The sequence below is a fragment of the Hemicordylus capensis genome, chromosome 3 (genome assembly GCF_027244095.1).
Source record: "Hemicordylus capensis ecotype Gifberg chromosome 3, rHemCap1.1.pri, whole genome shotgun sequence".
In the NCBI taxonomy this organism is placed as follows: domain Eukaryota; kingdom Metazoa; phylum Chordata; class Lepidosauria; order Squamata; family Cordylidae; genus Hemicordylus; species Hemicordylus capensis.
Genome location: NC_069659.1, coordinates 354,816,049 through 354,937,944, shown reverse-complemented (window position 1 = coordinate 354,937,944; position 121,896 = coordinate 354,816,049). Strand labels below are relative to the sequence as shown.

The window sequence follows — 121,896 nt, the reverse complement described above, 5'->3', positions numbered from 1 at the left end:
GCAGAGGGACCTGGCGGCTATGCACAGGTCCCAGTGGCAGAAGGGTAGGCTGGGGGTCTACACAGGGCACCCAGGCGGAGGAGACACAGGCCGCCCCAGCCGACTCCAGGACTGAAAACTAGCCCAGCCAGAAAGCTCCCTCTGCCACCATGGCACTGCCCCTGCCCCTGCCCCTGCCCCTGCCAGGTTGCAAAGCTGCAGACACTGTGGAAACCAGAGCTCCAAGTGCCCTTTCTGTTCAAGTGTTTTTCAAGAGCCAGCGACACCCACTCAACTGAGCACTCCCCAAACCTCCAGCTTTGCAGAGCACACCAAACACAGGTTTCAGTGCACACGGAGCCAAGCTTGAAACCCCCTTAAGCTGGCTTTCCTCCTCTGAGGAATGTGAAAAGAGGATGCTTCTCTCTTGACTGCTGTCATTTCCCCCAGTTCAATGAAACGTTTCTGTTAGTTCTTCGGGATGGTGTTGCTTTCCTGCATTATGCTAGAGCGGTGTGCCACCCCAGCCCAAACAGAAGGTGGAAAGAGGTGGGTGCTCAGCATTCGAAGGGGGGCGCGTACCCACACCAAAGGTACCCATGTGCACCCAGGAAGGAAGAAACGAGGGTGGAGTGAAGTCTCGGATGGCTTCCAAGGCGTCTGGAGAGAATGGAAGATGACGGGAGGGGTGGAAACTTGCCCATTCAACCTTCCCGCCCCCTCAAAAAAAAGAATGGAATTATGGGGGGGAGGGGCTGGCAATGCTCATACAGCTCATTTTGTGAGGTGGGAGGGGTGCTACCACAATGGCTCAGAGGACCTGCCTCAACACTCTACTGGGGCAGAGAGGGGTAAAGTTGTCACAAAGAATGCATCCCCTGGCAAACCATCACTAGGCTCCAGGACGGGCAGGGGGGGTGCGTTCCTGGCACAGGGCAAGGTGTCCAAAGCCAAGCCCAATGCAGGACAGTCCAACCACCCCACCCTCCCTCCACCAATGTCCCATCTCTCCCTGTGGTGTATGAGATAGGAGGGCAGGCACTCCCGACCACCACCACCCCTGATGCCCTGATTGTGCTGCATGAGCATTTCAGGAACACACGAGGTGTTCACCGTCACAGCAACTACCTCGTGGACTAATAGGAAAGATTTTGCCATGGCGGGCAGAGCAGCAGGCATCGTTGTCAGTGCCGCCAGGAAGGATGAGGCCACAGAGAGAGCCCAGCACAGGGGAAGAAGCCTCTTCCTAGTCCTGCAGGCTCTGGGGCCCACTGCTGTGGCTGTGGCTGGTGTGGCGGCTACAAGGTTCCTTGGCTTCTCCACGAGGGTCTGACTGTGGGTTGTAGGACGGCCATGGAAGCCAGAAGGAGACAGGTGGGTGCCCTCACCGATGCCATATGTGCAGAGGAGGGTCACCATAGCTGTCTACAAGCTGGCCTCAAACTCCACCAACTTGGCCCTCAGCAACCCGTCTGTGGTCGGCAGATCCACCATCTGTGAGAGAGTGAGGGGAGTGGTGAACCTGACCGTGGAGCTGTTCGCAGACATGATCCTCATGCGTGATGCAAGGTAGGTGATGGCAGGCTTCGAGAAGAAGAGTTTCCCAGTCGTCCGGGGCTGTAACAACGGGACTCATGTGGAAATTTTGCCCCTGCCCCAGTTGGCATGACCAGTACTATGGGCACAAGCACGACTACACCATGACGTTGCAAGGTGTGGTGGACTCGATGAAGCAGTTCATTGATGTCTACACCAGGGTGTTGGACAGGAGCCATGACACAGCCATTTTCTGGACCTCCCTTCTGGCCTCCATGTTCGTCCGCAGCATCTGGGTCAATGCCCTGGCCGTCGAGGTGGGTGGTAGGATGGTGAAGCCGGTGATATTCGGGGACCAGGGGTACAGTTTGCAGGAGTGGATAGTCACCCCCTACTGTGCACCCAAGAATGCCGTGGAGAGGCCCTACAACCACCGGCACAACAGCATCAGGGTGGTGGTGGAGAGGGCGTCCGGGAGGCTGAAGGCCTCTATGGCTCTATGCACCCTCTATGGCTTGCCGGACATGGAGGAGGACCTGGTGCCCAATGTGCTCGGGGCCTGCTGCCTCCTCCACAACATCTGCGAGTCGATGGGTGACATCCTGCTTGAGGAGCCTGTGGGCCTGTCCACACATCCAGAGGGCAAGGAGGGAGGCAGCAGAGGCGGCGATTCCAGCCCGCAACCAGTTTTGGCACAGCCCCCGAGGGCTGCAGGAGGCACGAGGGTGTCGAGGGCGGTGAGAAGACATGCCTGGGAGCATCCACTTCCCAAGAGAACGCCTTCTTCGCCATGAGCCACACCGCCCACTGAGATCATCAGGAGAGGTTCATCTGCAGCGGCTTGCCACCTGCTCCTCTGGTGGCTACTCAGGGATAGGCCTTCTCTGTGGCTGCCCCGAGGCTTTGGAACACGCTCCCTGCTGGAATAAGAGCCTCCCCATCTCTGACCACTTTTAAAAAGGCAGTCAAGACATGTCTGTTCACCCAGGCTTTTAATTAGATATTGTTTTGATTGTGTTTTTAATAGTTTTAATGTTTTAAATTGTTGTAAATGTTTTAATCTTTTTATCTGTTGCTTTTATTGTTTTGTTGTAAACCGCCCAAAGACTTGCATTTTGGGTGGTATCCAAATGTGTTAAACAAACAAACAAACAAACAAACACACAAACACCTGTGAGCCAGGCAGGTTCATGGTGCCAGAGGGGCTCGCCACCCGTCAAACTGCTGAGAAGTTGCCCACACTTTTGCCGGCAGGCTAGGTTGCAGACAGTAAGCATTTGGCCCCTGCCTTGCTCATGCAAGCCCTGCCAGCTTGCTTGCTCGCTTGCTTATTTATTTAAGTTATATACCCTCTGGCTCCAAAGGCTGCAGGCGGTTCACAAAAACAGAGACAAACAAGACCAGCTATTAAAACAGGAATGAAGAAATTTAACACATTCAGAAATTACAGCAATTAAAAATTTAAAACATTCAGAGCTTGTGGAATTGTGTTGTAATGAAGTTAAGCCGTTCGTCTTACAAGCTCTGTGTTTCTTTCCAGTCGTTGTGTGCGGATTCCCAACTCACACCTGGCCACTGGCGTGGAGGGTGGTGCCGAAGGGTGCGAGGAACTTCTGGTGAGGGTTGGGGAAGGAAGGGTCATTGGGGCCCCCTTGCATGTGCTGTGGGGGTTTCCAAAAAGGATTCTGGGGTTGGGTGTTGCTTGGAAAGCATCTACATGATCCCCAGGTTTTTTTCATAGCAAGCAAGATTCGGTTTAGAGTGACTGAGGCACAAGATGCCAGGCTGTGCACTTCAGATTAACCATTTTTATTTGAATGAAATTGGTTATGTATACGGTATTTGAAGGTATTAATGTTTTATGTATTTTATCTATTTTGTTGTTGTTGTTGCTGCTGTTGTTGTTTCTCTTCTTTTTCTTGTATTTATGCTGGCCTTGGGCCGAAATAAACAAATACAATACAATACAAGATCCCCAGTTGGAGGAGAGGGCGGAGGATGTAGGAGTGCTGCTAGATGGTGAGGGAAGGCACATGGGGTCCCCCTAGCATGCATGGCATGGGGCGAAGAGCACTTTCAGGGGGTGGTTGGTGGTGTGTGCTGGCCACAAAGGGCTCTCTGTGGGCAATGGTGAGCAAGGAAGGAAGGGATGTGATAAACTCCTTTCAGGTGGTGCTTGGCAGGAGGTTCCGTGGCTGAAAATGGCACCAGCTCACCACTATCAGAACAGCCCTGGAGGGGATGTTGGCGAGTGGCACCAATAGTGGTAGACAAGCCCAGGTATTCTCCCATGCCGTGCCCTGCCTTGCAGAGGATGTTGAAAAGCAGCAGTGTCCCCCTGCCCATGAAGAGAACCCCCCCCAAAAAACCCCATTAGGATGTGTGCCCCTCTGCCACACAGTTATGGCCCCGCAAGCCACTTTGGGGGAGCTCGTTCATTGAGACAGCATAGCTGGGAGCACAGAGAGGGAGGGGTTAAGATGCCATCTGCACTAGGAGGCCGAGCAGTGAAGCCAGAAATAGCCGAGTGCCAAGGAAACGGCCCTTGCCGATTGTGTCCAATCGCAGCCGAGCTGCTGACGTGGTGATGCTTTGCCCATTGTCCAGTCGCTGAGCTGGGTGGGATCGGCTTGTGAGGCCGCACAGCAGGGAGAAGTTCCCCTCTCCTGCAACTCCAGTCCGGTTGGCCGCAGGTTGCTGAACATCTGCAGAGGAATTGTGACCCTGGCCACCATTAACTGCAGTTATACTGTACGTCTGAACCTGGCCAATACGTTTATTTCTTTAGCCATAGGCATAACAAATATATTTGACTCAAAAATTAGGCTGTTGAAAAAGTGACATTTTAAAAAAAAATGTGGGACACTCAAAAATGGAAACATTGACTCAGAATAATTCAGAACAATTACATGGATAGCATCAGCTTGCCACCCACTTTGATTTTAGAAACTAAAATGCTGGCATCTTTTCTTGTAATGTATGGTCTGGTGTTAACTGATAAAATTTTGCTTAGAATCACAAAGATCTCCCAGGATAAATCACAAGCAATGGCTGAATAAAAACGTGACTGCTGGAAAAAATTCAACCTTCCCCCAACAAAAAAGGTTAAAATCTTCCACTTCCCCAGACCCACAGGGACACGGCCATCCTGCAGTAGGAAGTCCTCCAATATGGCCCATCAACACAGCAGATGTAAAACACTCAATCTAGCAAGTGAAAAAGCTTTCCTAAGTCTTACCTCAGTCAAGCCTGATAAATAATGAGGAAGAAGAAAGATTAGGAAAAGGGTAAAGAGGAGAACAGCACTTCCTGGCAGAGGTCAATGTATACTGATGATCGGATGTCTAGAAGCCGTCGCCTTAGACTTATTCTTGCTTTATGGTATCCCAAAGGAAGCATCAAAGCCTTAGAAAAGAGTTGCCAATTTTTTCCAACACACAAGAGGCAGCAAATAACAAAGTTAATAATTACTGGAGTGTTAAACTTAATAAAGCCACCTAATGGCGCAGCAGGGAAATGCTTGACCAACAAGCAGAAGGTTGCCAGTTCAATTCCCTGCTGGTACTATATCGAGCAGCAGCGATATAGGAAGATGTTGAAAGGCATAATCTCATACTGCGTGGGAGGGGGCAATGATAAATCCCTCCTGTATTCTACCAAAGAAAACCACAGGACTCTGTGGGCTCCAGGAGTCGAAATTGACTTGACAGCACACTTTAAACTTAATAAACGCAGCCAAGAACTTAAAGTGGCCAGCCATACTGAAGCCTCAACAGTTGACAAGCCAGATTTCAAGCACAGCACAATGCTGGCCTCAAAAAGATTTCTAAGGCTGCATTTGCATGTAAAACGAAACCAGAGGTCTCTTCTCCAGTTTTGGAAACTGTGGGCAAGTGCAGTTTCGTAGATAAATGGACTCATGGTTTCCCTCCCCAAACAGTATTTTGTTCTCTAGGACAGGATTTGTTAGATTTTGTTGAGGCCTCTCTGATTCAGAAAAATATTGCTTAACTGCTTGGGTCTTTTGTACGTTCAGTTTGTAGTGAGTTTGCCCACCTTTAATTTTAGTGTTACGTCCGAACACTGCCACCACAGTTTCCCCCTTATGCAACCAGAGTTGAGGGAGGAAGCTCCTCCCTCATTCCAACTGCTATTGGCTGCCGGGGCTGTCAGTGAGACTGTAGAGAAGGAGTTCTCCATTTCATCCAAATACAGACAGGAGAATGGAGGAAGGGGGGCGTAGAACCATGGGCCCACTGGACACGCAGTTCCGCATTATGTCCCAAGGCGGCCAAAGTAATTGGTTCTGAACTTTTTCTCAGCAACTGATTCACCCATTACACCCAACTGGGATACTAAATAACTGAGACAAGCATTTTGCTCTAAAAACTTTGATAGCTGGCGGGTGGGGAGTGGATTAGTGATTTCTCTGAAATGTCAGGTTGGCCAACCTGAGATTGACAAAAATTTCCAGGTTCTAACAATCGAAACTGGGAATGCACATGCCGTGCCAATTCCCAATTCCCCTTTTCATGGTTGTGATAACAGCCTATTAATTAGCAGCTGATGCTGCTAATCTCCACGCCATGAAAACCTCCACTTTGAATCACACCCATAATCCTGTTGTTTTGTCAGTCAAAGAAAATCACTCAACAAACACAGGACATTGGGCAAAGATTAAACTTTGACTTTTGGAACTATATACTGTATGGAGGATTGATAGAAATTTTTCTTTAAGGACAAATTTAAGAGAACATTTCTTTAAACGTACATCAAGATGCTTTTAACAGCGCTTTATAGATTTCATAAGAAAACCGGTAATTATAATCCAACCTATTAGATGTATTAAGAAGAGGCAGGTATATTTTATTTTGCCTAGTATTGTATTCACACCCTATACCAGGAATTCCCAACCTCAGGTCCTCAGATGTTGGAATTCCAAAGTTGGAAACCTTTGCTCTATAGCCCAAGAACACTGGTAAGATATTTGGGAGATAATTAGCAAGACAAAAAAACATTTTCCTAGATCTTGACCCTGTTTTGTTTTGTTTTTTGAATTCTACTAAAAATGCCCTATCTTGAAATGATTGCAAATATGATTCAAATAGCAAGAGTACAATATGCTAAAACCTGGAGATTAGATGGACTAGCCACCTAATGGTGCAGTGGGGAAATGACTTGATTATCAAGCCAGAGGTTGGCGGTATGAATTCCTGCTGGTGTGTTTTCCAGACCGGGCAGCAGTGATATAGGAAGATGGTGAAGGCATAATCTCATACTGTGCAGGAGGAGACAATAGTAAACTCCCTCTGCATTCTACCAAAGACAACCACAGGACTCTGTGGGCACCAGGAGTCGAAACCGACTCAATGGCACACATTACCTTTACTTTTCCAGACATTCAGCAATGGAAGAAGTTGTACAGATATACCATATCAGCAAAACTGACTCACTATATTTGTGATGTGAGAGACGATAATGAGTGAACACTTTCTTTATAGAGGAATGCACAATTGGCATCCATTTATTGTATATTAGGAAAACTGGTCACTGCCAACAATGTCTGGTTTATTATTAAATATATGCATATGGGTTATTATAGTATCTGCATTATTTATTTCAGAGAAAGAGAAGCCGAGGACGACCAGAAGCAAGGTGGATGGACTCTATTACGGCAGCAATGGATGCACCACTGAAAGACCTTCAAGGCCAAGCTGAAGACAGATCATCCTGGAGAGAATCTCTCTATGTGGTCACTAAGAGTTGACAGCACTTAACCAATCAATCAATCAATCAATGGTTTATTTAGCAAACAGCAAAATAAATAAGAATTGGAATGGTAAAACAAAAATGAAAACACCAGCCAAGTGCACTGCAGGAAGAAGCATTAGAAAGGATTTTTAAAAGCGACGGAAACAAAGTGGGAAGCATTACACCCACCCCAGGAAACAGGAGATGAGACACAGAACGTGGATTAAAACTCCACATTCCACAACTTTATTAACTTTTTCTAACAGAGATGGGCAACTGAACCAAAGCGTGGATACAAGCCCCGGGGCTGATGCAATATTTGCAATGAGACGCCTGCCTTCTGCAGCAGGAGAGCAAACAAGACTCCCCACCCAAGAGCCTTGGCAGGAACTGCTCCCGCCACACCCTCATCTGTGACTGTGTTAAGTTTTGGTTGGGAAGGGTCACCTTGGTCACCAGAGAGGAGAGCTGGTCTTGTGGTAGCAAGCATGAACCATCTCCTTTGCTAAGCAGCAACCACCCTGGTTTGTATTTGAATGGGAGACTACATGTGTGAGCACTGCAAGATATTCCCCTTGAATGGGGGATGGGGCCGCTCTGGGAAGAGCACCTGTGTGCTTGCGTACTGCAGAATGATCCAGGTTCCCTCCCTGCTGGCAGCATCTCCAGATAGGGCTGAGAGAGACTCCTGACTACAGCCTTGGAGAAGCCGCTGCCAGTCTGGGTAGGCCAGGGCTGCTCAACTTCGGCCCTCCTGCAGACGTTGGCCTACAATTCCCATAACTCCTGGCTATTGGCCATGTGGCCGGGGATTATGAGAGTTGTAGTCCAAAAACAGCTGGGGAGACTAAGTCGAGCAGGCCTGGTGTGTAGACAATACTGAGCTAGATAGACTAAAGGTCTGACTAGGTGGAAGGCCGCTTCCTGTGTTGCTATGTACCATCCCGCAAGGCTCTGAGTGAGCAAGGGTGCCAGTCCACCAAAGGGAGTTCCATTCACAGTCCTCTGGGTGGGATTCAAAGCCCTGAGAATCTGATCTCCTCCCCTTCCACCCTCTCCAAATGCTCACCAATAGCTGTTCTCAATCTCAGTTAATATCCCTGCATTCACATGACCTGCCATTGTGATCAGGGTCTACACTAATGAATGGCATGGCCCTCTAAAGCAGGGGTCCCTCAGGCCATTGTGGCTGGGGACGATGGGAGTTGTAGTCCATCTGGGGACCCAAGACTGGGAATCCCTGGAATAGGGTGATGGGATGTGCTTTACCCGCTATTTGCCATCCTTTGTGCACATAAAGGGGCTCTAATGACATAGCTTCAGAGCACTGTCCCCTCTAAGGCGTGTGCACACTCAGACATTTTCTGATGTCTGCTCAGTTCATTTTCGATCCCGCTCAGGTCGAATCAGGAAGGCCCCACTCTGAATGCACATGTGCACGCGCACTGCCTTGATACTGCCACCCAGAACAAAACTCATTCTGCACACAGATGAAAAAGAATCAGAGCAAACACTGCTCCAGAGCAAGAGCAAAGAACAGAGGACAACCTTGCTTGGTATCTCTAGCAATATTTCTCTGGGGTGATTCACAGTCACCACTGGACTAAAGAGCCATGAGATGACATGGAGAAGGCTTTTCCCCGTGTGGCATATTGATTATTGATTATTTCTGATGCTTCAGCTCTCTCTCACACTTAAGAGTGGCACCAAGAGCCGCTGCCAAACGGAGGCATGGGAATGTGCACGAATGTGCACGTGGCCAAACGGAGGCATGGGAATCTACAAACACCAGCAGACGGCCGGTTTGGCGGCGGGGGGTTACCTTTAAGGAGCAGGGAGAGTGCTCTTACCCCCCAGCTGTGTTCCCCCCACCAGCGCTGTGCCGGAAATCTCTGGAGTGGGGCAGCAGCGTACCCTCTTGCCTCCCTGGTCAGTGTCAGACTTGGCCGTGTGCCGGTGGCCGGTGTGCGCATGAGCTCTGGCCACTTCCGCTCTGCTGCTGACTGGGGTGGCAAGAGGGTACACTGCCACCCCCCGCACCAGCGTTTATTGGCACAGCACCAGCAGGGGAAACATGGCTGGGGGGGGAGTAAGAGCATCCTCCCTGCTCCTTAAAGGTAAACCACCACCACCCGCCGCCAAACAGGCCAGACCAGTTCGGAGGTCCAGAAAAGAGCCCCCAACTGGTTCATGCACATCCCTACTGAGGCATTCTAGCAGTGGCTGGACTACAACTCCCATAACCCCCAGTTGCAATAAACTGTGGTTGGGGGTGATGGGAACTGTAGTCCAACAGCAGCCGAAGAGCCCCAGGTTGGCCATTTTGCTGGTTAAGGATCGAAATAAAGTTTGATCTGATCAGGCTGGTGACCCCAACAAAGTTTTTATTGCAGCTGAGATTTGACATCCGCAGCAGCACGTCTCTCACTTCCACCCACTTTCCACCCCCACCCACCACCCCACCACTCCAAAAAGGCAAAAGCAGAGTTCATTCTCTTTCAAGCTTCCTGGGTGTGGGAGAAATGTGGATTCTCTGGGTTTTTAGACTTTTTAACAATACCCTGCAAAAGGGGCATATGCATTTTATACATTATCGTTGCATGCTGCTTTGAGGGCTATTTACAGGTGGGAAAAGGCATGCAAATGTTCATAGCAGGGGTGTAACTACAATAGGGCAAGGGGAGACAGTTGCCTGGGGGCCCACTGCCTTGGGGGCCCCCCCACAGAGACAGGTCACATGACTGACTCTCCCGGTCGCGCACCCGCCCAGGCTTCCTTCAGTTGTATTCATCCTCCAAAATTGATGTGAGTGTTCAGACCTGGAGCTACCAGAACAGCAGGTCTTTCTCTAGCACCATTACATGACCAGCATTGTCCACAATTTACAAAACCTTTTTTAAAATAATGTAGGATGATGTATGTTTTTTGTTACCACTATTCAGCCTCATTTAAGATTTCTTTACTTCATGAGCTGAGCTTCAGTGAGGGGCAGGGGCATTTTAAAATCTTGTCTCTGGGCCCACTCCAACCTTACGACGCTCCTGGTTAAAAGGAATGAAAAAGCAAAACATCCAACCTTATCATCCCCATACTGGGGCTGGGTGGGGGTTAGGGTACATGTGCACACACACAAAAAACTGAAGCGGAATGACTTATGACAATCTGGCCCGGCAAAAAAGTCCACTGTCCTTATACAGACATTGCAGATGGTGAAGAGTGAGAGCACATGTGTACCTGCGTGTGTGTGTGAGTGAGACATAGTGGGTAAGTGAATCCTTTATTACGGTCTTGGACCACATGTGAGTGAGACATAAATACAGATATTATAACCCTATTTAAACCACAGTTAGCTCAATTCAGGGAGAGCAGGAGGAACAGAGATGCAGTGAGAAGGCTGGTCATGGAAATGGCGACCTTTGACAGGTGTGAGTTCAGCAGAGGGTTACACCTGTCTTGTGCCATTAAAGGTCATACTGTTCAAGGCTGATTCAGTTGTCTAGAAATGACTAATTGCCCTGGCACTACTACACTTAGCATAAGGTTCCCAGATGGTCTCCCATCCAGCCACAATCCAGACTAAAATCTGCTTAGCGTCAGCACAGTTGCTACACCATGCGCCTTCAACCCACAGGCTGCGTCTTGATTGTTTTCTTCTTTATTCAGGGAGGTTTTCTTTGTTCCTTGATTTGTGTGGAGAGCATTCAGTAAAGACATTTCCCAGCATCATGCCCAGATAGTGCAGTTCCCGGAGGACTATACCACATGATTCTTCAGAACATATACATTGGGTATAAATGAGCTTTTGAAAACAGCACCAAATCTGAGGCTGAAGCAAGCTTGGGAGTTGTCATCCCAGAATTATACAAACAAGCCTTTGTGTGACTCACAAATCGGATATCTCAGGGGTTCTTTGAATGTTGTTGGACCAGGGTGATAGGAGTTGTAGTCCAACAACATCTGGAGATCCAGAGTTTGAGAACCTCTGAGACAGCCTGCACTGCAGTTATTCCCCATAAATTTGATGAAAGAGAGAAAGAACCGCAAGACAACCTCCTTTGCTCTTTCTCCTATTAGGTTCTGCTCTTCTGTGATGAAAGAGTGCATCGATGAGGTGTTCAAGAAGCAGCTGACTGGTGTACAGTGTGAGCATACCATGTGAGAGCAGGGGCTCTAGTCTGAGTGCAACAGGCAGGGAGACTAGAGTCAGGGCCTTTTTGGTTGTGGCCCCTCGGCTTAGGAATGCCCTCCCGGAAGGGCTTTGCCATGCTCCTTCCTTCAGTGTTTTTAAGAAACAATTAAAGACACATCTTTTTAGAGAGGCCTGCTTTATCAGCAACACCATGTGGAGGACCATGCAAATAGCCTCTGCTCATGCACAGAAGTCAGGAGAGTGCAGCCGCCATGCAGGATGCTGGACAGGGCACTGCTGCTTACAACGGCTTGCAGGGGGCAGCAGTTCTGCCAGTACTCACTTTTTAAAGGTACCTTTCGCCATCCTCACCTGCCACCACTGATTTTATCTGTTTATCCTTTTGTCTGTTGTTTATGTCTGGTAGGTTTTTTAGTTCTTAGCTTTTATCTTTTTACTTACAACTTTTAATTTGAAACTCTTGACCTTTGCAACTTTTAAATGTGGTTTTAGCTTTGGTCTTTTAACATGTTTCGTTTTATTATTAATTTTTTATCGTTTTATATTGTATCTATTTTGTTAAGGGCGTGAGCCACTCTGAGCAGAGTGGCAGGATATAAATATTTTAAAGAAAATTAAATAAAATAGAAATGGAGAGTCTGCATTGCAACAACCCTGCAGTGCAGTCCACCGTCCACTGCTGTTGCGTCCCCCACGCAGGCTCAAGCGGGGACAGAACGCACGCTGAGCCCACCTTCGCAAGCTACCACTCAAAGCAGACCGGCCGCTAGGGGACGCCTGTCTCCCGCTGGTCTTCTCTCGCGCGCGTGCTCTATGTTTCCACCCGCCCTCTATCCACGGCGGACTCCCGTGCTAAAGCCCTCTTCCGGTCTGCCTCACTGTACGTGCTTCATAGAGCTAGAAACAACTAGAGCGCCTCTATAACTTCGGGTAGATAATGCAATCCATCATTCACCCTCATTCTCTAGAAGTAAAGAGTGGCGTCGTTCTATCCCATCTCACTTCTTGCCTCTTCTATACGCTGCACGGGACGCTAGAAAGGTGAACTCGTTTAAAATTTAAATTGAAACCGGAAAGCTCAATCTAGATTTTTGTATCTCTATGAAGCAGTCTAGAGAGAGTTTCATCACAGAGATGTCAAAAGAAAGAGCGCCGCCATTTCTGAGCCAATAAGAGAGCCAGACCAACGAGGGTGTCTTGTTCTTACAAAGAATTTTTTTTTAAAAGAGCTAGAAAAAGATGTTATCTTATCTCGGGAATACTGGCTTTTTCCTGGCGTTGTTAATCTTACCGGAAGTCCAAGCGTCTTACCCCTCTAGCCTTTACCTCTCTCTCTAGAGTGCGGCTGTGCCTGCCGCCGGAAGCGGAAGTTGCCCGCCGGGGTCGGGCCGTCGCCCTGGCAACGCTCTGCGCCTCTCCTGGCACAGGGAAGGAGGGGTGGGTGGACTGGCGGCACTGCAGTAGCAGCGGCCGCCATGTCGGAGCTGGTGGCCTCTCCCTCGCCGACTGTCACGACGATTCCTCGGCCGGGCAGCGCGGTGAGCCCGACCCGCACTTACAGCCTCCGCCCGGCCTTCCAGCACAAGTCAGTGGGGGCGAGGCCTGGGAAGTCCCTCGTTTTCCAAGGCGGGGGGCATGTAACAGGGACTCCCAGATGTTGTTGACTACAACTCCCAGAATCCCCAGCTGCAATGGCTTCTGCTTGTGGATCATGGGAGTTGTAGTCAACAACTAGAATCTATCTGTGTGGTCCCTAAGAGTCGACTTGACAGCATTTAATCAATCAGCCAACAACATCTGGGAATCCCTGTTAGAGGTTGGGGCGGGGGGCGCCCCCAGGCTTTTTAAAACTTTATTTTAGGCCAGTATAAGGAGGGGGATGTTTTAACAACAACAAACTCTTTTTAAAAAATTTTCAAGTCCTCTTTTAAGACCTTGAAGACTCCCAAATAGATAAATAGAATTAAAATCAGCTTTTGCAGACAGATGAAAAAGTTGCAGTCAGTGGGCAGAATCCAGACTCCGTCAGTGCATGTCAAGAGTAAGAAGAAATAAATAAGACTTAATTCAGTAATGGGCAACACCTTGCCAATTTCAATGGTGCTTGTTTGTTTGTTTACTATATATGTATGTACAGCACCCCAAACTACCGTCTCTAGGTGGTTTACACAGCCACTTAAACAAATTAGAACAGAAATTAGACTCTTAAAACCACTAAAAACCTAAGGCCTAGTTATGACTACCTTGGGATCCTGCTCAGTATGCTAGCCATGGTCCTGCCCGAGTTAAGCACTTTTAAAAACATTCCATTAATTTCAGCAAGAGATAGAGATCGCGAAACAGAGCAGAGAAGCCTGCTGGAGTCTAAATGTGCTTCTCTTATGCCATACACATGCTGTTAAAGGCTGACTCAGTTCCCTAGAAAATGACTAATTGCCCTGGTACTATTACACTTAGATTCCTTTCCTTGATAGCATTCAAAATAGGCATTCATCATGAGGTTCCCAGGTAGTCTGTCCAGGCACAGATGAGACTGAACTCTTCTTACGTTCAGCCCAGCTGCTCCAACATGTGCCTTCAAGCCACACTCTGAGACTTGTTAGTTGTCTGTATTCAGGAAAGTTTTGTTCGTTCATTGGTATGTGGAAAGCATTCAGTAAAGACATCTCCCCACTTCATTCTCAAGTGATACAGTCCCTGAAGGGCTATACCACATGATTCTTCTGAACATGTACATTGGGTATGCATGGCTTTTTGAACAAACAAATCTGAGAGTGAAGCAAGATTGGGAGTTGTTATCCCAGAATTATATAAACAAGCCTTGGCGTGACTCACAAATCGGATATCTCAGAGGTTCTCAAACTTTGGATCCCTAGATGTGGTTAAACACATCCTATCATCCCCAACATCTGGGGATCCAGAGTTTAAGAACCCCCGAGATATCCCACACTGCAGTTATTCCCTTTAATGATGAGACAGAGAGAGAACCCCAAGACCACCTCCTTGGTGCTCTTCATTCTCCTGTTAGGTTCCGTTCTTCTACCGTGAAAGAGTGCATCCATGAGGTGTTAAAGGAAGAGCTGACTGGTGTACAGTACACCCCTGAAGATATCCCACAACTCACCAAATCCTTGTCAGAGACAATCCGAAACAAACTGAAAGGTAATGTGGTGTGACTGGGAAATCTCCCTTACGATTGCCTCCTTGCCTGGCCCCTCTTCATCTCTCCCTGTTCTGATATTCTGTTTCCAACTGGCTCGCAACATCTGAAGTTACTAGATATGCCTGTGGGGAAATCTATCAAGTGCTTTCTGAGCATCTTCCTTCCCCTTCTCTTCCTTTTTAGAGAAAGGATTTCAGCGATATAAGATAATGGTGCAGGTGGTGATCGGAGAGCAGAGAGGCGAGGGAGTGAAGTAAGTTTGACTTTCTTTCTGCATCTTCAACCAAATTTAAAATTATTTTGCAGCGGTGTTTAGGTTGTAAAACCACAAGGCTGAACATTGCTTTCTACAAACAATAAATTACTACTCCTGTAGAAACTTAAAATAATGATTCATCCTCATTTGTATTGCACATCCACTTTATGCAAAGCAATGGGACAGCTTCAGAGAAATAGCACATTTGGTGTTAACTCATTTTTCTCTTGTTTTGTCTGGAATGTATTCATAATTTTCTCCAGCACATAAGAGAGTTTCAATCTGACTAACTGTTGATTGATCTGTCTGTCTACAGGGTTTGTTTCAGCTATTTACTATGCCACATTTCATGCCAAGTCCCCTCAAACCAGTTTGTGTACAATTAAAAAGAAAAAGAAAGAAAGATCAAGTACAGTGTTCTCTCTAATTTTTTTCATCTGTGTACAGAATGAGTTTTGTTCTGGGCGGCAGTACCAAAGCAATTTGTGCACACCTGCATTCAGAGTGGGGCCTTCCTGATTCAACCTGAGCGGGATCTAAAATTAACTGAGCAGGCATCAATAAATGTTTGAGCACGCACACATGCACATGCCTTAGGGAACAGTGATCAAGTCCTCTCACTGTTGTTGCTAGTTTTTACCGCGGCAGCAGTAGCCACCAGGAAAACCTTGTAGCAGAGTACAACTCTTCCTCCTCCTGCTGCTGTATTGCAATGAAGATGTAGCGGCTGTCTTTTTCTCTGCAGTGGCTCCAAGAAAAGGCTAAGGCAGGGGGTTCTCCAACTTGGACCCCTAGATGTTGTTAGACTTCAACTCCCATAATCCCCTGCCACAAAGGCCATTGTGGCTGGGAATTATAGGAGTTGATCCAACAACATCTGGGGACCCACTTTTGAGAACCCCTGGGTTAAGGGGTACGATAGATGTGACCGCCTTTGCACCAATACACACTGAGATCATCCCGCAAGGCGATTTATGAAGAAGCAGGCCTGCTTTTCAGGTAGAATGGATGATGTTCAACTCATAATACTCATGACTGGCCCCTGTGACTTCTTAATGGATGGGTTCTGTTGTTTCTTCAGCATGGCTGCACGATGTTTTTGGGACGCAGACACGGACAACTATGCTCATGATGTCTTTATGAATGTAAGTGCTTTGCTGTTCTTGATGAGGGAGGCTGATTGAAAAATACCTGCCCTGGGCCTTCCGGTACACCTGAGGGCTTGAGCCAAGGCTTGCCCTTCTGTAGGGTCTTTATTTTTGATTGTATATGGTGCTTTGCACTATAACAGAACCAAAAAGACTTGGCTTGCAGTCTAAACCTTGCCAGTGGGTGAAACAACAAAGGGATTTGGGGGACGCAAGGATAATGAAGGGCTGAAATAAGCAAAGGCAGTTACAGGTACTTGGGCTGGGTTTCTGTGGCTGGGATTGAGCCAAAGGTCTTGCTGGGTGCACATGCAACGCCCATCCTTACACCCCACTCTTTCTTTTTCCCCTGCAATCCTTTGGCCCGGGGAAAGAGCAGCAAGAAGACTGGGGACAGAGCCGTGGCTCAGTGGAGAGCAGTGTTCCCTCTAAAAGGGATTCCCAGATGTCGTTGACTACCACTCCCAAAATCCCCAAGAAAAAGCCATTGCAGCTGGGGACTCTGGGAGTGGTAGTCAACAACATCTGGGAATCGCTGTTAGAGGGAACACTGATGGAGAGCACTTGGTGTGCATGCAGAAAGTCCTATGTTCAGTCCCTGGCAGCATCTACTGCTACTATCAGTATTAATATACCACTTTTCAACAGACGTTCCCAAAGCGGTTGACATAGAGAAATATAAACAAATAAATAAATATGGCTCCCCGTCCCCAAAGGGCTCACAATCTAAAAATAAATATAAAATAGACACCAGCAACAGACCCGGGCTCATTCAAGAAAATTTTAAAAGGTGGCTCTTTGCTCAGTTAGCGGGGGGTGGGGGGGAGGGGAATCCCCATGTAGAGTCAGGAAAGATCCTGTCTGAACCCCTGAAGAGTTGTTGCCAGTCAGTGGACAATACTGAGCCCAATGGACTGGTGGCCTCTATCGGTATAAGGCAGCTACAATTGACAGGCAACTGCCATAGCACAGTGCTCTGCTCTCCCATGTGGAGAAATGCAGCGGTGTGAAAGGCCGGCAGAGCACAAGGGGGTTGACTGCTCTGTGGGCTTTTTCTCTTACAGGCACTTTTGCTGAATCAATCATCAGTGGCTACTAAAGCTATAGCCCACCACTCCACTCTTGCTATATTTTTTCAGGTATCCCAGACTTGGTATGTTAATAAAATGACAAAATTACATCCATCATTTCCCCGCAGCACAATACCTGCCTACTTTACAGGGTTGTGGTGAAGATTGCTGAGATAATGGGTGAGGATCCCATGCTAAAGCGCATTAGCTGGTGAGGAGAGGGCAGAAACCCTCAGCTAACGTGGCTCATTCTGTGTAGTTTATTCTGCCGTTCTGCTTCAGCAAGCCACGAGGAGGAGCAAGTAGCGAGGGAAGCACCCTGACCCCCATGACAGAAGCCTGCTTTGTTGGTTGGAATCCTCCCTCCCCCCAGCTTCTGAGATGCCACAAGGCACAGCTCATATGATTTCAAGCTAATCATCTCACTCTTGGAAACTGGATGTTTGCTTCTTTCCTTAAGAAAAAGTTATAGCAACAGACCTCAAAATGCTGGTTTCACTCACAGCTCCATTCTCCTGTCATTTTCCAGGACAGTCTCTTTTGCGTGGTGGTCGCCTTCGGCTGTTTCTTCTACTGACACCGATGGAAGATTCAAACAAGAACAGCTGTTGTTTTGGAGACACTTAGGAAGCAGAACTGCATTTTCTATTTTCAAATCTGTAGATACTCCATTTAAAAAAACCCACAACTATATGATGCTTACAAGTTATCATGGACTGCTTCTTCTACAGTTGTTGTTTTTTTGTATATAGACCAGGCATTCCCAACCTTGGGTCTGTAGGTGGTGTTGGGACTACAACTCCCATCATCTCCAGCCACAGTGGCCAAAGACCATTGTAATGGTGGATGATGGGAGTTATAGTCCAACAACATTTGGGGATCCGAGACTGGGAGCCTCTGATCTAGAGAGAGCCTTGTATGGCCTCAGTTGTGCAGGACATTCTCCTTCACACGCCCTATTGAAATGAATAGGAACAGCACAAGATCACAGAAGTGCTTTTGCTCAGGCCCTGTTCACGTCCATGGGGCTTAGAATTGGAATATTTCCATCCAGTTGGGCCTAATATTTACTTTTAACTGTTTAAAATGGGATCCATCCAGATACAGCCATTACCACCAATTGAAATAACTGCTACAAATTCACTGGGCATTGCAAAGGCTACATTCCTGTGCTGGGCCAATCTATTTGAATGAATATATTGAAATGTTGATGAGAGATGTAAGTGAATACACTATCATTTTTAGCAAGTGTGCTTCTTCCTGCGAGTTTGTTCTGCTCCAACCAAGCCCTGAAAATTATTCTCTCTCTCTCTCCTGCTACATACACTTTCATTCTCCTTCTGCATTCCACCTTCTACAAAGATCAGCATACAAGGAAAGTATCTGTAAATACTAAAACAATGTTTTCTAGGACCAGATTTGTTAGATTTTGTTGTAGCCTCCCTGATTCAGGAAAATATTGCTTAACTGCCTGGGTCTGGTAAGGCAGAAACCGGTTTCTTGTGTTGGTCTTCATACTGCCTCTTTGGGAAGTGAGGATATCAAGGGCCCATGCAGTTCTGCTCTCCACCCTCCGTGGCCCTTTGCTGAGGGTGAAGAGAGGAACTCCACATTCCTCTCCAGCTTGGACGTGGGAAGCGAGCAGGGATTGTGTCTGCACAGCACAACTGTGAGGACAATCTCTATCATCCACCCCTTGCTCTCGTCCCCGCAGCTCCACTTGGGAGAGGAAGACTAGCAGTCACTGTTCTGGTGGCAAGTAGCAACTCCACCTGCTAGCAAAACCAGCCCCAGCTTTTCTCTCAGACTCCAGGTTTGTGGTAGGGATCATCCCCCAGGTGTGGTGGGATTCCATAACCCAGCACAACTGCTGGGACTAACCCTGCCCACCCCCTGAAGGAAGCAGGTCTTGCTGGCACAGGCAGGTTTTTAAGCAGCAATGAACACTGGCAAGAAGGAAACTAATCCAGTCTCCCGAGGCAGGGAGTTCTCCATAGTGGATTCTCCACGACAGCAAGGATCCCCAAAGTTGGGTCCTCAGGTGTGGCTATGGATGATGGGAGTTGTAGTATACCAGTGGCCTTTGACCAGTGTGGCCGGGTTGATGGGAGTCGCTGCCCAGCATCATCTAGAGACCCAAATGTGGAAACCCCTGCACTACAGAAAAGCCTCTCGCCTGTCACAACCATCTGTGGTTCAGAAAGTGGCAGAATACGCCAAAGGGCCTTGCTCAATCGCCTGTGGAGGCGGACTGGTTCATGTGTGGGAAGAGGCTCTGTACAAACCAGTTTTTGTTTGTCTGCTGAGAAGTCAGCAGCAGGACGGGCATCTGGACCTCTTTGGGGAAAGCATCCCACAACTTAGTGTTAAAGTGGGGGAAATAAATTGTTTCAGAGAGCAGGGGGTACAGTCAGCAGGGCCTCGGTTGTTGAATGGACAGGTGTGTATGGAAGAAGGTAGTCCTTAAGACATCCTGGCTGTTTAGGATCTTTAATGTTAAGGCCAACACATTGAGTTATGTCCAGGAGTAAATTTGCAAGAAGTGCCGCTGGAATCACACTGGGGCAATAGGTTCAGAACGCCTCTCCTCCCCTGACCACAGCCGTCTGCCTGCTGCCTTGTGCCTTCTCAAACAGCCTCAGCTTCCAAACACTCTTCAACGGCAGCCTACCATACTATGAAAAGCTTCTCCTGCGGATCAAGTTGCTGTTAAATGCCAAGGTAGCAACCCCACTGTAAAGCAGGCCAGTTAACAGAAGTCACCTAATGAGTTCCTGTTCAGGGCGGAAGTGAGTCTTGAATGGAGGAACCTCCCAGCTCGCACTCGAACAGCACAATCCCAGAAGAGAGCTCAGTAGGATCTGCTCCCTAGTAACTGCATAAGCTGCAGCCTTAACCACTGCACTTAAGCTTCTGTATGCAAAAGACCAGGAGGTGATCTTCCCCACCGCCACATTAGACCAAAGCTCCCATCTCCCGAGAACATCTCCATATGAGGGAGTTACTTTGAGATTAGGATTGGTAGGCGTCAGGCCCATCCAGCCATGCCCCCTGCTTTGCGGTACATTTCATAGGTGGAAATCGAGATATACTGGCAGCTCTCTTGCTTTTTCACAGGATATCTATTTGTTTTATTTGTACACTGCCCCAAACTTCCATCTCTGAGTGGTTTAGAGCAATAGAAAACAAATTAAAACCTTAAAACCATTTTAAAAACACAAATCTAGTTAAAAAGCTTGGGTGAAAAAATGTGTCTTTAGAGAGGCTCTTATTTCAGCAGGGAGCACATTCCAGAGTCTCAGGGTGGCAGAGAAGGCCTGTCCCTGCACAGCCACCAGATCAGCCAGTGCCGACTGCAGACGAACCTCTCCAGATGATCTCAATGGGCGACGGGGCTCATAGTGAAGAAGACATTGTCTTAAATAATCCTGGCCTAAGTTGTTTAGGGCTTTATAGGTTATAACCAGCACTTTATATATTGCCCGGAAACTTATTGGTAGCTAGTGTAGTTCTTTTAATGTAGGGGTAATATGGTCTCTCTGAGATGACCCAGAGATCAGCTAGCTGCTGCATTCTATACCAACTGCAGTTTCCAGACTATGTACAAAGAACTCATTGCAGTGGTCAAGCCTGGAGGTTACCACCATACAGTATGTACTACTGTTCTGTGGTCATTTATCTCAAGAAACGGACACAGCTGGAGTATCAGCTGAAGCTGATAAAAAGCACCTCTGGCCACTGCCTCAACCTGAGACACCAGGGAGAGGTTTGGTTCCAGAAGCATTCTCAGACTGGGTACCTGTTCTTTCTGGTTAAGTGTGACCCTATCCAGAACCGTCGGGTCAGAATAGTCTCCTGAGTTCCAACCCCGCACAATAAGCACCTCTGTCTTATTTGGATTCAGTCTCCGTTTGTTATCCCTCATCCAGCCCATCACCACCTCCAGGTAGGCATTTAGGTTATGCCTTTTCTCAATGATGTTGACATGGAAATAGTTCCCTTGTCTCATTACTCATATACAGGATTCCCCCATCTCATTACACATATAAGATCCCATGTCTCATTACACATTGCTGAAGGCCCTACTCCGGTTGCTGTATTTGTATCTATTTCCATCATCCCTAGACACAGGCTAGGGATGATGGGAGTTTTAGTCCAATCACATCTGAGGACCTAAGGTTGGGAACCCCTGGACTACTCTGGGAAGAGCAGAAGGTTTCAAGTTCCCTCCCTGGCTTCTCCAAGATAGGGCTGAGAGGGATTCCTGCTTGCAACTTTGGAGAAGCTGCTGCCAGTCTGTGAAGACAATACTTAGCTAGATAGGCCAAGGGTCTGACTCAGTATATGGCAGCTGCCTATGTCCCTATGTTCCTAACGGTATGTTACCAGGCTACCAGCTGTTCAGAATATGGAGAGCTGGTCTTGTGGTAGCAAGCATGGCTTGTCCCCTTAGCTAGGCAGGGTCCACCTTGGTTGCATATGAATGGGAGACTTGATGTGTGAGCACTGCAAGAGATTCCCCTCAGGGGATGGAGCTGCTCTGGGAAGAGCAGAAGGTTTCAAGTTCCCTCCCTGGCAGCATCTCCAAGTTAGGGTTGAGATTCCTGCCTGCAACCTTGGAGAAGCCACTGCCAGTCTGTGTAGACAACACTGAGCTAAATGGACCAAGGGTCTGACTCAGTATATGGCAGCTTCCTAGGTTTCACTGTTCACTGTGATATATGAAATGGCAAGCTGTGTAACTCCATCGTGTGTTATTATTCACCTGGTTCTAGTGTTATGAGAGAGGAAGACAAATTTCTCTCTCTCCACTTTCTCCACACCATGCATAATTTTCCATCCTTCCATCATGTCTCTCCTAAGTCATCTTTCTCCTAAACTAAAAAGCCTCAGGTGTTGTAGCCTTGCCTCCTAAGGAAGTTGTTCTAGGCCCCTAATTATCTTGGTTGCCCTCTTTTGCACCTTCTCCAGTTCTATAATGTCCTTTTTGTGATATGGTGACCAGCACTGTACACAGTACTCCAAATGTGGCCAACCAATTTGTATAAGGCCATTATGATATTAGCAGTTTTTACCCCAAACTCTTTCCTAATGATCCCAGCATGGAATTAGCCTTTTTCACTGCTGCCGCACATTGAGTCAACATTTTCAACAAGCTGTCCACCACGACCCCAAGATCCCTTTCCTGGTCAGTCACCGACAGCTCAGACCCCAGCAGCGTATACTTGAAGTTAGGGATCCCTCCCCCGCAATGTGCATCACTTAACATTTGCTGACATTGAACATCTGCCATTTTGTTGCCCACTCCTTCAGTCTGGAGAGATCCTTTTGGAGCTCCTCACAATCTGTTGTGGATTTAATAGTTTGGTGTCATCTGCAAATGTGGCCACCTCACTGCTTACCTCAACTTCTAGATCATTTATGAATAAATTAAAAGGCACCAGTCCCAGTACAGATCCCTGGGGGACACCACTTCCTACTTCCCTCCATTGTGAAAACTCTCCATTTATTCCCACCCTCTGTTTCCTGTCCTTCAACCAGTTATCACTTGTCCCTTTATCCCAAAACTGCTAAGTTTCTTCAAGATGAGGAACTTTTTCGAAAGCTTTTTGAAAGTCTAAGTATATTATGTATAATGTCAACTGGATCACCTTTATCCACATGCCTGTTGACACTCACAAAGAACTCCAAAAGGTTGGTAAGGCAAGATGTATCTTTGCAGAAGCCATGCTGGTTCTCCTTCAGCAGGGCCTGTTCATCAATTTTATGCCTAACAGTTTTATCCTTGAGAATGTTCTCCATCAATTTGTCCAGGAAATACATTAAGCTAACCAGCCTGTAATTTCCTGGATCCCCCTGGATCCTTTTTTGAAAATCGATGTTACACTGGCTACTTTCCAGTCCTCTGGTACAGAGCCTGATTGTAGGGATAAGTTATATATTTTTCCAAGGAGGTTGGTAATTTCACATTTGAGTTCTTTAAGGACCCTCGGGTGGCCCTGGCAAATTAATTTTTTAATTTTTCCATACAATTTACAACATCATTACTTGTCACCTCTATCTGACTTGGTTTTTTAGCCTCGGCCCCTAAGAAGCTCTAGGCACAGTTATACTCTCAGTATCCTCTGCCATGAAGACAGATGCAAAGAAATCTTGTAGCTTCTCTTCAATCTCCATATCCTCCTTAATAATCCCTTTCACTCCTTCATCATCTAATAGACAAACTGCCTCCCTGGCAGGTTGCATGCTTCTGATATATTTAAAGAATTTTTTGTTATTCCCCCTTGATGCTTTTAACTAAATGTTCTTCAAACTGGCTGCCAATATGTTTCTGGGTGAAATACAAAGTTCTGATTATCCTCTCTAATAAAACGCTTGGTGTCCGTCCGTGGACGGACACCAAGCGTGTGTCCGTGCCTCCCTGCCCTGTTCTGGGCATGCGCAAAGCGCATGCCCAGAACAGGGCAAGGGAGACACGATCGCCGGCACCCAGCAGCCATCTTGGGTGGCCAGAAGCGGCCGCCCCGAAGAAGCCGGAGAAGTGGCGGCGGGGGAAAGTGACCGAGGCGGCGGCAGAGCCACCGCCTCAGCCGAAATAGACGGAGGCCGGGGGCAGAGCGGAGGCCATGTAACTTTTTTTTTTAATGCTCCCGCGGCCGATGCCGCCAACCGCCCACCCTCCCTCCCAGCTGCCGAGTCCCCCTTACCCTGGCCGACTGCTGTCGGCCGAAGACAGCCCTTAATTTAAGAGGCAGAGAGGAGCTCGAAAGCAGAGCTCCTCTCTGTGCAAAGCCTCTTGCCGAACTGCTGCTTTGGGCGCAAGGGATGCAAGCGCCCAAAGCGGCAGTTCGGCAAGAGGCTTTGCACAGAGAGGAGCTCTGCTTGCAAGCTCCTCTCTGCCTCTTAAATTAAGGGCTGTCTTCGGCCGACAGCAGTCGGCCAGGGTAAGGGGGACTTGGCAGCTGGGAGGGAGGGTGCGCGGTCGGCGGTGTCGGCCGCGGGAGCATTTTTTTTTTAAGTTACATGGCCTCCGCTCTGCCCCCGGTCTCGGCCTCCGTCTCCCCGGCCTGGCAGGGGCAAGTGCCTGGGCCAATTTGGCCCTTAAAGGTGGGGGGGGGCGGACGGCGGAGGGAGGGGGAATGGCGGCGGGGGGGCAGGAGCGCCGTTACTAGCACCCGTTATTCAACGGGCCAAAATTCACTTGTTACCTATAAAGCCCTTAACAGCTTGGGTCCAGACTATTTAAGAGAGCGTCTCCTTTGTCATAAACCCTGCCACCTGTTACGATCTTCTGGAGAGATCAGGTTACGGATGCCACCGACTCATTTGGTGGCAACCATGGACCAGGCTTTCTCTGTGACTGCCCCGGGCTTTGGAATATGCTCCCTGCTGAAATAAGAGCATCTCCTTCTCTGTTTGCTTTCAGGAAGACCCTCAAGACTCTCCTGTTCTCACAGGCTTTTAATTAGAATTAATTTTAATAATTTTAATAATTTGTTTTAATAACTATTTTAAGCTATTGTTTTTATTGTGTCATGTATTTTAATCTGTGACTTTTAAATATTTAAAATTAATATACTGCCTAGAGATGTGCGTATCAGGCAGTATAAAAATAAATGTATGAATGAGTGAATAAAACTTGGATAAAACTCTCTCTTTGCATCCCTTATTGTCTCCTTGCATTTCTTTTGCCAGAGTTTGTGTTCCTCTCTGTTCTCTTCATTTGTGTAGGCTTTCCAATTTCTGAAGGAATTCTTTTTCCCATTTATTTATTTAAAATATTTATACCCTGCCCCTCCAGTACACTACTGTTTGGGCTGGCTCACAACAATAAAATAGATACAATCTAAAATAAAACTAATAAAATTTACCAAATTAATTAGACAAGTTAAAGGTCAGGCTAAAACCACCATCAGAATTAAGTTTAAAATTAAAAGTTATTTTAAAAGCTACAAATTGAGAATTATAGCTGTATAGCTTCCTTGACTTTATTTTTTAGCCATGGCATCCTCCTTTCCTGCTTTTTGGTATACATTCTCACAGGGCTTCTATTATTTTGGTTTTAAATAAACTTCATGCATTCTGGAGCAAAGTGGCTCTCCTGATTTTGCCTTTTCTTTTCACCAAACTCCGCATTTTAGAGAAGTTTCCTCTTCTGAAGCTCAAAGTACCTGTGTTAGACTTCCTTGGCTATTCTCTTCTCGCATACACTGAGGGAAATAAGTATTTGATCCCCTGCTGATGTTGTCCGTTTGCCCTCTGACACAGAAATGACCAGGCTATAATTGGAATGGTAAGTTTATTGTAGCTGTGAGAGACAGAACAACAACAAACAAACCCTCAAAAGCCCAGTGCCCAAAAGTCAGCGATGGATTTGCATTGTAGTGAGGGAAATAAGTATTCGATCCCCTATCAACCAGCAAGATTTCAGGCTCCCAGCTGTCTTTTCACTATATGCAGGTAACGAGCTGAAATGAGGAACACCCTCTGTAAGGGAGTGCTCCTAATCCCAGCTTGTTACAGTACCTGTATAAAAGACACCTGTCCATAGAAGCAAGCAATCACTCAGCTTCCAAACTCACCACCATGCCCAAGACCAAAGAGCTGTCGAAGGATGTCAGGGACAAGGTTGTAGACCTGCACAAGGCTGGACTGGGCTACAAGACTATCGCCAAGCAGCTTGGTGAGAAGGTGACTACAGTTGGCACGATAACTCGCAAATGGAAGAAACACAAAACAACTGTCAATCTCCCTCGGTCTGGGGCTCCATGCAAGATCTCACCTCGTGGAGTTGCAATGATCATGAGAACAGTGACAAAGCAGCCCAGAACTACATGGGGGGAACTTGTCAATGATCTCAGGGCAGCTGGAACCATAGTCACCAAGAAAGCAATTGGTAACACACTACGCCGTGAAGGACTGAAATCTTGCAGTGCCCGCAAGGTCCCCCTGCTCAAGGCAGCACATGTACAGGCCCGTCTGCAGTTTGCCAATGCACATCTGAATGATCCAGAGGAGAACTGGGCGAAAGTGTTGTGGTCAGATGAGACCAAAATCGAGCTCTTTGGCATCAACTCAACTCGCCGTGTGTGGAGGAGGAGGAATGCTGCCTATGAGTCCAAGAACACCATCCCCACCGTCAAACATGGAGGTGGACACATTATGCTTTGGGGGTGTTTTTCTGCTAGGGGGACAGGACACCTTCACCACATCGAAGGGACGATGGACGGGACCATGTACCGTCAGATCTTGGGTGAGCACCTCCTTCCCTCAGCCAGGGCATTGAGAATGGGTCGTGGATGGGTATTCCAGCATGACAATGACCCAAAACACACAGCCAAGGCAACAAAGGAGTGGCTCAAGAAGAAGCACATGAAGGTCCTGGAGTGGCCCAGCCAGTCTCCAGACCTTAATCCCATAGAAAATCTGTGGAGGGAGCTGAAGGTTCGGGTTGCCAAACATCAGCCTCGAAACCTTTCTGACTTGGAGAGGATCTGCAAAGAGGAGTGGGACAACATCCCTCCTGGGTTGTGTGCAAACCTGGTGGCCAACTACAAGAAACGTCTGACCTCTGTGATTGCCAACAAGGGTTTTGCCACCAAGTACTAAGACATCTTTTGTGAAGGGATCGAATACTTATTTCCCTCACTACAATGCAAATCCATCGCTGACTTTTGGGCACTGGGCTTTTGAGGGTTTGTTTGTTGTTGTTCTGTCTCTCACAGCTACAATAAACCTACCATTCCAATTATAGCCTGGTCATTTCTGTGTCAGAGGGCAAACGGACAAAATCAGCAGGGGATCAAATACTTATTTCCCTCACTGTACATGCTGAATTTGATCACACTATGGTCACTGTTCCCAAAAGGTTCCATCTCCCACCAGGTCCTGGGCACCACTCAGGATTAAGTTCAAGGTCACCTTTTCTCTGGTTGGTTCCATGACCAAATGTTTCAAAGCACAGTCATTCAACATATCTAGAAATTTGGCCTCATTGTCATTACCTGAATGTGAATTTACCCAGTTTATGTGAGGGTTAGTCACCTTAAGTGGTGCAGTGGGGAAATGCTTGACTAACAAGCAGAAGGTTGCTGGTTCGAATCCCTGCTGGTACTGTAGGTGATTAGTACTATATCGGGCAGCAGCAATAGGAAGATGCTGAAAGGCATCATCTCATACTGTGCAGGAGAGGGAATGGTAAACCCCTCCTGTATTCTACCAAAGACAACCACAGGGCTCTGTGGGTGCCAGGAGTCAAAATTGACTTGACTACACACCGTTATGTGTGGGTAACTGAAATCACCCATAATTTCAGCCCTGCCTCTCCTTGACGCCTCCCTGAGTTCCTCCTTCAACTCCCCGTCACTGTCGGCGTTATGATCCGGAGGGCGATAGCACGTCGCCAGTAGCACGTTCCCTTTCCAGCCTTGTATAGTCACCCACAGGGTTTCTGTGGAGGACTCCAGTCCAGCTTGGTTTTCTAGCTTGTTAGATTCTATCCCTTCTTTAACATACAGGGCTACCCCTCCTCCAAGGCGCCCCTCCCTGTCCTTTCTATAGAGTTTATACCCAGGGATAACAGTGTCCCACCGGTTCTCACTGTTCCACCATGTTTCTGTTATGCCCACTATATCTATTTCTGCATTAGCAACCAAGCACTCCAGCTTGCCCATCTTGGCTTCTGGCATTGGCACATAAGCACCTATACACTGAATCTCTTACCTGGTGTATGCTATCTTTCTTTTGTCTATTTGATCTCTTTGGCCGGCTAGCACATCCTTCTGCCTGCTCCTTACCTGGTTCTGCTCTGTCACCTTCTGGTTTATCTGAAGCATTCACACCCTTGCACCTTAAGGGATGGCATTTGCCCAACTGGATACCTGGATACCACCCAGCTCCTGTCCTTCTATCCCCCAGGCGTCATTTCAAAAGCTGCCCGGCATAGGTAGTTAAAGATACTCTCTATGAGGCCTCCTGAGCAGGCCTCCTGCTCAGTAGAGGGTGGTCGTGAGGGGCCCTGAAGTCCCTCCTAATGCCACTTTCTTCTCTGTAGCAGGAGACCTCTTCCTAGCTCTAGCTTCCATCCTTGTTCTCCCCCCTGTTGCTAGACTCTCCATCGGTGCACAATGTCGCCCCCTTTTGGACTCCAAAGGGAATGCAGCACCGGGAAGAAGGTCATCACCTAATCAGCAGCTTATTGGGGTCTACTCTGCCATCTTTCCCACTAAAGAGTCAATTCCCGTCACTCCCTTTTGGGCTTCCTTTGCCCCTGGGCCATCGGTTGTCCCAGCGTGGCCTGTGCAACCTCTCCCGGCTCCTCTCCCGTCCCCAACCATGGCAGACAAACCCCGCAAGCACAGCCGAAAATCCAAGCGGTGTTTATCCTGTGAAGCTCCTTTCTCCGAGGCAGCAGAGGGGGACCTGTGCCCCAGCTGCTCCCTGCCGCCTGTCGGGCAGCTGAATGTCACAGAGCAGGGCACGGAGCTCCAATGGCGCGACACCAGGGCCCCCTCTCCTGCAGCCAGCTATGGGTCAGGAGACGACCCACAGGATCAGGAGCAAGAGGAGGAGAAGGAGGAGAAGACGGCCCTGCGTCTGGCGGAGTGGGTAAGTGCCAGTTTGCCCCTTGGGAATGTGGCCTTGGCCCCAGGACCTGCAGTCAGGGTGAAAGAGTTTGAGTCTATTTCTTCACCTCAGCTGAGTCCAGGCTTTGAAACGGAGAAACTGGCAAATTCTTCTTTACCAGAAGCTTCGCTTTGTATCTCACTTTCAAAGCCTGGACTCAGCCGTGGTAGAAGAAGAATAAAAATGGGAGTCTCTGAGCATGTGTAGAATGCTTGTCTTCCCCAGTGAGTAATCACAGTGAGGCCATTGCAAATTTCATGTGTAGCCCATTGCAACATTTAGCAACCAGGCTGGTCTCCGGGACAACTCACTTCTGCTCTAAAAGCATCGCACTGGCTGCCAGTATGTTTCCAGGCAAAATACAAAGTGCTAGTGAGTCCCTATAAAGCCCTAAATGGCTTAGACCCAGGTTACCTAGAGAATGGTTTCTTCTGCACAATCCCTCGTTATTAAGAAGATTGTCTGGAGAGGTCTGCCTGCAGCTCCTGCCAGCAACTTGGGCTTGGGCCTTCCCTATAGATAGCCACCCCTGGCTATCAGGAAGGCTCAACATCTCCGATTGTCTTTAAGAAGGCCTGAAAATGCATCTCTTTAACCAGGCTTTTGGTAGATGTTTTTAATTGTCTTAAATATTTCAGTTGTTTTTGCATGTTTGTAAACTGCCTGGCGAGTTTATAATTTGACAGTATATAAATACAATAAACAAAGTACTAGGTATTAGGCTGGACTCTTTCAAAAATGTAACTGGAGAGCTGGTCTTGTGGTAGCAAGCATGATTTGTCCCCTGGCAAAGCAGGGTCCACCCTAGTTGCATACTTCATGGAGGAGAGGTCTATCAATGGCTACTAGTCAGAGGGCTGTGGGCCACCTCCAGCCTCAAGGGCAGGGTGCCTCTGAGTACCAGTTGCAGGGGAGTAACAGCAGCAGAGAGGGCACGCCCTCAACTCCTGTCTGTGGCTTCCGGCGGCATCTGGTGGGCCACTGTGCAAAACGGGATGCTGGACTAGATGGGCCTTGGGCCTGATCCAGCAGGGCTGTTCTTATGTTCTTATGAATGGGAGACTAGAAGTGTGAGCACTGTAAGATATTCCCTTCAGGGAATGGAGCTGCTCTGGGAAGAACAGACGGTTCCAAGTTCCCTCCCTGGCAGCAACTCCAAGATAGGACAAGATTTTTTTTATAGGACAAGATTTTTTTTTAATTGAACCAACAAACTACCAAAGCATACAGTACGTTGCCAAAGCACAATTATATACAAAGTGGTTGTTTGTACATGATATATCTGAGAGAGATTCCTGCCTGCAACTGTGGAGAAGCCGCTGCCAGTCTATGAAGACAATACTGAGCTAGATAGACCAATGGTCTGACTCAGTATATGGCAGCAGCTTCCTATGTTCCTATAGTAGTTAGCATGTCAGATTAGGACTGGGGAGACCCTGGTTCAAAACCTTCCCCATTCTCCCACCCTCACTGGGTCTACTTGAGCCATTTGTTATCTCTCAGCCTAGCCTAGCCTACATCACAAGATTGTTGCGAGGACATAGCAGTGGGGAAACCATGTATGGTGCCCTAAATGAGGAAGGACAGGCAGGGTTAAAAAAGTCATAAATTAAAAGGGGCTATTTGGTGGAGCTATTTAACTGGAACCTATTGTTATAATTTCCTAAATGTGAGTGGAAAGTAGTTATGTTCCTTTGAAGGCAGCTGTGGGTTAATTTTTAGGTGAACTCTGTCTTCTGATCATAAAGGTAAAGACTGCTGACAAGTCGATTTCAACTCCTGGCGCCCACAGAGCCCTGTGGCTTTCTTTGGTTGAATACAGGAAGAGTTTCAGGAATACAGGATTTGAACCGGCAACCTTCTGTTTGTTAGTCAAGCATCTCCCCACTGCACCACTTAAGGTGGTTAATATGAGCATAAAAATGGCCTCACCATACAAAAGCTATGATCTTAGCAAGCTGCTCAGCCTCTTTGAAAGTTTGCTCTACTTGCTAATAACATTGTTTAGAAAATCCAACAAAGATGAAATGGGCCAGAATAAAAGCAACCTTGAGAGATCCCATTTCATAAAGGGAGAGAGGGCAACCTCCAAATCAGTGGGGAAAGTTCACAGGTCAGGGTGGCAGTGAGGGCAAAAGTGCTTTCGGAGACTGGGAACTGTCCTTCTGAAATATTTTGAATTTTTCATCCTCCTTTCCTTCTGTTGCATGACTTTTGGAGATTGTGAGTCTCCGGGCAGAGCTAGCATTTATTATTAAACATTGTTCAGGTCCATATACATTCTCTGCTCTTTTAGAATACTACATGCAGAAGGTTCCAGTTTCCCACCCTAGCAACTCCAGGATAGGGCCGGCTGAGAGAGAGCCCAGCCTGCAACCTTGGAGAAGCTGCTGCCAGTCAGTGTAAAGTAGACAATCCTGAGCTAGATGGACCAAGGGTCTGACTGGGTAGAAGGCAGCTTCCTAGGTGGTGGTGGTGGTGATGCTGATGTAGTGTTGCATAATAGTTAAAAGATTGATATTTAATGAGGTTCTTATCTTACCTCTGCCATGCACTTACTCAGGTGAGCTACTCGTGCAGCCTTACCATTGCCAGAAAATACAAACATATCTCTATTTTATGTAAATAAAATAGCTCATGCCATCCCTAGAGCTGAGAAGGAAAAGCAAGGTTAGGTTTCAAAAATATGTCTACATGAGCGGGCACACAACTGTAGTGAATAAGAAGAATAATGATATAATGAATTGCAATAATGTCACAGAACATTACGTATATTATACAATACATTGTTATTGCACAGTATAATAAAACCACACAACACAGTGAATAGCATCTTAATATTATGCCATTTTTCTTAAGTGCATTGTTGTTAAGTACGGTGCACAATGCAATATTGTTTCATCACAATGTTTTATTATGCATTACCATACTGGTATGATTTGTACAATGATGTTGCAGAAAATTTCTCTGTTGTGGCAGGCAGACATTGGCCCGGTTCCTATACAACATGAAACAGGAGGTTGGCGAACCCGTGGTTTCAGTTTGGAACTGGAAATCACACCACACACATACATCAAATCGCAGCCTGGCAACCTCCAGTCCCAGGAGAAGGTAGCCCCTCCCTGCTGCTCGGTCGCCAAGGCTGATCCCAACAAGCTTCATGGCCAGACTGTGGGCAAAGCATTGGCGCGTCAGCAGAGCAGCCGCAATTGGCCACAATCCCAAAGGGAGCGTGCGGAGTGTGATTGTGCATTTTCAGAGCACACCACCTACCCTCAGCAGGGAAAGGGCATTCAAATCCCTTTAAATGCCCTGCCATGCCGTGCCGTGGCAGCATTTCTTCTGGCAGCAATGGCACTGGAGCCCACACCCTGATAGTCCTGCACAAGCACCAGTTTGGGGTGGGTCCAGGGGTCCAGGCTGGGGGGGATATTTCCTTGTTACTCTGGGAGGGGAGGGAAACACTGAGACTTCCTAGGAGGGGAGATGTAGATGAGGGAGGCAGTGGCAGATTAACAGAGAGGCAGGGTAGGCATTTGCTTATGGCAGCAAAATTTGAGGAAAGGCAAATTCTGCTGCTCCTCACATTTTGCCACCCCTCTCTGGGGGCAGTGGCTGCTGCAGCGAGGATAGGGGGTGAGGAGAATGCCCCCCCTTTTGCGTTCATCCTCTCGAGATGCCGATGCAGTCACTTGGGAGGAGGGAGGGGAGCTGGAAGGAGCTCGCTGCCACCCCCATCCCGGTAGAAGGGGGAACTCTCCCCTCCTCACCCCTCCACCCTCCCTGCAGCCGCCACCACACCCCATCCCACCCTCCCTCCCTGGATAAAGGTAAATACTTCAGTAAAGGGGAAATCTCCCCTCCCTGCAGCTACTGTCCCTCATTGGGCGGGATGTCCCTCATTTCAGGGATGAAATGTTGGTCCCTCGAGGGACAGCATTTGTCCCTCATTTTGGTGGTGGGGCGAGCAGCTTCTTATTTTGAGAAGTTTTTGGTTGAAAAGTGGTATAACTTGAATATGTTATAAACAATAATGATGCTGGCATTATTCAATAGCATATAAGTCAATTGCACAGATGTCAGTGATAGGCTCTTGATTACCACTGCATACACCCCCCGGCACCTCTCCCACAAGCCAGACAGACAGTGCCCCCCCACACCACCGCAAACTTGTGTCCCTCATTCTGGCAATGAAATGCTGGCAACCCTAATCCATGCAGCTGTGTGTGTTTTTTTAAAACGCAAAGTGGGGGGATATTCTCCTCACCCTCCCCTCGCTGCAGCCACCACAGCTGCGCCCTGGGCAAAGGGGGGAGTTTCCTCTCGTCCCCAGTTCCCTCAGCTTACAGCCGCCACCGCACAGTGGCGTTTTTTGTTTTTAAAGGTAAAAGGGCAGCAAAAAGGTTAATCTGCCCCTGGAGGGCGGGCAAAGGATGCTGGGGTGTGGGGTGGGCCCCACCGTAACCTATGATGCTGTTGTGAGGGGTCACCCTGCCAAAGCACTCCATCCGGACCCAACAAACTGGCAGCTTGCAGCCGGCAGGCTCACCTTTTCATGAGAGGGCCAGTCTTCTGGGGAGACCAATGCGGCTGTGAGGGTGCTGGTCAACCCATGGACTGCGAACTGCAAAAAATAGAACTTGGCTGACTTTTAAACCCAACCCCTGGCACACATACACCTCATCAAATGTTTCCCTTCTGGCGGTGTGATGGGGTGCGCTGCTTATGTTGCCACCTGGAGTATTTGTGAGCATACATAATTGTCGCTTCGTTCCCAGTGAGAAAAGTACTTAGAGCCCATCCTGTCATCCCGTCCCCTTTGGCTCCTGCTTGCATGGTGGGGAGATCCGCAGGGGACACAGTGGTAAGAGGGAATGCCTCCAAGGGACTGTGCAGCTTAACAGGCTGACAAGTCCGGGATGGTGTGTGGCGGCGTCCCTGTTGCTGGATAACTGCATAGGTGACAGGAGGTGGGGCTGGTTCTCCAAGAGGCAGCTAGCAAGAACCACCATTAGCATAGAGCTGCCACGTCCCTGGACAGGTCTGTGCCACCTCCTCTCTGATTGCAGTTTGAAAAACAGTGCAAAACAACGTTTATGGCAGCATCCGAAGTTAGACAATGCTTTGGTGGCCAAACTGGAGGTCTTGGCTGCAAACCTTTGTGCAAACCGAAGGTTCAATTTGGAGTCTGGCGAGGTCAACCAGAGGTTGCTTTTGCTGTGAAACTGCAATTTCACACTTTCGGACATACTGGAGTTCCAACCTCCGCCACATTTAACTGGGAACATTAATATCACATTTAATAATTTAGCAGAGGGCTGACTCTGACTTAGAAGCAGGTGGGGAAAAGGGGTGGAGGAAAGGCTATATCATTATGGCTTTTCCCCAACCGCATTGCTAACTTTGGGTTATGAAAGCGCCAGAGTCAAAATAAGGGAAAGAGTTTATGATATGGAGCAGGAAATTGATCAGGGCTCCATTCTGCTTGGTGTCTTTTTGTGCCATCAAATTTTGAGCTTTACCCCTGCCAACTATTTAAAACAGTTAACAGTCCCCAAATACTGCAGAGCTCTGACACTGGACCGATGCAATGCCTTGCGCACAGCTGTGACGGAAGGAAGATATCAAAAAATCTCATACGGAGAGTGTATTTGCCCCTTTGGCTCTGGTGAGATTGAAATGACGGCTCATGTACTCTTGTACTGTCAGAACTATCGTGACATTCAGCATAAGTTTATCTCCCCATATATTAGTGAATATCCAGGCTGTACTGATTAAGAACATAAGAACAGCCCTGCAGGATCAGGCCCAAGGCCCATCTAGTCCAGCATCCTGTTTCGCACAGTGGCCCACCAGATGCCGCTGGAAGCCACAGGCAGGAGTTGAGAGCATTTATTTATTTATTCATTGTTGAATTTATATACCGCCTTTCATTAAAAACAATCTCAAGGCAGTTAACAAAATTTTAAAAATATACAATAAAATGGCAATAAAAATATTAAGCTAAAAATATAAAAACAAACCAAATTTAAAATCTATAAAATACAAGCATAAAAACAATACACGGGTAAAAAACACATAGAAGCAGCAATAAAAAACAATCATGTAAAAGCCTGGATAAAAAGCCAAGATTTAACAAGCTTTCTAAAAACTGTGATGGAGTCTGAGGAGCGAATGGCCACTGGGAGAGCATTCCAAAGTCTGGGGGCAGCAACAGAGAAGGCCCTGTCCCGAGTGCACGACAACTGAGCCTCCCTCATTGTCGGCATGCCCTCTCTCCTGCTGTGACTCCCCTGCAACTGATACTCAGAGGCATCCTGCCTTTGAGGCTGGAGGTGGCCCACAGCCCTCCAACTAGTAGCCGTTGATAGACCTCTCCTCCATGAAGTTATCCAAACCCTTCTTAAAGCCCTCCAGGCTTTATCTTAATTTAATTTCCACTTGACAGGGTGGCCAAGTTCTGCCTCATAGCTAGCAAAATTTGTTTAGATGTTAATAAGAACTAAACACTTTAGCACCTGTATGTTGCATCCACTTCTCGTATATGCTGTTGCCATACATAGTATAGAATACAATAAGGAATGAGATTTAATACCATTCTGTATTAGGCACATAATTTTGCTCTCTTGCCCACTTTATACTCAGTATCACTGATACTTGTGTTGATTAATTTTTACATATAGTTTTTATGTTCATAGTCTTAATTTTGTTTATAGTTTAATGCTCATACTCTTAACTTTTAGCTTCTTCTACTCACTAGACTATGTTTTTAGGTAATTTTATAGAGATCTGTGGTGGTGTGATTTTAAATTACTGTTCCTTTGAGGGCTTGCGTATGAGAACCAGCTGAAAGGGATCAGTGTGCCTAATGTATAAAAGAGAGCAGAGAGCAATTAGAGAGCAGTCTTGCTTTGGCTTGACTGACCGCTTGCTCAGCTCCAGATGGCTGTATTATCTTAAGAGACTGCTTAGAATAAAGGACTTTGTGGACCCTGTCTCTTGTGTGTCCTGGATACAACAAGATCCTTTATTATTCTGTAGGACTGATTGTCTTAACTGTTTTTTGTTTATTTTATTTGTGTTATTTTTATTTTGCTGTTATGCTGGTCAAAGACTGAAATAAAGACTATGCCTATGAAACTGGGGGACAAAGGAGGGGGAGAATTAAAGCCAAGATTATAGTTTTTCAAGTACACATATAAAACATTGCATGACTGCATGCGTATATCACAATGCCACACACAAAGTGGGGAGAACAAGCAAGTCCTCCTGCAAAACACTCACACCGGCATCACTGGGGGTGGGTGAGAGGTAACTTGTTCCCGGAACCCCAGATTCAGGGTAGCGGTTTTCAGGAGGACGCGTGAGGGGAACGGACTGTTTCGACTGGTCCGTTCCAGAAGGGTCCGGCTGGAAGCGCTTCCTGTTCAGCTCAGCCCCGTTGGCGCTGTGCGGGGAAGCTGGAGACGGAGACGAGGCGAGGCACGACGCGGAGCAGAGCGGGCGGGGTAGGTCGGAGTGGCCGGATCGTGGCGGGTGGGGAGTAAGTTTGCTGGATCAGGTCGCAGAGAGACACCTGTGGCTTCGGGACCTCGTCCTGGGGGAGAGGGGGAGCGCCCCCCTCGCTCAAAAGAGGAGATCCCCTCTGAAAGCCCCCAGATATTGAATGGGAGCCCTTGACAGACGACTCCCCCACCCCACCCCACCCCACCCAGGCATGAAGTGGAAGCACTCAGCCCCACCCTGGAAGAGACACACCCCAGAATGCCCATAGACATAGAGTGGAGGAAGCCCCTCTTCCGAGCAGGCAGGCAGGCAGGCAGGCATCCTCCCCTCCCCAGCAATTAACCACATGCATTCAGTGGACGGCGTCCCACCCACCGACCCTTCCCTTCCCAGACTTCCGGGTCCTGTCCTGCAGATGCTCTTTATTGCCTCCTGCAGTCAAATGTGCTGATGCGATGGGGGGAGGCGGGCGAGGGGCTTTATGGAGGGTTGCCCTTGAAAGAGAGCGCGCGCATAAGGGGGGCGGCACTGATGGGTTTCGGGGAGAGCCCTGTCCCCAGAGCTGTAAGAGGTCCGGCTTGGATGCATGAGGAGTGGGCATGATTAGCAGCTGCAGCCGGGCTTGGGGTGGGGCTGGGCTTGGAGGGCTCCTGGACTTCCTGTGCTTCTGGTTCGGTGTGGTTTCCCTGCTATGGACTCGCTGGGTCAGTATGCAGGCTTCCTTAGAGCCTGTAATGTGCATTGTGTGGGGCTCTGCGGGCAGCTGCCTTTGTACATAGTCCAGAAACTTCAACTGGTACAGAATGTAGTAGCCAGATTGGTCTCTGGGACAACATGAAGGGACCACATCACACCGGTTCTAAAAGAACTGCACTGGCTGCCGATATGTTTCCGGGTGAAATACAAAGTGCTAGTTATTACCTGTAAAGCTCTTAATGGCTTGGGTCCAGGCTATTTGAGAGAGCGCTTCTTTTGTCATAATCCCTGCTGCCTGTTACAATCTTCTGGAGAGGTCCGGTTATGGTTGCCACCAACTCATTTGGTGGTGACCCAGGACTGGGCTTTTTCTGTGGCTGCCCCAGGGCTCTGGAATAAGCTTCGTGCTGAAATAAGAGCATCTCCTTCTCTGTTTGTTTTCAGGAAGACCCTCAAGACTCTCCTGTTCTCTCAGGCTTTTAATTAGAATTAATTTTAATATATAATTTTAATAATTTAAAAAAACTTGTTTTAATAACTTTATTCTATTGCTTTTATTGTCATGCCTAGAGATATACATGTAAGGTGGTATTAAAATATGATAAATAAATAAGAGAGGAGAAATAAAGTAGAGGAGAGCATTAGAGAGAGAGAGAGAGAGGGAGGGAGATCTTAAGGGAGAACCCCAACCATCACACACCTGCGTGCACACACCAATGTTCTAAGGGCTTTGTGAGGTGGGGTTCTAATGAGCCTGGGTGGGACTTGGAATATTGTCATGGTGGCGAGCTATTACATTCCATTCATGTTGTGACCATGTGTGTTTGCTTATATGCCAGTCCTGTCTTGTGCATCCCCTCACTGAGCTTTCACTTCTAGGGACCCATGGGAGGGGAAAACCTGAACAGTAATGGCTATAGATACTCCCACTAATGCAAATTTAAAGAAAGTACAGTATCCTTCAAATCCCTCTAAAATAGAGCCAGTTATTTCATTCATTCATTCATTCATTCAATTAATATACCACCCTTCCTAAAGTGGCTCATGGCAGTTTACATCCCAAATCAAAAACACATAATAAAGCAATTAAATAAAACAAATCTTTAATTTTAATCTTTAAACCAGATTAAAATGAAAACTATATATCATTAAAACCCAGGCTAAAAATATGGGCCTTTAAAGCTCTTCAAGGAAGATAATTTGCTTTGCAATTCTTCAAATAAGCCAAAGAGGGTTTCCCTGCCCCTTTGTTAAGATTTACCAAGAGCAGCTACTAAACAGTTAATGTGCATGAGACTTTTCCCCACCAGTGTTTTGAAAGGTTTTTGGGGCAGCTCTGATGAACACTGGGAGGCCTAGAAAGTAGTCAGGATGGCAGAGATGGGTGTTATGTCTGGTACTCTTCTAGGAGGAAGGGTTTGAGAATGTACAACTAAGGTGTAGGGAAGAGGCTGTTTTGGAGATAAAAATTTTAAAGTTGACTGCTTTTAGTTCAGGAGATGCTGTTGATTGAGGTTTGAGGGGGCATGAGTTATGGGAAGGGTGGTAGCCACAAGGAAAATGCCCTTGGTCCTTGAACTGTGGTCACAGGAACCACTGCCTGAGGTGGAAGAAGGGAGTGGCATGAAGGTTATGGGGCTGGAGAATTCTGTCCCTACAAAGAAGAAAGATGAGGCTTGCCAGAGGAGCTAAGAGAGTTGTTGATAAGAATGAGTATCATGTTGGCTCGGTTTGAGGGAAGGCCTGCGAGAGAGTTTGCTAGAAATGCAGCAAGGAGATAAAATTAGAGATGATGGAGATGACTAATTTAGGGAGATCCCCCACCCCCCACCCCGATAAGTGAGAAGACATAATGGATCAGGTCCCGCAGTGGGAACAGGTGTTGATTTGCTGGCTGTGACAGTATCGTGTTTAGTACATGCATGGGAGGTTCTGAAGGAGATGATTATTTTGCAACATGAAACTGAGGTGACAAAAGGGACTGTTATGGGGATGTAAACGTTATAGGGTGGTTGGGAGAAAGCAAAGGATTCTGTGGGACCTTAAAGGCTAATGGACACGTTGTAACATAAGGGCCAGAGCTAGCCTTCCTCAGTTGCACAAACTGGTCTGCCAAGTTGGTTGGTCAGTGTATTCATGGGTAAGAAGAAGAAATGACAGGCTGGGGGCAAAAGGCCAGGAAAATGTGAGTGAGTGCGTGAGAGTAGCCAGTGTATTGCATTTCCTTGGATAGGTATATTCTGCTATATACTATGCAATGTCTACTTACAAACTGAATTGTAATGTGCCAACAAATGTTTAAATGCAGCAGGGAGAGCCAGTTCCCCTCACTCTCCAAAGAAATATCCACTTTTCTTGTCTTGGGATAGTGATGTTAAAGGCCTATTCAGACATTACATTATACTTGCTTGCAGGTGTCTTTACACGTGCATGGTTTTTGTGTGATTGACTGTACATGCATTTGTAAGAACAGCCCTGCTGGATCAAGCCCAAGGCCCATCCTGTTTTACACAGCGGCCCAACAGATGCCACTGGGGAGCCCACAGGCAAGAGGTGAGGGCATGCCCTCTCTCTTGCTGTCGCTCTCCTGCAACAGGTGTTTAGATGCATCTTGCTTCTGAGGCTGGAGATGGCCCACAGCCACCAGACTACTAGCCATTGATAGACCTGCCCTCCATGAATTCATCTAAGCCCCTTTTAAAGCCACCCAAGCTAGTGGCCATCACCACTTCCCATGGCAGAGAATTCCATTGATTAATTATGCACCATGTGAAAAAGTACTTCCTCTTGTCGGTCCTAAAATTCTCAACCTTCAGTTTCATGGGATGACCCCTGGTTCTAGTGTTGAGAGAGAGGGAGAAACATTTCTCTGTCCACTCTCTCTACTCGATGCATAATTTTGTACACCTCTATCATATATAAAATTATAATTGTGTATCAATTTCAAAGTGAACCTGGGTATGGGTTTCTTCAGTGCTAGGTGCAGATGAAAGGGTGCTACTGAACATGCATTGAACATCATGTGTGAATAATTGTATGTGCATACAGAGCTGTACATGTGTACACTGCACACAGATTGTATCCTTGTTGAATAGGGCTTCAAACTGCACTCTTTCCATCCTGACCCCTTCCAGGGCTTCTGCTCCCTATCTCCAGAGCTTTGTTTTGAGAGACTGCAGTGAAATAGTCTGTCCAGTCCTGCTACTAATTTGGTTTTGCGTGCTTTTCCTTTGACCATTCTGGTTGCCTCCTACTGTTATGCACAAAGCATGAGCCCACACCTTCCCATTTCCTCACAGCAGTCGTTCTGGTTTTGCTCCCTGCAAATAAAGGTGTATCTTTATTTGGTTTTGCTCCCTGCAAATGAAGGTGTATCTGGATGGTAACCCACCCAGAGACGTGGGTTTTGGGTGGTATAAACATGTGTTAAATAAATAAATATCTCCATGGTCACGTTGCTGATTCTCTCTTTTGGTCCCTTGAGCGGTTTCTGAAATGAGGAATGGACACATCTGAGCAGCCCCAGAGGTGAAAGGAAGAGCCTCCTGCTCTGGCTTCTTTCCTCCTCTGTTTCTCCCCTTTATCTGAGCTGTTTGGGAGAACAGAGGGAAGTGGCATTGGGAGCTGTGACTGGACTGGACGGAAATAGCGTGGTAGCTGGGTTTTGAACCTCTCTGCTTGCATGGTCATCTGCTGGCAAAATCAGTTCCCAACTCCAGACTCCGAAAGTGACGAGAGGCATGAGTTTGGGGCAGTATGTAAATATACTGAATAAATAAACTGAGGCATAATATACAACTCTCCATGCTGGCTCTGAACTGTAGCTATGAAGGGGGCAGCTAGGAATGATTGCATGTCCTGTTGGTCTCTACCAGCAAAAAGCAGGCAACTGTGGAAGAGAGAGAGAGTGAACGTGCAGAGGTAGGACTTGAACCCAGCTCCAGCTCCGTTTTGCTCTTTGTTGGATTACCTTGGCTTTCAACCAGTTGTTATTTGAAGTATGTAAGCTGCTGAATTATATTAACTTTGCTAATCACACCCTGCTCTATTCCCCATGGAGCAGGAGGGAAAAGACTGCAGTTGTCGTCATGCAGAGATGGTCAATTTGCAGTGGTGGCACCATAAAAAAAAAATTAGGGGAGGGACAAAGGAAAATTAGGGGAGGGGCTAAAGTGCATTTATGGGTGGGCAAGCTGCGTCTCATCTGTTAGATTTCTGAAACAGAAATTGCAGGCAGTGCAGGGGGAAAGCCCTTTTCCTGGAGGAGGGGTCCGTCACCCCCCCAGAGCTGCCCTTCCCAATTTGAAGTTCTCTAGATGTTGTTGGACTGCAGTTTATTGCAGCAGATGTTCTGGAAGTTGTAGCCCAACCACAGCAGGAGAAGCCCAGCTTGGCCACCCTGGCTGCAGTGGTTGCCCGTCTGGCTGTTTTGGTGTAAGTGCAGTTTGCTCCTTGAGCATTCATGTGGCTGGTTGCAACCTACTCTGGGTAAGCTGCACATTGCATGGCTGAGTGGTACAGAATTCTTCTCTCGGTTAAACAGAAAAGTAGTGGAATAGATTACAAATGCAGATATATGGCAGAACCTGGAAGGAATGGGTCAATGTGACTATAGCAGAACAGAGGCAGGCTTCTATTTTCATTTATGCCTACCAGGAATTTGTTTTTGGAGTTGAATTGCCAAAATGGGCGTTCCTTTCCCCCCTTAAAACCAGACGGCAAACACCCTTCTTCCTGTCAATTGTGTCTGCATGCAGTTGGAATATGCTTAGATTGATTGTACTTGTGGCTGGGGTTCTGTACTAGGCATTGAATATAGCCAGGCTGAGATTAATGTCAAAGGAATGCAAGGGGTGTGGATCTTGGGCTGACATTTCACTAGCCTGTTTGCTTCATCTTAACTGCACTGACAGAAAACTGTACGGCTTTCTGTTACAGGTGGCCCTCATTATCCGCAGTTTCGGCACTCGCGATTTTGCGTATCCACAGCTGGGCAATATATACCCGACCCCATTACCCACGATACGGGGCTTTGCATCTCCGCAGTTTTAGGCAGCACAGTTCTGCCCTTACATGGTCGTACTCTTGCTGCCCATCCTCATGGGTTGTGAGAGGAGTTTGGAGGAGGACAGTTGAGTGCTTGGGCCTGCATGTTTACAGTTTTTTGTGCTTCTAAAGGCCTTTTTGGGTAGCATTTGGCAGCGTTGGGTATCCTTCGGGAGCTATATATCTTGTCAACAATCAATCACTTGATTCCTGTTGGAATTGCATGATCCCACTGCTTTAAAATTGCTCTGACAGCATCCAGATGCAACTCAGACACACGTACGTTGTGTAGGGACTGAATATTGGCAGTCACCACAACAAGGAGCATACTCATGTTTTCTGTTATTAAACTTTTCAAAGTCTTCAAAGAGGAAGCCTTGTGCTGCCCTTGTAAGATCCTAATTATAACTTTTATAAATCTAATTTTAATTTTGTTGAAATTTAGTTTTTAACTAATATTTTCAAATTAGTGTTTTAATTTTGACCAAGATAGTACTATATTATTTACTTTAAATTACAATTAAAATCAATTTAAATTAAATGATTTTAAATATCCATTGAAAATTGATTCTCCTCCTTGATTCTCTCACAATCCTCTGTGTGTGTTTACTTGGATTTAATTTTGTGCTGCCTCTTTGGCCAGCCTGCCAACCAATCAGGCCAAGTGGCTAGTGCTGTTGCTAAGTGCTGGACCTCAACAGTGGGGTGAGGAAACCTCATGATGGTATATTACTGGAGGAGCAGGAGAGCAGAGGTGGCCAAGGTACAGTGCTGTGATCCATCCTTATTTCTGCTTTTACCCTGACTTTTTGGTGATTTTGTTCAGTCATTTTCCTGGTCTCCGAAACCTATCCCCCAATTCTCATTGACTTAAGGTTTCATTATCCACGGTCGTAGGCCAGAATGGAACCCCCTACAAATAACAAGGGCCACCTGTATTGCAACGGACGGATTTGGTTTACTTTTGCTATTGTTTTTATGCATTTTGTCTAATAGGGTGACAAAGATTCCAAGATACCAGTTTCTAGGGATGTGCACGGATCGTGATTTGTTCACTGATTGGAAGCACAACCTGGGCACCTTCTTAAAATGGAGGAGAGCAGGTCCGCACCATGTGGATCATGCGCAGAGGCCATGTGTGTGCTGCCAGCACGTAAGGGCAACAGAGGGCATACCACTACAGACAGCACGAAGCCGCGGTGTCTGGCAGGTATGGGCCTGCTCTCCTCCCTTTTCAAAGTGCCTGGGTTGTCCTTTGAATCAGTGAACAAATCACGATTCCTGCACGTCCGTAGCAGTCTTAAAACCTTGCCTATGAATGATACTGCCTCATGAGCCTACGTGAATCCATCTCTGGGTACCTTGGAGACTGCCTCTTCTCTTCATGCAGGGCTGGAAATTCGTTTCCAGTCCTTGTCGACTTGCAAGTGTGGACTGTTGAAGGTTCAGGGATACAGAAACCTTGGTATTCGCCTGCACTTGTCTAGAATACCAGCCTTTTCTCTGGCAAAGTCTTTGATCCTTTATGTGCTGAAAGCAGGTACGTGGATTTTCCAGAACATTTTGGAATAAGAATTTTAGCATTTGATTTAATTTGCACTGTCCATCAGATGAATTCATAATTTGACTTTGGGTTTGGATTATTAGGTGTATTTTTGGTTTTATTTTACACCCACCCCATTTACAAATCAATAGGGTACATCCACACATGCCCCTCTCACGTCTCTCTTGCGTACTCATAACTCCCACTTTCCCCAGGAATAATTGCCTTCAGAAGAGTTAATTGCAGCTTTGGAATGGCCCACTTTGTATGATATTGCATTGGTATCTATCATTATATTGCAGTGTTTCATTAAATTAATTCGTATTTTTAGAAATGGAAATACATAGCGGTGGAAAATTTCACACACCCATCTCTGGGCACTCACAGAGGGAGTGCCCCAAACAAATACCTGGTGGGCAGCACAGCCGAGTAGGAATGTGTACAGAACCGGTTTGAAGGCCCTTTATGGGCACCTTCCCCCTTTATGGGCCTCCAAACTGGTTCAACAGCAGGGGGTGTCTAGGGGGAGGGTGCACTTAACCCTCCCTTCGCTTTCCCCTGCAGGCATGTCGGAGACTTCTGGTCATATCCAGAAAAGGGGGCCAAGGGGTGGCAGGGAGGTACGCTGCTGCCCCGATGGGCTTTTCAAAAAACGGATGCCGGTGGGGAGAAAGCTGTAGGAGGGGTAAGTGCACCCACTCTTACAGCTGCCCCCCCCCCGCCGCCTTCAAGCCTCCCTGCCACAATTCCGTGCACATCGCTACAGCCAAGGTGTGGGTTTGTTTGAGGAGGGGGCAGGGGTGAGTGAGCGAAAGGGCCTTTACTAGGTTAGCAGCCCATCTTGCAGCCCATGATGCTGGCATTCAGCGGAGTTGACAGCTCTGAAATGCAGAGGGGTCCTATCATGGCAGCATAACAGGAATGTCTGGGATGCTCCCAGATTTACAAGGTCTGCATATTTGGGAGTTGAGTCTTTGGACCAAGCTGCTCTGGAAACATTTGTTCCTCCAGGCCACGCCTTGTCGGTATGTGCATAAGTTGCCAGTGCCCTCTCTGCTTTTCTTATCTGAACCAGGGACTTCTCAACCTATTTTTCATTACATGACAGGTCATTTCCTCACTCCACTGCCAGGCTGATACTTTGGCCAGAGTGTAAAACATGTACGTAGGTTTCTGAATGCAAACAGCCACTCTAATTAACAAATCTTAACCTACTCCGGGTTAAGAAGGTATCTCAGGAAGTGGGTATCTCTCTCTTGACATCTCACCTCCAATACACTTTAGTAATACAACAAAAAGTTGCTTAGGTTTCAGAACTCAGTGCTAAAGGCCACCTCCAGTTTGGGCTTAGTCCCCTTACTGAAGTCCTAAATCATTTTATAGCTTCGTTCTACTTGTGAGCTATGCTGGCATCCAGTCAGAGCAGCCAAAGATTTAATCAGAGTGGGTATGACCCATTCCCAGCTGGTGATATATGGGCAAGGAACATGTGAACATATGAAGCTGCCTTCTGCTGAGTCTTAAGAACATAGGACAAGCCCTGCTGGATCAGGCCCAAGGCCTATCTAGTCCAGCATCCTGTTTCACACAGTGGCCCATCATGTGTCTCTGAGGAGCCCACAGGCAAGAGGTGAGGGCACAACCTCTCTCTTACTGTTGCTTCCCTGCAACTGGTATTGAGAGGCATCGTGCCTCTGAGGCAAAAGGTGGCTCACAGCCACCAGACTAGTAGCCATTGATAGACCTCTCCTCCATGAATTTGTCTAAGCCCATTTTAAAGCCATCCAAGCTAGTGACCATCACCACATCCCGTGACAGATAATTCCATAGATTAATTATGCGCTGTGTGGAAAAGTGCTTCCTTTTGTCAGTCCTAAATTTCTTGGCACTCAGTTTCATGGGATGAGTCCTGGTTCTAATGTTATGTGAGAGAGGAGAAAAATTTCTCTCTATCAACTCTCTCCACACCATGCATAATTGTATAGACTTCTATCATGTCTCCTCTCACTCATCAAACTAAAAAGCTCCAGGTATTGTAGCCTTGCCTCATAAGGAAGGTGCCCTGATCATCTTGGCTGCCAGTTCTACAATGTCCTTCTTAATATATGGTGACCAGAATTGTAAGCAGTACTCCAAATGTGGCTGCACCACAGATTTGTATAGGGGCAGTATAATATTAACAGTTTTATATTCAATCCTTTTCCTAATTATTCCAAGCATGGAATTGGCCTTTTTCACAGCTGCCGCACATTGAGTTGACACTTTCAGTGAGGTGTTCACCACGACCCCAAGAGCCCTCTCCTGGTCAGTCTCTGACAGCTCAGATCCCATCAGCGTATACTTGAAGTTGGAGGTTTCTGCCTCACTTACACTTATTTTATTTATTTATTTATTTAAAATATTTATAAACTGCCCAAAACATACATCTCTGGGTGATGCACAACAAAAAACAATACAAATTCCTTCAAACAGGATGACTCACAGGGAGTTTCCTCTCTCTTTTTAAAATGATCATTCTGTGAGAGAGATTTTGCAGACAGAGAGGGTTATTCTCTTGTCTTTCAGGGCAACTAACTCAGTGGTAGGCTCTGGGTTATCAGGTCTGTGTACTTGGCTATGCACACAGAAGGCCCAGGTGCAGCCCAGCATCTTCAGTCTCTGTGGCCCCTTATGCTCAGAGGAGGGGAATTTCACCCCCCCCCCCATGCAGTGCTTCTTCCTGCCAATCCGAGAATAAGCTCTCTTTGGAGTGGGGATGAACATTAACCAGTTCTTAGGACAGGTATTTTAATGTGGGGATGGTTCTTCCCTTTCTCTGGATCAAGGAGCTCAGGTTCTCCATTATTTGTGCTGGGAGAGAGGACTATTCACCGTCAGGCTAGGCTAGGCAGGTTGGCCCTGGGATTGGGGACGAGGCTTGGTTTGTGTCTGCTGTGAGCTACAAGACGGAAAGGTCTTCTCTTCTCTTCCTTCCACTGCCCTAAGCCAGTCACTGACCTAGGAGCCGTCTCCTCAAAGTGTCCTGCTTTCAGCAGTCTGCATGGCAGTTGCACCAGAATTTGCTGGTCCATGTATATCAGGATGTACAATTGTACACAGTACACTTGTTGAGCATATGATGTGATGGAAGAGCACAATCTTCCTGTATTGGCATATGCTGCAGTCTTTTCTTTTTCTTTTTTTGGTGGGGTTTGGGGCGGTGAAGCCCTTGGCAAGTGTCTGCTGAGCCCTCCTCCGGCCACAGAGGGGCTGAGCATCAGCCAGAGGGACTCTGGTGACTACTGGCTGAACCACTCCGATGCAGTTCTGGCGGAAATCAAGGATGTTGGGATTTGAGAGCTGAAGGAGGGCAATTTGGGAGGTAGGTGAGAAGTTGGAAAGGCAGCCTTGGGCTGCTTGGTGGCAGTGGCCGTGAGTGTCAAGGCATCAGCAGATTGGTCATGGGTTTATTGCGCAACCCGAGAAGTTCCGTTGCAGTTGCTTTGTACGGCTTTCAGCTCTTTCCAGCAGCTCGTTGGAGGATGTTGCAGAGGTGGAACCTTTGTTCATAATGAGACGTTTCCTGCGCCACACAAAGTGACGTGATGCAGAGAGAACTCAGTCATCCAGCTGAAGGAGGGAGATGGCCTTCCACTGTGGAAGTGTGTTCAGGAGACGGTGTGAATGTGAACTGTGTTTCTGGGCCTTCCTGTGTAAGGAGAGATGAAGTCTCTCCTTCCTTCATGACAGAGAGGAAGTTCTCCTCAGTGGCCTCTTCCTGTCCCAGAGAAAAGAATGGTCTCTTCTGGCTCTTATTCAGCCCACAGATGACAACCGTCTTGGAATCGGAACTGTTTTGAGAGTGTTTGGGGCTTTCTTTAGTTTCCAATAATGGTGATTAAGGTGGGGATATGATAGAGGTTTGTAAAATTATGACTGGTGTATATAAGACTCACAGAAGGCCGTTCTCGGAAGCCCGTAAGGGCCCTGGTTGATCCTGAAGCAAATGGAGAGAGCTGTTTCTATGAGCAACTGCTACAGGTTGCTCAGACTTCAGGATGTGACTCCTCATCTTTTCCTGGTCATCTTGTTTGAGGCCTTTGCATCAGACGGGGTGGGAGGGGGAGAGGCAGGTGCTGCAAGCACAGATGCCTCTTTGCTCCCATGGAAGGCGCCCTACCCTTCCAGTCTCTGGGCACACCCGTTGATTGCAGAAAGGCTGCCTCCCAAGCCTTCACACCCATTTGTAATCTTTGGCCTGCTCCATTAATGGAGTGCTGAAATAAGCACAACTGCAAGTCCAGCGTTCCTGCTGGGTCATGGGAGACGGGCCTTCCTGGCAGGCTGCTGATGCCCTCCTGTCACTACCACAGATAACAGCAGCTCCTGGACGCTCTGAACTTGGCAGTTCCTCCGACCTTCACGCTGGCGGCTGTCCCCAGAGCCCTCTTCTAACACACTTTTTAGCCCTCGGGAGTTAAAGCGCCACCTCTGTTCCTGCAGATCTTCCCAGCCGAGCTGCCGGACGCGATTCGCGGGATGGAACCTCCAGGCTCAGCCAGGCTGAATTCCAGGAAGAGGAGGAAAGAAGGGGCGGGGCCCAACGGGGCTGCCGAGGCAGATGGCATTCCACCGAAGATGCCACGGAACTGTTTAGTAAGTGACGCCCTGGCTGGGGATGTTGGGGGTCCATGTTGAACTTCCAGAGAAGCCAAACAGTGCCGTGTGCTGGTTCTCCCACTCAGAACCAGAGCAGGTATTGGACAGGCAGGCCAACAGAAATGATCAGGAATAGATTACGTATGCATGGGTGCATTTGGTTATTAAGAATGTTTCCAGTCTAAACTGGACCACTCAAGGCAGCTAACAAACAAAAATTAAAAATCATAACCCACAAAATCCATTTTTTAAACAGCAAGAGCCAATGACGGTGTAAATCAGGGGTGGGGAACCTTGGCCCTCCAGCTGTTTTTCCCCAGCCAATAATTGTGGCTGGGGATCATGGGAGTTGTAGTTCAAAAACAGCTGGAGGGCCAAGGTTCCCCACCCCTGGTGTAAATAAATCAAGTAGCCACCTAATGGCACATTGGGGAAGTAACTTGCCTCGGGAGCAAGAGGTTGCCAGTTCGTATGCCCTTGGGTATGTTTCCCAGACTATGGGAACTATGTTTCCCAGACTATGGGAAACACCTCTATCGGGCAGCAACGATATAGGAAGGTGCTGAAAGGCATCATCTCAGACTGTGCGGGAGACGGCAATGGTCAACCCCTCCTGTATCTTACCAAGAAAACCACATGGCTCTGTGGTTGCAAGGAGTCGACACCGACTCAACAGCACAACTTTACTTAAATCAAAGATGGAAGAGCCAGTAAAAATTAACGGACCAGGCCAAAGTCCTGCCTGTTCTAAAGCAGTTTCCAGAAGGTGCCAAAATGTGTCTAGGAGAGGGGCCAAATGGATCTTCTGGGGCAAGGATTGTAAAGAAACCCAGGAGTGAGACCACACGTCGGCATCCCTGGCAGCTTTTAGCCAGGTTCACGTTCTTGTTTCCCTAGCAGGGGCTGAGGTGGTATCTCCACAGAATCTGTGTCAGTAAAGCAATCCAGAAGGTGGCTCCTGTTTTACTATTTGCTTCCAACCCCAACGTTTGTTTAAAGCAGTTCCTTTGGTAGCAATTTGATTTGTACAAGATCACGAGGGACGTGTTTACCAAAGTGAAACTATCATCCTGCACTTTGCTTTAAGCCCGCAATGTTCTCCCTCCCTTCTGCCCCTCCCTCCCAGGGCAGTCTCACGTATCACTCCAGTTATAATCTCCAGCTGTTACCTGAGACCAGGCCTCTCAGTCATCTTGGCCAACGAACGCCCTGCACCTTCCCCTCCTTATTTCAGACAGCCACCCTTTGACCTTTTCAGCTGTCCGTGAGGACTAAGTTGCACATTACATTAAATGCAGTTTGGCCTGTGGGTATTTGAGGTTTTTCCCCCTAAATTGCTGCTAAGTGGAGGGCGGCGGCAGTCAGGACTGCAGCAGTGTTGAAGGAAGGCTTTAACCTCACACACACACACACACACACACACACACACACTGACACTGCATTTTCAGTCTGTCTCCCCCCACCCACTCACCCAGCTGATATGTAGCAAAACCATTCCAAGCAGCTAGAGTCAAGCAAACTCCATATTCAATGTCATGTGTATTTTGGCCCTGAGCCTGCCCACCAACTGTGTTTACAGAAGGGGGTGGGAATTCCGCGACAACTGGAAAATCCCTATCCTGCGATCAGTACTATTCTTAATGAAGAGAATTTAATAAAATAAAGTTTATGAAATAAAGCCCCACCAGGGTGCTTTCCAGGTTACACGCTCAACAGCAGTAAAATGCTTCGGTGTTGGGCAGACTGAGTGCATTGAAACCATAAATTAAGGCTGTTGCTCAAAGCCACCAGCAGGGGGAGCAGTCTTGCGAAAATTCCACAACGGGGAAATACCACTATTTATCTGCGCCACACATGCAATATTATAAGACTGTAACGTGGCAATAAAATCCAAAGGAAGGCATCGGAAATGTGAACAGCACCTTGCTGTCAGTGCAGGGGACTGCGATGTCACAGCTCGGGAAGTACGGAAGCACACTTTGCAGATCTGTAGTAACCCTGTGGTTGGGCTTAATCTGGAAAGCGCCCAGCCAGGTGCAATGCTGTTTCCAGAGTGGCCTGAGCAAAACAAGCATGCATGAGCGTCTGAAGCTGCTTCCTGCAGAGTCAGACTGTGGGCTCACTTTGCTCAGTATTGTCCACTGACTGGCCGCAGCGCTCTCTCCAGGGTTTCAGGCAGGGGTCTTTCCCAGCCCAAAGCAAGTGCTCTGCCACTCCACACAAACTTGCAGCCTACAGTTCAACAGTGAGAGGAGAGGAATGGGAGAGGCCAGGGCAACACGGGCTGGGCGAGAATGGAGGGAGTTCCATGGACTTTTGCTCCATTGGGGAGTGGCAGTGAGACTGCAAGGGCTGAGGCAAAGTGTTGGGTTTTTTGTGGGGCAGGGAGGTAATGCAAATTAAGCATGAGTGCATAGGCCACCTCCAGCCTCAGAGGCAAGATGCCTCTGAATCCCAGTTGCAGGGGAGCAATGGCAGGAGAGAGGGCAGGCACACAGAAGAGAGCCGGTCTTGTGGTAGCAAGCATGACTTGTCCCCTTAACTAAGCAGGGTCTGCCCTGGTTGCATATGAATGGGAGACTAGAAGTGTGAGCACTGCAAGATATTCCCCTCAGGGGATGGAGCCGCTCTGGGAAGAGCAGAAGGTTCCAAGTTCCCTCCCTGGCAGCATCTCCAGGCCTGAGAGAGATTCCTGCTCGCCACCTTGGAGAAGCCGCTGCCAGTCTGTGCAGACAGTACTGAGCTGGATAGACCAATGGTCTGACTCAGTATATGGCAGCTTCCTACCTTCCATAATTCGCTTCCTTAGTTCTGCCTGAGTTCTACTTGAATTTCCAGCAAAACTGGAGGACTGTATTGTTATGGAAGGGGTAACAGTGCAGAATGGAGAGAGAGAGAAGGCGGGCTCAGAGATGTCCCCACATCGTGGTCCAGAAAAAGGGCAGTGCTTCCGTGATAAATCTCCAGTCACTCTGGAGCTTTCCATAATTTGCATTCTGCAGTAAGAAGAGCTGAGTCATTCCTGTCCGAAACTGGATGATGCTGACCGTTGGGCCAGCTAGCCCCCGTACTCTCTTCTGACTCATAGTGGTGCTCCAAGATCTCCAACAGGAAAAGTTCTTATTCTGATCTCCTCTCTCAGATCCTCTCACCTGGGTTTTCTGCATGCAAAGAGTATGCTCGGCTACTGAGCTGTGGGACCTTCTAAAATGTTTCAGTCGGTGAAGCTGCTTTTCCAAGGTCAAACCGTCCGTCCATCTAGAGCAGCCCAGTGTAACTTAGCTCGGAGGCTGGCCCTGTTGTTGGTCTACAGCTCCCATCCTCCTTAGCCCTGAAGGCCTTCACTGGCCCCAGCTGGGGACTGAATCTCAGGCCGAGCTGGTCTTGTGGCAGCAAGCATGAATTGCCCCCTTCGCTAAGCAGGGCCCCCTTGGTTTGCATTTGAAGGGGAGACTACGCATGTGAGCACTGTGAGATATGCCCCTGAGGGGACGAGGCCCTAGTTGCGTGCAAGAGCACCTGGCAGCTTGCATGCAGAAGGTTCCAAGTTCCCTCCCTGGCAGCATCACCAGATAGGTCTGAGAGAGAGAGACTCCTGCCTGCAACCATGGAGAAAACATTGCCAGTCTGTGTAGATGGACCAAGGGTCTGACTCGCTAGAAGACAGCTTCCTGTGTTCCTAAAGCATTTACCACAGACACAGCAGGAGACAAAGATACATCTGTTCCTCTGTTCCTATTTCAGACTTTAAGACAAGCATGTGGTACAGTCCTCCCAGAACATTGAACAAGATGGCTTTTTGCTCCCTTTCCAGGTCTAATGTATACGCTCTTCTCTGGTATGTCATTGACTAATTTCGCTCCCCTACATAGGGACTCAGGGAGCCAGCTCCATTTTCCGATGAGCTTGAAGTGGACTACAGCAAGCCTTACTTCCGAGTAACGTATGAGGAGGCACTGAGAGGGACCCCACGTAAGTAATTCTCTGAAGGGCCCAGCTGGGGCAAGTGGAAGTTTATTTTTGCAGCACCCCACCATGCTGCCCCCAAGCTCTCATATTTTGGGGTGGGTGGGTGGGTGTGTGACCAGGAGTGTTAGCACTGACGCCTAGCAATCCTCACTGAGGAGTTGTTATCACCTAGTAGGCCAATATTCAGCTCTAAATAATTGAAGCCAATCTATCTGTGCAGGTCACACACACACACACCCGCCCCACCCACCTCCACGCACTGAGAGCCATGCTGCCTGCAGGCTGCCATTGGTTAGGTAGAGCTGCATGGTAAACCACGCAGCTCTATCTGACGAACGGTCAGCCTGCAAGCAGTGCAGCTCTGGGGCAGAGTGGGAGAGAGAGGAGCCCTCTGAGCTTCCTCCTTTGCCCCCTTCTCCCGCTGGCTCATTAGGACCAGCCACTATTGGCAGGAAGTGCTGGGAAGCAAGTCCTTTCCCGTGCAGAGCAGCAGGGGCTGTGGCCTCCACGTGCTGCCAGAGGGACGGGGTGGATTATTCCGCTTTGGCAGTTTGGAGCCACATAATTGCTCCGGCCTATTGCCCGGTAACCATGTTTCTTTCACATACATCGGGGGTGGGGGGTGGGGCGCGGTTCTCACCCCACCTCTTTCCCCACATGAGAGTCAACCCAGCAGCCCACAGTGGGGGCCAAGCTCAAGAGCCCCCTGCTAGTCGGAGGGCTGTGGGCCACCTCCAGCCTCAAAGGCAGGATGCCTCTGAGTCCCAGTTGCGGGGGAGTAATGGCAGGAGGGAGGGCATGCCCCTTTCAACTCCTGCCTGTGGCTTCCAGTGGCATCTGGTGGGCCACTGTGTGAAACAGGATGCTGGACTAGATGGGCCTCCTTGGGCCTGATCCAGCCGGGCTGTTCTTATGCTCTTCCCTGGGGCCTCGGGTCACCCCCAGATTTCTGACTGGTGCCAAGGCTACTGTGGGTACTGAATAATGTACGAGATGAATTAGATTACAGGAGACCCTCCGTTATTGTGGGTTCTCCATTTGCAGTTTCGGCTGTTTGTGGTTGGGCTATACTGTATATACTCAGTTTCCATTATTGCGGGTGCAGCTTTCAGCCATTGGCAGTTGCCTTGTGCACGTCTCACGCTTTTGGGGGCACTTCTGGAGGTAGCATGGAGCCATGTTGGAACTTCCCCCCCCCCCCGCACCCAGAATTTGGTGGATTTTTGGGCAGGATTTGATTTATTGGCGGGGGACGGGCTGGTTGGGGCCATTATTGGAGGAGCTGGAGTGGCCAAGGTACAGTCTGTGCTGCTCATTTCTGCCCCCCTCCCCCCCACACACACACCAGTTTTTTAATCACTTTTTCAAGGAAGCAATCCCCAGCATCCCCATAAGCACGAGGTTTCAGTTATTGTAGTTTTGGCATTTGCAGTGGTAGCAGAGAACTTAACCCCTGCAATAATCAAAGGCCTCCTGTAGAGTGAGTGTGTGTGTGTGTGTGTGTGTGTGTGTGTGTGTGTGTGTGTGTGTTCTTAATGTCCGCTGTCTCTCCCCAGACTGGACCAGTCTTTAAAGACCCTGCCCTAGTTTCCTCAGAACTGTGAAAGGAAAGTGTGGCATGTTTCCACGTCAGCAAAGACCTGCCCTTCTTATCCCTAGTCAGAGTGCAGAAATTCAAGGGAGGATTTGTCAGGAGCTCCTTCTGCTGACTGGGTGCAAAGTGCAGAGCCTCACCTCGGCTCCCCCCAGCTCTGCTTCCCCAATGAAAATACTAAATCCCCTTAATCTCCTCTCTGTTACTTGCGCGCGGTGAAGTCACGGGAGGTGAGGCCCAGTGGTGTTTCGGTCTTCCAGATAACAGCTGCTTTGTGCCATTCATGGCAGGTGATGCTCCTCACGGGAGTGCCTGGGTGCAGCAGCTCCTGTGCAGAGGCAGAGCAGAGGGAGCTCAGGCAGCTCTTAATCGCCAGCAAGCAAGCTTGGCCCAGAAAGGTCTCTAGGCAGGGGCGTGGGGGCAATGCCGCGGGGGGGGGATGAGTGTCCCTCGGCCACCAGGATCTGGGGGGCCACGAAGCCCCCTCACCAAGGGCACCCCTTTGCTCCAGATCCTCCCGCAGCCAGCTAAGAGTGCAAGGCAGCCCTCTCCTTCCCAGCAGTGCTTCCTCTAATTCTCTTCATCTCTGTGCGGAATGAGTTTTGTTCTGGGCGGCAGTATCAAGGCAGTATGTGCACACCTGCATTCAGAGTGGGGCCTTCCTGATTCAACCTGAGTGGGATCTAAAATGAACTGAGCGGATGTCCAAAAACTTGTGAGCGCATGCACATGCGCACGCCTTCGAGGGAACAGTGCTTCCCAGCCATTGAAACATTGGCCTGCTTGGGGCTTTTTCCCCGCCTCACTCTTAACAAGGCGGGTGGGGCAGCTGAAATGCTGGCCGGGGAGGATGCCCAGTGGCCACGCCCCCTGCATCTACATCAGAAGCAGGGGGCATGGTCAGTGCCAAGACGGGGCTAGTCCTCCCTATTCAAATCAAACAAACAAATAAATAAATTGTGACATTCCCAAGGTCAGCAGCTCCTGGTCTCTCTGACTGGGGAGGTGAGAGAGGAGTTCCTAGTCAGTGATTCAACAAACCGCTGACTTTGGGGCTAAATAGCCCCGTCCCAGCACTGACCCCGCCCTACCGTGCTCTGTGGGTCTTCAGCAATTCAGGAATCCCCCCCCCGCAAGTCCAAAAGACCCCAAACTTTGGCAGAAAATTGTGTTGCGTGCGTGGTTTTTTTTAACAAATGAGCCATAAAATGGTGCCCCTCAACAAAATGGTGGCTGGAAATGACCTCTGAGGTCTTTTCCAGCCACCCGCAACTCACGGATATGCAGAATTAACCCCTTCTGGGCTAGTGTCCTCCCCCCCCCCCACACACACACACCGAGGTTGGGTGTCCATTACCTGATCACAGATACATGAAACTGTGGATGATGAGTCCACGGATGAGGTAAGCCTGTAACGCATGTCTCGCCTGGTCTGCTTTACCTTGGAATGGCTTCATATATTACCATTTCCCTAGGTGGGAAATGTGCCTTTGTAGGAACATGTGGGGAGACCTCATGTCACAGCTGCATCCCCACTTGGAAAGCCATGGAAACGTGATCCGTCCAGGAAACTCAGAACGTGGCCTCCCCTATTGCATGCAAAAGTACAAAAGAGGCCGTGGAAGGCACTTCCACACCAACATGCTGTGATCATTATATGTTGTCACTTGTGGCAAGGTTCTAGTGCTCATGGTGTACTTGGGTGGGGCGGTTGGTTGGATTTGCCTGCAAGCAAAGTCAGACTGACCCTGTTGCTGTTTTTGTTTGGTCCTGTCCTGCCCTGCCCTGCTCCAGTAAGGTCTGTAAACAGGAACCTTATGGGTTGATTATGAGCCACTCTCCCTCAAGCCTCCGCAGTAGAGAAGACAAGGCTGGGGCTGTGTGTGATGGATGCTGTGTGTGATGGTCCATCAATGGCTACTAGTCGGAGGGCTGTGGGCCACCACCAGTCTCAAAAGGCAGGATGGCTCTGAGAACCAGTTGCAGGGGAGCAACAGCAGGAGAGAGGGCACGCCCTCAACTCCTGTCTGTGGCTTCCAGTGGCATCTGGTGGGCCACTGTGCGAAACAGGATGCTGGACTAGATGGGCCTCCTTGGGCCTGATCCAGCAGGGCTGTTCTTATGTTCTTATGATGCATCGGATGGTCTTGGACAGGCCTTCCCAGAGTCTGGAAAGCAGCCTCCTCACAGGCTCGGTTTGGCTTTTCTTGTTTCGCTTCTCAGTGGACAGACCAGTCAGAGTGTATGCGGATGGGATTTTTGACCTTTTCCACTCTGGACACGCCAGGGCCTTGATGCAGGCGAAAAACCTCTTCCCGAACACCTATCTCATCGTAGGAGGTAAGTTAACAACTCCGTTCGCTGCGGTTACCCCCAACTTCCACACACATCCCAGAAGCGACCGGTACTGTGCGTAGACAGCTGCGCTGCGAGCAACCACCTCCGCATGGCCCTGGCCCAAAGGTGCCCTTGATGCAGATTCGGCTCCTCTGAGGCACAGGCCTCGGCTGCCTGGCCAGAGAAGGGCCAAATGGCAGCAAGGCTCGAGGGCGTCGTCCTTGGGCCTGCCGCGGTCCTGGGGCCAAAGAGCCGGAGCGGAGAGGTTGTCCTCCGGAGTCTTGACCTGTCACCTCCCCGTCGGCAGTCTGCAGCGATGAGCTGACGCACAACTTCAAGGGCTTCACGGTGATGAACGAGACTGAGCGCTACGACGCCGTGCAGCACTGCCGCTATGTGGATGAGGTGGTGAGGAATGCGCCGTGGACGCTCACGCCGGAGTTCTTGGACGAGCACCGGGTAAGCAGGCGCCCTGAAGGGCCACGTGGGATGCTGGGCTCCTTCCTAATCTTAACACTCTTCAACTTGACCTACATAGGAAGCTGCCATATACTGAGTCAGACCATTGGTCCAGCTAGCTCAGTATTGTCAACACAAATCAGCAGCGGCTTCTCCCAGGCTTCAGGCAAGAGTCTCTCTCAGCCCCGTCTGGAGCTGCCAGAGAGGAAACTTGGAACCTTCTGCATGCAGGCGCTCTTCCCAGAGAGTCTCCTCCGGGGAATACCTTACAGTGCTCACACATGTCGTCTCCCATTCACATGCATACCAGGATGGACCCTGCTTAGCAAAGGAGACCATTCCTGCTTGCTACCACAAGTCCAGCTCCCCTCCAGAGACCTGGCCTGACTGCAGGGAGGCTTGTGGGGTTCCAAAAATCACTGTGTGAAGCTAGTTGGGCTCTCCCTCTGCCTTCAATACTGGCGCTTGGCCAGTGGGTGGTCCCGGGCAGCCACACGGCAGACCCAGGTCAGGTCCTGGTGTGCCACTCGATCTCTTCTTTCTGGCTCATGGTGACAACTTAGGCTGAAGCCTCTGTCGCTGCAGTCTCACAGCTGTATTCCATCTCTGCTGCTTAGCATCCCCAACCATCGCTTGCTTGCTGTTCTGCTGATGGCTCTTGTTGGCTCACTTGCAGATCGACTTTGTTGCCCACGACGACATCCCGTATTCCTCTGCCGGGAGTGATGACGTCTATAAGCACATCAAAGAAGCAGGTGAGTCTGTGCCTGTGGCGGAAAAGGCAAATCCTATCCTCTCTGGTAGCATTTCGCTGGCCTTGGGCCTGGTTTCATTTGACCCGCACTAGGCATAACTGTTTAATTTTTCTGTTTCCCCTACAGCAGAGGTGACCAATCTGAGACTCTCCAGCTCTTGCTGGACTACAACTCCCATCATCCCCAGACACAATCAGTTGAGGATGATGGGAGTTGTAGTCCAAGAACAGCTGGAGACTCTCGCTATGCATCTAGTTCAGGGACAGTCAGCTGTTCTTGAACTACAATTCCCATCATCCCCAGCCATAATAAATCCATAATAGTTCAACAGCAGCTGGAGGGCCATGTTTGCCCACCCTGATCTAGTTTGCTTTTGCTTTTTGGCATCTTTTTAAAGTGCACGAATCATTATCTGGCATTTACACCACAACCTTTTGAAGGCAGAGATGATGATTTGCTTCAGAGGTGCCCAGCGAGCACAGCTGAGGAAGATGGAGTTTCCAAAACTGTCTCTCTCAGGCATTGTTCCCTGTAACAGGGATTCCCAGATGTTGTTGACTACAACTCCCATCATCCTCAGCTGCAGTGGCCAAAGACTATTGCAGCAGGGAATTGTGGGAGTTGTAGTCAGCAACATCTGGGAATCCCTCTTTCAGGGAACACTGCTCTCAAATTGAGGCAGGTTGGACCTGCCGGAGAGCAGCAGATTATCCAGAAGGAAGGGGAATCTGTGAGTTAGATCGTGGTGCCTGTTTCTTCCTCCTTTCTCTTCCTCTCTTGGTTTTTGGTGTAATGTTTACCACAAGCTTCCAGGAAGGGAACAGTGTCTCTACATACAGTATCACACAGTTGTCCACTTTGAGTCTTTGTGGGTAGGTGGGGCTACAGGCTAACATCTGCCCCACCTTTTTCTCTTGGGCTACTGCAGGAATGTTTGCACCCACGCAGAGGACCGAAGGGATCTCCACATCGGATATCATCACCCGTATTGTCCGCGACTATGACGTCTATGCACGGCGGAACCTGCAGAGAGGTTATACGGCCAAAGAGCTGAATGTCAGCTTCATCAATGTGAGTCTCACGGAGCCAGACAATGGCCGCCTCTCCCATTGCGTGGGGAATTCTGCAGGCCAAGTGATTGCGAGAGAAGTTGCTGGTTTGGAAGGGTACAGTGAGTGTGTGGTGGTGGTTTCTGGATGAGGACACCTCCCCCCTCAGCAGTTATGAGGACTAGATTTATAACTGAGTTTATTTACATACTTTGCTATGGATACTCTGTATAAAGAAACCTGTATTCTGCTCCCTACTTCCATGGCTTGAATAGTGCAGACAGATGTCCTTGGCATGCCTCTGCTAATTGTCCGTCCTGTAATCTGCCTCAGCTAGCCATTAGGAAAGGTAAATAGCTCTACCTGACCACTAGAATTCCTGCTTCATCTCCTCTGGCCTGGGAGTTTCCCGGGTGCTGTTTCCCATTTCATTTTCTCAGCGTTGGAGGAGACTCCCACTGCACCAAGGCAGAACAGGGACCAAGCTGGTGAAAGGGAGGAAAGAAGGTGGGGGTGTGTGATTTGGGTGAGCTGCTCCTCCAGGCAGGAACAGGAGCTTTAGCTTCCTTCGGGATAGTGGCCTTTGTTACTGAGCACCTACCAGTAGAGCAGAGTTTGGGTGCATCTTGCTGTGGGACGTGTCTGTGGAGGGACTGTAGATCCAAGGGAGGGCACGTACTTTGCATGCTGAAGGCCCCCGAGTTCTTCTCAGCATCTCCCTAGTAAATAAGATCAAGTAGTAGGTGATGGGAAAGAAGCTTTGCCTGCGGACCTGGATGGCCAGTCCGAGGATATTGTGCGGTCCTAGCTGGACTAATGGTCTGAATTGGTAAGAGGCAGAAGGAGTGGAAGGCCAGAGAGGAAGGATTTGCACAGCTGCTTCCAGAGCAAGCCTGAGAACAAGAGGAGAAGGGATGTCTTCAGCCTGCTCTGAGGCCTGGGAAACCAGTTCATTGAGGCCAAAAGGCATGTCCCCTGGGGGAGAGGGGCTGAGAAGGCCAGATATAAGGCCTGGAAGCTTGATTGTAGCTGGGTTTGGGGGGTTACAGAATTTTATTCCAGATAAAAGCAGTGGGTGGGTGTGCTATGGAGCACACACACGACCATTTTGTAGCTGAGGAGAAGATCTTTGGAAGTAGGGGTCGACATCACTTAAGTATCAGGATCCACAAGAAAAGGCTTCCCCAGGTCAGGAACATCTCTATGCCTTCCATATGTTGCTCTCTTCTTGCTTCCCACCACCCCAAATTTCCCGCAATATCGCCAGCATTGTAATATTCAGACCTTGTTCTCCAAATTAATGTATTTAATCCAGCAGTTTGTTACAAATCTTAACAGGGAGGACAGACCCGAGTGCCTAGAATTTGGGGCTGCCATATGGTTAAGTGCATGTCATGCAAAATGCCAGCATCCTAACTCGCCTGACTTTTTCAGGAGAAGAAGTACCATTTGCAAGAGCGCGTTGACAAAGTGAAGAAGAGGGTGAAAGATGTGGAAGAGAAGTCCAAGGAGTTTGTCCAGAAAGTGGAGGAGAAGAGTATTGATCTCATTCAGAAATGGGAAGAGAAGTCCCGCGAATTCATCGGCAACTTCCTGGAGATGTTCGGACCCGAAGGAGCTCTGGTAATGAGACGGCTGGAGACCCCCAGCCTCTCTCTGCCTTAGGGCTTTGGGGGCACTGGTTCTCCCCGCTTATTCTTACTGAACCTAACTTTACTCCTCCATCCTCCACTCTGCTCCCCCCGCCCCCCCACACACACACTTGTGTTGCACTCTGTTTCAAACCCATTCACACTTTCCCAAGATTCTGCAGGTCCTTCAATATGATAGACCAGGGTTTCTTAACCTTGGGCCCTCAGATGTTGATGGACTACAACTCCCATCATCCCCAGCCACAATGGACATGGCTGGGGATGATGAGAGTTGTAGCCCATCTGGGGGCCCAAGGTTAAGAAACCCTGTGATAGACTTCAATATTCCCCTTTGGGAAAGGGATTGAAAATAGAACTGCTAATATAATAGCACCCTGATAGAAAGCTGTGGTGTGGCCCTTTGTGGCACGTAGGGCACAGTTCTAGCTGGGAGATTTGCAGGAGATCCAGGATGGACCAAAGGAAGTTCCTCTTCTTTGCTTCATAATCTAATCTATTAATTTGCTGCCCCAAGATGGTGAAGGCCACTGGCTTTGATGCCTTTTTAAAGGAGATTAGACAAATTCATAGAGATCTAGTCTAGGAGTGGCTTCCAGTCTTGAGCGCTTGATGCTGCCTCTGGGTTCACAGGCAAGAGACCAATTGCAAGGAAGCAGCTGCCGGGGGTGGCGGGGGGGGTGCAATGCGTTCCTCTCTCCTCCTTGAGGGCTTCCGTGAGGCGTCTCTTTGGCCACTGTGGGAAACAGGATGCTGGCCTAGATAGGCCTTAGGCCTGGTCCAGCAGGATCCTCCCGAGATTCTGGGAAGGGCTGTCAGGATGAAACAGGGTAGCTCCAGGGTTTCTTAGAGGAAGGACAGGGTAGAAATTGGAGGTAATAATAATGCTTTGCATGTAGAAGGGTCCCCAGTTCACTCCTTGACATCTCAAGTTGAAAAGAATCCCGGGCTGCAAGTGCAAGGAAGAGATTGCTTGGCCGGAGTGCTGCTGCTGCTTAGAGTAGATCATCATCATAAAATAATAGTAAACTTTTATTTTTGTTAGCTGCCCCATAACAAATTGTTCTCTGGGCAGCTTACAACACAACACTGAAACATGAGATAAAACACACAACACATTAAACCAAAAAATCGGCGGTGGGGGCGGGGAGAAAATACAAAACCATGTAAAAGACATTTTGAAAAATCAGTTAAAACAGATCAACATTTAAAAGGCCCGAGTGAACAAAAAGGTCCTTAGTTGGTGTCTAAAAGAACAAAGTGATGAAGCCAGGCAAACTTCACTGGGGAGGGTATTCCGTAAACAGGGTGCAACCACCGAAAAGGCCCTCTCCCTAGTAGATGGTCGACGGATTCATATGCTGATGTACAACAGTCCCGCAAGGTAGGCTAATCTGTGAGAAAGTGACTTGTCCTCAAGGCTCAACCAGTGAACTTCATAGCTTAACATTTATTTATTTTATTGAAAACATTTATATACCACCCCAAACGCAAGTCTCTAAACTTTGACTTGCACCTTCATTTTCTGCTTCCAATCCCAAAGCTCTAACCACTTTACAGTGGGCTGAAGAGCCAGTGATTATTCATTGGAACTGAATCCAGGAAGGAAGGCAGGGTTCTCTACCTTGGGTCCCCAGATGCTGTTGGATGAGGACTCCCATCATCCTCAGCTGCAGATGAGCCCAAGGCCACTGTGGCTGGGGATGATGGGAGTTGTAGTCCAGTGTTATCTGGGGACCGAAGGTTGAGAACCCCTGCAGTAAGCTGCCTTGGAATTGGGTTTACACTGAGGATTTGCTTTGATTTTTTATTTATTTATGTATTTATTGTTAGATTTATATCCCGCCTTTCATAAAATTATCCCAAGGCAGTTTACAAAAGTTAATACAATATATTCCATAAAATCATATTAGAATATGAGAATCAATTAAAACCATAAAAACTTCTATGCATGTTCCTTCCTGCATCCATTATAAAAGGATTCCATACAGGATTCTAACCACCACCTTCTTGTTCTTTTCTATGCAAATCGCTCTGAGAACATTTTCATTGCAAAGCAATATATCAGTAATATTAGTAAGAAGCTGCCATCTTTTCCCCCCTCCTCTCCAGAAGCACATGCTGAAAGAGGGCAAGGGCCGCATGATGCAAGCCATCAGCCCCAAGCAGAGTCCGAGCAGCAGCCCGACGCACGACCGCTCTCCTTCGCCGTCCTTCCGCTGGCCCTTCACCGCCAGGACGCCCCCCTCGTCCCCAGCCAATCTCTCCAGGAACAAGTCGACAGTTACCTATGACATCAGTGAGGATGAAGAGGACTGAGGACCTGCCCCAGGAAGGGGTGGGGGGGATGTTGCAAATGCTTCCTTGGCAAATCCCACCTTCGAGCCCTGCAGAGCACCAGGAAGCCAGCTCCGAGAGGTTGGGTTTGTCGCAGTGGCCGTCTGGAGGGGCATCTTCTCTCGCAAAAAGGGCTACTGCCTGGGGGAGTGGGGCAAATGGTAATCTTCTCTGGCGATGGCCACCTTCCCTGCCTCTTCCCTTCCCCTTTTATCACTTCTTTCCTGGTGGTTATTTGGAGAAGAGGGGAACATGGGCTCTTTTTCATTTTAAAGCAAATGCATTCTTTTAAACCGTGGCCAATAGCATTACCTTGGCTAACCTGGCTGGTGGGGAAGAGAGACGGACCCCTGGGCAAGCCTCCCTGCCTGCCTGTCCGTTTTGCCACCTCCCCACCCCCACCCCCAGGTCCTTTTATGGCGGCAAGGTGATGCGCTGCTTCCCTGCAATCTGGCTCCAGGTTAGGACCTGCCAGGCCCTCAAGGCAATGCAGAAAGCAATTACGCAGGCGTGTAATAAGGGCACCGAGAGAGGGATGGCTGCAGGTTGGGGAGTCAAGAAGTGAGACTTGGTTTCCTGATATCTCAGAGCAGAAGTGGGCACCTTGCAAGTGCTCCAATTCCCATGTTGCTAGTTCTTAAGAATAAAAGAAGGCGGGGCTGTGCAAATCGCAGGTTCCCACTGTGATGCTATTGGGGTTTTTGTCTCCCTGTTTTTCCTGTTTGGCGCCAAAAAAAGAAACCCCAAATGACAGAATCTGCTCACGAACTCATGCCGAGAGGATCCTGTATGTTTGAGCCACTTGTGGATGTGCAGTAGGGCGTAGTGGTAGAAGCTTTCAGAATGGCCCCATGGATGGTCCCATGGAAAAAGCTAGCAAAGCCAGCACCATGGAAAGGTGCTTGCTTTTGTGTTGGGCGGAAGCTTCAGGCTGACAGTTTCAGTCTCTTGGGTGGGAAAGGCATAACATCTGCAAGCCCAGAGCTGGGCCAAGTTGGCCGAGCTCATTCTGTGGAGTTTGGAGAGCTGACCCTGATCCTCGTGGCACACACACACCCCACCCCCGCCCTGGGTCATGATTCTGTGGGGCCCCTGCTGTAGAGCAGTAAAGCCAAAAGGGCTTGGGAAGCTGTTCCAATGGCCTTTCACTGCTGAGCGTGGCGTTCTCTGGGCAAAAGTCTGATCTCCCTTTCTCGTGTCTGGTGTCCGGTCTTTGCTGCCTGGCATCTGGCTGGGATGTCTCCATGCCTTCTTGAAATACCCCCTTGCAACAACTCCCCCGCTCTCTGTACATCTGTCCGTGGAGATCTCCTCTCGTTTGTCTGCCTCTTGTCAGTGTGTGAACTGCTGAGTAACTCGGGACCCGCTGCCTGCCCTTCGTGACAAAGGGGAACTGCCCCCTTGTTGGAAATGTTGCTGGATGTGTGCTGTGCCCCCAGGAGGTCCGGTAGGGCAGCTCCAAGCAGAGGGTGCCACGCGGGCACCGTCCAGCCTCCAGATCTGCTGTCTGTACCAAGCAGGAGGCCTTCCAGCTGCTGGCTCTGCCCCAGGCAGGGCCCGAGTCCACATCAGGCAAGGCAGCTGCTCCTCCACCCCGAAGGGCTGCCCACTCACTGGGGATTCTGTTCCCACGGTGTAACCACCCGTGTTCGATGTCTCTGTCGGCTCTATAGCTTCATGTCAATGAATGGCTTCTCCCTGCATTTGGGGCACGGTGGGACTGCTTCGGACACTTGCCTGTTGTCTTAAGATCCGCACCAGTGTCCCTGGAGCGTAGTTAGGTGAATCGGATGTGGAAGAGTTATAGAGCATCATCACCACAACTGCACAGGTCAGTCTGATTTGGGTCAGCCTGTTAAGCTGTGACCTGGCCGGGAGGCAGAAGTGGTGTCTTTCAGATGGGCCCCCCGCAGCCTGACATCGCCCCTGTTGTGAGCCAATGGCTGTGGTCCTGCTATAGCTCAGAGAGCTTGAAAGATTTCTTGCCCTGCATTAAGTTGCTCCTGGATTGGTCCATCTGGGTTCTATACCATCGTCCCCCTTTCGGTGCTTAACCAGCAACAGTCGCTTTCCGCCCTATTCAGACAATTTGAAGAGGTCCACGTTTGAGGTATAGTCAAAGCTAGCAAAGCAGAGAGGGTTAGTCACTGTTCATGCATCTTGTATTTCAGAAAAGCTGATAACCCACCCACCCCCAAGGAGCAATTGTACTTTCTGGCCACATTACAACTGAATAGTAGATTGAAATGCATTAACACTCAGATGCTGTCTTTTCATGTAAGTATTTGCAAGCCGGGGTCTTTTCCTCACCTTGTCGCACGTTTTTAGGAAGTGTTTGGATTTAGAAGTCCATGCCCTGAGAAAGCGCAGGTCACTGCCAGGTCCCCTCTGGAGATTGTTCTAGCACTTTGGCCAATAGCAGTACTTGTGTGAATTTGCCAATGGAGAACAGCCCTGTGGCTTCAGGTGGCGAAGCAAAAGAGCGTGCAGTGCATGCGCTGTTGAGTCTGGAGCTGGAATTGCAGAGCTGTCTGTATAACCATTCTGCTTGGGCAGTGATTGCAGAGTTAGGTTGTCAGAGGGCATCCACGGAGACCTGGTGGACTTGGGCATTACGCTGCTGTCAATGAACCAGAGGATTCCAGAGTATTTGCATCTGAATCTATTCTGGTGACTGTGGACCATACACTGAGGAATTGGCATGTGCCCCATTCAGTGGGATAGGGGGAGAAGCAATTCAGTGGGATAGGGGGAGAAGAAATCTACTCCTTTGTGGGCTGCCTTGCATGAGCATGCTGGTGGGTGGGGGAACAAGCTGCAATTTGAAAAATCGCTAGCAAAAGATGTACTGCGGTGTGTGTGTGAACAGCCACTCCTAACCCTACTCCCTAGATGTGGTTGGACTGTGACTCCCATCACCCCTGCCACAATCACCTTGGGACACTGGATGTGATGGGAGTCATGCTCCAAGAACATCTTGGGACCCAAGGTTGGAAACCCCTGCCTTCGCGTTCTCCCTAGCATTCAAGAGTCCTAACCATCCATTTGTGCAACTTCTCCAGCAGTGCCCACAAAAGGAAATCTCAAGATGTTGCCAGTAGGTTCCATCTCATCGCCTGTTCATGCATAATATTTTTCAGATTCTGGAGCAATTTGGAAACCCTATTTCTGTGTGCAAATGTTGCACCTTGTTGGCAATGTATGCAGTCAGCACCAGGCTACAGCCTGAATCTTTGGGAGTGTTTGGCAGATGTGGATATGGCCTTGTATTCATCTGTGTTGTCCTTCAGAGAATGTATGCATCTGTAGCCCCAAGGTGCTTTTTCCCTGTCTAGAAAATGTGTGTGTGTGCCAGCTGTTAGTCTGAGACACCTTGAGCACATCCTTTTTCAGAACTTGTCTGAACTTCATGCTCTGAAATCATTTTGTCTGAACAATTCATGTTGGAGTACTCTGGGGGTCTCCTCAAGGTGGTTGGATCCCAGCCAAGAAGAACCACATATTTTTGCCCACACTGTGTGGTTCCTCCTTAGCCATTGATGGAGCACCATGAAGCCGGCTCTCTTGCCACTCTAGTAGCCTCTCAATTGTCCCCTTGATGCTGCGCAAGCTGTGTGATCTGTAACTGACCATCCAGTGTGGGCAGAATTAATGCTAAGAATCGAAGCACTTGAAAAACGAAAGCTCCCTTCTTACACAGTTTGTTCTCGTTATCACAATAGTATTGTTCCTTGTTGCTGCTCATGATCTCCCCTAAAAGCCATGTGTGTGTTTCTAAGCAATAAATTGTCCCAAGACATCTAGCCAATTATTTAAATACGAACTTTCTATGTTGGCCCAGTTTAGGTCTTTGAATGCAGCTAAATTCTTCAGTTACGTCACCACATTATAAAGCTCTACGCAGAAAAACTTTTCTTCTTCAGAAAGGAGTGAATGTATCTACACTAGAAGTATTTTCCAGTTTTTAGGATTAATTTAAAAACAAAATAAGGGATTTTATATTTCCCAATCTCCTTTTTTTTACCGCAACTGTTGCTCATTGAATCATTTATGTTTGGGGAAAATTGGGAAGATTTTGGGATCCAGTTTTAACACTAGTGTTTTGAGCTACATAATGTGATGGTCAAAATTTCCTGGGCGGCACAAAGGCCTCTTATGATGCTCCCTACAGCCAAGATGATGTTGCAGCACCCCTAACCCAAACCTGATTGGTTGCCTCGATGGAGCTCCCAGCAGCCCCAGGGACTGGTGATGATGGACTCCTGTCCTAGCTGTGCCTCTTTTTCAATCAGTGTTAAGTGTCTCGGTTTCCTGTCTGTGAGTTCCTGATTTGTTGCGAGTTGTGGGAAGGGGTTTGGCTTCTGTGTTTAGCCAAATAAACGTCATTTTATGTGAAACTTTTCAAGGTGTTGCTGTTTTGAAATTGGATGTATCTTCCTTTTGGCCGCTTGTTGATCATGAATTCCAGCTAGGTTTGGAAAACAAAGAGGTCGTTCTCACAACCATTTATTCCAGGGCCAGGGAGGGCTGGAGAGAAGGCAAGATCAGTCCTACCCACATGACTGCCGCTGTTGCTGTGCTCCCACACAATCATGGCTGCGGTGAGCAGTGCAATGAGAGATAGAGGGAGAGAGAGAGAGGCCGGGGAAGGACGCCTGGAATCCGCTCACATGGTGCATTTTAGAAATCCCCAAGGCTGGGCCACTCTTTCCCCTGGCCTCTATGGCCAAAATGGCTGCCGTCAGCCCAGGACCATCCGCACAACTGGGGAGTGGAGTAGGAGGGTGGGTGCGTATCCTCCTACCTCACGTTTAGCCCAGGTACAAAACCCAGGCTACCTGGTCAAGCACCGGGATCAGGACCTCAAATTCTTAATTTGGCTGATTTAAGAGGGCTGGGAAGACCACGGTGTCCTTGATTCTAAAACCGAAAATGTGTCCACAAAGATGGGATCATCCTCACTGGAGGAGGAATGTGAAGAATCCAAAAGGGTTATAATTGTGTTATGTTTCTGAAAGGATGGGAGGAGAAACAGAAGGGATAGTCCAGGTAGAGGTAGGGAAGGCTGAAAGAGAAACAAGTTGGGCAAGAATGACTTCACCCAGGATTGAAATGCATTGCTAAAAACTGCTGATGAGTTCAGTGAGGTCTGAGGCAGGTTTGAAGGGAAATGGATTCAGTCTCCTTTGGGTATGGTTTGCTCCAGGGTGCAGTGCAGTCTCTGAACCCGAGATCATCTATCAAAGGTCTGAATCAGTGCCTTTCTCCAGCCCTCTTGCTTGAAATGACTTTTTAAAAAGAAAATCAAAGTTAGAGAGTGAACCTGGGTTTTACATATCATGGCTGACATCCTGACGAATGGTGCACACGTGCTTCTCCCAAAAGCATGCATGCAGCACTAGTATCCTCACTTTGGAAGCACGGGCACCCCTGCACAAAAGCATGGCACTGTTGCCACTCCCCCCATGATCCAGCAGTGTTCTTTGACAGTGGAAACACGTCTTGAAGGCTGCACAGCTCTCAGGGCCATGCTTGTCAAAAAACGAGGGAGAAGCAGCAAAAAAGCATTGCACCCTTGGGCAAGAGCATCCGCGCTTCTGAAGTGGGGACACTCAGAATTGCATAAATGCCTTTTGTTAGAAACACATGTGCACCATTAGGATATCCGCCAAGGTGTGCTGCCACTTATGAACTCAGTTATTTTGCCAACAGAAGACGGCCGTGGAGGAGGAATCTTCTTAGAAATGCATTGAGCTTCATAAAGAGTGTGTTTCTGGTGTGCCTGTTCTTTTGAGATCCCACTGTGCCACCCAGCCCAGATCTTGCCTCCCACTTCTCTTGACTGTATGTACGTCGCTCTGACTGCAGTCATAGGTGGAATCCAGGAAGGGCCGTGAAGGCGGCTGCCTACGGTGGCAAATATCTCCCCAGCAGCATTTTTAAAAAGAAATATATACGTTTTTAATGCATGTGTGTTTTCACTTGAGGGTGCCTGCCGTGTGGGATGCCAAGGGGCAATGGATGGCAGAGAGAGCAGGCAGGTAGCAGGGCAGCGAGAGCCAGTGAGGTGGAGAGGGCGGCAATAGGTCCTATCCCAAGCCCGCCTGCCTCCCAAATGAGAGCGATCGCCCTGTCTCGGGCCTTTCTTCACATGTGTGCCACCCTCGCAATTTGGGAGGCAGGTGCGTAAGGGGCTTGAACTGCCGTACTCCTGCAGGGCAGCAGTTTTAATTAAAATATAAATTCAATTAAACTCCCCCCCCCCCGCCTTTCTTGCCGCTGGGGTGGCAGATCTTTGGCCACCAACGGGTAGCAAAGAGCTTAATCTGCCCCTGACTGCAGTAATACTCCTCAAGAAACGCACAAAGGCCTCGGCTGATGATACGTGCAGTTGCTGTGCCAAGGTGTTTCGCTTTGGTTGCTGTTTTAAAAACCCGAGGAAGATGGCCCGCAGCAGTCCTGAGGACTAGGAACTTCTTAACTTGTAGAGAGTGGGGTGGGTTTCATATCTGGAGCTGGCTTGTGCACTCAGATGGCTGTGGATAGAGACACCTTGGACTTGTTTGCCCAAAGATTACCCCTGCCCTACTTGGAAATTCCTGGCTTGGAAGCCACATACTGGGAGGGATTTGGCTCAATGTGGTTTTGCTAGTTATGCACATGTGAGGAGCTCCATTAATTACTGTGAGGTCACTCACGTCTACCGTGGCAAGATTCCCTCTTTTTTCATCCCTGACATGACCAGGACTGGATGTCTGTAGCCACTCTACATAGAAAACCTGCAGGATACAGAATTCAGCTCCCTGAGATTCTCAGCTTTCATTAAAAAAAAAAAAAAGTTTCTTTACTTTATAGTCTGGAAAAAGATTCTTGAAGGTGTGTCAGCAAAGCCTGTTGAAATCTTCAAAGCCGGAAGAAAAGCTGATCGAGATTTCTAGGGGTCAGAGCAAAGGGGCTTCTTTGCTCCTGTGACCTGTTGGGCCCTCCCTGTGACTAGCAAGCCAGAATACTGTATTTATCTGAATCCAGGACCAGGTTTCTTCCAGGTTATTTGGTGTTAGAAATCAGGAAGTCCTTTTAAATTCAGGGTCCTCTTCCGCTTGGGTAAATAAGGGTAAGGTAAAGTGTGCTGTCAAGTCGATGCCAACTCCTGGCGCCCACAGAGTCCTGTGGTTATCTTTGGTAGAATACAGGAAGGGTTTACCATTGCCGCCTCCCTCACAGTATGAGATGATGCCCTTTAGCATCTTCCTATATCACTGCTGTCTGATATAGATGTTGCCCATAGGCTGGGAAACACACCAGTGGAGATTCGAAACGGCAACCTCTGGCTCACTAGTCAAGCCATTTCCCCGCTGTGCCCCCTGTATGTATGTATGTATGTATTTATTTATTTATTTAACATATTTTTATGCCGCCCAAAACTCACGTCTCTAGGCTCTTAATTTAACCTCGTGGGTTTTTTTTTAGGGGCTTGTCTTAAATTCAGAGTCTTGTATTTGGGTAAATACAGTACATTACGCAAGACATTGAACATGTTGCTACAAAATATGCAAATCAACCTAATCTCCATAATCCTTGCAGGTTCAGAATTCAGCTTTTGGGGCAGAATTTTGGATTGCCTAAGTGGAATTTTTTTTAAAAGAGTGGATTATACATAGCTCTGCTTAGGGGTTCTTTCTGAAGCCGCCATAGTAGCAGGAAGCAGCAACAGACCTATCCTTCATGTAGCTGTTTCCTCCCAATGACAGACACAACTTCTCAAGACTCTGTTCAATTTATTTCATATGCCGATGGCATTTTAACAATAGCTGTGCCCACGGCAATCGTCCTGAAGTCTGCCCACTTGAGGGATGGATTAAGATGGCCTGTCCATGTAAGGTGCCTGTCACTAATCCATGCTCCTTTCCCCTTCAAACAGGGAGCTGCAGACGACGTGCTGGGGAGGTAAGTTGTCTTTCTGCTTGAGATTCCAAAGCACACACATCTGCAGGACCCTTCTGTGCCTCCATTGCCTGGTGGATTCGGAAGCTCTGTCCACATTCTCACTCCGTTCTGCTTAGAGGCTGATCTCTGTTTTGCTTTCTGGAGACTCCGTAGGGTAATAGCCAGCCTTGTCATCCGGCCTCCTGTAATACATCCTGGCCAGAACCGTCATGATGAAGGTCTCTAGGATCAGGAGCTGCGTGTGCATCTCTTCAAGAAAAAAGTTAGGGAGGAAGATTACTGGAGACTGCCTGCAGTGGAAGGAACCTGAGCAGCTTCTATTGAAAGTCTGCAGCGGCTGTATCTCTCTGCCGCTTCCGCCTAATGGGGTCTCCCAGATAACTCCATTTTGGCAGCCTTTTCAGCACTGACCAACTACAAAAATGCTGTAGAATCCTTGTCTCGTTGTCATGATAATTAAAGTGTGCTTGGAGCCCATTCGCACATCATCTGGAAAACCGTTCATTCTGTGTTCCTCCTCAGCCCTGCCCTGCTTTGCATTTAGGGTTGCCCACTGACCAGAAAAGAAAAGACATTTGGCCAGGTTTTGCTTTTGGGCTAGTAGCCAGAAAAGTGAGCAAGACTATTTCTCCCTTGACCATTTTTAAACCTTTACACTTTAGGTGACTAGAATGGTCTCGGGACCCCAAGCTGAGGTCACCAGATGTTGTTGGACTACAGCTCCCATCATCCCCAGCCAAAGGGGATGATGAGAGTTGTAGTCTGACAACATCTGGAGAGCCAAGCTTGGGTACACATGGCCGAGCTTCACTGCTGCCCTGGTTTTCTTCCTCAAGCGTTTTCTTCCCTCTCTTCTTTCTTTGTACAAACCCAGATATGTGGGAGGAAACTCACGCTGTGACCGTGCTCTGGAGGAGAATGGTGGGGAACAGGCAATCTGGCCCCCATTGCCCAAGATGCTGAAGATGGAGGGCTGCAGTGCTGTCAGGATGAGAAGAACCTGAAACCAGAACAACAAAAAAGATCAGAGGTGGCAACAGAAAGCTGGCATTCAAAATCTTGATCCCAAGACAGAATCAGCTGTCTTGTTCTTCCATTTCCTACTTAACAGTAGGCCAAAAGGTGCTTACCTGGAAGGTCGCAAACTTGCCCCCTATGTTCTGATCACGAAGGTGTGTTCTGGCTTGCCGAAATAGGATGCCCAGGGCCCAGAGACCAAAGATGGTGGACACACCCAGGAAAGTGTTTATCCAAAGGGCCACACTGGTGGCGGAAATCTGGTTGTGAAAGAGAAAAGGCAGCATGAATGCTCAGAAGGTTATTAGGAGAGGATGGGACTCCTTGAGATATGCATTTGCTTTTGTGCATGCAGACCTCATCCCTTGAATAAATGGTGCAAAATTATTTTTCTGTCTATGCCCATGGAGATTAAGCTGCTATGAAAATCTACTGTGGCAGTCAGTCAGAATACTACATTTGAGAAACACATAAAATAGAAATACACATCAAGATAGTAGCTGTAATTCCATCTCCTGACTACTGGAACCCTTCCTCGTCTTCCTCTTGCGGCTCAGATTTGACCATACCTTGCCCAGATACGCCTACTAACTCTCCAACCACAAGGACTAGCTACTTGCCTTTCAGGTAAAATGAAAACCGAGACTCTCAGCTAACTCACATTGTGTACTTCTGCAATGCACTTGCAACCCTGATGAACTGGGCAGAAAGCAACCCCCCACCAGTGGTTAACATAAGAACAGCCCTGCAGAATCAGGCCCAAGGCCTATCTAGTCCAGCATCCTGTTTTCCACAGTAGCCTACTAGATGCCTCTGGGGAGCTCACAGCAAGAGGTGAAGGCATGCCCCATCTCCTGCTCTTGCTCCCCTGCAACTGGGATCCAGAGGCATCATGCCTCTGAGGATAGAGGTGGACCACAGCCACCAGACTAGGAACATAGGAAGCTGCCATATATTGAGTCAGATAGATTGGTCTATCTAGCTAAGTATCATCTTCACAGACTGGCAGTGGCTTCTCCAAGGTTCCAGGCAGGAATCTCTCTCAGCCCTATGTTGGAGATGCTGCCAGGGAGGGAACTGGAAACCTCTGCTCTTCCCAGAGCGGCTCCATCCCCTGAGGGGAATATCTGACAGTGCTCACACTTCTAGTTTCCCATTCATATGCAACCAGGGTGTACCCTGCTTAGCTAAGGGGACAAGTCATGCTTGCTACCACAAGACCAGCACTCCTCTCCAGATTAGTAGCCATTGATAGACCTGTCCCCCATGGATTTGTCTAAGCCCCTTGTAAAGCCACCCAAGCTGGTGGCCGTCACCACATCCCATGGCAAGGAATTCCATAGATTGATTATGCGCTGTGTGAAAAAGTACTTCCTCTTGTTGGTCCTAAATTTCCCAACCTTCAGTTTCATGGGGTGACCCCAGTTCTAGTGTTGTGACAGAGGGAGAAAAAATTTCTCTCCGTCTACCCTCTCCATTCCATGCATAATTTTATCCACCTCGATCATGTCTCCCCTTAGTCGCCTCTTTTCCAAGGTAAAGAGCCCCAGGTGTTGTAGTCTTGCCTCATAAGGAAGGTACTCCAGGCCCCTGATCATCTTGGTTGCCTTCTTCCAGTTCTACAATATCCCCGCTTGTTGAGGTAAGCCTTTGGGTTTCTCCATACATCTTTCTCCCTCTGTTTGGACTGCCAGAGCAGAATAAGCTTTGTGTATATGCCAGTTTTCTTGTCATGACAGTTTGACGCCTCTGCATTTGGAGATCCACTTGAGAACCAAAAGGCTCCCTGATATGGTAACAACAGATGTCACCACACAGGGCAGCAGTTTCCAACTGCGGGTCCCCAGATATTATTTATTTATTTGATTTCTATACCGCCCTTCCAAAAATTGCTCTGGGCGGTTTACATAGAGAAATAATAAATAAATAAGATGGACCCCTGTGCCCAAAGGGCTCACAATCTAAAAGGGGGGGAAAGATAGAGGCACTGGAGGTCCTGTGCTAGAGGTGGAGAGGGCCAGTTATTCTCCCCCTGCTACATAAAGAGAATCACCACGTTAAAAGGTGCCTCTTTGCCCAGTTAGCAGGGGTGTGGGGATGCAACCCCCATCACGGCCACTAAGGCTGGGGGTTATGGGAGTCGTAGCCCACAACATCTGGAGACCCTCGGTTGGGAACCCCTGACATAGTGAACATTCAGAAGTGACCTTCAGAAGAAACCAAGATGCTTAAAAATAATTGTAATGGAATGTTACCACTAATTATCCCCACTTGTAAAAGGCACAAATACGGAAAAATAGCCATGGGATCAGTCCTATGTTGCCCTAATGTTAACCAAAGTATCTCTGTGGGTCAGCTTTGCCCCAGCCCTCCTCCAAGCAGTTCCCATTAGCATGTGTGGTGCTCTGCAAAGCAGACAGAGAAAGCTTCCCTAACCTTGAAGAGGAAACGGCATCAGCTGCTTTGAGGCCATTCCTGACATCTCTGCCTGCATTGCATCTTGGCCTGTTCTCGGGAAGCACAAACCATGTGGACAGAGGGGGTAAGGTGCACGGAGCCAGAATACAAGCAGCCGCTTAGAAATGGGGGGGAGGGATCAGAGGGATCGGAACTGCGTTCCCAAGCTGTAGGGCAATGCCTTTCCCACACAGTCACGGGTACCTTGGGTAAAGCTTCTAAGTAGCCACTGGATGACTTCTAGCCCAGGGAGAGCATGAAGCTGCTGCTTGGAGAAGAAAACGTTTTGATGACCACGGAACAGGAAAGGGGTGTTGGTGTTGGGAGCATCACACAACTTAAGGGAGCTGCCTTAGCCAGAGTCAGGCCATTGGTCCATCTAGCTCAGTATCGCTCTCCAGGGCTTCAGAAGGGGGAATTTACCAACCCTACCTGGAAATGCTTGGGACTTGGCCTGGGACATAAGAAGCTGCCATATACTGAGTCAGACCCTTGGTCTATCTAGCTCAGTATAGTCTTCACAGACTGGCAGCGGCTTCTCCACTGTTGCAGGCAGGAATCTCTCTCAGCCTTATTATTATTATTACTAGTATTTTTAAGCCCGTTATGATAACGGGCGCTAGCTTTCTATCCCGTCTTTTCTGTCTCTCTCTCTCTCTCTTTCTGTCTCTTTTTCCCCCACTTGTCCCCTCTCTCTTTTTGTTTTGTGTTTTTGTTGTTGTCTCTGTTTTTGTTCTTCCTTATTTTGCTTTTACTTGGGGGGGGGGGTTGTGGATGAATAACGGCCAAAATGGCCCATGAGAAGGTGGCCGCCCCCGCCTATCGCCCTCCCGCGCACCCAGCTGCCGGAGCCCACCTTACCCGCTCCAGCCCGAAGGAGAAGAGAGGAACTCGGAAACAGAGCTACTCTCTGTGTTAAGCTGCTGCCCATACTGTCGCAATGGACGCAATAGGCGTCCTTTGCATCCATAGCGGCAGTTTGAGCAGTGACTTAGCACAGAGAGGAGCTCTGCTCGTGAGCGCCTCTCTTTTCCCTCGGGCTGGAGCGGGTAAGGTGGTCTTCGACAGCTGGGAGGGCAATAGGCGGGGGCGGCGACCTTCTCATGGGCCATTTTGGCCCTTAATCTTTGGGGGGGGGAGCGGCGAAGGTGATTTTGGGCAGCTGGGAGGGCGGGTGAGCAGGCGGCGGCTGTGAGCGGGCGGGGGCCTCGTTGGCGGCTTCGCCGCCACTTCGCCCAGCTTCATTTTGGGCAGCTGGGAGGGCGGGTGAGCAGGCGGGGGCGACGGCTGTGAGCGGGTGGGGGCCTCGTTGGCGGCTTTGCCGCCACCTCGCCCAGCTTCCCTGTCCCCCGTCTTGGTCTTCCCCCGCCGCGGTCTTCCCCCGCCGCCATTGCCCTCGCCTTTTTCAGGGCGGCCGCTTCTGGTTGCCTCGGCCTCCTCTCGCCGTGCCGCAGCTCATGGCCGAGGTGGCGGCTCTACCGCCGCCTCGGCCACTTTCCCCCGCCGCCACACACCGGCTAATGGCCGCCCGTGGCTGTGGGACACTGGTGTCTGCGGTCCTGTGTCCCTTGGGCTCTTCTGGGCCTGCGCTTCGCACAGGCCCAGAACAGCCCAGGGAGGCAGGGACGCAGATCCCCAACGTTCCAAAGCCACGGCCACTCACTTAGCCTTTTATTATATAGGATTAATTCGATTTCTATACTGCCCTTCCAAAAATGGCTCAGGGCAGTTAAAACAGATAAATAATAAATAAGATAAGATAAGATGGCTCCCTGTCCCCAAAGGGCTCACAATCTAAAAAGAAACAGAAGATAGACACCAGCAAGAGTCACTGGAAGCACTGTGCTGGGGGTGGAGAGGGCCAGTTACTCTCCCCCTGCTAAATAAAGAGAATCACCACGTTAAAAGGTGCCTCTTTGCTCAGTTAGCAGGGGGAGAGCCTTATCTTGGAGATGCTGCCAGGGAGGGAACTTGGAATCTTCTGCTCTTTCATCACCTGAGGGGAAGATCTTACAGTGCTCACAGATCAAGTCTCCCATTCATATGCAACCAGGCAGACCCTGCTTAGCTAAGGGGACAAATCATGCTTGCTACCACAAGACCAGCTCTCTTCTCATAAGCCCAGCTCTTCTCTCATAGACCAGTTCTCCTCTCCTTCTTTGTTAAGCACCGAGTAGTACGTCATGGATGGTGTTCTCTCTCTCTCTCTCACTCTCTCATATAGATAGATATAATTCAAGTGCCGGAGGGGGTTCAGACTAAAGGCCAGCTCAGTCCTGGTCTCCAGGATCTGGCAATTGACAGAGAAATTGCAGACATGTGTTTGCCTTGTATCCCTTCTGTTTGCTTTACAAGCTTCTTGTTTCCTTTTTAAGTTTCTCCTATTTGTTTTGCATTTTCTTTCTTGCATTGGATATTGGTTTGACGTTTCCCCATTCTGTGTTTGTAATAACATAATAGGCTTAGATTCTGCCACAAACACAGAACGAGATGGATAGAGGTCATCTTTTCTTTGCAAATGACACTTTAAGCAGCACTTACGCTTTCCCCACCTGTAAACTGAATGAAAAGCTACCTCAACCGGAAAGTACATTTGATTTTAAAAACGGTTTATCTTCTGCTTGTCTGCATGCAATGCAGATGCTCTTCAACTGAGCTGCAGCCCCTTGGAAATATACTCCCTTGGGCTTTGAAAGGCAGGCGATGGTGGATACTTACATCCGCTGGGTTATACAGGCCTTCAGTGGTCAGGACTAGCCCCAGGAAGACAGCAGCTGCTCTGAGGAAGGCATATTGGAAGGTTCCCAGCAGCATTAACTTCAGTTTTTGTCTGCAAAAAGAAAGAGGCAGGAGGTGCTTGTTCCTAGCAACTCCACACACACACACACCAAACCACAAAACAATTCATATCTCTTCCAGCAGAAACTTGTTGAGTAGCATTTGGCGCCACCTTCCTCTTCTCCACCCCAGCAGTAAGTGCACAACATGCCCAGCTTAGAAACAAAGGAAGCTGCCTTCTACTGAGTCAGACCATTGGTCTACCTAGCTCAGTATTGTCTACACAGACTGGCAGAGGCTTCTCCAAAGTTGTAGGCAGGAATCTCTCTCAGCCCTATCTTGGAGATGCTGCCAGGGAGGGAAGTTGAGACCTCCTGCATGCAAGCATGCAGGTGCTCTTCCCAGCGTGGCCCCATCCCCAAAGGGGAATATCTTACAGTGCTCGTGTGTAGTCTCCCATTCAAATGAAAACCAGGGTGCATCCTGCTTAGCAAAGGGGGCAATTCATGCTTGCTGCCACAAGTCCAGCTTTTCTCCCTTGGTCTCCTCAGCTCCCCACTACATGTTGCTTTGCTTCGTATTCTGAAGAAAAGTTCTGGAGAACTCGGAAGCTTGCTCACTACTTGGCAATGTTTTAATGGGTCCCTAATAGGGCTCTTGTAGCCAGCTAATGGTGCAATGGGGAAGTAACTTGTCTAGGGAGCAAGAGGTTGCCGGTTCAAATCCCCGCTGGTGTGTTTGCCAGAATATGGGAAACACCTTTATTGGGCAGCAGCGACATAGGAAGATGCTGAAAGGCATCATCTCATACTGTGCGGGAGGAGGCAATGGTAAACCCCTCCTGTATTCTACCAAAAGACAACCACATGGCTCTGTGGTCGCCAGGAGTTAACATCAACTCGACGGCACAACAACCACATACTGAGTGGGAGTTGGCAATGGTAAACTTCACTATGAGCCCGTTTGAGGTCATCTGAGGAGGTCCGTCACCAGTTACTGCCAACTCGTTTGGTGACTACACAGAGACGGAGCCTTCTCGGTCGCTGCCCCGAGATTGTGCAATGCGCTCCCTGCTGGGATACGATCCTCCCCATCTCTGGCAATTTTCAAAAAACACCTGAAAACCCATCTTTTTCGCCCAAGCTTTCTCTGCTTCCTAAATGTTTAGGTTTTAATTTCTGGTTTATTTTTAAATCGTTAAATTGCTTTTGTATATGTTTTTAACTTGTTTGATGCTATTGTTAACCGCCCAGGGACAAAAGTTTGGGGCGGTGTACAAATTTGATAAATAGATAGATAGATAGCTCACTCGGTGGTTGCCCGGAGTTGACACCGACTCAACGGCACAACTTTACTTTACTTTAATAGGGTTCTTGGTGCTTGGTGCTCCACTGGTCTATTTGTAAATACAGCAGCCAATAGTACAAAGATGCCAGAAGTCCCCAGGGCTCTTTCCTCCGAAGGAAGCCAAACTCTGGTCTCCCTGCCCCTTCGGAGGGGTCCTTTCATTGCTGGCCCTTCAGCACAGGGGCAGGCAACCTCAGCTCTCCAGCTGTTGTTGAACTACAACTCCCACCACCCCCCGCCGCCGCCCTTGGTCACTCACTTGGTCATGGTGACACGGGGGCAGCAAGGGCAGCAGCAGCAGCAAGGCCCGGTGCTGATCACCATGGGAGTGTCCTTCAAGGCCTTGATCACGGCCTCCTTCCCCCCAAAGCCTTCGACCATGACCAGCATCAGGAGGTAGAAGCAGACAGCAAAGTACCTGGAAGTGAACCGGGGAAAGCCAGCCGTCAGTGTTTTGAGTCTGACTACAGCTCCCATTGGGGTGGCCAACTGCCCCGCATTCCGCGGGACGTCCCGCATTTCAGGGGTGAAATGTTGGTCCCTGTAGGGACAGCGTTTGTCCCCCGTTTTGGCGGCGAGGCGAGCAGTGGCAGTGTAAAATACTTGCGGTAGGGAAGGGCATTTTATTCCTTTTGCTATGTAAACTATTTTGAAAAGTTTTTGGTTGAAAACCTGAATATGTTCTAAATCAGGGATTCTCAACGTTGGGTCCCCAGATGTTATTGGACTTCAACTCCCATAATTCCTAGCCCCAGTGGCCTTTGGTTGGGGATTATGGGAGCTGAAGTCCAAAAACATCTGGGGACCCACTGTTGAGAATCCCTGTTCTAAATAATAACAAAGCTGGCATTATTCAATAGCATATAATTCAATAGTATATACATCATTGATACTCAGGCTCTTGATTACCACTGCATACACCTCCCCCCCCGCCTGCCCCCCCAGCCCCTCCAAACTGCCCCCCCAGTCCATCATTCTAGCAATGAAATGTTGGCAACCCTAGCTCCCATCACCCCCTGCTGTTGCCCATTGTGGCTGGGGATGCTAGGAGTTATCATCCAGCAGCATCTGGGGACCCAAGCAGGGAGACCCCTGGGCTATCCCGTGATTAGTGCCCCCCCGCCCCATCACTGCAAAATTGACCCACAAACTGAACAACTAAGGGCTAATTATCTGTGGGGGCTCTGCTCCAGGTGCCAACAATGAGGGAGGCTCAGTTGTCGTGCATGCGGGACAGGGCCTTCTCTGTTGCTGCCCCCAGACTCTGGAATGCTCTCCCGGTGGCTATTCGCTCCTCGGTCTCCATCACAGCTTTTAGAAAGCATGTTAAATCGTGGCTTTTAGCCCAGGCTTGTATCTGATTGTCTCTGCTGCTGCTCTTTGTACTCTGTATTGCTTTTATGCTTTTGTTTTAAATTTTTAATCAGATTTGTTTTATATGTTTAGCTTAATATTTCAATTGTGTCTTTTTCACAATCTTGTTTTTAAATTTTGCTGTAAACTGCCTTGGGATTGTTTCGATGAAAGGGGATATATAAATTTAACAATAAATAAATAAAATAATTAAAGGGCATGGCCTGCTTTTGGCTTGCCCTCTTCAAAACAAGAGGGTATCTGTCCCTTGAGAGTAGGGTTAGCAACAGCCTTATTAGCAGAAACATCCCTTATTTCTGCTCAAAACTGCCTGCCCCTTACGGGACGCCATTTGTCTCTTATTTTCAGCCAATGGGGAGAGCCACCAGTTATTTTTGCTAATAATGAAATAAAGGAGATGATCATGATCAGTATTCCAAGAAAAATATGATCCAAAGAAATGATCTTTTTTCAATATGGCAGACGAGATTATCATTCAGTGCATGGTGCTGATTCGACTACGACTCTACTAATAACAACAAATAAATAAATTCAAGTTCTCCTTCTGTGTCTTTAAAGGAGCCTGCTGCTGTACACATTTATTTATTTACATTTATATCCCACTTTCCTTCCGATGAGTTCAGAGCGATGTACATGGTGATGTTAATCCTCACAACAACCTTGTGAAGTAGGTTAGGCTGAAAGATACATGGCTGGCCCAGAGTCACCCAGTGAGTTTCATGGTTGAATGGGGATTTGAACTTGGGTCTTCCCGGTCCTAGTCCAACACTCTAACCACTATGCTATGCTGGCTGGCTATGCTATTTCAACTCCTTTCCTCCCTCCCTCCCTACCATAGGACTCGGTGGTTCTGGTAGAGTTCTAGCATTTCCAATAATCCAGTACTGGGGACATTAACAAAAATATTGACATTAACAGCCATCAATGATTGGCAAACTGACCATTTTCTAGGTATCAGAACATAGGAACATAGGAAGCTGCCATATACTGAGTCAGACCATCAGTCCATCTCGCTCAGTATTGTCTACACAGACTGGCAGCGGCTTCTCCAAGGTTGCAGGCAGGAATCTCTCTCAGCCCTCTCTTGGAGATGCTGCCAGGGAGGGAACTTAGAACGTAGATGCTCTTCCCAGAGCGGCTCCATCCCCTGAGGGGAATACCTTCCAGTGCTCACACACAGTCTCCCATTCAAATGCAAACCAGGGCAGACCCTGCTTAACTAAGGGGACAAGTCATGCTTGCTACCACAAGACCAGCTCTCCTCCCATCAGACCAGCTCTCCTCCCATGCTACATACAGTACTGCTACTCAGGCTCCCAATTACCCCCGAATACTCCTCCCACTTGCGTCCCTTCTTCGGGCAAAGAAATGTTGGCAGCCCTACTTGAGAGATACTCACGACGCAATGGCCATCTCCACCACCGCCATTGCACGGGGCATCCAGAGCCCAACACAGCAGAACACCGAGACCACCTGGCGGAGAAGAAGAGAAAGCAGCCCAGACTAAATGGCAACCGGACGGAAGACAGGCTCTCTGCTGCACACAGACCCCCAACCCAAGTAGGCCACCTTGGGCTTCGCAAAGAGGCCGTGGCCTCTCACTTTCACAACAGAGGCAACCCATGCAGAAGAATTAGACAGAAGGATCCTGCAACAGCGGAATGGCCCGTGCTGCTTGCGGCTGGTGAACTGTATCTCTGAAGGTTTCTCTACATGAACATTCCTTGCAAGGTTTTTTTAAACCTAGCCTCTCAGGGATGAAGGTTCTGGCATAGCCTGCTAGTTTTCTACGTGCAGGGCATATATGCACCTATGAAGTTGCCAAATCGTGAATGAGGCCATTGGTCCACCTCGCTCAGCATTGTCTCCTCTGACTGGCAGCAGCTCCCCACAGTCTTAGAACTTTCCCATCATCGGCTACCTGGTCTCTCTTTTCACTGGAGGTATCAGGGACTGGGTCACCTTAAGTGGCGCAGTGTGGAAATGCTTGACTAAGAAGCAGAAGGTTGCCGGTTCGAATCTCTGCTGGTATGTTTCCCAGACTATGGGAAACGCCTGTATCGGGCAGCAGCAATACAGAAAGATATTGAAAAGCATCATCTCAAACTGCACGGGAGGAGGCAATGGTAAACCCTTCCTGTATTCTACCAAAGACAACCGCAGGGCTCTTTGGGCGCCAGGAGTCAAAATCGACTTGACAGCACACTTTCCCTTTATCGGGGACTGGAGATGTCAGGGACTGAACTGGGCAGCTTCTACATGCAACGTTTGTGCTCTGCTCCTGAGCGATGGCCTCCCATCTTTTAAGGCAGGGGGAGCATTAAAACTGGCACCTCTGCCTGCAGTTTTGAAGCGGTACAGACCCGCTCATACTTTTGCCACCTCGCTGCGGCATGGCTAAACCAGGCCAGAGAGCCGAGTTCGCCCAGGCTCAGAAAGGACTTAGCCCAGAAAGGACAGAGATTCGATCTGTCAGATCTGCCAGCTTTTTATGGGCAGGGGCGCTTTGCTTTTAACAGGTGCCTAAGAGGAAGAAAACCTTTCTTTGCATGGAGGTGAACTCAGGGGCGTAGCAAGGCTGGAGTGGGCCCAGAGATAAGATTTTAAAATGGGCCCCCGTCACTGAAGCTCAGCTCATGAAGTCAAGAAATCTTAAATGAGGCTGACTAGTGGTCACAACAAGCATACTGTAGTTATACACACACACACACACACACACACACACACACACACACACACACACCTATGTGCCACAATATCATCCTAAATTATTTTTTTAAAGGTTTTGAAAATTGTGGGCGATGCAAGTCATTGAATGGTACTAGAGAAAGACGTGCTGTTCTGGTAGCTCCAGGTCTTAACACTCACATCAATTTTGGAGGATGAAGACAACTGAAGGAAGCCCAGGCGGGTGCGTGGCTGGGGGAGTCAGTCATGTGACTTGCCTCTGGGGGGGAGCAAGGCAGTGGGCCCCCAGACAACTGTCTCCTCTTGCCCTATTATAGTTACGCCCCTGGGTGAACTGAAAGCAAAGTTTTACTGTTCATTTCCTGCCTATCATGCAGTTGTTAGATGCAACCAGCCCCTGTCCATAAAAAAGGTGGCAACCATGAAGTACTGCTCTCATCATTAACAATTGCTCAGTTGCAGCTGCAACAGTCTGCAAAGCAGTTTGACACTGGAGCTGAACAGAAAAAACATTTTTCTGTGTCTGGAGTGTTTCCAATGTTTTTGGGGGGGGGGTATTTTTCCTGCCAAGGCTCCTATGCTTTTAACATTTTCATTTTAAAAACGAAACTTTTCTTGGCATACAAATTGTGCTGGAGACTCCATATGCTGGATTTCTGGCTCTTATGGCTGCTGAAGGCAATTTTTCTACCCAGAAAAATGTTGACAACTCAAATAAAAACCAGGCCTTCCAAAGGATGACTAGGATTTTCTGTTTTCTCTTGAGCCCCCTGGGACCTAAACACATAACCCCCGAAGATATTTATTTGCCCACTGACTAGCCTGGCCTAGGCCAAGGGTTCTCAACGTTGGGTCCCCCGCAATGGCCTATGGTAACCGTGGCTAAGGATGATGGGAGTTGTAGTATAACAATATCTGGGTTCCCAAGGTTGAGAATGCTTAGCCTAGGCTGTAAGATACGCACTCTTCTGTTCCTACCCAGCACCAAAGAGCAGATACCTACAGTGGGTGCTGAGCTGCTCCAGATGAGAGTTCTCATCTTGATGAAACAGCGGACTTTGTTAGAGAGGTAGATGGCTTCTTCAATGAAGATGACGACAGACAGCAGCGTCAGGAAGGTCACCATGCCGATGATGCAGTGATCTATAAGGCTCTGCTCTACAAGAAAAGGCAAGCTGATGTTAACTGGAGCAGCCTGTAATTTTTTTTAAAAAAAATTCTTTCTTTCTTTTTAAACAAACTGTATTTATTTAATGAAATACAATCTTGTGCCAGATTGAATCAAGGCATGAGAAATAAATTGGTTACTCCGGAAGATTACCCTTCACCTGTAAATTTTTCCTTAAAGTAATTAAAATACCAAGAGTTTTTCATGATCCTGGAATTTAGCTTAGAAGTTTGTTTTTTAAAAAGATGACTCAGGGGAGACATGATAGAGTTTTATAAAAGTATGCATGGGCGCTTTCCAGACTAGACCCTGCAACTGGGACACGACACATCTCTGAAGTCTGCTTCCACACTTCCAGTGTCGTGACACCGCAGTCCCGACGAAAGCACAAGGGTGCTGTTCATATGTTGGATGCCTTCTTTCAAATTTAATTGCTGTGACTCAGTGCTACGACATCATTTATCCAGCGTAAATAAGGTCTTGTTTTTTCGGATTGTTAGTTTTCGCGAGACTGCACCCCCTTCAGGTTTTAGGTTTTGAAACTGATTTGCCTGAACGGAGAATTTTGCCACTTTTGAGCTGCTGTTCTGGAAAGTGCCATGGTGTGGAGACAGTGGACAGAGAGAGGTGTTTCTCCCTCTCTCACGGCCAAGGGGTCATCTAATGAAACTGATTGCCAGGAAATTTAGGGCTGACAAAAGGAAGCACTTTCCCACACAACATATAATTAATTAATTAATGGAATTCTCTGCCACACAGTGTGGTGACAGCCAACAGCCTGGATGGCTTTAAGAGGGGCTTAGACAAGTTCATAGAAGAGGACAAGTCTATTATTATTATTATTTCTTGTTTACACAGTCAGACAGGTGTTACTGACTAGTTTGTTTTATCCAGACATCGAGTCCTTCCCAAGGACCTGGGATGGCTGAATTTTATTGTCAATGTTGTTGTTGTCATAGATATCGTCGCAGAATATAGGCTATTCCCAGTAAAGCTGCTTTTTGTAATTGGCTGATGGTGATTTCTGTGGCCCCGATGGTGTTGAGGTGCTCTTCAAGGTCTTTTGGAACTGCACCCAGGGCGCCAATTACCACTGGGATTATTTTGGTCTTTTTCTGCCACAGCCTTTCAATTTCAATTTGTAGATCTTTGTATTTTGTTGTTTTTTCTATTTCTTTTTCTTCTATCCTGCTATCCCCTGCTATTGCTATGTCGATTATTTTCACTTGTTTTTCTTTCTTCTCGACTACAGTTCTATCTGGTGTATTGTGTGGCAGATGTTTGTCTTTTTGTAGTCGCAAGTCCCATAATATTTTTACATCTTCATTTTCTACCACTTTTTCAATTTTATGGTCCCACCAATTTTTGGCTACAGGTAGCTTGTATTTTTTGCAGATGTTCCAGTCTATCATCCCTGCTACCTTGTCATGCCTTTGTTTGTAGTCAGTCTGTGCGATCTTTTTACAACAGCTGATTAGGTGGTCCACTCTTTCATCTGCTTCTTTACAAAGGCGGCACTTGCTGTTTGTTGTTGACTTTTCTACTTTTGCTCTTATTGCATTTGTTCTTAGTGCCTGTTCTTGCGCAGCCAGTATTAAACCCCCCATTTCTTTCTTCAAGTTGCCATTCTTAAGCCATTGCCAGGTCTTGGTGATGTCTGATTTTCCACTTATATTGTGCAAATATTGACCATGCAGGGGCTTCTTTTTCCATTTTTCTGCTCGGTTCTTGACTTGTTCTTTCTTGTACGCCTGCTTCTTTCATTGGTGTTGAATAGTTTCGCGTTATTGACCATTTGAAGTGCATCTTCTTCACTGTCCTTTATATATTCTTTAAGGCCTCTTTTCTCCTCCTCTACTGTTTGATGGACTTGCATCATTCCTCTTCCACCTGAGCTGCGAGGGAGGTATAGCCTATCGACATCACTGCGGGGGTGCAGAGCATGATTGATGGTCATGATTTTCCTGGTCTTACGATCTAGCGTCTCTAGCTCTGCCTGGGTCCAGTCTATTATTCCTGCAGTGTATCTGATAACAGGTATAGCCCAGGTGTTTCTGGCTTATATGGTGTTCCCACCATTGAGTTTGGACTAGAGGATTTTTCTAACTCTCCTGATTTATTCACTTCCAATTTTTCTTTTAACTTCAGTGTGTGCGATGTTATCAGCCTGGACAATGCCCAAGTATTTGTAAGGTTCTTTCTCTTCCAGGTTCTTGATCTTGCTTCCATTGGGCAGTTCTATTCCTTCTGTTTTTCTTATTTTCCCTCTGTTTATTATTAATGCAGCACACTTGTCTAGTCCAAACTCCACTGCTATATCGCTACTGAATATACGGACAGTGCTTAGCAGTGATTCGATTTCTGACTGGGACTTTCCATACAACTTCAGATCGTCCATGTACAGCAGATGGTTGATTTGACTTGATGTTTTAGATGTTTGGTATCCGAGGCCTGTTTTGTTTAGTATTTGTGAAAGTGGGGTCATGGCGATCACAAACAACAGAGGGGATAGTGAGTCCCCTTGGAAAATGCCTCTTCTAATGCTAACCTTTCCAAGTGTCTCGCCATTGATTGTTAACTGTGTACTCCACATGCTCATTGCTTTTTTTATCAATATCTGAATGTTTTTGCTGACACCAGTTGTTTCTAAACATTTTAGTATCCATGTGTGAGGCAATGAATCGGAGGTTTTCTTGTAGTCAATCCATGCAACACTTAGATTGGTTTTTCTTCTCTTGCAATTTTGTAAAATCATTTTGTCAATCAGCAGCTGGTCTTTTGTGCCTCTGGTGTTTGGACAATTACCTTTCTGTTCAACTGGAAGCTGTTTGTTAGTTAATAAGTGTTGCATCACTTCATCTGCTATTATTCCAGTTAATAATTTGAACACGGTTGGCAGGCAGGTTATCGGTCTATAATTACTTGGAACTGCACCTTTTGCTGGGTCTTTCATGATGAAATGAGTTTTCCCAGTTGTTAGCCATTGTTCAATATCACCTCTTTGCAAAATGTGATTGAACTGTTTTGATTAGTTGTTTATGAAGGCTTGTTAGGTGTTTAAGCCAAAAGCCATGCAGTTCATCGTCGCCTGGAGCAGTCCAATTTTTAATTTTCTTTGCTCTTTCACTTATTAATTCTGGTGTTATTATTAGATCTTGCATTTGTTGGTTACATTTTTTGACCTCTTTCATCCAGCCTGCTTTTTTATTATAATCTATTGGATTGTCCCATAATTTCCCCCAGAATTGCACTGTTTCTTCTTTATTTGGTGTTTCTACGTTTCTTGCAGTTTCTCCTTCTATGCTTTGGTAGAAACGTCTCTGATTCGACTGGAATTGGGGATTCTGCCTGTGTTGTGTAATTCTGGCTTCATACCTGCTAATCTTCTTTGAAACTGCTGTTATTTGCTGCTTTATTATTTCCAGGACTTCTCTAATTTTCCTTGAATCTAGGTGGTATTTTTGGATCAGTTTGGTGTTTTCATTCTTCAGCTTCTTGTCTTTCATATCTTTCAATTTACTAGCATCTGATCTAAGCCTGGAGATTTCATTTTCTAATCTAATCTTCCATTTAGGTGATGTATGTACTGCTTTCTTTTTTTTTACACGTCCACTGATCTTATATCCGAGCTCTTGTGTTGTTATTGTTGCTGCACTGTACGTTAGTTGGTTTGTTTCTTGCAAATTCTTGGTTGTTATCTCTGCAAGTGCAGCATTGACATCTTTTAACGTCTGAGCAAGTTGTTTTTTGGCAACTGTTTTTAGAGCTGGAAGTCGAACCCTGGTGGTTGTTTGGTTCATGTGCTCAGTTATTTTTTGCTTTAGTTCTTGTTGCTTTTCTGTTAAACGGCATTTGGGTTTTTGAGGTGAAGGCAAAGGGGAGGTTGCCTGGTTTTGATTTTGAAACAGTTCAGCAACAGTGGCATCCTCGATTTCCAACACCTCCTCCACCTGCGCCTGAGCAACTTCTTCAATTGGTGGTAATTCTTCTTCCATATCTTGAGCCTGTGCTGCTCTTTGCAGTTCTTCCAGCTCAACTCCTGTGAATACTTTATTTCTTATTATGAATCTTCTCTGGTCTGCTAGCCTTTGTTCTGTTATTTCTGTGTCTGGATGCTTCTCTTTCCAAATTTGGTACATTCTTTTTAAATAACCTCTTCTAGTTGGACTAGACTTGTAATAGCAGATCATTATTTCCTTGTTGGCATTTTTTGTATATTTTTTCCTGGTTAAGCGACGTTTCTTCCAGTAACTTTGCTGTCTCCAGCCCTGGTTGCTCAACTGAAGATCCTGAGTCCTGTTGCCCACTTCCCACCAGATGTCCAGGGACTCCAGCACCTGGCGCGGTCCTTGTTGACCAGAGCAACGACCGATCCGGTATAGATTTATTAAAGTTACGTCTCACCATATTGTATTATTATTATTATTATTTTAATTATTATTACTATTACTATTATTATTATTTACATTTATTTACATTTATATCCTGCTCTTCCTCCAAGGAGCCCAGAGCGGTGTACTACATCCTTGAGTTTCTCTTTCACAACAACCCTGTGAAGTAGGTTAGGCTGAGAGAGAAGTGACTGGCCCAGAGTCCCCCAGCTAGTATCATGGCTGAATGGGGATTCACTTGCTGCCTGAAAGCACCTATTCTTCCTTTCTCTCCCCCTCTAGAGGGAGAGAGAGGGAAATAGATGCTTTCAGGCAGCAAACGCTGCCTGAAAAGGACGTGGAAGCTGCAGTGCTCGCTTGTGAGTGGGGAGGGGATTCTCTTGGGGCTCAGCCACGTCCTGTTTGTGTGATGTCACGCACATGGGACGTCATTGGAGGCACCGCCAGGCGGGGCCGGATTGAAACCATATAGTTAAATAGTTTTGTTTTAAATCAGATGCTAGGAACACAGGAAGCTACCATATACCGAGTCAGACCATTTGTCCATCTAGCTCAGGCCTGCTCAACTTCGGCCCTCCTGCAGATGTTGGCCTACAACTCCCATAATTCCCGGCTATTGGCTGCTGTGGCTAGGGAGTATGGTAGTTGTAGTCCAAAAACAGCTGGGGGGGGGCCAAAGTTGAGCAGGCCTGATCTAGCTCAGTATTGTCTACACAGACTGGCAGCAGCTTCTCCCAGGTTACAGGCTGGAGTCTCTCTCAGCCCTGTCTGGAGATGCTGCCAGGGAGGGAACTTGGGACTTTCTGCATGCAAGCAGGCAAGTGCTCTTTCTTCCCAGAGCGGCCCCATCCCCTAAAGGGGATATTTGACAGTGTGGATATGTAGTCTCTCATTCAAATGCAAATCAGGATGCACCCTGCTTAGCAAAGGGGAGGTCATGCTTGCTACTATAAGACTAGCTCCCCTCTCATTATTAGGGGATGGGGCCATAGCTCAGTGGTAGAGTATCCGCTTTGAGTGCAGAAGATCCCAGGTTCAATCCCTGGCAGCATCTTCAGGTATAGCTGTGAAAGAGTCCTGCCTGAATCCTTGCAGCACTGAACTAGATGGACCAATGGTTTGACTCTGTATACATCTATGTTCCTATTAACCTGGGGGAGGAGGGCATCAAAAGTTTATCTATCTATCCATCCATCTATCTATAAACAGTAGGAACACACATGACTCTGCAACAAACAGGATCTTAAGTATTCCTACAGCCAGACAGTTTTGCATACATTTTGCTATAAGGCAAAAGTCATGTTTCTTAGCTGAAAGTGGAATTTAAACCAAGATTTCACAGGACACTTATTTTAACATTTCATTATCCAGCAATGGCTTTTCTCATGGGCAAGATCCTTCTGTAATGTTTACTCACAAGTAAGATCCATTCAGCAAAGATTCTTTTGAACATTCTTTGAAATGTTAATTCAAAGTGTACAAGTTCTGCCCATTTTATTTCTTCCTGTTGATTGTAGCTCAGGGCTTAATGATGAAATGCCCCTTGAATAGCCTATCTGAATTGCCCCAGTGTTAGCTTCCATTCCCACAGGGCAGAGCACTTTAATTTCTGGTTTTCCTGCAATGTTCCCTCTAACAGGGATTCCTAGATGTTGTTGACTATAACTCCCAGAATCCCCAGCTGCAATGGCTTTTGCTTGGAGATTCTGGGAGTTGTAGTCAACAGCATCTGGGAATCCCTGTTAGAGGGAATACCGCTTTCATGCCTTATTTGTTTTTCCCCTTTTCATTTTTTAATAGTAAAATACTACTACTACTTTTACTACTACGACGACGACGACAATGGATATTTATATACCACTTTTCTACCAAAGTTCTCAACGTGGTTTACACAACAAAATAAGTAAGATGGTTCCCTGCCCCAAGAGGGCTCACAATCTAAAAGGAAACATACAGTATGCACCAGCAACAGCCACTGAAGGGATTCTGGGCTGAGGCTGGACAGGACACTTGCTCTCTCCCTGTTAAATACAAGAGAACCACTTTAAATGGTGCTTCTTTTATCAGTTAGCAGGGTTAAATAGAGGTATTTCATTATAAAATAATATAAACAAAAGAAAAATGAGGCGAGGAAATCAGTAATAAAGTTTCTTCTTCCCTGGTGGGAACAAAAACTGACACTTAGGCAATTAAGAGATGCGATTCAAGGGGCAATTAAGGGGCAATTCATCACTAACCCCTGAGCTACAATCAATAGGAAGCAATAAAACTGGCAGGACCTGCTGCGCGTGAGCTCCCGCTGCCCAGCCAATCCGCTGGGTGCCAGGACACATCCCCACGGGCACGTATACAAGGATTAATTATAAAGATAAATAAATACAGAAAACTCTGGAATGCAGTGGGCTGACAACAATTTTGTCTGGATTCTTAGTCAAAAGTTAGTGAACAAAAGTTAGCCATTCCAGAGAAAAGTGGTTGTGTGAAATCAGCCTTAGGCTCATTCCCAGCCTTGCAAACCTACGGTGCAGCAGCTGCAGTATGGATGGTGGTTTGGAGAAGCAGGCAGCCGGGATGCTGAAATTGGCAATCAGCAAATGGATCAGTTCTGGGGGGAACCTGCAGAAAGATAAAAGGTCCAAGTGAGACATGGGTCCATCACAAGTTCTGTCTCCAAACAGGCAATCCCATTGCCACCCTGAATTAACTTCACCAGAAGGCTTTACACACAGGGCTTTTACTTTGAATCCCCTCCGGATTGGCGTGTGCCAGTCCACATCATAGCTGCATTTACCCCGAAGTCCCTGCGGGCTCTCAGGGACCAGTACAGACAGGACTCTGTTCTGCCCGCCCCCCCCCCGCCCCCTGAATCTAGGCTGCGCATTCTGGCTTAGCCCAAAGTATGTCCGGCTTTTAAAAATCCTCTAGTTTCAGTGGCTTTGGGGGGGGAAACCCTGAGGCTTCTGTTATGCCCTGCTGCTTTCCCCTTGATGTCTGCAGTGGCCATGCCATTAATTCGGTGTTTTTCAAAACTCAATGAAGGGGAGTTTACATAGGCTTTAGAGCTGCAGAATGGATGTAACCTGAGCCCTTTTTGTCTGAGCTGATTCCATTAGCCTGCAATTTCCTCTTAAATGGCCGGGGGGGGGTGTTGGGGGGGAGGGGGACATGAGGTGATGAAGGCAGTCACTCACAAAGGCAAGGGTTAAGCATTCTGCTGTTTGATCCAGCTTTTGGCAACTTGTCATGCTGTTCTTCCATTCTTCTGTCTCTGTCAAACTAACAACAACAACAACAAAGCTCTCTCGCCGCCTCCTCTCTGATGTGATTTGTGATTGGTTGGAGGAAAAACCCGGAGCAAGCCGGTGGGAACACACAGGAAAAAGATCTGCCAGGGATTGCAGAGAGGAGCCGACCCTATGTGAACTGTCCATTTAATCCCCCAAATTAAACATCTTGTGAATCTGCTGTGAGGCAGGTTCGCTCTTCAGATACCCTGCAGCATGAAGGCATGTGTGAATAACTCCCAGGAAATGTCTATAGTAGAGGTTCTCAAACTTGGGTCCCCAGATATTGAACCGTGGTAGTTCAACAACATCAAACACCAAGTTTGAGAGCCCATGATCAAAAGGCTAGTACAGAGCAATGTCCCCTCTAACAGGGATTCCCAGTTGTTGACTAAAACTCCCATCATCCCCAGTTGTCATAGCCTTTGGCTGGGGATGATGGGAGTTGTAAGCAACATGTGGGAAACCCTGTCAGAGGGAATACTTGTCCAGAGTTCCCCACCCATTAGCTTCTGTCAAAGAATTTGCTAGTTCAGCTTTTAGCTTATTTTAGGGATGTCACTTATCAGAGGCAACATCATGTAGTTATTGTTGAAGTTTATTTAGTTAGTTATTTGCATAGGTATTTCATTCACACAATCTTGATTCTCCAAGCAGATAATTACACAGTTCATGCAATAAATCTAGACAGTTTGTTGTGGTTAAGTAAAGATTCTTCCCATTATTGAGACCTGAATTCTGTTCTCATATCTTTAAAAGGTTAGGCACAGTCCATCCAGATATTCTGCTCTGTAATCCCCACTGAAATGAATGAGAACTTGTGCAAGAATCTAACATGTTCACAAGCATCTCCTATTCATTCCCAGTGGTCTTAAGCACCTTGACCCTAGGCCGTTAAGGGCTTTAAAAGTTAATGCCAGGACTCTGAATTGAGTCCAGAAACAAAAGGTAACTGGCAAAAAACGAGATAAGGTCAGCAGTGGCAGCACTAGAAAAAAATACTGGGGAGGTGCAGAAAGGGCAAAGTACATTGTGGGGGTGGGGGGAACTTTCTGATTTCTGAAAGAGAAATCTTGCCTCTGAAAGAGAAATAAAGATATTTTTCACTGTCATGCTCCCATCCTAAAAATATTTTTCACTGAAGTAAGTCCTGTTGATGTTGATAGTTTTTACTTTCAGGTAAGCATACTTATAATGGCCATGTGCTCGACCTGGCCCCTTTCCTTGCAGCTATCCACTCTCATGCATAAAAACACACTCTCCTTTTTGCACATAACATCATCCAAAATGGTTTGAGTTCAGGATATTCAGAGGACAGTCTCCTCCCATAGGATTCTGATGGAGGCTTGCTTTAGGAACAGACCGGAGAGCAGAGCTGGTCTTGTGGTAGCAAGAATGACTTGTATACCCTAGTGGCATATGAATGGGAGACTTGATGTGTGAGCACTGGAAGATCTTCCCCTCAGGGGATGACGGAGCCGCTCTGAAAAGAGCAGAAGGATCCAAGTCCCCTCCCTGGCAGCATCTCCAAGATAGGACAAGATTTATTTATTTATTTATTGTTATAGGACAAGATTTTTTTATTGAACCAACAAACTACCAAAGCATACAGTACGTTGGCTGAGAGAGATTCCTGCCTGCAACCGTGGAAAAACTGCTGCCAGTCTATGTAGAAAATCCTGAGCTAGATGGACCAAGGGTCTGACTCCGTATACGGCAGCTTCCAATGTCCCTACGTCTGTGGCATTTAATGGAAGTGTTCATAAATTTGTTGGTTAAAAGTAATATGAATCAACTACAAATCCTTGAGCTGGCTGGCAGCTGCCTACTACAATAATATTTATATACCGCTTTTCAACGAAATTTCTCAAAGTGGTTTACACAGAAAAACAAAACATTAATAAATAAGATGTTTTCCTGTCCCAAAACCCAACCCAACCCTGTCAATTCCTTCACATGTCCTGTAAACCTCAGTGCATGAAGAGGTGCTGAGGCTGGGCCCTTTGAGAGCCGTTTCTCAAATTAGGCCCCTGTGAGGTCTCTCTCCCCTAACCCCAAATTAAGGCAGAACAGACAGAAAAGCTCAGGTGTGGTGGTGGTGGGGAGCCCAGAACTACTCAGCGAGAGGCCTCCCTGTACCAAACAGGTGCACTGCTTACCTGGGGTCTTGCACCAGATCTTCCAAAGCCTCCATGCTTCCCAGTTCCTGGAAAGCTCCTTCTTCCAGAGGCTCTCTCGACCCAGCTCACTTCTGGCCACAGAAAGCAGCAACGTCTCTTCTGTGCCTGTGTTTGCAAAGCAGGGTCAGAGTCCTACAGCTGGGTACGGGTGGGATGGCCTCGAGTCCAGGCGCTTTCCCTCTGGCTCCATGAACCAGGCGTCTCTTCCTCCATCCTTTCCACGATGTGTAAGCCCGGTTCAGCGACAGAGGGTTCAGTGACAGAGAGGCCATGACGCCCACAAGGCAAGCGCTGCGTCTTCCTGGTCAATGACCTGAGAAGCCTCAAGGGCTGCACTTTACGATCGAAGGTGGGCAGCCTGCCAAGAACCTCAGAGCAAATGACGACACGAGAAGACCCACGGAGCTAGGCCAGCTGCCTTCTGCCGAATTGGACCGATCTGCCCATCTTGCCTAGGATCATCGATTCCAGCTAGCTCTCCCAAGCATATGAATACGAATGCCAATGAATATTGATATACGCTTTTCAACAAAAGTTCCCAACACGGTTTACATAGATATAAATAAATACCTAGCATTTGGTCTGCCTCAGCACGGTTGCTTAACTGGAGACATTGGGGTTCGACATTCTTCAGCACACACTCTGTCACTAAGCAATGACCCCTCCTGGGTCATTTTTGTCCAAGATGCAATCCCTGCTCCTGCTCAGATCCAACCCCACAGAAGTGTGAGCTTAGCACGTGTGCCTGCCTAAAACTAGAGGTATAGAGGTCACAGTAGTATACCCAAGAAGCAAGGTGCTGTACAAACCAAGCCCCATGGTTCAGGGCAAAGGAGAAGGCTCCGGCCACATTCGGACATAACAACAAACCACAGGCCCAATGGCATTTACCTCCATTTCCCAGTGTGCTCCCTGACGATCGTCCTTTGGGGGCACTGCAAAGGGAGAGTAACTGGATGCACAAGCTTCTTTCCTTCAATGCAAGGACGACAGCCACAGCAGCCAATTGTGCTTGAGAGGGGGAAGAGCTTACTCCCCTTAACACTGGTGGGTGCAAGCTGCACAAACCAGACAACACACTGGAGGAAATGGACCCTCTGTTGGCAGAGGGTTCATTCCCACGTTTGGGAGAAGAATCAGAATTGTAGTTGGGTCCGGGAACCATGGTTCTTCCAATAATTCAGACATCACAGGGGTGGGGGACCTGAAGTGAGTTATGTATTTTCCCATTTCTGTAGCGATGATGTCAGTGCTAGACTATACTTTTAGCCAATAGGTGCTGTGTGGGTCCCCAAAAGATAGGAAACGCAAAATAAATGAAATTAATATTTTTTCCCCCAAACCAAATTAAATTAGGAGGGTGCAAGCATCCAGGTTTAACAGAACTTTTCTTCAGGCCACATTTTGCAGTCTCCATGGATGAACTGCTTCCTATAACTGTCCGTGGTTTCCAGTTCCTAGTCTTTTCTCTCCCTCTCCTCCTTTTAAACATTCCATCAGGATGCTCACCTTTCCTGCAATTATGACTGTTCATGTCTGAAACTGTAGACCCAACCAGAAAATGCAAAAAAACCCACCCCCAAAAAACAAGACCCACATGGACAGACACACACACCTTCCACATTGCAGGCCGTGGGAATTTTTTTTATAACGGTGCCCCCTGCTGGTGAGAGTTGGAGATGTTGGCCTTGAACAGGGGCCCAGGGGAACAGGGATCACTTGGTGATCTTAGGCCAGTCTCTCGGCTTCCTATATCGCAAGGTTGTTGTGCAAATAAAAAGGGGGAAAGAAGACACATCCACTGCCCTGAGCTCCTTGGGGGAAGAATAAACATGTAAGTAAATACAAGGGGGAGAGATTAAATAATAAGGGTGAGGGAAAGTCAGTAAATGCCCCTTCTGTTAAAAATAATGGATTCAGAAATGATAAGCTGTTTCTGGCCTTTGCCCAGTGGGGTGGAGGTGATGGAAGATGGACTCCAAGAACATCTGGGGACCGAAGGCTGGGAACCCTGGCCTAAATAATACACATGTAGCGTGTATATTTTTGTATATGTGTAACATGTAGGACTTTAAAGTATCTTTCATGTCTTCTCTCTGAATATTGTACATTGCTATATATATATTTTTTTAAGTTTAAGACTGGTGCAGCGGGGAAATGACTTGACTAAGAAGCAGAAGGTTGCCGGTTCGAATCCCCACTGGTGTGTTTCCCAGACGATGGGAAACACCTCTGTTGGGCAGCAGCGATGGAGGAAGGTGCTGAAAGGCATCATCTCATACTGCGCAGGAGATGGCCACGGTCAACCTCTCCTGTATTCTGCCAAAGACAACCACAGGGCTCTGTGGGCACCAGGAGTCGACACCAACTCAACGGCTCCCTTGACCTAAGACTGGGCCAAGCCGATCATTTGGAGAACAGCTGACCATCCCTACTGGAGCGAGTTGGTGCCACGGGAGGCTGAAGCCGGCTCACCGAAGTCAGCCCCACATGGGAATGTCTTCCTGTGCTTCCAAAAAGAGTAACTCGCCGTATACAGAGTGCTTTACAGCGATTCATTTATCCCAAATAAGCCTGTTCTTTTGCTCCGGCGAGTACAGCTAAAGAGGAGCGGCTGCATCCAGTCAAGGGACACGCCTGAGAATTCCCAGCATCCTTTGCGCCTCTGACCCATGCGCGTCCACTTTCTCCCACGGCCGCCATGGTGACATCCCCCCCCTCCAGCCCGCTTGGCTGCACCACGCCTGCTGCCCATGTCATAGCATCACCACGGCGACCAGCTGCGTCTGGTTCCATCCAGGCCAGGCCTAGCAGTTGCTGCCCAACGGCTTTTGCTGGGTCCCCCGGAGCAATGGGGCCCACCCGCCGAGGATGCTCCTCCCTCTCTTCCAGCCTCTTTGCCTCTTTCCACTTTAGCACCCTCATGTGCCTCAGCAGCCTATTTTTCACCTTCCCGTAAGTATGGAGAGTGACTCGGCCTCTTTCCCTGGCCTTGGAGCCAAGCTGGGTCAGTTGGAGTCGGCTGCTGGGTGGCCATTTTAAATCAAGTCCTACCGTCTCACGGCCGGTCTGCACGGACAGCCGGGTCCGGAGCATTCAATAAAATGAACAAAAGCATTTCATGCAAAGAATTGCCAGCATCCTTAGCTAGGCTCAAGGATGTCTGGTGATACCCAAGTTCGGTGGTGCTGCCCAGTTGGGACCTGAGGCCAGGGCCAGGTCAGAAAGGCGGGTGGAGTCAAAAATGGGGGTGCGGGGGGGGGGAGACCAGGCAAGAGGCTGGATTTGAACTCAGGGTGGATCAAGAAACTGGGAGCTGGCGTGAGGAGCAGCTCCCAAAGTAAAGCTGTGGCCCCAGCAAATGCTGGGTTTATACAGGAACTGGAGTCCAGCCTCCTCCTGGAGCGGATGGGTGTGGATCCAAGGCAAGCGCCGCCCTTCCTCCCAAGTAGGCCCATTGGGAGTGAGGCCCCAGGCCGCCAGGTGGGTGCTTCCACTGATGAAACTTGACTTTGGCGCCATGTCACCTCTGCTCCTGGGGTTTGGGGGATGGTGTTGGAGGCTCTTCTGGGGGCGAATCGGGGCCAGCTGGGAGACCGCACTGGATCCCACACTGTTCCCAGGTTTTCCAAAGGGGTTTCAGTGGGAGAGCCCAGTTCCAGCTGTTCTGGGTGAGGGTTCCTGGGACATCCTCTTCAGTGCGGGGGGGGGGGGTCCCAGCTGGGGCTTGCTCCTCCTTCTCACCTGCTGGGGAGACTTCATCAGGTCTGACATTGTTTCGGCAGTTGCTGTGATTTTTTCACAGGTGTTGCAAAAAGGGATCAGACATGCTGTTGCAAAACAACAGACATGCGGCAACTTCCTTCCTTTTCGTTTCTAATGTGACCCCACAGCCCTGTCTACAAGGATTAGAGCTGGTGGCAAACCAAAACGCAAAAGACCTACAGGGCCCAGTGCTGGGTCTTCTCATCTGGGTTTTCTCATCTTTTTCAAACCCGCCAAGAGAGCAGACATTGTCCCCCTATTGCTCTGGAGGGCAGAACTAACACGAATGGGCTGAAGCTACAAGGAAGCCGATTTCAGCTGGACATGAGGAGGGATTTCCTCATTGTAAGAGTTGTTCAGCAGCGGGGCAGTCTGTCTTGTACAGCAGTGAGCCTCCCTAGCTGGAGGTTCACAAATAATCAGGGCAGAGATCTGTCAGGAGTGCTGTAGCAGGTTCCTGTTCCGAGGAGAGGGTTGGACTAGAAGACCCCCAAGCTCTCTTCGAACTCTAGGATGCTCAGAGCCTTAACATTTGCACTTGCAGCATTGGTGGGAATTGTGCTGGCGGTTTGTAGTGCAATTCTATGTGCGTTGACTCAAAAATAAAAGCCCAGGTAAGCATACAGGTAGGGATGTGCGAACCAGCTCGAACTCGAGCCAGCTGCCATCAAACTGCTCCGGTTTGGCTCGAGGTCAAGCTGAACACCCCCAGCCAGCTCAGGGGTTCTGAAGTCAGGCGGTTATTTTTAGACACTCACCATCTCTGGAGGGGTGCTGCTGTGGCTGTGGGGGGGGGGGGCTGTCTCCAGAGGTCCCCTTCCCCCACTGGCCTCCCCCTGGTCTAAAATGGCCCAATTTGGGCCATTTCCAGCCCTCTCTGAACTGGCAGTGGCCATTTAGGAGGCTGCTGCACATGGCACATTTGCACATTTGAGACCAGGGGGGAGGCCAGCAGTGGGAGGGGGAATTGCCAGAAGACCCCTCCCCCACGGCTGTGGCAGCACACCCCCCACAGGCGGTGAGTGTTTTTTTAATTATTATTTTGACTTTAGAATTCCGGAACTGGCTCAAATTCGAGTCGAGCTGGGGAGTCAGTTTGTGGTGTGCAAAACCAAAACTTCCCGGTTCCGTTCAAGTCCGGTCGTTTGGACTTGAACTGAACCGAGCAAACCGGTTTTGTGGAAACCCCTACATACAGGATTGCAGTCTGTTTCTGTATTCTGATATTTTAATTATTTTGCTGTAAATCATCTTCCTCTTATGGACAGAATTGTAAGAAATTAATAATAAATAAATACATTTAAAAATTAAATAAAAGTGCTCGAGGATCAGTCAAAACCAGATAACCCATGAAAATCCTCTTTCCAGTCCAGAGATTTCTTAAAATACTAGAAACTGAGCTTACAGCTCTGAATGGAACAGATGCAATTAACATCTGGGCTGTTCTATTTCCAGCTTCCTACAACTAAGTGGTTTCATGCTGATTTAAATGAGCTCTGCCGATTAAACTACACTCACAACAGAGTTCAGAACTAATCATCCAAATGGTTGGGGACCAAACTAGGTACCTTGAACTAAACATCTCATTAAGAAAGGCATTTGAATGCAGAAGAATAAATTCTTTCCTCTGCACCATTTTCCAGTCAAAAACTGTGTCCCCTCAGAAATCACAATATGTTTCCAAAGCGAGTACACGCAGGGCCTGCTTTCTTCCATCCTGTAAGGAAACTAGCAGGGCCTTTTCCATAGTGGCCTCAGAGTTTTGGAACTCTTTAGGGTTAGGGTTTTGAGTAGGCTGCATGTTTCAAGTGTTTCGAATCTGAGCACCATTTTCTGGCCTCTGTGCATGCGTGGCAGCCATTTGCGTGGTCAGCACAACCATACAAATGACTGCCGTGCGTGCTCAGAGGCCAGAAGAGCGCCATTTTGGAGTCCAAAATGGTGTTGGGAATATTTTGATTGCTCCAAACCTGTTCCGTTGGAACAACCAGCTCAACCAGTTGTTCCGACAGAACATTCTGGGTGTTGGCATTCTGTTCCAAGCTCAGGGTGGAACGAAATTTTGTTTTGTGCATATCCCGACTCTTTACCAAGAGAGATTTATATAGCCCTCTCCCTGCTAACTTTCCAAAATCAGGCTCAGGGGGTTTTTTGGTTGACTTTTGAACATTGACTGGCTTATCGACAGAGCAAGGATGCCGCCAGTGCAGCGACAGGGCAGCCTAACGGTGCTTCTTAACTGCAGCAGGTGATGATTTTTTACACTGAAACAGACTCATGTTCCCACCGACAACACCTGCTGAGTCCACAGAGGGCGGGGTGCTGGAATTTGAACCTGAGCCTTTCCTTTCCTCGCCTTTGCATTACCATCCTGCTCTTCCTGCAAGGAGCTCAGGACAGTGCACATGGCTCTCCCCCCCTCCCGCCGAGCCAGGGGGGCGCCCAAGGAGGCCCACCAGCTGCCTCTCTTTCTTGGCAGCTCCTCTCTCTCTCCCCCCCCCACCCACCCCAGAGTTAATGACAGCCCCACTGCCTGCAAGCTGAGAGGCTGCTGAGGCTGCTGAGGCTCCTTGGGAGCCCCCCCCCGGCTTGTTAGGATGAGCCCCTCCTGCAGTTTGCCCTCAAAACAACCCTGTGAAGTAGGCTTATATGGGAGATAGTCACTGACCCAAGGACACCCAGTGAACTTTATGGCCAAGCAGAGATTTTGCACTTTCTTTGTTCTGGGGTCATGCTGAATATGAATCATCTGCGCTTTCCAGATGACACACTAATCTCATCTGCGCTTTCCAGATTACACACTACAACCGTTTATTTTATTTATTTATTTAAAGTATTTATACCCTGCCACTTCAGTATACTACTGCTTGGGGCGGTTCACAACATCATAAAAAGATAAAGATAAAAGTAAAATAAATATAAAAAAGATAAAGATAAAAAAGATAAAGGTAGACCAAGATGAATAAAGTTAACCAAATTTAAGTTAAGTTAAAAGACCAAGCTAAAACCACATTTAAAATTACCATTTTTTAAAAAGTTTCAAATTAAAAGCTACTTTAAAAGCTAAAAACTGAGAACATATCACTATGTATCTGCTAAGTGTGCTGCCATATTACCTGTGTTGTGACACCACAGTGCCTGCGCTGACGGCAAAGTGCCGTTCACATATCTGATGCCTTCTTTCAGGTTTTATCTTTGCATTTTAGTGCTACAACGTTGTATGTGCCCTGTAAAAAATATAGCTGTATTTTACCATTTTAGGAGGGCTGTCCCACTGTTTCCGTGGTGTAATGTGGAGGCTTCATCCAGCAATTTGACCTTTCAATATCTTAATCTCCTCTCAGCTTTTGAAACAATCCGTGTCTCTCTAACAGGGGTTCCCAGATGTTGTTCACTACAACTCCCAGATTCCCCAGCTGCAATGGCCTTTGGCTGGGGATTATGGGAGTTGTAGTCAACAACATCTGGGGATTCCTGTTAGAGGGAACACTGGTGCTCTTGTGCAAAGCTGCAATGGTGCATCAGTGCAATTTCCTTTCCTCTCCCTTCTCTGTTAATGTTAAACCCATTTTGCTTATATTTCTTTCTGTTTTTTCTTTCCTCTTTCAGCCTCCACTGGTGAGGTTTTTTTTTTTTAAAGGTCAGCCATGGCAAGGAATAGTTACGTTTGCGCAAGCTAGAAAAGACTGCTGGTGGTTTTGGTCAAAGCCACTAGGTAGGTAGGTAGGTAGATCATGTCATCATTCCCCACCTTTTCTGCGACCCAACTGGCCCAAAATGGAGAGCACATCTTAAAATCAATATGAATGGTCCCTGCCTGGGAAAACATGTTGTTATGAGTGGCAATACCAGAGACCACGAACAATGCAACAAACGGCTTCCACCCTTTATTTACATATTGAATACGATCCTGCCAAGCCGAAGCATTTTACACCACCTCCCACTACTATAGTAGAGCATGCAGTCCAGAAGCCACCCTGGAAAGCCCAACCAGGCTTGTGGATTACCACTCCCAGGCAGGGAAGCCTTTGCAAATCCGAAGAGCACAGCTTCAGTGGGGTTGCTTTTCAGTGTGATCTTATTACCATGTTGACCATCAGAGAAATACGAAAGCGCAAACATATAATAATTCATAAAATAACAGAGGATATAACTTACAGGCTGCTGGCCAGGAGGTAAGTAATAGAATCATAGAAAGTTAAGAGTGGGGAGGAACCTTGGAGGTCATCTAGTCTAACATCTGCACAGCGCAGGAAACTGCCACACCATCCCCAACAGATGGCTATCCAGCAGGCTATGGATTTATTTATTTTTTAAAGATTAGTCACTTTAGGGAGATATTTGCAAAGCCGAAGTCAAAGCTGGGCTCCTCTGGCCTCCTCTCCCTCCTGTTCCAGCTGCAGCTGGCTCGCCCTCCACGTCTCCTGGGCCTTTCCCATAGTCTGCGGCCTTTTCTTCATCCCAACCATTATCTATTTCCTGCTCACCAGTTTTACAGACACCGGGATTCTCCGCAAAGGTAAGTGGGGGGCTGCCTCCCCGTTGAACCAGCAAATGCAACCCCCGAACCCTTGGGCTGTGGATGCTAGAAGCAGGTTTAGGTATGGCCACCCTCAGCCACGGCTTGGCCCTGGCAACTAGGGGCGGTCCTTTCAGGAGGCACAGAGAGGCTGTTGGGGGGTTGTAATTTTTATCCCCCGGATAATTAGCAGAGCACTAAAGAAGCCACCCACTCCAGTTACAGAGTAGAATGCAGAGCTTAGTTGTTGCTGCTATTTAGAGAAGACACATGGAGATTCTTGTAGAACGAAATACTAGGTATTTATTGGTGAAGTACACTTTGGATAGGAAAGACCTAACCCTAATCTATAGAACTACATAAGGAGGCGGTTCCCACGATCAGTGGGAGCCGCCTGGGGAGGCTTAGCCCGCTCTCCCCGCACACAAGCAGGCAGTCTACTCCAGGTGGCCAAAGTGGCCCCCCACATGACTGCCGGTTCCGTTATGGAGCCGGTGGGAGCTGGGAGGATCAGGGGCCGCACGGCCCCCGGAAGCTCCAGCATGCCCTGAATGAGCGCGCAGGGCATGCTGGAGAGACCCCCGAGCCAGGAGGCTGCTTTTAAGCCTCCCGGTCAGGGGTCTACTCGTGAGTCGCCACAGCAACACACAATTCACAAAACTGGGTTTGCGGAGCACTCGCTCTGCAAACCTGGTTTTAGGGCAGGGGTAGTTTAGTGGGTTACCTGCTGAAGAAGCACTGGGCTCTACCAGGCTTGCAGCCGAGCCCGGTGGTTCTCACGATGGGAGAGAATGGGGCTAGCCTCTGCTTTTCTCCCATCGTGTGAATAGCCTCAACGAATAGGGAGGGAGGGAGGGAGGGAGGGAGGTTTCCATCTGCTCTCTAAGAGGAAAGGAAGGGATTCTGACTCAGCACAGGAAATACCTGTAGAGTCCTATCAGGGGTCATAGAGGAGAGACCGGCAGAACAGCTAGGGAGGAGACCCTGACTCACTGCCTCTACTCCCAATGCCCCTCGTGGTCATTAGGACAGGTGGTGCAAAAGGTCGAGGCACTGCAACCCCAACAGAGGCAGCAACCGCAGGCGGAGGATGACTGGGCTGGGGCGGCAAGGTGTGCCCCCTCCCCACTACCACTGGAGCAGCTGTTGGGGTCCCTTCCGATTCTTGGCCAAGGCAGCAAGACACACAAGGAGAGGAGGGGAGGGTGCAGTGGCCGCCTTCCCTCCAAGCCACTTTCAAAGCTTGCAAGGGTGGCTTTTGAAAGGACTGCCTGCCTGCCCTGCGTGGGACGCCTCGCCTTCAGTGCCCCAATACCTTGGGCCGCCCCTGCTGACAACTCTTGGTGGGCCCCATGCTGCTGGCTGGCCATAATGTGAGGCAAGTGTTCAATATGTCGTGCAATCCAACGCCATGCTAGGCGTACGGAACAAAGGCTCCATATGGCCACACAATGTAAGATAATACAGCTGGCCTGCTGTAATGCAAGGGTTCTCAACCGTGGGCCCCCAGATGTTGTTGGACTACAGCTTCCATCATCCCCAAGCACAATGGCCTTTGGGATGATGGGAGTTGTAATCCAACAAGCCCACGGTTGAGGACCCCTGCTTTAATGCAAGAAGTATCCCACACACTCTCTCTATGAGGAAAGGGGAGCTGGTCTTGAGGCAGCGAGCATGAATGGCTCCCTTTGCTAAGCAGGGTCTGCCTTGGTTTGTATTTGGATGAGTGACTACATGTGAGTGCTGCATGATATTCCCCTTATGGAAGCGCATCTAGGTCCCAAGTTCAATCCCTGGCAGCATCTCCAGGTAGGGCTGGGAGAGACTCCTGCCTGAAACCTTGGAGAGCCACTGCCAGTCAGTGTAGACAATCCTGAGCTAGAGGGACCAATGGCCTGACTCAGGATATGGCAGCTCCTTATGTTCCTGGGTTCACGTGCTCCCTTTCCCCACCAGGCATCGAAGAAGAGATGATGAACCAAGAAGTCACCATGAAACATCTCCATCCGCACTGGTGCAATACGTGCCAGCTGTACTGCTTGCCACGCACCTTCCACTGCTCCTGGTGCAACACCTGCGTGGAGGTAATGTATGACAACATGGACAGGCATGGCAACAAGGACATACCTGTTAGAGGTTGTTGATTTTTACCTACAATAGGTAAAACAGCAGAGCACTAAGGAATGAGCACACACACTCCAGTGACAGAGTAGGTAGCAGAGGATGGTTTGGATATTGCAGCTATTTAAAGAAAACACATGCCCGCCCCCCTCACTGAAGCTCAGCTCATGAAGTCAAGAAATCGGAAATGAGGCATCTCCAGGTCTGAACACTCACATCAGTTTGGGAGGGTATATACAACTGAAGGAAGTCCGGGCGGGTGCGCAGCTGGTGGAGTCAGTCATGTGACTTGCCACTGGGGGGGCCTCCCAGGGCAGTGGGCCCCCAGACAACTGTCTCCCCTTGCCCTATTATAGCTACACCCCTGTAGCTGAGTCAGAGGGTAGCTGCAGTGATGGGCCAAGTCCAATCCCTCAATTCCACGGATGGACATGTCGGGGTGTGCACAAACTGTTCATTGCCAACCAGTTCTCCTCCAACCGGGCTGGTTTGGCGGCTCGATTGCAATCGAACCAAAGCAAGCCCGGTTCGGGTGAACTGGTTCGGCAGCAAACGGGTGGCCGGGCAGGAGCAGTGAGAGAGAGGTGGGGAGGTTCTTAGGGCTGCTGCCACACCCCCACCCCGCCCAGGATGCCTTGTTTAGGCCGTGGCGCTGCTCTGGCCACTGCAGATGCATGGAGGCCATTTGCGTGGCCTCCGCACATCCGTGGACACAATTTGCATGGCCACACCAATGGCCTCCGCACATCCGTGGCGGCCAGAACTGCACTGCCGCTGGCTGAGCAGGCAGCTTCCTAAACAAGTCATTGCAAGCACTTGGGGCGGGGTGTGTGTGTGTGTAGTGGCAGTGCCAGGAGCTGTGCCGGCTGCACAGATAAGACTCTTACTTCCTTTCTAGCCACTCCCACCATTTAGCATTCCCAGGACCTTTGCCCCTTTATTTGTCAAGGGGAATCCTCACCGGATTCCCCTTTACAAGTATTAGCGGCTTGAACTGCCAAACCGGTTCAGTTAAAGCGGCCGGCCAATCAGTTCGACCAAACCGGTTTGGCAGCACGTGTTTCGGCTCAAATTCAATTTGAATTCGAACCAAACCACACTTTTGGGTTCATGCACACCCTTTCTATGTGAGCTTGCAGATAAAGGAGGATGTATGTGTTGATGACTAGTCTTCATGGACTAGTCGTGTTCATGCTGCTAACCACTCACTACATGGATGGGATGCTGTTAAAATTCTGGAGCCTGCACATGCTGAAGTCAATCAAAAATCAAATTATTAAAACAGATTCTTCAACCTGCTTAGAGATTGAAGCTCCCTTGTTTCCAATTCCACTGCACTTTATGAAGCTACACAATACTTGGTATTTAATAAAGCCTTCCTGGGGTTTCAAGCAAACTCTTTTAAATCTCTAAAAATGCTGCTACTGAAAAGGCGATGTTGAGAAAATACCTGCCAGCATATCTTTCCCACACACTTTTAAAACGTAAAGTTGTTAATCACTGGAATAGTCGCCTTCTTTCATGTGCAAATTAAGCTGACCAGAGATCAGTCTTGGGCCTTAAAGCAAGAGGAATCAGAACTTTAGCCTCTTTTAGAGATCCACTGGAGGGGATTTTCTTCTCTTAGCGATTCTCTCAGGCTTTAGGGACGAATATTTGGGGGGAATTCTCATAGAATATTCTTTTCCAAATCTACCTGCTTTGCCTCAGAGCTCATTCACACATGCTTTGCTGTCACTTGATAAGTGTGTGCCACCATGTAGCAAATTGTGTGTGTGTGTGTGTGTGTGTGTGTGTGTGTGTGTGTGTGTGTGTGTGATCTCACTCCAGCAGAATTTGCACCCCGTACAACACAATTCTTTCCCAGTGAAGTCCATGCACACAGCCAACTGTGCTTCATCAGGTCTGGGCCCAAGCAAGTCAGAAGTCTTCCAAAATTGTACTGGGTGCCATCTTGACCTGAAATTAGAACACTGGGGCATTTTTTATACAGGGCTTTCCTCTCAGAATGGAGCAGGGGTGTAGCTAGGGGAGGGGGGGCCTGTGTCCGCCCCTCTCCTCAGCGGTCCTTCTTCGGAGTGAGGGAGATCATGAAGAAAATAGGGAGGGGTGGAGCTGCGGGGCCCTCAGGAGCTGGGGGCCCAGGTTCTTTGAACCCATCCGCTCAATTATAGCTACAACCCTGGAATGGAGGGTGCATGTTCACATATCGGCCAGATTTACCCCGAAGTCCCTGCGAGCTATCAGGGAGCACTTCACACATCATTTGGGTTTTTCGTTGCACGTAGAATGTCGCCCAATTTATATCCAAGGTTTATTAAAAATCCACTTGTTGCGTTGATTTTGGGGGGCAGCTTGGAACTCACGGTAAAGCTTAGCAGAGGTCAAGCCTGCTGTGTGTGAAGAAATGCCCCAGACTTTATCCTGAGAACCCAGTTCTAACTCTCTGGCACCTCCTGCAGGAATTCGACCATCACTGCATGTGGCTTAATAACTGCATTGGCTGCCACAACCTCCGGTTCTTCTTCCTCTTTGTGGTTTTCCTGAGCGGTTACGACTTAGCGGTGCTGGTTTCCTGCCTCGCCTACATAGCGCTCAACTCCAAGCAGGACTTCAGCGTGGAGAAGATCTGCACGTATCCTTCACTGCCCGTCTCCAAAACAGGGACCCCCAACCTTGGGTGCTGGTGGCTGGGGATGATGAGAGTTGTAGTCCAGTAAGCTTGGGAACCCCGACGTAGAATATACAGTAGCAACTCTCTTCCTTGCGGGCGGGTAGACGTGCCCCATTGCAAAGCATGCATGCTCCTTTCCCCCCTTCTCCCGCCTCCTCTATCTCCAGATGGGCTTCAGGGCACAGAGCCTACTAGGGCTGTCTGAAGGGACTGGTGTGTGTGTGCGTGGGGGGGGGGTCACCCAGAGCCCCATGTGTATAGGGGCCCCACACTGCAGCACAGCTACAGAGACTCTTCTTCTTCTCCATCCTGGACTTCGCAAAAGCCGGAGAAAGCCCTGGTCCCTACTACTCACCCTCCGTTAGGTTCCAGGCTGGGATGCCTCTGGCATACACTTAATACAGGCAACCGTTCCTTCCTGAAGAACATCCGGGCCCACACTGAGAGAGGGAGGCCAAGCCCAGCCACGCTGGCCTGCAGGGCAAGCGGAAGCAAGCTCTTGCAAGGTGCAGGCACCCCAGAGCCGGATGTTGCTGTTGCGAGACCTGCTTCCTTGACATGCATGCTTGGAAAGCATAAGTGGAGGAGGCCAAGAGCAGTTCAGACACTCCCACAAGACGGACACTTAGCACACGCATTCAAAGCACTTCACATGCATTACCTTGTTCTAAGAGAGGGGTGGCCTACCTGGGTTCCAGCTGCCCCCTGCGCTCTTTCTGCCTCTTCCGAACTGAGCCATGCTGGTTTTCATAGACCTGTATTTACCCAAATCGAAGATGGCTCTGCATTTAAAACAAACCCCTTAAAAAGCAGAGGTTAGATCTAGGTTGCACCTGCATTTACTCAAACTCTCTCCCGGTTTTTAGGATCAAAAAACTTGGAAAAACCTAGTCCTGGTTGGATTCAGGTAAATACAGCACACACACCTGTCTCCTCCTTGCAGCTGGTGTACATGAGAAATGCCTTCTACCAGCCCAGATGGCTTTTACATTTAAACACACGTAGAGATTCCACATCTGTCAGGAAATCAGCTCTTATCTTTGCTCCTATCAGCCAGCCATGCTCACTCAGCTATCAGAGTAACAAAGAAGTCGCCAGCCAGCTGCTGTAACAGCATGTTATGCTTGCTACAGCCCCCAATTTACCTTCCTTGTATCCCCAAATCCCTGAACTGGCGGAGTGAGCAGGCACCCACAGACACAGCGCAGTCCACACTTAGGCTTCCAGTACCTCTCCACTTGAACAATTCATGTCTTCAGAGGGCTCGCTACCTGGGATCTCCTGGGTGCCGTCTGGCTCTCTTTCCTCCATTGCTCCCCTTAACTCTCTCCCTCCCAGAGTGCTGGTGACGATCCCCACCGCGTTTTATCTGGTGCCTCTGCTCATCCTTCTCTGCACCCAGATTGGCTACATCTTTGCACCTCGGCACAGGTGCAAGTGTCAGGTAGCAGCCAGAGACATGCGGACCCTGAGGGGTGTTAGAGATTGTCGATTTTTGCCCTCAATAGGTAAAACAGCAGAGCACTAAGGAATGAGCAAACACACTCCAGTGACAGAGTAGGTAGCAGAGGATGGTTTGGTTATTGCAACTATTTAGAAAAAACACATGGAGATCCTTGTATGACTAAACACTAAATATTTATTGGTTAAATACACTTAGATAGGAAAGACCTATATCTGATCTAAAGGACTACATAGTGGATAGGTAAGGAGGGAGAGAGAGAGAGAGAGACGTTCCCATCTGCTCTCTAGGAGGAAAGGAAGGATTGTGACTCAGCCCAGGAAGTGCTGCAGAGTCAGTTCAGGGGTCATAGAGCAGGGACAGATAGGGAGACCCCGACTCACTGTCTCTCCTCCCAATGCCCCTCGTGGTCATTAGGACAGTTGGTGCAAAAGGGCGATGCCCTGGAACTCCATCTCCAACACAAGTGTCAGGTAGCAGCCAGAGACATACGGACCCTATGGGGCATATGGGAAGCAAGGGGGAACGTGGTGCAGCTGCAAAGGCCACATGTTCTGGGCTGGCAGAGGGTGAATTCCTCATGTGTCTGTCGGAGGAACTCCAAGTTCCACCACGTATCACCCCGAGCCCCACAGTTTCCCCCCTGGCCGGAATGGTCCGACAGGTGCTCTAACATTTTCTCTGTAGATCGTGAGACCCTGAGATGGTGTTATCCATCACTGCCCAAGCCTGATGCCTCTGGAATGCTCTCTGTAGTTTGAGGCGAGGTCCCCAAGTCGGTACCGTGGCCTTTCATGAGGGGAGGGGAGAGAGTCACCCCAGGGGGCAGATTACTGGGGCACCAGCAGAGCAGCTCTTCAGGACCAGCCAGACCCTGGCCAGTTTTGTAAGGAGAGCCTCCTCTCCTGTCTCCTCACACTCCACACAAAGCTTGCGAGAACTTCTCGGGCATGAGATGTGTACTGGGGGGTGGGTGGCTCTTTACAGGTGAGGGGGTTGTACTTACCCCTCCCGCCGCTTTCCCCCCTCCGGCGCTCCATTTCTCGGTGCAAATTTCGGGGCGGCAGCGTTCCTCCATTCCACCCCTGCCCCCTTGTTGACTGCTAAAAGCGGAAGTAACTTCTGCGCATGCACCCGCCGCTGACGCACCCTGCACACGTCACACATCACACAGAAGTTACTTCCGCTTTTACCAGTCAACAAGGGGGCAGGGGCGGCAGGGAGGAACGCTGCTGCCCCAAAATTTGCACTAAGAAATGGAGCACCGGAGGGGGGAAAGCGGCGGGAGGGGTAAGTACAACCTCCCCACCCTTAAAGAGCCACACAACCCCAGCGTTGAACTGCCGGATCGGGCCACTTGTGAACCGGTTCGCAGGCCTCTAACATGGCCTGCGGACCGGTTCGTGCACATCCCTTCTCGCCGAGAAGGCAAGAAGAGGAGGGTGCTGCTGGCCACCTTCCCTCCTCCTCGCCCCCGACCACACCACTTCCCAAGCTTGCCAGGGTTGGTTTTGAAATGGGGCCGGCCCCCACCAGGAGTGTGGGGCACGTAAGCATTTAGCACCTCTTTGCCTCCGGCACCGCCACACCGTGGGCTTCCCCTGCCTGCAAGGCATGCTGGTGGCACTAGCCTTATTCTGTCCTCCCAGTCTCCACAGAGCCCACAACACCCACCCTCTCTCTGCATAGGGAAACATAGCCATCCCTGCATCAGGGGGGCTGGCAGGATCAGACCGGCATGCAGTCAGTGGGCACCAACCAGCAGCCTCCTGGCAGGGGGAGGCAAGAAGCCGGCAGAGCAGCTGCTTAGGCTAGGGCAGGGCTCAACCTCAGGTCCCTAGATAGTGCTGGAATACAACTCCCATCATCCCCAGTCGAAATGACCAGAGGCCTTTGTGGCTGGGGGTGATGGGAGTTGTAGTCCAGCACCATCCAGCGGGGCTGAGGACACACACTTGAAGCAACCATTCTTTGAAGCCGGCCCGGTCTCCCTTGGGCCCCCAGGCCCAGCTCTGTTTCTCCCCCACACCACTTCCAGCTACCCCCTTCCCCCGTTTTATGCAAAACTCTGCCAACAGAGCATGAGAAACTCACCTCTGAAATCAGGGGAACGATGAGTGGAAGCAAATATTATCTGGTACATCCACCGGGTTTTAAAAAAGCGACATGGTGTGACTCCAAGATTCACTCTGTGAGTTTTGCGACTCGGGCTTTCCTCCGACGCTCCACCCAACTTCTCCCCGTCCCTTGGTAACAAACGTCCCTTGCAGTGACCTCAGGCATCAGGAAATCAGTGAGGAGGACTCGGAGGGCACATTTCTCCACCCACCCACCGGAAGGCGCCCTGTTGGCGCTCCCTGCCCATCACTTCCCGTCTCTACCCTCCGCTGTCTCTTCCCACAGGCTCACGCCGCGCATGGTGGGAGGAGGCCCTGCAGGCGGCAGCAGCAGCAGCAGCAGCAGCGCTGGGCCTGGAACTGGTCTTCAGCTGCCGGCAACCAGCCAGGATCACAGTGCGTGTCACGGAGCCGTTGCTGAGCAAGCCTCCTGCGGACATTCTCATCACACTTCACCTGTCACTCCGTTTTGCTTTTAGAAAAAAACTCAGTGAATAAATTGTATGAGTAGAATCCATTCTAGTTCAAGGGTTTAAAACGTGCACATGGGCACCGGAGTCCGCTGGGACTCTAAGGAGCAGTAGCTGCTCGTCCCACTGAGGCAGTGTGGGGCTCCAGGCGAGGCCCAGCTGCCTTTGGTTACGGGCAGCCTCTCTCCCCCATCCTGCCCTGCCCCAGCATTAACAAGAGCCACGCTGCCTGCAGGCTGGTCATTCATCAGGTAGCACAGTGCCAGCCAGCACAGCTCTACCTGACAGACAGGCAGCCTGCAGGCAGCTTGGCTCTGCAGTGGGGCCAGTGGCGTGGTGCTGCAGGGGCGCAGTCCTGGTACTTTCCCCTCCAGGGTCTCAGCAGGGACACACAGTCCCTCCCTTTCTGAATGGATATAATATTTCTGCGCTTGCTGTTCTGTCAGTTTGTTACACCGATGAATGTTTCCAGTGGATTTTATTGCCATTCTTCCTGTCTTCTGTTACAAGGAGTACCCTCCAGCCTTTCTGGCCGACAAACAATCCAGACTGCTATAAGATTCAAGCTCCGTAGGATTAGGAAGCTCTCCTTGGCTGAGGTTGTGACAGAAAATGCTCCCCACCCAAGTATCGCCTCTCTCTAAGAGGGGTGCGTGGCCATGGAGGTGGGCAGGGCTGTCATGGAGAATGCCTGCACTGCACCTCTGGGCAGCAGAGGGGGGCCTCGGTAATTTTGGAGCCTGGACCTAAAGGCCCTTGGAGGACCCCCCACCCCATGCAAGAGAAGCATCATTTTTTTAACACATAGGGCACAAACCAACCCACCCAGAACAGAGGGTTTCGGGGGCCCCAGGGGGTGTGGAGGCCCTGGACTTTGGCCCCAAAGTCTGGGGGGGAAAGCGCCTCTGCTGGGCAGGATGGGATGGGGAAGAGAGGCTGCCAGTAGCCACAGGCAGCTGTGCCTCCTTTGCCCCCCCCCATTCATTAGGACGAGCCACTACTGCTAAAGAAGGGGGGGAACAGACCCTCTTTGTTTCGTGAGGGTGAATATCTCAGCAGCTGCCATCTTAAAAGAAGCATGGCTTACGGTGAGCAGAGAAGGGAGAAAGCCTCCTCTGAGGGCAGCACCACTTGTTCCTTGTACGACAGGGCCTTTCCCATTGTGGCCCCTTGGCTTTGGGATGCCCTCCCACAGGCACTTCAGCAGGCTCCCTCTCTTGGGATATTTTAAAGAACCTCCTCTTCAGAGAGACCTTTCAGACTGGCTCTCTGTACTAGTCTGATATTTGGGTTTTAAACTTGGTTTTAATTGGGACACCAGTTTCTGGCCCTGTTTTTATATTGTTTTTCTGCCTGCTTATTTTTATGTGGTTTTGTCGTGATTTGTTGTTGTGAGCTGCCCTGAGAAGCATTGTGTTGGAAGTGCTGGATATAAATATTTTAAATAGCAGGCGAGGCCTGTTGTTGACCATGTAGCCAGGAAGTATGGTTTCATTTTGTCCAAACAAACTCTTCAAAATATATAATAGATAAATAAAAATAATCATTAAATGCATCCCATTCCCCACTTCCCCACCCCAAGGGTTGATTCTTTTATGATTCTTTTATCATATATGCCAGCTGCAGGTGATTTGAAATTGAGTATAAAAGACCAGGAGGAAGGAGGAGATTGTTTACACCTTTCTTGCTCAAAGGTGATGCTTTTCTCCCTGAGAAGTAAAACGTATTGCACCTTGTATCTTTTCCCCCCATGAGTGGAAGAGCAGCTGGTGATGGGTAGAGCAATTTTGACTGGACAAGACAATCTAGTTGGCAAGAAATGTGCTAAGAATGTGCATTGGAAGAAGCCCAACAGGAAGTTATTTACAGTCTCAGAAGGGAGGAAGGGAATGGGCCAGATGTCCTTTCCAAAGATGGGGTTCCAGCACCTAGACGCCACTGTGAAGAAGGGTCTCTCCCACCAATCTAATGGCAAATAGCAATGGGAACAGGATACAGATCAGCACCCCCTTCAAAGATTTCACTGGGCAGCCAGAATCATGGGGGAACAAGGGGTTGACCTCAACATTAATCAAATTTAATTAACACTTCCCTATTCTGTTCTTTGCAGGTACAGGTTGAGATCAGCGAGGCCAATAGCAAAAGTGTCCATTCTGAAAGGCAGGAGGACCACCGAGCACTGCCATGCCCCCCACATGTACAGCTTCAGCATGGCAGCTCCAGGCTCTGTCCCACATGGCTGCCCCCATGACATGCCCAGGGAGCAGAAGGTGGTCAAGGCCTGGCGTCACATCCTGTCTGCCGTGGGGAACCTCCTGCATAGAAGGGGGCCTGGGCAGGGTGTGTCAGCAGAACCAGCTGCCAAGGAGGTGAACAGAACTTGAGATGGTGCCCAAAGGGGGAGTTTTCCAGACAGCAGTAAACTGCAGGATGTTCAAAGCTTTTGCACAAGTGCCAAGTGAGATCTCACTCACTGTACATGTGCTGCTTCAGGCTTTTGTGCTACCGTTTAGCATGAAAGCCTGTACACATACCAAGCAGGGTCCTTGCGTGATTTTCACAGTACCCACTTGCTGGCCAGCTCTTACATTCTGAGAAGAAACCACTCTTTTCCCTAGACACCACCAAAGTAGTAATGAAGAAGGGTGGGTTTTTTCTGTGAATGCAGGAGCTGGCCAGCAGGTGGAAGTGTGAAAATTGCACATGGACCCTGCTTGATAAGTGTATAGAGAATAAGCTTACACTAGGAAGTTGAGCAAGGTCTCCAATAACTCCCTGGGACTTACTTTTGAAGAATAGCTTTAAACACTGGAGCTGCTTAGCTTAGAAAGAAGACTTTCGGGGGATACCCATAAAGTTCAGAAAAGAATGGTTGGGCAAGACTGGATAGTGGGGAAATGACTCAGTTTCAAATTTTCAAAGACTCAAAGATATTATCATCACTCTATCAGCAGTTTTCAAAGTACAGGTTACAACCCAGTACTAGGTCATGGGACACTAAGCTCTGAGATCCTTGCTAATTAAAAATTTTCTTGATCTCTTAAATGCATTAGTTAAATATTCAAGTAGCATAATTTCCCGTACTAGGATTTTACAAAAATCCTTATGAGAATAAACTGTTATTTTGGGTTGTGGGGGTACTGAACAATACGCTTCAACTGGGTTTCAAAGAAAGAAGTTTGAGAACCACTGATCTATGTAACACCATCTGTGCACATGATGCTTTATAGAGCAACATGTGCAAAAGACAGGTCCCTGCTTCAAACTAAATAGCAAAGGAAAACAATCATGTAGAAGGGGGAGAGAGAAAAGGCAAACAAAACACAGAGCAAGGGGAGAAAGCAAGATGCAAGGGGAACAAGGGAGCCACTGAAACTGAGAGACAGCAGCTGTGTTTCACTGGCAGCTCCGCTGGTAGCGTGTCTGTTTTGCATGCAGAAGGTCCCAGGGTCTCAGGGTCTCTCCCCGGCATTTCCAGTTAAAAGATCTTGGCACCAAGGCTGGAAATAAGCACTGCAGCAGGCTTGTTACTCCTTCTCTAGTGGTTGTTACAAATTGAGGGAGTCCACTGCAAGATCAGCTTGCATTGGAGGGGCTGCCAAGTGTATGCTGCCACTTCTTCTTGGGCAAGGTATATGGTAAAGTGTGCCGTCGAGTCAGTGTCGACTCCTGGCGCCCACAGAGCCCTGTGGTTGTCTCTGGTAGAATGCAGGAGGGGTTTATCATTGCCTCCTCCCACGCAGTGTGAGATGATGCCTTTCAGCATCTTCCTATATATTGCTGCTGCCCAATATAGTCCCAGCGGGGATTCAAACCAGCGACCTTCTGCTTGTTAGTCAAGCATTTCTCCACTGCTCCACTCAAGGGCCCAATGCTTTTTCCTGCAGGTTAGCAAGACAAAAACCATCTGGCAGCTGAACTCCAATGCCAGAAGCATGGAAATCCCAAGTAAGTCCATTTGTATTAAGTTTATTTAATTTAAATGCTACACACCCTGTCTTTCTGTCTGAAAAACAGTGCTCAAAGCAGCTTACAACATCCATTAAAAAAAAACATCAACCCAACAGTTAAAAAACCATTTAGAAGGAGACTACAGATAAACAGAAATCAAAACCAGAGAGCTGACATTTTAAAAATATCAGGCTGACAGGTGAAATACTTACCAGAAGAGGAAAGGCTTCCCATGTGGGTGAAAAACTGGGGATTGGGGAAGAGATAAACCTTCCTAGGAACCTCAATGCAGTATCAGAAAAGGCCACTTAATGCATCTTGGCCAACCATATCCCAAATACGGTCAGGATGCAATGGAGAGGCCTCCGTGGTTCTCAAGGGACAGGCAGACGAGAGGAGATTGTCCTTTAGACCAGGCCATTGTGGCAGGGAATGATGGGAGTTGTAGTCTGGTAATTTCTGGGGACCCAAGGTTGGGAACCCTTGTTTTAGACATCCTGGCCCTAAGCCGCTTAGGACTTTCAATTGGACCCAGAATGAAGCCAGGCAGCATGAGTTAGGTGGATAAGTGCTCTAAAATCTAACGTGAAGGGAGGGAGAATGAGAATGAGAATGAGAGGTCTCATTAAAAGAGGACTCTAGGGCTCTTCTAGACCGGGGTTTATTCCAGCTTCAACACAAATTCTGCTGGGAGATGTAATGAGTCCTTCACAAAACATTCAGGTATGTCACATAGGTTCTTCACACTATCTGTTGACAATCCTTGAGAAAGCCAGGTCTTTTTCAAGCTACAATAAAAGTAGTGTTGAAAAAGAACCACTTTTTCATAGATTGGCCACCAGATGGCACTAAGAATTTAGTGACATAGTGAACATAGGTTGTGGGGCTCACTGCGTCGTCTCCCATCAGAATTTGCACTGAAGTTGGAATAAATCGCCCTCTGGAAGAGCCCATGGATTGCCATAATTTGGGAATATTCCGTATGAGAAACTCCCAGAGGGGAGTGAATGGTCAATGTTTTCTCCTGCAGTTGTGGCTTGGCTCACTTCTTTGAATTATCTGGAGCTATTGAAATGGCAGCCACCTTTTCTGCTGTGAATCTTCGCAGAGTGTCACAGTGGAAAATTCAGAGAGCTAGTGTAGTGCAGGGGCTGAAGCTGCAGGCCTAAACATATTTATTAAGGCTGTGCACGTTCAGAAAATTCGGATTCGACCCGATTCAAATTTGAAAATATTGGGTTTGGATTCTACGGGCTCTGGAGGTATTGAATATCAGATCAGATTCTGAATTCGTATCCGAATTCCAAACTAAATTCAGATTTCCCCCCATAGTAGTCAATGGGAAAAATTTAAAAATCACCACTTAGACCTAGAGCCTTGAAACTTGCTTGAAACTTACTTGGGGGAAGGGGGTCAGGGGCCCCTGTATTAGATTTGAATAGAATTGGTCAATCCCCTGATTTTTTGGTGATTTTTTGAAATCTTTGTAAAAATGGCTAAAAATGGTGAAATCTGGCTTGTTTCAAGCCAGAACTTTACAGAAACCACTGAAACTGAAGAACCTCCTTGGACCATCATTCTGCCAGCATGTGGCGGAATCTGCCCTTTGCCTTCATGAAAAGGTGTAACAGCATGCTCCTCACCCCTATTCTTGTATATTTCTGGAATGGATAGGCATATAGTTATGAAATCTGGCACACATTGGCAGGACTCTGTGTAATTTTTTCCCCCAAAGCTATGGGTCAACCTCCTGATTTTGGGTGACTTTTTGGAATTTTTTCTAATGGTCCTGAGGAGGGTATCAGATCCAGAACTTTTTGTAAAGGTCTGGCTTAAAACAAGCCGGTTTTAGCCCCCTTTCCTATTTTTAGTTTCATCCTCCCCCCCCCCCCAAAAAAAACCAAATCAGAGGAGTTATCCATAGCCTTGAAAAAAATAACACAGAGTCCCACCAATGTGGACTTCATGTGTGCCAGATTTCATAACTGTAACTTCCAGAAAGATAAGGGAGGGGAGCAAAAGGGACACGGTGTTACCCTTTTTCATGAAGGCCAAGTGCAGATTCCTCCACGGGCTGGTAAAATAATGGTCCAAGGAGGTTATTTGGTTTCAGCGGTTTCTGTAAAGTTTTGGCTTGAAACAAGCCAGATTTCACCATTTTAAGCCATTTTTTACAAAACATTCAAGAATTCACCAAAAATCAGGGGACTGACCAATTATCTTCAAATTCAACAGGGGGCCCTGACCTCCTTTCTAACATGTGCAGGGAATTGAAAGGCCAGGGGTGTGCAAGCCGGCTCGGTTTGAGCCAAGCTCCACTTTGATACGGCTTGGCTCAACAGTTGCATGAAAATGGCTTCTGCGCATGTGTGGAGGTCACTAAAATGGCCTCCACACATGCGCAGAGGCCTGAACTGAAGGCTACCCTGGGGGATGCTGGCGGGGGTGGAGGGGAGCCACACACACACACACACACACCCGTGGCTGCTGCCAGTGATAGTACTTGTAAGAACTAACTGACTCCCCTCCCCACTGCCCCTTTACTGGTAAAGGGGAATCCTCATCGGATTCTCCAAACTGTTTCGAGCCAGTCTGGCAGTCGAAGTGGACCAGACCCAGTTCGGCCGGAACCCAAACCAAAGTGGGCCAGGTCAGTTCAAGTCTGGTTCAGATTTGAACTGAACCGGCAAAACCAGTTTTGTACACACCCCGATAGCACACAATGCTGGCATAAAACAAGTGCATGGTAATGCCAATATCAGGACTCTGGGCAGTGCCGGTCCATCAGCAGCCCTGCTTTCTCCCTGCTCCCAGTGCCAGACATGCTGGACTCCTTGGAGCTGCTGGATGAAGACCTCAACACGCACTGGAAAGGCGAGATCCACATCAACCGGCGAGCCCTTGCGTCACCCACCGCCACACTCCTCTCCGTCTCCGATATCTGAAGGGGATCTCGGAGGCCCCCCTTCATCCCAGCGGCCGTGATTTTGTAATGGGAAAACTGGATAAACACATTTCTAAAGTCAGGGTTTCCCTTCCGTGTGCAGTTCTTGCCTCAGGCCGGGTTTGGTGTGTTGCATTGAACCGGAGAGCTAAGGTGAGACTGGCTTACGGATCGGTAAAAGGGATGCAGCCTTTGGAGTGACACAAGAGTCTGCAACACAAGCCTGCCTGCGAGAGACGTCAGGGTGTTCAGTTCTGGCACTCTTCTGTGGTGACACGCAGTCAAGAAGGGATGGTGTATCTGAGAATTAAAACAAAGCATGATGTTGTCTTATACAGAGGGCAAAAAGTGAAGGAGGAGGCAAGTTCACTTCTGCTCTCAGACAAGGGTGGATTTGGGCTGAGAGAGTGGATCTGGATCCACGGGGCACCTTGTGGTACGACGGGGCACCTGGACCCCAGATAGCACCTTGAAATTGCTTCACTACATATAGGGAAAAACAGGGTGCCGTTTGCATAGCCACAGCCCGTTTCAGATCTTATCTTGACAACATTTCAGGCTTAACACTCATGAAATAGTAGCTGGTTTCCTGAGTTTTGAGAACAGTTTGCAGGTTTTCTGGGATTACTCAGAAGTAAATGATTTAGTTCAGTGGGCTTCCTCCTAGGTAAGAGTGCATAGGATTGCACTCTGTAAACGTGTGGCTCCTGCGGGTGTGTGTGTTTGTGTGTGTTGTCAATTGCTAGTTTTTCTTTCTGCCCTTGCGCAAATTCACTGGGAGGGGAGGGAAAGCCGTCAGTCACACACACCCCTCTTCTCCCTCAGGGAAGTGCCCTGTGAGCAGATCCAGGGCGGGGGTTGCTGCCTCCTCTCCTCCTCCCTCTCTCTGCCCTCAAAGCCTCAGCAAGGGAGGAAGTGGTGCAAAATCCGAAGCTGTTAACTCTAATGGGCTTCACAAGGTTAGGGCTAGCTGTCGGAATTTGCCCCACTTCCCCCCGCGCAGGCTAGGAAGCACCTCGGAAGCCCTCTTGCACAAGCGGCCCTGGAATGAGCAGTTGCTGGGCAAGGATGCCTTGGTGCTCTCGGTCGTTTCAGTGAGGCTTGAAAGAAATTGAGGCAGGGAGAGCGCAAACAGTCAAGCTCTCAAAGAAAAGGCCTTTATTGGTTTATGGCCCTGCAATCTTCACTTCCTCCCCACTGGAGAATGCAACTGGTTTGACTCCTTTGAATTGCCTGGAAGCTCTTACTGAGAAAGGAACAGCACTCATGCATGCCCAAAGGCACGTGGAAAGGAACACCCTGGAGTCTGGGTGGTTTCACTCCCTCACCCCTGCTCCCACCACTCTCTGCTTCCAGAGAGAATTCAAGAGTGGGTTTGAACCATCCTTTGGAGGATCCCACCTCAGCCTGACCCCACAGAGCAGGAGCCGGGTTTAGTGCCGTTCAGTTCCCCTTTAAGGAGCTCAGCCAAGCGGGAGTGGCACCTCCAGAGTCTCTGAGCCACAAGCACAAAAGGCATTGTTCTCTCGAAAAGATTACTTTATTAATCCACAGGGACCAAGGTGAGCAAAAGATATTTCTGACTCCTAACACGTTCTAAAGTCTGACATATCTCGGTGAAGGATGGTCCAGCAAGTGAGTGGGAAATAGCTGACCCTTAACAAAGGCAACAAACAATTTTAAAAGAGTGCAAAGTGTCAAATTCTCCTGTGTTAGACAGGAGGATTAGGGGATTGGTGAATGGCAGGTCTGGCAGATGCTATGAACGTGATGAACATAAGAACAGCCCTGCTGGATCAGGCCCAAGGCCCATCTAGTCCAGCATCCTGTTTCACACAGTGGCCCACCAGATGCCTCTGAGGAGCCCACAGGCAAGAGGTATGTGCATGCCCTGTCTCTTCTGCTGTTGCTCCCCTGCAAATGGGATTGAGAGGCATCATGCCACTGAGGCTGGAGGTAGCCCACAGCCACCAAACTAGTAGCCATTGATAGACCTGTCTTCCATGAATCTGTCTAAGCCCCTTTTAAAGCCATCCAAGCTGGTGGCCATCACCACATCCCATGGCAAGGAATTCCATAGATTAATTATGTGCAGTGTGAAAAAGTACTTCCTCTTGTCGGTCCTAAATTTCCCCACCTTCAGTTTCATGGGGTGACCCCTGGTTCTAGTGTTGTGAGAGAGGGAGAAAAATTTCTCTCTGTCCACCCTCTCCACTCCATACATAATTTTATACGCTTTGATCATGTCTCCCCTTAATTGTCTCTTTTCCAAGGTAAAGAGCCCCTGATGCTGTAGCCTAGCCTCATAAGGAAGGTGCTCCAGGCCCCTGATCATCTTGGTTGCCCTCTTCTGCACCTTTTCCAGTTCTACAATATCCTTCTTAAGATACAGAGACCAAAGCTGTACACAGTACTCCAGATGTGGCCACACCATAAGATTTGTATAAGCGCATGATAATATTAGCATTTTTATTTTCAGCCTCCCTCCTAATGATTCCTAGCATGGAATTAGTTTTTTTCACAGCTGCCGCACACTGAGGCAACACTTTCAATGAGCTGTCCACCACAACCCCAAGATGTCTCTCCTGATCATTCACCGACAGCTCAGATCCCATGCTCTTGCTTCACAATAATGGAGGCTAATTCCCATCATGCATGTGGTTGTGTGACAGCACTGCTCTTCTTCTTCCACATTCCTGAGCTGAACCTGGAATTGGCATCAGGTTTCACTGCTCAAATTCAACTGTGTTTTAACCCAATGCTTATGAATGTCTTCTCACCGTGCAGTTGGTCACATGGATTACAGCTTCATATTGACTCAGGTCAATATGAGGTCAAGGCTGACTCAGCCTTCCATCCTTCCGAGGTCAGTAAAATGAGTACCCAGAATGTTGGGGGCAATATGCTAAATCATTGTAAACTGCTTAGAGAGCTTCCAGCTATAGAGCGGTATATAAATCTAAGTGCTATTGCTATTGCTATATTTTTAGCAGCTGTGGAACACAGGCAGAAATTAACAGGTGACGTTTTTTCTCAATAGTGAACCATCGTATTGCTTCATATGCAAAACAGCAACGTGGATTGTGACAACCCACTTGTGACACACCAACAGAGTTGTAGTGCATGTTGGTTTTTAATGGACAAATGCTTTTCTCCATGAAGGTCTCACTTGATCCCATTCTCTTAAATCAGGGCAGGGGGCACAGATCTCTTGGTGGGGTGGTGGTGATATCACTAGACAAATTTTGCAAACAATTTCCCCATTTCTTACTGGTGTAGCTCAGGCTTACCTGCTTTGCAACCTGAAAAGTGTCGTTGTCATGTTTAACTCTGCCTCTAGGTGGCAGTATGTCTCTCCACACTCATCCTGCAGGCAGCTCTGACCACCACACGTGACAAATCAGCCTTTTGCTTTGGTTTCCATTCATGGGAGTTCTCCACACAGAGGCTTTACCACGGAGTTTTCTGGGAGGCTTTACTGCGAACTCAAAGTTATCCCAAAACCCCAGTGCAAAAAGTGGGTTTTCCCCCCCTCCAGATATAAATTGGGCTGCACGCTAACTCGCAGTGAAGGACCCAAATTGCGTGTGAAGTGCTCCCAGATAACTTGCAGGGACTTCGGAGTAATTTTGGCCGGTAAGTGGGAGCACCCCCTCCATTCCGGAGGAGATGCAAGTTAAAGGGCTTTAAAAGCCCCGTGTGAAAAACTTCATGCTGATTATGCAAACATGAATGACATGTGTTAAGACACATTTTTTCAGCCAGGCTTTTAGTAACCACTGAATGTTTTAAAATTTTAAATTACCCTTTTTAATAGTTTGTTTTATTTTGTTTTTCTTGCGTTTGTTTTTGTGAACTGACTAGAGCCTTTGGAGTCGAGAAGTATATAAATTAAATAAATAAACAAATAAATTAAAAATAAATAAATAAGAATTAGAGGAAATAGTTACTCAGATCAGCTTAAAGTGTCTGCTGTACCAAGCTCTGCCTATAGTCCTCCATCCTTTCTAGAAGTCCAGAGGTCTCAAAATGATCTTAAGAACATAAAGGAGCGTGGAGACTCTCTGTATATGCTCAGGAGCCTCACAGCAACCATGAGCCCTCCATCTGTAAACATGGGGACAAGTCACTTAGTGGCAATGGGCTAGTCACCCCTAGATTTGGCTACCACAGAGTGAATTGGAATGGGGAGCAGATGCACACCTTCCCTATGTGGGAACCCCGCCTAAGTAGAGCCCAGAAGTGACTCAAAGCAAGTTAACTCTCTGTCAAGGCCACCCTACACTCCGGACGAACCGCCCTGGCTTTTCCCCTCCTCACACAAAAAGATAGCAGTGCAGCAGGAAGAGACAGATAAGCCTGGCAAATCCTGCCTCCCCGCCCTTCACGCCCTTGAGCAAGCAAGGAACCTAAGAGATGCACCCACCAGAAGTACAGATGAAATTGCCAGACTTCTCCATTTATGCAGATCCCCTTCCTCCCATCAATATACTCTGGTTTCATGACAAAAAGCCTTGGCATATCTAGTCAATTCCCACACTGATACACTCAGGAAGAAAGATCAGCCTCCATTCATTCATTCATTCATTCATTCATTCATTCATTCATTCGATTTCTATACCGCCCTTCCAAAAATGGCTCAGGGCAGTTTACACAGAGAAATAATAAATAAATAAGATGGACCCCTGTCCCCAAAGGGCTCACAATCTAAAAAGAAACTTAAGATAGACACCAGCAACAGTCACTGGAGGGGTCCTGTGCTGGGGGTGGAGAGGGCCTTGTGGCGCTATCCTTGTGGAACCTCAATGCATTCCATGCTGGCATTTCTAATCAGGAGGAAAGGGCAAATGGAATTCGCCCACAGGGTATGGGTCTAAGGATCCCCAGTTACAGGATCCAGTGGGCTCCCTTGAGTTTTTTACCTGGGACTCCAACAAGTGCTCCCTTGTACCCCTCACTTGGGACCAGGGGCGTAGGGTCCATTGG

At 48.4% G+C, this 121,896-nt stretch overlaps 4 protein-coding genes across 8 annotated transcripts; 3 read left to right on the top strand and 1 right to left on the bottom strand.

Annotated features, from left to right (window-relative positions):
- Positions 1 to 12,786: 12,786 nt before the first annotated feature.
- Positions 12,787 to 18,301, top strand: DYNLT2B (dynein light chain Tctex-type 2B). Its single transcript, XM_053313170.1, has 5 exons — positions 12,787 to 13,001; positions 14,445 to 14,578; positions 14,763 to 14,832; positions 15,917 to 15,980; positions 17,583 to 18,301. Exons 1-5 carry the CDS (start codon positions 12,892 to 12,894, stop codon positions 17,628 to 17,630), a joined length of 426 nt encoding a protein of 141 aa, XP_053169145.1. The 5' UTR covers positions 12,787 to 12,891; the 3' UTR covers positions 17,631 to 18,301.
- A 9,910-nt stretch (positions 18,302 to 28,211) lies between these two features.
- Positions 28,212 to 66,657, top strand: PCYT1A (phosphate cytidylyltransferase 1A, choline). 3 transcript variants are annotated; one of them, XM_053307265.1, is made up of 9 exons: positions 28,212 to 28,660; positions 47,952 to 48,104; positions 51,980 to 52,079; positions 55,894 to 56,010; positions 56,315 to 56,466; positions 57,143 to 57,221; positions 58,150 to 58,292; positions 59,705 to 59,893; positions 62,032 to 66,657. In XM_053307265.1, exons 1-9 carry the CDS (start codon positions 28,388 to 28,390, stop codon positions 62,236 to 62,238), a joined length of 1,413 nt encoding a protein of 470 aa, XP_053163240.1. In that variant the 5' UTR covers positions 28,212 to 28,387; the 3' UTR covers positions 62,239 to 66,657. The 3 variants fall into 3 exon arrangements, with proteins under 3 accessions (XP_053163240.1, XP_053163242.1, XP_053163241.1); XM_053307267.1 differs by lacking the exon at positions 28,212 to 28,660 and adding an exon at positions 36,040 to 36,186; XM_053307266.1 differs by lacking the exon at positions 28,212 to 28,660 and adding an exon at positions 36,636 to 36,888.
- A 3,357-nt stretch (positions 66,658 to 70,014) lies between these two features.
- On the bottom strand, positions 70,015 to 93,104 carry SLC51A (solute carrier family 51 subunit alpha). 2 transcript variants are annotated; one of them, XM_053307268.1, is made up of 9 exons: positions 92,867 to 93,104; positions 89,945 to 90,039; positions 82,868 to 83,022; positions 80,576 to 80,649; positions 78,062 to 78,220; positions 76,396 to 76,507; positions 71,334 to 71,480; positions 71,098 to 71,203; positions 70,015 to 70,452 (listed from the first exon to the last, which is right to left on the bottom strand). In XM_053307268.1, exons 1-9 carry the CDS (start codon positions 92,899 to 92,901, stop codon positions 70,316 to 70,318), a joined length of 1,020 nt encoding a protein of 339 aa, XP_053163243.1. In that variant the 5' UTR covers positions 92,902 to 93,104; the 3' UTR covers positions 70,015 to 70,315. The 2 variants fall into 2 exon arrangements, with proteins under 2 accessions (XP_053163243.1, XP_053163244.1); XM_053307269.1 differs by lacking the exon at positions 92,867 to 93,104 and adding an exon at positions 90,615 to 90,633.
- Positions 93,105 to 95,567: 2,463 nt separating this feature from the next.
- ZDHHC19 (zinc finger DHHC-type palmitoyltransferase 19) lies at positions 95,568 to 116,993 on the top strand. 2 transcript variants are annotated; one of them, XM_053307263.1, is made up of 10 exons: positions 95,568 to 95,842; positions 96,266 to 96,370; positions 101,050 to 101,171; positions 103,128 to 103,255; positions 105,755 to 105,927; positions 107,305 to 107,410; positions 109,832 to 109,941; positions 112,126 to 112,384; positions 113,903 to 113,963; positions 116,781 to 116,993. In XM_053307263.1, the coding sequence occupies exons 1-10, from the start codon at positions 95,589 to 95,591 to the stop codon at positions 116,909 to 116,911; spliced, it is 1,449 nt and encodes a 482-aa protein (XP_053163238.1). In that variant the 5' UTR covers positions 95,568 to 95,588; the 3' UTR covers positions 116,912 to 116,993. The 2 variants fall into 2 exon arrangements, with proteins under 2 accessions (XP_053163238.1, XP_053163239.1); XM_053307264.1 differs by lacking the exon at positions 96,266 to 96,370 and having other exon boundaries at positions 95,572 to 95,842.
- Positions 116,994 to 121,896: the final 4,903 nt, after the last annotated feature.

What these genes read in the sequence shown, in the direction of transcription:
- DYNLT2B (XM_053313170.1), top strand. Translation starts at nt 12,892, where the DNA reads ATGTCGGAGCTGGTGGCCTCTCCCTCGCCGACTGTCACGACGATTCCT. An exon ending in CGCCCGGCCTTCCAGCACAA is followed by an intron (nt 13,002 to 14,444) that starts GTCAGTGGGGGC and finishes TTCTCCTGTTAG; the next exon opens with GTTCCGTTCTTCTACCGTGA. An exon ending in CTCATGATGTCTTTATGAAT is followed by an intron (nt 15,981 to 17,582) that starts GTAAGTGCTTTG and finishes GTCATTTTCCAG; the next exon opens with GACAGTCTCTTTTGCGTGGT.
- PCYT1A (XM_053307265.1), top strand. Translation starts at nt 28,388, where the DNA reads ATGGCAGACAAACCCCGCAAGCACAGCCGAAAATCCAAGCGGTGTTTA. An exon ending in TGAATGTCAGCTTCATCAAT is followed by an intron (nt 58,293 to 59,704) that starts GTGAGTCTCACG and finishes TGACTTTTTCAG; the next exon opens with GAGAAGAAGTACCATTTGCA. An exon ending in TCGGACCCGAAGGAGCTCTG is followed by an intron (nt 59,894 to 62,031) that starts GTAATGAGACGG and finishes CCTCCTCTCCAG; the next exon opens with AAGCACATGCTGAAAGAGGG.
- SLC51A (XM_053307268.1), bottom strand. Translation starts at nt 92,901, where the DNA reads ATGGAGGCTTTGGAAGATCTGGTGCAAGACCCCAG. An exon ending in GATCTGGTGCAAGACCCCAG is followed by an intron (nt 90,040 to 92,866) that starts GTAAGCAGTGCA and finishes ATCTTTCTGCAG; the next exon opens with GTTCCCCCCAGAACTGATCC. An exon ending in GCCTGTATAACCCAGCGGAT is followed by an intron (nt 71,481 to 76,395) that starts GTAAGTATCCAC and finishes TTTCACAACCAG; the next exon opens with ATTTCCGCCACCAGTGTGGC.
- ZDHHC19 (XM_053307263.1), top strand. Translation starts at nt 95,589, where the DNA reads ATGGTGACATCCCCCCCCTCCAGCCCGCTTGGCTGCACCACGCCTGCT. An exon ending in AGCCTATTTTTCACCTTCCC is followed by an intron (nt 95,843 to 96,265) that starts GTAAGTATGGAG and finishes GGGTTTATACAG; the next exon opens with GAACTGGAGTCCAGCCTCCT. An exon ending in AGCGTGGAGAAGATCTGCAC is followed by an intron (nt 105,928 to 107,304) that starts GTATCCTTCACT and finishes TCTCCCTCCCAG; the next exon opens with AGTGCTGGTGACGATCCCCA.